At 45.6% G+C, this 139,185-nt stretch overlaps 3 protein-coding genes and 3 pseudogenes across 14 annotated transcripts; 5 read left to right on the plus strand and 1 right to left on the minus strand.

The window, feature by feature from the left end:
* Positions 1-12,462: 12,462 nt before the first annotated feature.
* LOC115651232 lies at positions 12,463-13,372 on the plus strand (annotated as a pseudogene).
* An 8,251-nt stretch (positions 13,373-21,623) lies between these two features.
* LOC115651572 lies at positions 21,624-22,610 on the plus strand (annotated as a pseudogene).
* A 14,884-nt stretch (positions 22,611-37,494) lies between these two features.
* Positions 37,495-38,439, plus strand: LOC115651233 (olfactory receptor 1052-like). Its single transcript, XM_030562178.1, has one exon. It carries the CDS (start codon positions 37,495-37,497, stop codon positions 38,437-38,439), a length of 945 nt encoding a protein of 314 aa, XP_030418038.1.
* Positions 38,440-38,558: 119 nt separating this feature from the next.
* Positions 38,559-51,841, plus strand: LOC115651234 (olfactory receptor 1052-like). Its single transcript, XM_030562179.1, is given in 3 exon segments — positions 38,559-38,622; positions 50,924-51,603; positions 51,605-51,841. Coding segments are annotated over 3 exon segments (981 nt in total).
* A 12,189-nt stretch (positions 51,842-64,030) lies between these two features.
* On the minus strand, positions 64,031-64,948 carry LOC115651574 (annotated as a pseudogene).
* A 26,969-nt stretch (positions 64,949-91,917) lies between these two features.
* On the plus strand, positions 91,918-114,687 carry LOC115650665 (zinc finger protein OZF-like). 12 transcript variants are annotated; one of them, XM_030560941.1, is made up of 6 exons: positions 95,582-95,695; positions 100,234-100,396; positions 105,307-105,389; positions 112,063-112,175; positions 112,593-113,057; positions 113,142-114,687. In XM_030560941.1, exons 5-6 carry the CDS (start codon positions 112,601-112,603, stop codon positions 113,729-113,731), a joined length of 1,047 nt encoding a protein of 348 aa, XP_030416801.1. In that variant the 5' UTR covers positions 95,582-95,695; positions 100,234-100,396; positions 105,307-105,389; positions 112,063-112,175; positions 112,593-112,600; the 3' UTR covers positions 113,732-114,687. The 12 variants fall into 12 exon arrangements, with proteins under 12 accessions (XP_030416796.1, XP_030416801.1, XP_030416800.1 ...); XM_030560940.1 differs by having other exon boundaries at positions 95,583-95,695; positions 112,554-114,687; XM_030560929.1 differs by having other exon boundaries at positions 95,584-95,695; positions 112,593-114,687.
* The last annotated feature ends 24,498 nt before the right edge of the window (positions 114,688-139,185 follow it).

Genomic DNA, 139,185 nt, shown 5'->3' on the forward strand with positions numbered 1-139,185 from the left:
CCAAGAATTTACTCCTTTTGAAGAAAAATAAAATAAAATAGAAAGATCACTTCAGAATTTTCAGTCTGCATCCTTAGCAAGCAATGGCATTTACTAATATCTCTTCATGGCATTCTACGGCTCGGCATCATTTGAAAGGATGTCGAGAAACTAGAAAGGATCCAGAGAGGAGTGACAAAGGGATGGAATGCAAGCCATGTGAGCAAAGGCTGAAGGAACTGGGTATGTTTAGTTTGGAAAAGAGGAGATTAAGGATGGACATGATACCAATCTTGAAATACATGAAACATTGCTATAAAAAAGTTGGAGAAAAGTCTTTTTCTCTCTTGCCACAGAGGGAAGGACAAGAGGCAGATGGTTCAAATTCCAGTACAGCTGATTAGATTAAAAATCAGGAAAAGCTTCCTGACTGTCGGAGCAGTAGGACAAAGGAACAAACCTGCCAAGGGAGGTTGTGGAAGTTCCTTCACTGGAGGTTTTCAAAAGGAGGCTGGATCACTATCAGTCTTGGGTTAGTCAAACACAACAAACACTGCATCTTGGCTGGGGGTTAGACTAGAACACAACCCATGTGGTCCCTTCCAACTCTATGGTTCTATAATTCTCTGAACTCTGCAACAATCTGATATAGAGCAGAAAGCTGGATGAAGTGTTTGAAAACCAGCCTTATATTGCAGCACTAGCACCCTTCCATAATTAAATCATCAGTTAGGAACCAGTATATGTTTATGACAAGTCAACCAAACTCTCACATTTGGAATAAAGTCCCCGAGTAAATTCCACAAAAGCAATTCTTTTGGAGATAACCAAGTTAATATTCGCAGAGGGGGTGTTTACATAACTAAAGGAGGTATGAATGAACAGCAGAGGTCAACAAAGGGAGGCTGTAGTTAAATCATGGTTGAAAGAAGCTCTCACACTTGTTCTGGCCCCTGGCAGTGGCATGGAACTGCCATAACTCAGCGGGGAATCAGATGCAACACAAGTGGGTTTGGAAAAGATCACCATTCAGGAGAGAAACAGTCTACTGAACAATGATACAAATAAAACCCTTCTTTCTCTCTCTCTCTCTCTCTCTCTCTCATGTTCACTATGGCAATATCTGATCACCCTCCCACCTCGCCTGGTGTCAAAGCCCAGACTCCAACCTGAGCCTGAATGTCTACATAGCTATTTTTTGCGCTGTAGCGCAAGCCACACAAGGCAGAATCAATTGACCTGGCCTCTAAGACTCTCTGCAGTGGGTTATTTTTCCTTTCTGCAATGTAGACATGCTTTGAAGCTCTCTTAATCTCTCTCATGTACCCAGAGTGTGTGGAGACACTGGGAGTTGGACTAGATGATCATAATGGTCCTTTCTGACCTTAAAGTCTATGAGTCTATGAGGACCGGCCTTTCTTTCTCCAAAGATATTTTGAAAGCAGAGACATTAAGCAGCTTCTTAATGAATACACACCCGATAGCCACCTAGAACTCCACAATGAGATGCCCCAGTAGCAGGAAGTGTTGGTCAGACAGCATCCAGGGACACGTTTCCTTGGAATCCAAGTGGGTCCAAATGTGCTTGTTCTTCCACATCAAGCTAATGAGAAAAATCTGAAATATACACGAGCTTTTTATTTTCATTCCATTATCTCTGTGTATCCACCCTGAACCCGCAAGACCTTCCGTAGGAGCAGAGACTGCTGTGTTGGGGGAAGCCAGTGCTGCCCGTTCCGTACAGAACCTTCTTTCAACAGAGAGTGACCATTTGTCTCTAGGGCTGTCAATCTAGAATATTTCACCAGCAGAAAATCTGCTCAGAGAAGTTTAAAATGAAAACATTTGATGTTCAAAAGCATGAACCTTATTTAAAAAAAAATAAAAATCCCTTGCAACTTGATTCCTGGCAAACAAGGAGTATTTTTATCTTTCTTTTTCCTTTCTTTTCATTGGAGGAGCGTATACAATAACTTAGCTCATTAAAGCACATTGGGCCAGATCCTTAGTTGGTGTAAATCAGCACAGCTCTATTGTGGTCCATGCTGCTATGATAATCAACAACAACTGAGGGTGTCTAGCCTCATATGTGACCCCATCAAAAAAAAACATGTTGCATTCAGGTTATTTTAGGTTTTCTATCCCATTTTACTGCAAATTATATGAGAGATAATCAAAACAACATTTTGGTGGTAAAAGATACCATTTTGAGAATAAGGTGGGGGGGGGGAAACTGTTTCTCATTGAAAAGAATGGATCTGGGTGTATTTACCAGGTAGGTGAAGAGAAGAAAACATTTATTTTACTCACATTAGTCTTTGTCCTGTAATATTAAAGCTGCCTGTTGCAAGAGAGACATCTCTCTTTCTTGGATTCAAAAGGAGTAATTAGAGGCAGGGCGTATTTATTTGGTCTGCTTGCATTTGGAGACAGAATCCCATAGAGTCAATCTCAGGTCTGGCACAAAGGGCATCATTAAAATGCCCTTTAGGTCACATGGGAGCAGTAGATAGCGGGATGCCAATCTGTTGGCTTCTAACTTTGTTCAAGTTCTTTGAAGCACTGATGGTGCTCTCCATCCCTTTCCCCTGTTTTATGCATTCCATAAATCTAAACCTTCCCCCAGGAAGAATTGCTTCCAGTCAGGAGTAAATGTTTACTGAAAATGCATTTTCTTTACATTTACTGAAATATTTTATAATTACTGAGAAAATAAGAATTGAGTAATTCATGACACTGGTATTTTGAGAGCCCCAAAATAGAAACTTTATAAGCAGTTACCAGGTAGAATGCAATAGATCAGGATTAAGATGCTTTTTTTTCCCCAGAGATGTCTAAAAGCCTGGGACTGGAGTGGCAAAAATGACTGAAGATCAGGATTGAGGGTCACTGGCAGACTCAGTGGTTCAGAAAGAGCTGCAATAGCATAGAGTGATGCATAGAGTATGGGATGAAGGGCATGGCTGGGGGCATATCTCACCTTATATAAGCAATAATGTGTGCATCTCTCTAGCAATGATGATGAAATGGAATTTAAAAAATACCAGGATGATCATGTCAAGATAGAGACTAGCACCTTGTGATTCTACTACAGAAAATCATTCCTCATTTATCTACTATAATTCTTTCATTTTGCCGACAAAAGAGTGAATATGGGAGGAACCATCTAACATAATATACTTGGACTTTTTTTGACAAAGTCCTTCACATGAGGCTATTAAGGAAGTTAGGTAGACATAGAATATGAGGCAAAATGCTGTCACAAATGAGAAAATGGTTACGCAACAGAAAACAAGTGCCCAGATCCTCAGAGATACTTAGACTCCTAACGTCTGTTGATTTCAGTGGAAGTTAGGAACCTACCTACCTTTGAGCATCTAGGCCAAAGAGTAGAATAAACCATCAATTTCAACACAGCAACAGGTAAAATACGGGTTGACACAGTGTTCAGCATTAGGACTGGTGGTGTTTCAAATATTTATTAATGATCTGGTACAGGGGGCGAGCCGTGAGGTGGCAAAATTTGCAGATGACATGGAATTGCTTTGGTGAGTCCATGCTGGGGAATGAGAGAGAAAACTTCAGAGGGACCTAGCTGAGAGTTGGGGGAATGAGCAGCTCAGTGGCAGGTGAAATTAACTGTTGAGAAAGGATTTGAACAGCTCACGCACAATTCTGTGTTCTAAGGTCAGTTACTGCCAGTGAAACATTCTCTGGTGTTACCAGGAAGAGCTGAATGACAACTTCTCCCCATTGAAATGGAAAGTTGGCAAATTCAGACCTGAACCATGGAAATACTGGAGCTTGTCACAAAACAGGGGAGTTTTTACGCAGTAAATTATTTGTTGTTGGTTGTTTTTTTTTAAAGAAAATATTAAACCCCAGAAATGTTCAGCCTAAAACTTTTGGCTGAACACCAAAAATGTCTATTTGCCCTGCAGCCTTAGGGGAGTGATTGTGTGGGTGTCTCGTGTTGCAATTCTCCTCAAAGAGCTCGGGGGTGTCTGGCAGGATTGTATTTCCCTTTGTTCTGATACTGAGGTGCCCAGCCTATGGCTTGCAGTCCATATATGGGCTGCCAGAGCATTTTGTAAGGTCTGCAGCCTGCTTCAACATAATCTACTGGTGGCCAATTCAGGGGCACTGAAACAATTTTTATAGTGTGGCTGCTGGAAGCCATTGAACCAAACTGTAGACCCTGTGCATGATGGAAACCACTTCAAGCCAGGGGGTGCAGCAGCAGCACTCCTGGTCCTAGCACCTATGGGCCAATTCATTAGTGTTTTGGTGCCATGTTTACATCATTTTAATTTACACATGTGTGTAAATAGACAATCGTGTACATAGAAACAATCCAAAGATACATGAAACAAGCTGAACTTAAAATATAAATCAACATCAGTGACTTTAAATCTTATTAAAATGTGTAGAATCTGCTTGACCCCCAGTATTTGGTTCATGTGGCCCTCCTGTGTAATAGGGTTGGGTACCACTGTAACCTGATCCATTAAGCTGATTTCTTATGGCCCAAATCCTTGGGAGTTAGGTGCCTAAATACTGTTGAGGTTCGGGGCCTATGTTCCTATATGCAGCGCTAGTCAGGAAAGCAAAACTGACATGTCAGACTGCCTAAGGGATAAGACAGATTTACAGATTTTAAGGCCAGAAGGGACCATTATTATAATTATATATTACAATTAATATTGAGCAGCACTTTTTGTTTAAAGGTCCTCTCTTCTATATGCTTAAACATCCAATTGCTTCTTTGGATTAGATTTTCTATTATACTTCTCTGTTGAACCAAGAGCATTTCCAAGCAACCTGTTGTTACAGCAACGTGTGTAACCCCTGAGTCTGAACTCATGCGGCTAACCAGAGCCACTGCCAGTGTCGTAATCGCTAAAGGGCAAGTTTTAGCACCCTAGCTCGAGAGGAGCTAAAGTGAGTCTGCCTAACCGGGCTGGGAGGCGAGCTCCTAGCTGCAGTAAAGAAATACTCTGTGTGACTTAAGGCTAGGTCCACTTAATGTAAGGGTGTTTTACAGTTAAAACACTACAGTGTAAACATGACCTGCACTGATGGGAGGGAGTCTCCTGTTGGCGTAGGCAATCCCCCTCCTCGAGAGGCAGTAACGAGGTTGACAGAAGAATTCTTCCTTTGACCTAGTACTGTCTACATAGGACCTTAGGCTGGCCTTACTGCATTGCACAGGGATGTGGATTTCTGGTGTAGACCAGGCCTAAGATACAACCACACGCTGTGAGTTTATTCCCCTTCTTGGGGAGAAGTCATTGCCTGATAAGCTTTAGGGAAGAGGAATAGCAGAAAGGATATTGAAATTCAGTTTCCTGAAAAATGGAACTGAGGTCTGCATAGGCTGCATCTGGAAGCATGTTTCCTAGATCAGACAGACAGACACAAGTTAAGTTGTGCTATTTGATATAACATTATATAATATAATATTTTAATTATATAATATTATATATAATGTTTAATATGTTATAAAAGTTGAAACAAAACTAATTGTTATAACAATATTATTTGACATTTTCAGAGGAACTGGTAATGAATCAAAAAATTTTGAATATTAATTCTGTTGTAAATTCCAAAATGTCCTACTCCATAAATGTCAGAATATCCTGCAGAATGGAAAGCCATTTTCTGACCAGGTCCAGTTAAAAAAAAAAAGAAAATTACACTCTGCCACTCCTTAATTCTATGAATTGCTTCACATTGGTTCAGAACCATTTGTAAATGTGCCAGGGTAACACAGTATGGTGAAACTGATGCTTCATTCCCCCCACTCAAGTAGCCCAGTAGCTCAGATGAATGAGCACTGGGAACAAACACAGGAGCTTTTCGCCACATGTCACCATATTCGTTTAATTCAGACTCACACCACCCATCTTCTAGGAAAAGAGAGAACATTGTCACTCCTGATTTACAGAAATGTACAGAGAAGATCAAACCCAATGCTTAAATGTCTGGAGGAAAGAGCTTGTGAGGAAAGATTTAAAAGAGCAAAGCATCTCTAATATACTCAGGACATTGGATTTAATCGATACAAAATTCCTCGAATCAACATGAAACAAAACTTTTTTTTACATTAAAACATACATTATATATTAACACATACATTATATATATAAAGGAATTCTCAAATGACCATTTAATTAATTATAAAAAAGGAAGAGCATCAAGAGGAGAGACTGAGACAGCCTCACCCCAGAATTTCCTATAATCCAGTGCCTAAGGCCCATTCTTGTAATGTGGGGGCCCTAACTTCAAATCTTTTTCTCCATCTCAGGCAGAGGAAGTAACTGGTCCTGAGTATCCCACAGCCTCAGAGAGCGAGAGGCAGCAGCCTGGCAGCTGGCTGCAGAGGAAAGGCCTGATAGCAGGGAATGAAAAAAAGAGGTAGGCAGAGCCTGTTGCTCTAGCAACATACAGGACAATGGCCTGCATGCAAGGTGTGTGTGTTTGGACACACTACTGAGAGAACCCATTGCTACATATCTGTTGAGGGAGTCTCTTATGCTACACAATTACTGTGGGTACTCATTGCTACACAGCAAGGACGGGAGTCTCTCCAATTAGAGCTGCTCAAAATTCAGTGAATTTCAAATTTCTGATTAAATGTTTTGTCAATGGGTCAAGTATCGGTGAAAAGAAGAGGATGCCTTTTTGTGTGTACGAGAGAAAAGTTTCATCAGCATTTCAAACGCACCACAAGGCAGATCTGGTTTGAGGGGATTTCTCTTAGACTATGAGACATCCAGGGCTCAGTAAGAGCTGTTCTGTGAACAACCATCCTCCATCCTTCTGGCTCCATGGTACGTCTATCTCGCCTATGTCATGGGCCAAACTGTGCTCTTGGTTTTCTCTGTGTGAATCCAGCATAACTGCAGTATAGTCAGTGGAGATCCTCTGGATTTACCCTACTGTAGCCAAGGGTAGAATTTGATCCAGACAAAACTGTCCAGCTCCCCAGTGGATGTAAGTCAGAATATCTTTGTTGACCTATATGGAGCTATGTTGATTTATACTTGATGAGGATCAGGCCCTATGACAGAGTTATCTGAGTGTCTTTAGCTGTCATTTGGGGGCTTAGGCTTAAAAGCAGGAAACGCTCCTTTAGTTTTGAGTCTATTTCACAACCTATTCCTGGAGAGAAGGGCTTCTCTATGTGAAGCATATCCATATTTCTGCAATGAGCACATCCCTTTGAAAGAGGAAAAAAGAAGAGTAAACAAAACACCCAGCAAATCCACAAGTGATTCTTCCCGGGAGAGATGAGGGACATTTTGATGATCCCATCAGTGCCTGGCTAGAGATTCAGAGCTCTGAGATGCTTCAGGGACTTTGCACTAATATGCCACTAAACCAGATATAAACTGTGATACAGCATGGCCAGAAGGCAGCAGGAGAGGGTTAGAAGGGAGCCTTATTCTCTGTAAGGGGAAGAAAGTTTGCTATAGATTAACTAGAGCACCTGACACCAATTAGAGCACCTGCAGTCAGTCACATGATTAAAAAAAACCCTGCTTCAATCAGACAGTGTGGGAGTTGGAGCAGAAAGGATTGGTGCTGGAGCAGAGAACAGTTTGGAGGAGTTGGAGCAGAGAGGATCGGTATTGGAGCAGAGAACAGTTTGAAGGGAAGCAGAGGAAAGTTTGGAGGAGTGCTGCGGTGGGCTAAGAAGTCCATGACCCTAGGTAAAGGGGCACCTGGTTTGTGCAGACGAAGGGCAGGAAACCCCCACATGCTGAAGAGAAGGAGAGGGAAGTAGCCCAGGGGAAGGAACTGCCAGTTCAAGTGGTTCACCACTATCCTCAGGGCCTCTGGGCTGGGACCTGGAATAGAGGGCAGGCCCAGGTCCCTCCCTCTCCACTCCCCTCCTCAAGGACACTAGTGGGACAATTAATATTACAATTCAGGGGCAAGAAATGGCACCGTGAAACCCCCCCTCAAAGAAGAGAATGTGCGAGACCCATCATCATAGTGCTGGCAATTTGCCACAAAACATATCCATCATCCTGATGTGATCCATTTGGAACTGAGAAGCACAGTAGAGGCAAATTAGATCATTTATTTTGGATGTGGGGGAAAAAATCTCTTTCATTTCAAATTTCTGCAAATGGCTGCATCATTAGACTGATCCACTCAGAACTGAGATTTTTTTGGTACAAATGATTTTGGTTCTTTGCCCTTTTCTAGCTCAGCATAAGGTATACTGAAAAGGGAACCCAGCTCTTGAAAGTTGTCCATAGACAGAATGCAATAATGAGGTAAGTATGTGAGGTTTTGAGATCAGTTCTCGCATCTGCAAATGATAAAAGGAACATTGTAGAATAATAAAAGTGTGTTGTGTGGCAATAATATTGGATTTTTCAATGATGTTCAATGTAGAAATGAGGGGATGGGCAGGTGGAAGGACAAATATGTTTGTTTTAAATTCTCTGAAGTGTCTTTTATGCTGGATGAAAGCTGCCCTCCAGACAGAAGTGCTCACTGGCTTTTGCCAAAGCCCACTGGTTAGTGGCAGTTCTTCTGGTGAGTTCAATGGGCTTTGGATCAGGTTCCTATCTGCTGAGATGCTACTGTTTGGTTCCGAGTGGCGCAGGATTTCCCAGCACAACGTCACCTCAGGAAGGGATGGGGGTGTGATGTCTGCCAGGAAGAGAATTGTCCAGATTGTCAGCTACCAGCAGGTTGCAGCTGAACCAGAGGCAGACCCCGCCCTATGGAGCAAAGAGAAATGTGTCCCAGGGAGGAGCCCAGAGGAGGGTGATGGAATCTCAGAAACCACTGGGGTGGGTAAGGGTTCCTGTAACTCTGTAACACAGGAAGGCAGGGGGCTTCCAAGCATGGGAGGGGCTGAGACTGGCTCCTTTCCAGCAGAAGGCGACACACCCTCAGGATCTGGGGCAGGAGAGGTGTTGTCACTGATTAAGGAAACTCTCTCAGTTGTTAGCTGGCAGAGTTTTGAACCTGAACAGTGGATGGACCCTTTTCGAGGGAGCACAGAGAAATGTGTCTTAGCAGGGCACACAGACAAGGGAACTGGGGAAGGAATAGTGAAAATACAGGAATGTCTCCTCACTGGTCACTTGGGAAAGGATGCGCAGGACCTAATGGCCAAGTCAGCATCTGTGCACCCAGGCACTCAGCCCACGGCCCAGGTTTTGAGAGGGAACCGTGTGACTGACCTCCTGGACTTCTCAGGGACAGAGAAAGGGGTGGCGGAAGATACCCCAGTCCAGGTCCCAGCTTTTCAGGATGCTATTTCTGATAAGTTTTTGGAAAGTATCTGTGTCTCTTTGCATCAAGATGCAACTTCAATGCCTATGATAACAGAGGAGTTGAGACCAGGAAATTGCCAGGTGGTAGTTTGTGAGAATTGAAATGACCTGGCTGATGTGGGGAAGCCGGGTTTTTCACCAGCAGGAGCGGCTCTAGACATTTTGCCGTCCCAAGCACAGAGGGTCCGCTGGTCCCTCGGCTTCGGCAGACCTCCCGCAGGCATACCTGTGGGAGGTCCCCCGAAGCTGCGGGAGCAGTGGACCCTCCGCAGGCAATCCACTGAAGGTACCCTGACTGCCGCCCTAGTGGCAACCAGCAGAGCGCCCCCCGTGGCTTGCCGCCCCAGGCACGCGCTTGGAACGCTGGGGCCTGGAACTGCCCCTGTCCACCAGGCTGGTGAGACATGGAGAGCAGTGATGGGAAAGATGCTGGGAAAAGGTGACTCTGATCAAAATGTAGACACTCTTAGCCCCGACAGCACAGACCACAGCCCTAGAGAAAAAGAGGGTAGGGAAGAACTCAGTGCTGGGAGGGGAAAACACAGGGTAACCCCAAAAAGGGAGCTGGATTTTTTGCATATGTACAGTCCTGGAGTTGGAAGACTGTTCCCCAAAGGGCCAGCAACATGCACAGCCATTGGTGAGCAAATGTAGCCTGAATCAGAAAGTAACAGGAAGTTGCGCAGGAGAGACCAGTCTGAGCACGCAACATATATCCCAGGAGAAAGCAGAGAATATTCATGCACATAGATTGTTCTGCGTGTATTTTTTTTATTTGTCAAAGACTTAAAACAAAAATGCACTCAATATATTAAAGTGCTTGATTTACAGATCCTCAAGCTATTCCAGTTTATACAATCTCAGGATCTAGCTCCACCAGTCCGGATTACAAGAGATGTACATCTTTTGCAGGAGATCAGGAGAGGGTACATTTGTGTCTGGATGTGTTTTGTGATGGCTGAGTTGTTCAGTGCACTTGCATTTGCTGTTTCGATGTGGATTGTGTTTCTACTCATCTATTAAGGCATCTAAAGCTGGCACAGATGTCTTTTAGGTCTTTAAAGTCTAAAGACAATGAATAACATATGGGAGGCACAGGAAACTGCAGTGGAAAAAGCCTAAACTAGGACAAGAATATTCAGAGGAGAGCTAGGAAGTCAGACATAAGGATGTTCCCATGGCTGAGGTGCTAATCCTAGACTTGGTAGACCAGGATTCAACTACTTGTTCTGCCAAAGACTTCCTAAGTGATCTTCACAACTCGCTTTATCTCATTGTGCCACAATTTCCCAATTGTGAAATGGGGATGGTCGTAATTCCCGACCTCACAGGGGTGTAGTGAGGCTAAATACATTAAAGGTTGTGAGGTGTGCAGTTGTCATGCTACTGAGAGCAGGTGAATGCCATGGATGGTGGATGCCCATCTCTTACTTAATTTCAAATGGATCCGTACATGTAATTTTCATAAATTCTTTTGAACAGCCCAGATGAGATGCTTCAAACAGCAGCTCCATGCTGGCCTGAATGCATTGGTTTTTACGTAGGGTTTAAACACAAAGCAGACCTGGGTTTGGGTAGAGTTTGGCTGATTAGTTAATGTAAACACTTTATTTTTTCAAAGATCACCTCTGGTTTAATTCTGCACTTCCATAGGCCCTTCAACCCATAATTGTCCAACACTGGGTAATGTGAGGTGCCATTCCACAGTGAGTCAAATCTTAAGCAAAGGCCCAGCCATTTATTAACTTCCCCACCTGGAAAGTCATGAAAATGTGGCTGAACTGGGTATGGCTTTAGGTTAAAATCCATCTTTTCCCTATAAGGTTTTGTGCACATAATAGCTCTTGTCTTTAGATTGACTGGAACCAGAGGGCTATCAAGTAGCTAGATATCTGGCTTCCTTTAATTGCACATGAAAACCTCAGGAACAAACAGAGAGGACCAGGTTTTTACATATTTGGACCATTGCATCTCTCATATTCATTTTTGCACGTTAGGTTGCTGTGCAAGTATATTGAGTACAGATCCTGTGAGGAGCTGAAAACCTAACCTTCATTGAGGTCAACCAGGAAGAATGGATGTGCCCTTTGCAGGATCTAGATTGTCAGGACAGCATAATCCACAGAAAAATGGCATAGCACTAATTGCAACCCAGACTCTCACAGTGTGGCTATTTGTCCTGTCTCTGTTGGCCGGAACATGAGCAGAGCTTTCTGAGACTGCTGCTGTCTTCTAGTTGATGATCCTGATTATTTTGCTTAAACAACACAGGCCTGTGCTTTGTGACTCTGCTTTTAATATTCTGATTTGGTGCATTGAAAAATCCCATATTTAATGTTTTGTTAAAAAAAAGAAGGGTGTGTTTTCCCCTCCTCTTAGTTGACATAAATTTGTAATTGATAGTTGCCTTGAAAATATCTTATCAGGGAGTTCAGAAAGTTCAAATATATGGAATACTACTTTTCATCCCTTTGCACTCTTTTAGCTGTCAATATCAGGTTTCATCATTTTCTTAAAGGGCCTGCTCCAAAGTACACTGTAGCCAATGGAAAAACTGCCTTTGGCTTCCATCAGTATTGGTTCAGACATTCATAGAGGGAGTGGGAACACTACATACCGAGGAAGTAGGAAAATATGAATGTTTTTCTATGCAAAATTGCAAGATGAAATTAAAAACAAACAATCAAAAACAATTTTCATTCAAATTGTCCATGGAAAATTTCAGCTGTTTGCCCCCCACCAACAATTATAAATTTAAATAATTGGGAATGTTGCCGTAGTCTCTCATGGAAGCTGTAGTTCAAGTTCCTCATGTACCCATTCTTTTCCATAGGCATGGCTCACTGCTTGGACTACATTTCCCATGATGCACAATTCACAATCAAAACACTTCTGATTTCAGACAAAATATATTAGATTACAGCCAAACTATTTTATATTATTTCCCCATGAAAACATGGAATTTTCCAAGGGAAATGAAAAAAATAAAAACCCATTTTCCAATTTAGCTTTACACATTAGTCCCCTATTAAATATTCTGTTTCGTATCTTGTTTCTGTGACAAGTGATAGCACCAACCTTTACTGTACATCAGAGGAGCCATTGGAGATATTTTGAGATACCCATTGTTCTGTCCTCTCATTTCTCTCTTCTTTGGTCGCAGAGAGCATCTACAGGATAAATGGCACTAGGGAATTATACCACAGTGACTGGCTTCATCCTCCAGGGAATAACAGAAAATCCAAAACTGCAAATCATCCTCTTCATGGCATTCTCCTTAATCTATTTCTGCACCCTGGTGGAGAATCTAGGGATGATCATGTTAATCCATGTTGATCCCTGACTCCACACCTCCATGTATTTTTTCCTCAGCAGCTTGTCTTTCTTAGATATTGGCTACTCCTCTGTGGTTGCCCCAAAGACGCTGGTAATCTTTTCCACAGAGACTAAAGACATTTCTTTTGCAGGGTATGTAGTTCAGTTTTTCTTCCTCTCTCTCTGTGCCAACACCGAGCTTTGCCTCCTGGCTGTGATGGTCTACGATCGCTTTGTAGCCATCTGCAAACCATTGCTTTATCATGTTGTTATGTCCAGGAGAGTCTGCATCCAGTTGGTGCTGGGCTTTTATCTCTATGCCTTTGCCAATGCAATCGCTCACACTAGTTCTTTGTTTTGTCTGTCCTTCTGCCACTCTCATGTCCTCGATCATTTCTTCTCTGATATCCCACCTCTCCAAAAGATCTCATGCTCCAACACTCGCGTTGATGAGCTGGAGCATTTCACCTTTGCAGCTATAGCAACCATTGTGATCATCCTTGTATCCTACACATATATCATCTTTGCCATCCTGAGGATCCGTTCTACTGAGGGCAAGCACAAAGCCTTCAATACCTGCGCTTCCCACCTGATGGTCGTTGCTGTGCTTTATGGGACTCTCTTCTTTATGTATCTGCGCCCCATCTCCAATGACTCAGCAGATCAGGATAAAGTGGTGGCCGTGTTCTATACCCTGGTGATCCCCATGCTGAACCCCCTGATCTACAGCGGGGAACAAGGAGGTGAAGGATGCCTTGAGGAGAACAATATGTTAGAAAATTATTCCTTGCTATATGTAAATATGGGGACCTTTTTACTGATCAGTACTGAAGCACAGGCATGAGCTAGTTCTGAGTCATTACTTCAACATGCAGAAATATCCTTCATTATGTGATATACAGGAGAAGACAGTAAAGAAATGGAAACTTGAGCCAGATAATTCAGGAAGGCGTAATTTCACTTGATAACAATGTCCCGTAACAGTGTTGTAGCTTTTCCATTATGCATTGTTATGTGATGTCCGCAAGGATAAGTATCTTCCTCATTGGTTTCATTTGCTACCAAACTGTGTCAGCTTGTGTATCAAGAGACACAAAGAGATGATACCAAGAATGTAATTTTTTCAGTTTGCCACTCCTGTCTCCTCAGCACCCACATCCCACACCAACCAGCACTTTACAAGGAAATAAAGTACATTGTATATGTGGAGGTATATATGTATATAGACTGACAGATTGATGGTTATGCACAGGGCTGGATGGGTAGCTAGACAGATTGATGTGCGGATAGATAGACAGACAAACACCATTTTACATACACATGTAAGAGGAAGGACAACCCATTGGCCAACCTAAGGCTAATGAGGTCTGAGTTCAAGTTCCTGCCATGTGACCTTGATTAGGTCACTGAGAACCAGTTTTTCAATGCGGGTTAGGCGCCTTTAAGAATCTTGGTCGCATGGCTTGTCTACAAGTAAAATGCTATGGAGGCACAGCTATATTCCTGAAGTGCTACAGTGTAGGCACTACGTATGCTTACGGGAGGGGTTCTCCATTGGTGCAGATAATCAATCTTCCCAAGAGGTGATAGTTAGGTCAACAGAAGAATTCTTCCTTGACCAAGCACTGTCTACACTGGGGGTTGGGTCGGCACAGCTACGTCTTTCAGGGGAGTGGATTTTTCTAATTAAAATTCCTAGTGTACAACAGGCCTTAGTCTCTCTGGGCTTGACATTCCCGGCTCTAAAATGGGAATAAGGGCACACCCCTATCTCACAAGTGGTAAGTACATTGAAGATTGTGAGGTGCGCAGCTACTGAAGGAGCAATAAGAGTAGATAAGATCACGTATTGCACCAAAGTAGTCACCTCGCTGTATACTTACCGGTCTACATTTGAAAAGTGAGTACTAATTTTGGATTCTTCCATTTTTCAGTTCCCAACCTGAGACCACTTCCCAGGACTGGGTTATCAGGCAGTGCTGAGCACTTGCCCTCTAAAACCTTTCTAAGAGGTCTCAGCTTGGGCACCCAAAAATGGAAACACCCAATACTATAGCAGAATGTCAACTCAGCTATAGTTAAGGCTAGCTTTCTGTTTAACTGTGGTGTAGCTTTTAGAGCACTTAGAACAGTCAGATTGCCTCACAATTTGGAGTGTCTCATGGGGCATGGGGCTCTGCTATAAACCCAAATTTGGGGCCATTTGATCACAGAGTTCCTGAGATACAGCTCTTATCCCCAAACAGCTTTTCTTAAAATTAACAGATTCTATACTTCCCCATACCCAACATTAAATCTACAGACTACTCTTGTCTCCTGCCTCACAACTGACAATACCCATGACAAGAAAAGCCAACTGCCCTGCTCCTGACATAACCTACATCATTTGGTATTGGAATGATGTAGATGGGAACCTCAAAGGACACATACACCTGTCAGGGATGGTCCAGATAATACTTGGTCCTGCCCCACTGAAGAGGACTGGACTAGATGGACTATTGAGATCCTCTCCAGTCCTATATTTTTATGATTTACATCAGGAGTTCTCAACCTTTCCAGACTACTGGACCCCTTTCCAGAGGTGGATTTGGTCTTATGTACCCCCAAGTTTCATGTCACTTAAAAACAACTTGCTTACAAAATCAGACATAAAAATACAAGTGTCGCAGCACACTAGTCCTGAAAAATTGCTTCCTTTCTCCTTTTAATCATATAATTATAAAATAGATTGCAACTCTCCAGTTGAGAAACACAGATATAGTACATAGAGCAGTATAAAGAAGCCATTGTCTGTATATAATTTTAGTTTGTACTGGCTTCGCTAGCACTTCTCATGTAGTCTGTTGGAAATCTAGGCAAATATCTAGATGAGTTGATGTACCCCCTGGAAGACTTCTGCGTACCCCCAGGGCTGCACGTACCCCTGGTTGAGAACTATTGCTTGATATGACTCCTTTACTTCGATCACACACACTAGGGGACTGAGATCCATGTCTCCTCATATCTCAGTCACAGCTCCAACTTATTCCTCTGCCATTCAGTACATCTACTGTACAGTACAGTGAATGCAGCTGGAGCACAAGCAGATAATTCCCGGTGGTTATTACCAGCTCCAGTGGGCAGAGATACGGTTGCGTGGGCATTTCCCTGAACTTTGTGTTTCCTGGTTTTCACAAGTTTGAGTTTTGCTGAACTCAACATTCTGGAATGGCATGAGCCATCATTGGACAACCATAACTCTGTGCTAATGTAGGGTTTTTTTTGCCATTTATTCACTAGTTAGTCTGGAAAATATTGATGTAAAGCCTATGATTCTTATCTGTCTGTTGCATGCCTTTATTGGTTCTTGTCTAACACTGAGATTGTACGCCCCTTGGGGTAGGGAACATGTGAGTCTGATTTAGTTATGAAACACCTTACACATTGCTGGCTGCTCTGAAAATAATAATAATAATAAATAATAATAAACATAAGTGTGATGCTAACATGTTAACTAATCCATCATGTCCTCCTCTTATTGTAGCATATAGGAATAGTGTGCTATTTCTTTAGTCTGTGGATATGTCTAGGAGGAGAGAGAAAAATTATTCTCCTTAACCTCTGATGATAGGACAAGAAGCAATGGGATTAAATTGCAGCAAGGGAAGTTAAGTTGGACGTTAAAAACAACTTCTTAATTGTCGGGGTGGTTAAGCCCTGGAATAAATTGCCTGGGGAGGTTGTAGAATCTCCATCACTGGAGATTTTTAAGTGCAGGTTAGACAAACACCTGTCAGGGATGTTCTAAATGGTGCTGCCATGAGTGCAGGGGACTGGACTTGATTCCTGTGATTCTATGGTCACAGAGAACGTACCATGCATACTGACCTCCACCAACACCACCCAACAGCTGCACAGTGGACCCAGCAACAGAAATTCGACCAAACTAAATGAGACCCAGAGAAGACTAGTCTGTTATGTGCCACAGGCAGAGGACAGCAAAGACCGAGGTGCACCAGTGCTTGAGGCCTCTGTAATGGCAGGGAAATAAGTTAGTGAGATATACCCAGATAATCCTGGCAAGTGACTCACATTAGGAAGCTGCTGAGGAAGTTGAACCCCATCCCCCAGGTCACTGCCAATCTGACCTGGGGGAAAATTCCTTCTCAATCCCATATGTGGTGATCAGTTGGACCCTGAGCATGTGAGCAAGAACCAGTCAGACAGCCAAGCATGGGAGAGGAAATGCTTGGTGCCACCTCAGCGAACCAGCCCTCTCCATTCAGGGTACCAGCTCCAACCTTGGCCATCCCTGATGCTTCAGAGGAAGATATTTAACAACAACAACAAAAAACCCCTACCAGAATATAATAGTGAAAAAATATCCCTTCCCAACCTCTGCTAGTGACCAGCTGAAAGCCTGAAGCTTTTGCGATAGGAACATAAGACATAAACCACAAGTGAACCCCAGGGCTGTTGATCCCTGCCCCACCATCACAAGTAACCCAACATGCAACTCCATCATACAATCAGACTCATAATTCATCCCGCTCTCTATTAAAGCTAATTAAGCGGTTTGCCCCCACAACTCCTATTGGGAGGCTGTTCCACAACCTCCCCCTTGTGGTGATTAGAAACCTTCTTATAATTTCCAGCCTGAATTTGTTCACGTCCAGTTTATATCCAACATCGTCCAGTAGTTTAAATAGCTCATCACTCTCCCTGGTATTTAGCCCCTTGATGTAGTTATAGTGCCTGATGTTAGCCCCCTCAACCTTCTTTTTATGAGACTAAAAATGCCAAGTTCTTCCAGTCTCCTCTCATGAAGCTCTCTGTACCTGTTCTGGTTTAAATTAATCTTTCTTGAACATGGGTGATCAGAATTGTGCACAGTATTCCAAATGACATCTTACCAGTGCCATACAATGGCATTAATACTTCTCTCTCTCTACTGAGAGTGCCTGTCCCCGTGGTTCTCAATCTATTTACCATGGTGGGCCGCATATGCAGCTCTCTATGTGACATTTGGGCCACATCCAGACAATGTATGTAATACCTGTATGGCCCAGAGGATGTCACATGGGCTGCAGCCATGTGCTGATTGGGCCACAAGTTGAGAATCACTGACCTAGCCTAATACATCCCAAGGTCGCACTTGCATTTTCACAGTCTCATTACAGTGGTGGTTCCCGGTCACCCTGTGATCAGCCCCACAGCTCGGTCTCTCTTCTCCTCTATTGCTTCCAGCTTGTGATCTACAACTTGCAGAAGTTCCTATTATTAGATCCTTAGACCTTTCACTTTGTACTATTCAATTTCATCCTATGACTGTCAATCCTGTCTTCAAGGTCAATTCAAATCTTTCAGTATAATATTCTGATCCTCCTCTGTATTGGTGATGCCTCCCAACTTTGTATCATCAGCAAATTTCATTAGCACATACCTACTTTTTGTTCCAAAGTCATTAATAAAAATATTGAACAAGATTGGTCCCAAGACCAGCCCTTGAGGAACTCCACTAGTAAGCTCTCTCCAGTCTGATCATTCATCTTTCAGCACAACCTGTGTCTTTCTCCCGTTTAGTCAATTCCTTTTCCACCTTACAAGGCCTGTTCTGTTCTCTAGTTTAACTAATAATTTCCCATGTGGTACCCTGTCAAATGCTTTACTAAAGTCCAAATATATTAGATTTACTGAACTCCTTTTATCTAAAAATATCAATTATATTCCCAGAGAAGGAAATGCGGTAAGTTTGGCATGATCTACTTGTAGTGAACCCATGTTGCATTACATCCTCTTTACCATTTACCTCTCTGAATTTAAATATTCTGTTTTTCACAATTTTCTCCAAAACCCAGTTCCATCTGTCAGTCTCAGTTAGTGGCAGTGGAATAAGACTTCAGTGACCTCGTTGAAGAATTATAGAATTCATCAAATATCCAGAGTTTTCTATCCTCCTCCAGGCTCTGCAGCATACTATAAAGCTAGGATGCAAGGATGTATGTTTGTTTTCCCTTGCTTGTTACTATATTCTCCTCCAGATTGCTTTATAATTGCAGCCAAACCACAGTATCTCCATAATGGACCAAAAAGGATTTGATCCGATCTGAATACCCAAACTTTGAGTTATTGACCTTTGGGCCAGTAGTGAAATTGATTCAAGCCGTGTGACTGACTGGACTAGAAGTTACTAGATTAGTAACTGAAGTTACTAGATCACAGGCCCTGGTTCTCATGGGGAGCTTCAATCACCCCGATATCTACTGGAAGAGCAGTATAGCGGTGCACAGACAATCCATGAAATTCTGCACAGCATATGAATGTGGTGTGAATTCTGCATTATGCAATGGGGCAGAATTCCCCCAGGAATAATGGGGAGAAGAGGTGAGAATCAACAATCATGTCACTCAATACATGGCAGGAAGATGCTATTATGGTGATGTAAGTCTATAGAGAATAGAATCAGAAATTGGGGGGTTATTTTGGGCTTTCTTCCACCCAAATGTGGAAGATCAATTATCCTTGTGGAAAAAAACCCCAAAACCTGGAATAGAAATAGTGGGCATATGAGTAAAAATCTCTCCTCGCACCTCCACTCCCAACAGAACAATATATCGGAAGGCAGTTATTCTGTACCCAAAAACTCTGCCTGCAACATGAGTCTTAGTCACTTAATTGTACGATTCTGTCATCAAGAGATCTGAAAACTCCAGGGAATCTGTCTTGGCTTTATAAACTAGCAATAAACACTTCATCTTAAAAGTCCGTCCTTTTACTGATGTAAATCCTTCGACGCCTTTCGGTAAATGCCAGCTTTCATCAGCAGGTAGGTTCCATGGGGCTGTATTTGAACTAAGCGGGGATAAATAATGGAGTAAACCATTGTATTTTCCTGAGTTAGGAGCATCTTCTTTTTAATGTAACTCTATTTTATCTTATTTATTGGTTAGTCAAAGTGAAATGTAGCTAGCAAGCTGGAAAGCTGAAATAATAGGAAGCAAACTATGCAGAAATTATTCATGATGAGCAAGATTCTGATACAATCTCTATTGTTGGGAAGTAACTTAATCCTCAGATTGCACCATTCATTTACATTGGTTAATCATGGTGTAAAGTATTATGCAGCCTTAGAGCTGGTTGAAGATTTTAAATTATAATTAATTTATATAATTTTTAATGAGAATTAAATTTTAAATTTTGTGGGAAATTTCATTTAGCTTCCCCATCACTATCATAGATTTTACAAAAAAACCCCACAAAAATAAAACATCAGAGCCCCTCCTCTCTATGTACATATTTTGCATTTAAAAAAATGTTATTAAAATCTGTAAGGTCTTAGGTTCCAGATTTCATCACACATTGAAAATATCCCATCCCAAATGTTTGGGGTTTGTTTCCCTTTTTTTCCCCCTGATACATCAGAGGAAGTTAGACTAGACTACACTGAACATTTTCTGCAAAAAATGCATTTTTCATAAAAATATGATTTGGTTAAAATAAATTCAACCACCTCCACTCAACATGGGTTCCAACATATCACATTCTGGTCCTAAACAAAACAAAGGGCTACATAGATGACAAACAGTTTTACAGAAGAGTTAGTAAACCCCAGAGTTAAAGGTACAGATGCCATTTTTAATTCTTTCCCCTTCTGCATATGCATTATTAGATTTCAGGTAGTTTGAAGTCAATTGAAGTTTTGCCATTTGTCTTTAGTAAGATCAGGATTTAGTGCAAAATATAGACATATATGCAATTGACATGAAAATTATCAATATATTTCTAACCAGTAAAGCAGAACTAAATGACAAACTCACTTTTCTGCAACACTGAAAAAAAGTCCATGTGGCTCTAAGTACAATGTATGTACTGGATAGCACGGTGGTAGTGCCACAGGTAAGGCTGAGTTTGCTTCCACTTAAGCAGAAATTCACTGTAGTATGCTGAGGTCACTGCCTTTCATGTGGACCATATTAACTCCTTGTTTCTTTGTACTCCCTTATTAATCTGTCTGTGCACAGGCATATTTAAGCCACGTCCTCCTCATAGTTACAGCACTACACTCTAACTAATGAAAGAATTTTCTGAGAATTTGCTAGTGCATCTGTTAATAAATTTCTGTGTTAAAATTAATTTAAAAAATATCTCCTTTAAAAATTTAACACAATATCAAATTATTTATTTCTCCCTAAATAACCCAACCCAGGTCCTCCCTACTTCAATGGAAATTATCAAAGTCTTGGATGGATCTGGGGCAATGGGTGGTTTCTGAAAAGAACTTTTTAGATCTTTTTCCCTTTTATTTTACTTAACTGAAAATGCCCCCTTCACAGCAAAGTGTATTAACAAAACACTATTGATAGTGGCATAGTCTTTGAAACAATTCACATAGTAATTTATTTCTAAATCACTGTACATGCAAACTCATTTTCATTAGCACTCCATGGTGTTATATTTCACGTGCTCAATGTTGTCTACATATGAATTTTAGTATAATTTTCATGTGAATGGTTTTGAGGGACACTAAGCCAAATTCTGCACCCTCTACCACTGGGTTATTTTGAAAGTAAGTGCATTAACCACTGTGCAGTCACAATGGATTCAAACAACATTTCGATTGAAGGATTTAGATTTATTTATAAGAATATACTCAGTTATGCAAGGCGATCATACAATTGATGATGCTACAGTAATGCATATGAGTGACAGTTACTGTGTTAACCAACAAGAGACACTGAACTGGGACTCTCTAGAATGCAAGCAGGAGTGTCTACAGCTTGGCTAAAGTGCCAGCCATTGAAGCAATGGGCTATAACAGAAGCATGTCCTCTGTACATCAGACAGTGTTGGGACACACGTAATGCATGCTAACCAGCGGGTTACAGATGCACTATGTACATTAAGGTCATATGTTGCTATGCATTCCACAGTGTTTTGTCTACTGCCTACTCTATGAAGAACTTGCAGCTATTGCCAGCACTCACAGGGAGATGGGGCACTCAAAAGCCCAGAGTGGTGAATAAATGTAAATCAGTTGCTATAAGCATCATGATTAATTATTTTTCCCTGCAGATAACAAGGAAGTTAACACGAATGACTGGAGACAATCACAGCACAATGACCAAGTTCATTCTCGTTGGATTAACAGATCATCTGGAGCTGCAGGTGCCGCTCTTCATCACATTTTTTCTCGTCTATCTCATTACCCTGATGGGGAATATAGGGATGATCTTGGTAATTCAGATTGACCCCCAACTCCACACACCCATGTACTTCTTCCTCAGCAACTTGTCTTTCTTAGATGTCTGCTATTCCTCCACCATTGCTCCCAATATGCTGGACAATTTCTTAGTGGAGAGCAAAGCCATTTCTTATAGCTGGTGCATTACGCAATATAGCTTCTTTGTTGTGTTTGTCACCACTGAGATCTTCCTCCTGGCTGTGATGGCGTATGATCATTATGTGGCCATCTGTAACCCACTGCTCTACATGGTCACCATGACCAAGAGGGTCTGCATAACGCTGGTGGTTGGGTTGTATTTCTCAAGCTTGATTAACTCTTTGATAAACACAAGCAGTTTGCAGAGATTATACTTTTGTGATTCTAATGTCATCAATAACTTTTACTGCGATCTCACCTCTCTCCTGAAACTCTCCTGCCATGATGTCTCTGTCAACGAGAGACTACTCTTTACCTGTGGCAATTTGTTTGAAAGGAGCACATTTCTGATCATCATCATCTCATACATTCTTATTGTAATTGCAGTGCTGAGGATCCATTCTGTCCAGGGCAGGCATAAAGCATTCACCACCTGCCCATCCCACCTGACAGCTGTTACTATATTCCATGGGACCATTTTTTTCATGTATTTGTGACCCAGTGCCATCTACTCACTGGACACAGATCAAATAGCCTCTGTGTTCTATACAATAGTGATCTCTATGTTGAGCCCCCTGATCTACAGCCAGAGGAACAGGGATGTGAAATGTGCTGTAAGGAAACTGCTAAGTAGAAAAGTGATTGTTACTCAGTGAAAATCTAGCATAACATCCTTTAGAGTAACTAACAGGGAAGGCTGGTAGAAGAAATGGGTCTATGCTGGGATGGAATCAAGAACTCCATGACAGCAGCATCGCCAGAAACAGTGTAAAGGCTCTTCCAAGTGACAGATATGTAAGGTGTTTATCAAAACCACACAATGTGCATTGCATGATATAAATTCACTAACGCCAATTATATCACTTAAAAGTTCTGTGCTATCAGATCCTGAGTAGAATAGCTTGTATCAGTCAGCTCCATTTTTATTCTAAATAAATAAAACACCTTTCATGTAACCCCCACCTTCCCAAGTGCTCAGCCCACTCTCATGGTTAACTGGATGGTGTACCAATACTCCTGACCCCTACTGGGTAGAATCAGAGTTATGTTCACAGCATACAAATAGACACTTTAGATGTAAGCCTCAAATACACTTTTGGAAGGTTGCAACATAACACTTTTATTTCTTTAGAATTCAGAACAATAACATACAAGGACATTGAAACAGAGAGACACAAAGCAGGCTGCTCCCTAAGGCTATGTCTACACTGCACACTCCTTGGGGTGGCATGTAAAGCCCCTCACTTGGCATGCCTCCTAAAACCAGTATAAATAGCAGTGTAGATGAGGAGGCATTGCTTAGATGAGTAAAGACACAACTGAAACTATAAGGTATGTATCCTGCGTGGTTCTGTACGTGCCCACCCACTGCCTCCTCCATCTACACTGTTATTTTTAGCAATATAGTGTCACTCTATGTCACTGCCGCTTCACTGCCAAAGACTTTCACTTCCACATCTAGCTACACACTGCAATGTGGACAAAATCTGCTTTTCATTGCAATGTACCTACACATACCCTACATACTGCCACCAATGCTGTGCAGTGTAGACATACCTTAAGTCAGAGAGGCAAAACTCACCCCACCTTGTTCTAAGCTCTCTGCAGAATGACTCGGATCATAAGTTTCCTTACAGAGCCTCCTCACTCTGGATCACCACTTTTCCCAAGGGCAGGACACACAGCCTCAATTGCTCCAGGACTGGGTGGTGGAGCTCCAGCACCCCCTGTGTCCCATTGTGAGCTCCTTTAGCAACTCCACCTTAGTGCAGACTCCCATGGAGATTTTACCTTCCTATGGAGTGAAGCAACCCAGAAAGTGTTTACAGTGACACGAGGCAGCCTTTGCAAAGTGAGGTAGCATTTTGTAGTCACCTGGAATATTGCATGAGCAAGACCTGAGGCTAGCAGAGGAAAACCAAGCTTAAGAGAGAGCCTGGTTTAAAAATAGAATCAGGCAGGTCATAAAAGGATTTGAAGAGCAATTAGCAAAAGACACAAAAACAGAAAATTGTTTTTAAGTACCTCAGCAGCAGGAAGCCTGTTAAACAACCAGTGAGGCCACTGGACAATTGAGGTGCTAAAGGAGCACTCAAGGAAGATAAAGCCATTGGGAAGAATCTCAAATAATTTTTTTGCATCGATCTTTACTGCAGGACCAGAGGGTATTCAAGCACGAGTTCTGAAGAAACTCAAAAATGAAATTTGCCCAACTACTAACTGTGGTATGTAACCTATCACTAAAATCAGCCTCTATACCAGATGACTGCAGGAAAGTTAATATAATCCTGGATTTCAAAAAACAAACAAACAAACAAACAAAAAAACCATACAGAGATGATCATGGCAATTACAACAGTAAGCTTAATTTCATTACCCAGGCAAATTGGTTGTAACTATAGTAAAGAACAGAATTATCAATTACATAGATCAAAATGATTTGTTAGGGAAGAGTCAACATGGTTTTTGTAATGGGCAATAATGCCTCATCAATCTATTAGCATTCTTGGAGGGGTTCAATAAACATGTAGACAAGGATGATCCAATGGATATAGTGTACCCGGACTTTCTGAAAACCTTTGACAAGTCCATCACCAAAGGCTCTTAAGCTAATTAAGCAGACAAGAGATAAGAGAGAAGGTTCTGTCATGGATCAGTAACTGGTTAAAAGACAGGAAACAACGGGTAGGAATAAATGGCAGGGTTCCATAAGGAACTGTATTCAACGTGTTCATAAGTTATCTGGAAAAAGGGGTAAACAGTGAGGTGGCAAATCATGCAGATGACACAACGTTACTCAAGATAGCTGAGTCCAAAGCTGATTGCAAAGAGTTACAAAGAGAACTCACAAAACTGGGCGATCAAAACTTTGCAATCGGGCAAGGAAATTCAGTGTTGATAATGCAAAGTAATGCACATTAGGAAACATAATCCTAACTATACATACAAAATGATGGGGTCTAAATTAGCTGTTACCACTCAAGAAAGAGCTCTTGGAGTCACTGAGGACAGTTCTCTGAAAACTACATGCAGTGGTGGTTCAAAAAGATAACAAAGTTAGGAGCCATTAGGAAAGAGATAAGCAATGAGACAGAAAATATCATATTGCCTGTTTAGAAATACATCTTATCCTCAGTCCCTGAAAACTTTATGCAGTTCTGGTTGCCCTATCTTAAAAAAAATGATATATTAGAATTGAAAAAGTCCAGCAATAAAAATATCCAGAGTTCAAGCTTTAATTTTTTTGAGAAAAAGCTGAAATTTTCTGCTAAATCGGTTGATGCATAAGAATTTGTGAATGTGTGTAAAAACTCCATAGGCCAGGGGAACATTTCCCAAAAGCTTTAATGGTGAATAACTTTCTTCTTCAGAGAACTGCAGCTTTTCAAAATGGCCACCAGCTCTCATCATTGTCAATAGGAATGAGACTAAAGCTGCCTTTAAGCAGAGATCCTCTTTCAATATGAACACCATCTGCCATTATTTTCAACAGCAGTAAAGTCAAGCTGCCCTCACAGAAGCTGGTGGCCCATTTCCCCAGCACAGAGACACATTATCTTTCAAAGGTCATATGCACCTTGCTGTCCTCGAGAACAATAGAATATGCAAGCTGTTTTGAAAGAGGGCAGTTCCACTTCAGAAGATATCAAGAGGTAAAGGCCAATTCTGTATTGAGACCATGCTGCAGAAACCTCTCCAGGTTCAGATGTGGTACACATGCTGCTCTCGGTTCTCCAAAAAGAGAAGTATGTCACCCGAATAGATGACACTGTATGGATCCACAATGTCCCCAGCTACATCACTGATGAAATGTTGCAAGGTCAGGGGATTCACAGCAAATGGTAATGGTTCCAAACTATCACTTTGTTCAGGAGCCAATTGTCTAAACAGAAGCGTAATAGAGTCCCACATTTCTTCTTCCCAAAAAGGGCCTGGGCACCCCTGGGAAATGCTTATTTGCTCATAAATTCTTAGGACTGGTTTCCATGAATGTACGGACGGAGAGCCACTAATTCTGGTTCTAACAATGCATAAATACAGGTGAAAGCAACTTTCAACCAAGATTGTAGGTCAATAGGGCAGTCATAGTCCTGGTGCAGAGGCAACGAGTCCACATTTCTTTCTAAGGTATCCATGTAATCTGCGTATTTATCAGGAATGCCGGGTGTCTGAGTCAAGAATGGTGGAGTAGGTTCAGAGGCAGCGGTTGGTTAAAGGAACCCCGACATTTTCAGTCATTTCCATTTCACAACTCCAGTAGGGGCATCACCGGGCCAGGCTCATGTAGTGAGGCCATGGTCCACATGTGGTGTGATGGGTCCCCTGTTGCATATGGGCCACTTACTTGTGGAGAGCCTGATTTTCTGCAAGAAGTTGCCCCACCTGATGTCATATGCTGCATCTGATAATTAGGTCCAGTGGTGGAGCGTAGGTCGCAGCGAGGTGCAGGATGGCACCTAGGCTAAGAGTAGTGCTAGAATTAAGGTCCAGGGACACACCAGGATCAAAACGGAGATCAGAGTCCATTGACAAAGCAGAACCAGATCTAGAGCCAGTGTCCAAGTCCAGGCCAGAGGTTGAAGCCGGGTGGTCAGACCAAAGATCAGCCAAGTCCGTGTCAAGCCAGAGTCCAGATACAGGCCGAAGGTCAAAGCCGGGTAGTCAAAGTCCGAGAGGTTGGGGAAGATCAGGAGGAGGAAATGCTGGAGCAGGTGTGTGGAGGGCCTGGAGCGAGGCTAGAGAAGGGCTAGGAGAATATTGAGCCGGGGTTCATAATCCAAATCTGGAGCCAAGAAGGGTCATGCCAAAGTCACAGCCAGAGACCGGAGCCAAGGGTCAAGTCTCAGTCAATAGTGAAGAAATGGCAGGGCAGGGCAGGACAGGGCAAGGCAGGACAGAGTGGTACATGCATGCAGGAACCAGGATGATTTATAGGTACTCCTAGTTACTGCCCACCTGGAGCCCTGGAGACCCCTCATTGCGGGACTCCCTTCCTAGCAATAAAAGAAGGACAGCTGGATGACAAAGATGTCTCTGACCCTGGGGTCCAAGACAAGGGGAGCTCCTGTCCAGGCTGTGTGCCAGAACCCATCACCCTCACTGTTCATTTCACACTCAGAGACCCCCTAGTCAGAGGGAAGAATAAGGGCAGAAAGCAAAGGTGCCCCTGGGGGAAAGGGTCTCGGCTGGGACCCAGTTCACTTCCCAGATCTACACCCAGGATTGTGTGAGCCACCCCTCCCAGACTGCAACAGCTATTGAGCATAACCCCTGGTTCTGCGGATGCTCTCTTTTTCTGGGCCAGCCCCACAACCTGATTCTTCCGAACCAGTATCTGGCCTGGCCCCAGCTCCGGGGGTCGGGGTGGGGGAGGATGTTCAGAGAGAGGTGCTCGGCCTTGGTTTGTCTCAGTGCTGTGGGCTCTATGGCCTCTCCCTCCAGCCCTTCCCCCCCCAGGCACAGTGAGACAGAGCAGTACCTGCTGCAGTGGGTGGGAGCAGGTCATGTGAAGTGGGGAAGTCTTCAAGGCTGCCCCACAGAGCACAGCCCCTGCAGGGCTTTGGGGACCTGGCGCAAGCACCTGATGTTAAACAGCTCGGCCATGATGTTGGCTGTAATGTCCTCCTGTTGTAAGGGAACAAGGATCAATCAGAGACTTGGACACCCACGAGAATGAAGGGTATTAATGGCACCAGCAGCCAGCAAAATTTCCTCCCCACCCCTCCCCATGTCTGAGGGACGGATTCCCCTGCCCAACCCCCAAGGCGAAATCTTCTCTCTTCTCTAGTGACTTCCATCCCCTCTCCCACCATTGTGGAATGAACTCCTGCCCAGACTCCTCTCAGTCCCCCCGCAAGAACTGTTCTACCTCCCAACCCAGCAGGAATCCAGCTCTGGTCCCCAAAGTCCCCTCAGCCACCCTCGGCTCCTCCAGCTGAGGGGCTGGGAGGCTTTGGGCAGTAGTGCCAGGGGGTGAGAGGAAGTGGACACCTTTCCCCAGGGGATCCCCATGTCCTTAATGTGATGCCATGGACAGTAGCTCTGGTGAATGGGGCACTTAAGAAGCCTCTGCTGACTGACTCCTCCAGTTCTCCCAGAGCAGGTAGGGGCTGGGATAACATGATACCAGAGCACTAGGAATCAGCCTGAGGCCTGGAGAGGGATGAAAGGCTCACAAAGGTAGCTAGGGGAGTTTGCAGCCCCTAGCAAACTGCCCTCTGCTGAGCCAATTCCTCTTTCAAGTTAAATGTGGCACCAAATTTGAGGGAAAAATCTAATTTTTAAAAAATACAAATAAAACAATGAAGATGTCATTATTTCAGTTCTCATGCATGGTCTGTCCCATGGGTGGACAGACAGATGGATGGACAAACTGAATAATTAAGGTAGCAGCCGGGGGGTCACAACACTGACAGACAGACAGCAGGACACCTCCCATCTCAAGGTCTCCTAGTACCTCATGCATATTCTTGAAGCGTGACGGGCCAAGGGCTGTAGGGGAGTGTCCCCAGCCCCACTGATGGAAACAGAGGCCTGGGCAAGAGAAGCCACTGCCTCAGGGTTTCACTGAGAGTCAGGGATAGAGTCGGTGATGAAGCCCAGGAGTCCTTTGTCCAGACTCCGGCACATACCACTAGAGGAACACTCCCTTCCAGAGATGGGAAGTGCCAGCACGACTCTAGTCCCAGTCTCCCTGGCTCCGAGTGTGACCTGTTATAGTGACTGAGGCAGGGGGTTGGGAGTCAGGACTCCTGGCTTTCATTTCTGGTTTTTTTTCTCTTGTTAAGGTTTTTTCCCCACTTTGAACTTTAGAGTACAAGAAGTGGGGATGTGCATGAACACTTCTAAGCTTAATTATTAGCTTAGGTCTGGTATGCTGCCATCAGCCAGTATTTAGTGTCTGGCACACTTTCTCTTCCCCCAAAACCTTCCCTGGGGAACCCAGACCCAAACCCCTTGGGTCTTAAAACAAGGAGAAATTAACCATCCCCCTCCTATTTCCCCCCAGACTTTACCCTCCCTGGGTTGCCTTGAGAGGCTTCACACTGATCCAAACTCCTTGCATCTTAAAACAAGGAAAAATCAATCAGATTCTTAAAAAGAAAGCTTTTAATTAAAGAAAGAAAAAGTAAAAATTATCTCTGTAAAATCAGGATGGAAAATACTTTACAGGGTATTCAGATTCATATAGACTAGAGGGACCCCCCTGCCCAGCCTTAGATTCAAAGTTACAGCAAACAGAGGTAAAAAAATCCTTTCAGCAAAAGAAACCTTTGCAAGTTGAGAAAACAAACATAAGACTAATCTGCCTTGCCTGGCTATTACTTACAATTTTGAAAAATGAAAGACTGATTCAGAAAGATAAGGAAAGCCTGGAATGATGTCCCGTCCCTCTCGGTCCCAAGAGTGAACACCGAACAAAACAAAAAGCACAACAAAGACTTCCCTCCACCAAGATTTGAAAGTATCTTGTCCCCCTATTGGTCCTCTGGTCAGGTGTCAGCCAGGTTTACTGAGCTTCTTAACCCTTTACAGGTCAAAGAGACATTAACCCTTAACCATCTGTTTATCACACCTCTATTCCCAGTCTCCCTGCCACTGAGTGTGACCTATGGAGGTGGTGGAATCATCATTTTTGGAGATTTGTAAGGGCCGCTTGACAAAAAAATATTAAATGTGAAATTGACAACCTTTGTTAAGGGCAAAATTTATGACAATCTTTTAAACAATTTAAATAGAAGAGAAAAAATAACATTAAGTGGAACATGTTCACTGCCAACTTTTTAAGACAGTCACACCACTGATGTGATAGCTAAGACCCTGGAAGCAAAGTTAGCTGAAATGCTAACCCAGCTTTAAACAGCAGAAGCTTCCTTGAAAAGTGCAGAAAATATTGTCTTCATTTCAGTTTATTCAAATAGTTCACTTCAACTGACTAGTTTGATGAAATTCAAGGAAGCCATTGGAAGTTCAAAAAACAGGCAAACTTGTTTTCCTCCCTCAATCTATTGATAAAAACTAGGGGATAGATCTACTGGTTCATCAATCTAGAAACACGTGGAGACAAGAATATATCATTTCAGTTCACTAACCACACATCAAATTGCCTTGGTTTAAGAAATCAGTTAGTTTTAAATGCAAAACATTTTTGATATAACTTGTTTCTTATGCTTCTCTTTCTAGTTCTGGTATGACCTGCCATGTGACCAAAGAGAGGTCACTTCCTTTCTCTTTACTTCTGTATCATGTGGGATGGAGAAAATTCTCTCAGTCCTAGCAGGACAGAGATTTGACCACATCAGGCGTGTTAGAGCCCTTGTGCTCTAAAGGACAATGGGCGATTGTTGTTTGGGGCAAGAATCCTGATGAATTTGCTACTTGTCCCCCAACCAAAGCCAATAACACATCTCTTTGTTTGCAATCATGAGTTAGATCTTCTCAGCACCCCTCTGTTTCCTGCAGCCCTCAAGTGTTCCTTGGACTATGGAGGCTTGGATGGTAACAGGACTGGATATTGTTACTGGCTCACTGGGTGTTTCTAGCCAATGAGGGTCTCAATCTAGCCTCAGAAGCCCACACCCCCAGACACTACAGATCAGGTTGGATTTATTTCATTCCAAATGTTTTGTAGTTGTATTTTTGAGTTATTTTCCTAATGAATGATTGATTCTCATGAAATTCTTAGTGGTGGCCGATGACAGAACATGGAGCAATGTTCTCAAGCTGCACTGTGGAAGGCTTAGGATGGATATTAGGAAACACTATTTCACTAGGAGGGTGGTGAAGCCCTGGAATGGGTTACCTAGGGAGGTGGTGGAATCTCCATACTTACAAGTTTTTAAAGGTCTGCTTGACAGAGCCCTGGCTGGGATGATTAAGTTCGGGTTGACCCTGCTTTGAGCAGGGTGGATTAGATACCTCCTCTGGTCTGTTCCAGCCCTAGCTATGATTCTAGGAATAGGGATCCATTAAAACATGTTGACTTGCTGGTTTTCCAGGATACATAACAAAAAGGTTGACTGAAACATTTTTTTTTCATTTCAAACAAACTGAGGTAAGGAAATATCTCTAGTTCGTGCACTGAACTAATTGTTCCTAGTCATAATGTCCTTACAGATTTTAGAAGTAGTAGCTCACATCTCCTCCTCTCTAGCGTTTATTCATATATTACAAGAGGAAAAGAAGTCTTCATCCTTTTTCAACTCCCAATCAGTTTCTTACATTTGAATGAAGTAGCTGCATCAACTGAAATGACGAAAATATTCTTTCTGCACACACAGAAGAGGTTATTGCTGCTGTCATAAACAGATAGTTAAGAGTTAATAGAACAGAAGTACTTCATGTCTCTTTTGACTGTAAAGGGTTAACAAGTTCAGTGAGCCTGGTTGTCACCTGACCAGAGGACCAATCAGAGGACAGGATACTTTCAAATCTTGAGGGAGGGAAGTTTGTGTGTGTGCTGTTAGTGTTTGGTGGTTGTTCACTCTGGGGGCTCAGAGGGACCAGAAGTGCAACCAGGTTTCTCTCCAATCTCTTTGATACAGTCTCTTATATGTCAAGAATAGTGAATACTAGGTAGGTAAAGTGAGTTAGGCTTATGTTTGTTTTCTTTATTTGCAAATGTGTATTTGGCTGGAAGGAGTTCAAATTTGTATTTTGCTGAAAGGATTTTAATTTGTACTTGTATACTTAGTCTGGGAGGGTATTCCCAGTGTCTATAGCTGAAATCTTAAATTTACAAAGATAATTTTTACTGTTTGTCCCTCTTTAATTAAAAGCTTTTCTTGTTTAAGAACCTGATTATTTTTTTATTCTGGTGAGACCCCAGGGGACTGGGTCTGGAGCCACCAGGGAATTGGTGGGGAGAAAGGAGGGAAGGGGGAGAGAAAGGTTATTTTCTCTCTGTGTTAGGATTACTTTCTCTCTCAGGGAGAGTTTGGGAGGGAGAGAGAGAAGAAGGGGAGAAGGTGAATTTTCCTCTCTGTTTTAAGATTCAAGGAGTTTGAATCACAGTGATCTTCCAGGGTAACCCAGAGAGGGGAAGTCTGGGAGAGGCAAAGGTGAAGGAAAGGGTTTACTTTCCTTGTGTTAAGATCCAGAGGGACTGGGTCTTGGGGGTCCCCGGACAAGTTTTTGGGAGGACCAGAGTGTACCAGGCACTGGAATTCCTGGTTGGTGGCAGCGCTACAAGTACTAAGCTGGTAATTCAGCTTAGAGGAATTCAGGTTGGTACCCCATCTTTTGGACGCTAAGGTTCAGAGTGGGGGTTTATACCATGACAGCTGCCAAAAACTGGCTGAGTATTTCAATAACTTCTGGACCCCCAGTTGCTTAGGGAATGACTTCCAACAGTTCAATGGTTTGACGTCCTTTGAAACTTGGCAGCAAACATGGACTTCTTCATATATTTATTTTATTTAATTAGTTTAATAGGTTATAACAACTATAGGCCTTAACATAGCTTGTCACAGTTTCAAATTTTATCCCTGAAAGGCTTAGTTTTTAAAACAAATAAAACTCTTTTGAAATACATTTTAAAAATCTACTTTAAATTCTTAAAAATGCCTTTTGGGGATTTTTGGTTTTGAAAGATCCATTACAAGTGACTGGGAGTGGCTGGCTCATTACAAAAGCAGCTTTGCCTCTTCTAGAATTGACACCTCCTCATCTAAATCTACTCTGATTGAATTGGCCTCATCAACACTGGTTCTTCACTTCTGAGGTAACTCCCTTCCCTTCTTGTGTCATTATATAATGCCTGCATCTGTAACTTTCACTCCATGCATCTGAAGAAGTGAGGAATTTTACCCACGAAAGCTTATGCACAAATAAATCTGTTAGTCTTTAAGGTGCCACCGGACTCCGGGCTGTTTTTGTGGATACAGTCTAACATGGCTACCCCCGACACTTGACTTTTTACTGGAGTTCTGGACCCTCTCATGCTATTGCTTCAAATGTTTCTTTATCTCTCAGTGCTGAGCAAAAGAATGCTCATTGCCATTTGGCTGTGCGACATATAGATGTCTAGTCCTGCTGCTCTGAAAGAAATCGTATTCACAGATGTAATCCTGGCAGATATTGATCAAAAATCTTTCTGTACTCCTCTAAGTGTATTTGTGATTGGAAGTGTTTCTTGCTAGGGGGGATTTTCAGATTTACGGACTGCATGAAACAGAGGGAAAGATAAAGAGAAGCATCAACATGTCCAGGAACTTCAGCACCATTTGAAGACCATATATTGGTGTCTAACTATCACCTGCTGCTGGGAGATGTAACTGGGTATTTTAATGACCCCCCTTTCCCCCCCCACACACACACTTGTGCCTGACCTGAGATTCAGAGCTCTGAGGAATTCTGTCCCCTCATGTCGGTAGAACAAATAAACCCTGCCTCCAATTACCCCCTACACAATCTATTTGAGTTCAAGAAAGAGAGATCTGTCTTGCAACAAGTTTTAACATTATGGGGCAAAGACAAAGGTGAGTGGTCTATTTTTCTTTCAGTTCTAATATCTGAGGAAAGCTCCAAAATCCATTCTGTCAATCAAGAGAAAAGATTGTTTTTCTGTTCTCAAAGTACTGATGCTTTTGATCCCACAATCTTGTCTTCATTTTCTCTCACAAAATAACTTGCAGTGAAATGGGACCAGCTGCCTAAACTATCCTGAACACTGCATGTCAGAGTTTGGGAATATCAGGATAGATCATCACTTGGTGTCAAATTTCACAGATCCATCAGCAGAGCTACAGTGATTGATACCAACTGAGTGTCTGGTCCATTGTGCTGTACTGAGTTAAAAGATTTCATATGCTGTGCAAATGAAGATGAAAATAGTCTGTTTAAAATTACCCTTTGGTTTTACAGAATCTTGTTTAATGGAGGGTTTGTTCTTTTTTTTTCCCTAAAAATGTGCTTCATTTATTTGAATATCAAACATTTTCATTTAAAATTTCCCAGAGTGGGTTTTGTGCTGGTGAAATATTCCCAGTCAACAGCCCTGGAGAGAGAAGATTGTGAATAAAGACAGTACAGTATGGAATGGGCAGCACTGGCTTCCCCAGCACACCATTCTCTGCCCCCATGGAAAGTCTCATGGGTTCGGGGTGGCTACACACCGATAATGGAATGAAATCTCTCTTGCATAGTTGAGTTTCCTTCTTAGTTTGATGCGGGAGAAGGAACAGGAACATCTGGACTCATCTAGCTTCCAAGGGAACCATCTTTCTTGATGCTGTTTGACCTGCAATTCATTGTGGCCCTTTAGATGGAGATCAGTAGGTATTCTCTAGGAAGCTGCTTTATGACTCTGCTAAAGAACTATCTTCTGAGAGAGATAGGCTGGTCCTCCCACTGTCTCCACTCACTCATGGTAAATTATAGAGATTTGTAGCCTTAGGTTGTACAGGATGATAAGATACTGCATGTGAGCACAGGAGAGAGGGAGATGTTTTACTTAGTATTCATTAGGGTCCTTTCCTCTTGAGATGGAAACTTTTCCTCAAACTCTCTTGCTGCCTCTTCTCCCCCCCCCGCAGAACTCCAGTTTTAGGCTGTGCAAGAAGACAGAGCTAAAACTAGGGTCTCACCCATAGTTTTAATTCAGCTTTCGCTGCTTAACTTTGCTGTTAATTCATATCTCCTCAGTTAATATATAGTGAACCACTGTGAACATAATCTTACTGATTTCAACAAGAATGCTGTTTATTGAACTTAATAGGAGTTTATTCCTAGTTTGTGGTTTTAATTGACTTATTATAAATGCATGGCTCCTAACTGTTTTAATTATGGAAAGGTGCTAGAGTGCTAATATGAGGCTTAAATCTACTGCTCCAAGCACCTCCTTGCTATAGATCAGGTGGCTGTGGTGACACTTGGCCTTTTAGTTTCATAATAAGAAAGTTATATTTGCAATAGCCGACTTTGCATTGTTTGTGGTTGACATTTCTAAAATGCTGACTTGCATTTCTAAAATTGCTTCTGAGCAAGCAGACTTCTGAAATTCCAAAATGCTCATCTCCTCTTTTTTAAAGTAATTCTTTTTCTTTGCCATTGTCGTTCACTTCAGTTTCTCTAAATAGCTACAGAATTAGTGTGATTCACTTACAAATTAGATTTTTATTTTTTACTTTACTAACAATTTTGGCTATTTCTACCTGAAAATGATTCTTGAATTAATTTATTTTCTATCCCACATTCCATCACAGTGAAGAGGGAACACGGCATTTGAAAGTGTTCCGGATATTGCTTTGTTATAACAAGGTAAGAGTTTATGATGTTTTAGGATCAGCTCTGAAACCTGGAAATGATAAAGGATATAATAATACATTAAAATTACTTTTTGCAGAAAAAATACTTTATTTATCAGTGGTCTGTTTAATATATATATTTTTTCTCTTGATGTTTCCTTGTGGTTTCCTATTATGGGGAAATGTGATTAGTCAAACAGGACAATTGAAACTTTGTGTGTGTGTGTGTGTGTGTGTGTGTGTGTGTGTGTGTGTGTGTGTGTGTGTGTGTGCACGTGTTTTAATTTTTTCACATTGCAAGGTAAAGAATTGTAGAAATCTAGTACAAAAATACCTATCTTACTAGGAAAGAGGGTTTCCAGATGAGCGTGACTTTATGCTTCCATTACCATATGCAAATTCTGATTCCTATCTTTGATGTTTCTTTGTCTCATGGAGAAATGCAAGAACTTTGTTACTGGTGACCTTGTTTATAACTATGGGTGGGCAAATCTGAAAAAAAAATAGGAGCTGTAATAAAAGACAACCGAAGAAGACCAATTTGTGCAAAAGATACATTTCTCAGGAAAATGACTGAATATTCATGTAACTATATTGTTCACCATGTTTTTATTTTTTATTTGTAAGACTTTAAACAAAAATGATCTCAAAGTATTAAAGTGCTCGATTTAAAAGTCTTCCAGCTATTCCAGTTTAGACCACATCAGAATTTGTCTCCATAACTTTACCTTTAAAGAGATTTCAGGTAGGAGCAGAAGTAGAGAGATGATTGGGTGGGTCTGGCTGTATTTTGCATTGGCTGAGTTGCCCAGTGGACTGGTCATGCCATTTTGTTGGAGATGTTGTTTCTACTCATCAGTTAAAGGCAGGTTAAGCTGTCACAAATATCTTGGGATTTTAGACCCTGCTTTCAATTTCCCGATTTCAGTGCATTCCAAATCTCATACTGAATAGTTCAGTAAAAGAGGATCTGTTTTTTCCCCTTTGAGTTCATATAAATTTATAATTCTTTGTGAACTTTACTAATCTATTAGGTTCAAATACACTGCATGTTATCTTTTCTTGTTTCTCACTCTGAGAGCTGTTAATATCAGATTTTGTCATCTTCCCAAACAGCCTGACCCAAAGTGCACTGAAATAAATGGAAAAGCTCCCCTTGGCGTCAATCTGTTTTGGATCAGACCCTCCTACAGTGAGTGGAAACACTAAATTCCTAGGAAATAAATGAAAACTGCCCTTCTCCCACAAAAACAAACAAATCTCTTTTTCATTGAACTTTTCCATGGAAATGTCAGCATTTTTACAAAAAATAAAATAATGATAATAACTACAAATATTGTTATTCGGGAGTCCTAGTAATGTAGGGTGGATGGAACCTCATGTAGTCAAGTCAGGCTTCCTGTACTGGGGCAAGACCAAGTAACACGAAGTAAACATCCCGAAGGGTGTTTCTCTGACCTGTTCTGAATCACCTTCAACACTGAGCAGTCCACATGCTGATCTGTCTAGCTGAAGTTCCTCATGCTTCCATTCTCCTTTATAGGCCAGTCTTGTTGGTTCAACTACATCTCCCAGTTACTCCATTTCAAAACCAAAATACTTCAGATCTCAGCCAAAATAGATCAGAGCCAATTTTTTTTTTTTTGGATTTGAAGTTTTGTTCCTGAAAGCTCAAAAATGTCCAAAAGTGTAGGAGGGAATTATGACCAGCTCTACATAAAAACCCTCTATTAACAGTGAGGGTAATTAAAATCATTGGAATGATTTACCAAGGGTCGTGGTAAATACTTAGTTTATGGACAATTTTTAATTCAAGATTGGATGATTTTTTAAATGATATGCTCTAGTTTACAATGAAAAATATTGAGAAAGAATGATGACTTGTGCTATACAAGCAATTACACTAGATCAGGGGTTTTTAATTTGTCATCTCTGAACACCTTTGGGTCCACAGAATTCATCTAAGGGGTACTCAAAAGGTTGTTATTACCACAGAACACTGCTTTTCAACCTGTGGTCCGTGGATTCCTAGGCGTCCACAGATTATGTCTAAGATTTCCACCTCCATTCAAAATTTTTGATTAGTCTGAAAATGAAAAAAAAAATTGGACTAGAAAATCAAAACTGTTCCTTGGGGCTTTGGAATCTATTACTAAATTAAATTTCCATTGTTTAGGCATCTTTAAAGAGATAATAAGAGTCTCCACTGTACATCAGATTTATTTGTGTGGTACCCATTGCGTCTATCTTCACCTCTGCCTCTTCTTTGACACAGAGCACAGTGACAGGAGAAATGGCTCCAGGGAACTGCACCACAGTGACTGGCTTCATTTTCCGGGGAATAACAGACAGTCCAAAGCTACAAAGCATCCTCTTTGTGTTCTTCTTTGCCATTTATTTATGCACGCTGGTGGGGAATGTCGGGATGATTGTCCTGATTAGGGTTGACTCCCAACTCCACAGCTCCATGTACTTTTTCCTCAGCAACTTGTCACTCTTAGATGTTGTCTACTCCTCGGTAATTGCCCCAAAGGCAATGGTCATTTCCCTAGTGACGAGTAAAGACATTTCTTTATCTGGGTGTGTGGTTCAGTTGTTCCTCTTCTCCTTCTGTGCCAACAATGAGCTTTGCCTCCTGGCTGTGATGGCCTACGATCGCTTTGTGGCCATCTGCAATCCATTGCTTTATAATGTCGTCATGTCCAAGAGAGTCTGCTTCCAATTGGTGGCTGGCTCTTACCTGTGCGCCTGTATCAATGCCACTGTGCATACGTGTACTGTATTCAGTCTGTCCTTTGGCCACTCCAATGTCCTCGATCATTTCTTCTGCGATATTCACCCACTCCAAGAAATCTCCTGCTCTGACTTTCGTATCAATAAGCTAGTGCATTTCATCTTTGCAGCCATGGAAACAATAGGCACCATTCTCATCATCCTCATCTCCTACACTTACATCATCTTTGCCATCCTGAGGATCCACTCCACGGCAGGAAGGCACAAAGCCTTCTCCACTTGTGCCTCCCACCTGACTTTCGTTTCCATCTTATATGGGACCGTGATCTTTACATATTTACAACCCTCATCTGGCAACTCAGTGGAATGGGAGAAAATGGTGGCCGTGTTCTATACCCTTGTGATCCCCATGATGAACCGCTTGATCTATAGCCTGAGGAACAAGGAGGTGAAGGACGCCCTGAGGAGGACAATACACCAGAAAATTATTCCTCGCTGTATGTAAATATGGGGATTGTTTTTTACTGATCAGTACTGGAGTGCAGATAAGTCATTATGCAGAAATTTCTGTCATCATATGACTTACAGGAGAAAACAATATGGAAATGGAACTTGAGCCCGATAATGAAGGAAGGCGCCATGTCCCTTGAAAAACTATGTCCAGTAACTGTTACATTTTCTCCTTTATGTACTGATATGTGATTTCTGCAATATAGATACCTCCTCCTGCTTATTCCACTACCTTTTGTACTACATTGGTTAACTTAGCAGATGATATAAAGAGGAGATGCTCAGACTGTAATTATTTCCATTTGTCACTGCTATTATCTCAGTTCCCACAGCCCCTCCCCCCCCAAATCACTGTACAATTAAATAAAGGGAGGAGCACATGGAGAGGTGTTTTTATAGATAGATAGTCAGACAAATAGTTCTGTTCAGGGACAGACAGGTAGACACTAGACAGACGGATGTTTTGCTATGGGGATAGATAGACAGAGACATGGTTATGTCTGGGGTTAGATAGACAGAAACACGTCATTAGACACACACAGGAGAAAGGAGGGATGGCCCAGAGGTTATCACACTTGCCTAAGACTTGAGGGGTCTGAGTTTAAATTCCGCCCCCACTGCAGACTTCCTTTGTGACCTTGAGCAAATCACTTAAGGACAGATTTTTTAGAGGGATTTCAGTTCCTAATTCCCATTGAAATCAATGGGATTTATATGGCCTAAATGCCTTTTAAAAATCCTGGGTTTAATCTCCCTTTGCCTCAGTTTGTCACTTGTAATATGAAGGTAAGTGCAGGGGCGTTGTAAGCAAGACACAAGAAGTAATTCTTCTGCTCTACTCCTAGGGGATTAGGCCTCAGCTGGAGTCTTGTGTCCAGTTCTGGGTACCACTTTTCAGGAAAGATGTGGATACACTGGAAAAAAAATCGAGAGAAGAGCAATAAAAATGATTAAAGGTATAGAAAACATGACCTATGAGGGAAGATTGAAAGAACTGGGTTTGTTTTAGTCAGGAAAAGAGAAGACTGAGAGGCGACATGATTACATTTTTAAAGTACCTAAAAGTCTGTTACAAGGAGGAGGGAGAAAAATTATTCTCCTTAACCTCTGATGATAGGACAAGACGCAATGGGCTTAAATTGCAGCAAAGGCAGTTTAGGTTGGACATTAGGAAAAAATTCCTAACTGTCAGGGTGGTTAGACACTGGAATAAATTGCCTGGGAAGGTTGTGGAATCTCCATCATTGGGGATTTTTAAGAGCAGGTTAGACAAACACCTGTCAGGGATGTTCTAGATGATGCTGCCATGAGTGCGGGGGACTGGACTTGATGACCTCTCGAAGTCCCGTCCAGTCCTTTGTTTCTATGATTTATCCATAGGTTATCCATCATGTCATCCTCTGACTCTAATATACTGGCAATAAGGTGATATTCCTTTAAATAGTCTGTAAGCTCCCTAGTGGTGCTCACAGTGTTCTGTGTTTCTGAAGCTGCCAGGGCAGCAATGAGTATGTTTGGGATATTTTTACTACACATGGTTATAGGGGACTCATCTTTGCCCATATGAGTTCCTTTAATAGCAATACTTGTGCTGAGAACAAAAGACACAGCCCATGTTGTTTGGATAATGTATTTTCATTACATAAGCACTGTGTGATATCACAATCCTTCATCCTCTATGGACATAGGGATGCATCACACTAACGTACTGGATAAAGTCAACACAGGATGTCTTCATTAGTATGCATGTTTGGTCAGTCCAATGCAACTTCGTGTTCCAGTATATTCTGTTCCATGAGTTTAAGATCACAGAGGAGAAAATATGCAGACTAAATTTACTGATGCAGAATATTGCCTGGCCTTGCAGCTACAAGATGTCATTTGCAACTGAGCACAACAAACACCTGGCAAACATCTTATTTTAAAATTCAACCACTTTTGAGTTACTTTGGAGCAAAAAAGTGTGGACTTAATCTGGCACTTTATTCACATGTTGGAGAGCAGGGGAAGATCTCTGGCCTGCATTATACAGGAGGTGCTAACAGGGAGTTTCGCAAGGGAGTTTGGAAGGGAGTGGGAAGGGAGTGGGGGTCCCTTGTCGGTCTCATCTGTGACCCATTGGTCCCCTGAACCTATAAACCAAGCCACATCCAAAACCTTTCTGTTCAAAGCAGAGCAGAGCGGACAGGGAGCTGCAGACGGGAATTTGGGAGAGTTTGACAGAGGGAGGCTTACGATGGTGAGGAGGACCCGCAACACCTGTGGCAGCACTGCTTCTGTCTCCTCCACCTGCGCCTGTAGCCAGACAGAGCACCAAAGCATGGATGCTTTTACCCAGATTCTGGTGTGGGCTTGCAAAGACTGTAACTTGCAATTTCCACTTACTGATATCCAGGCTGGGGGTGGTATCCAATGTGAAAGGTGCCTACTGGTGGAATCTCTCAGGCAGCAGGTGGGAGAGCTACAGGAGGAGGTGGCTAGGCTGAGGAACATCCGTATCCATGAGCAAGTCCTGGACAGTATCCATGTGGAGACAGCTGACGTAGCTGTCCCAGTTCACAGGACTACTGACGCACCAGTGGAGGAGGAGATGGCTCAGAGTGGACACTGGCAGCTGGTTACTTCTGGCAGCAGGCAGTGCTCCACACCTGCTGCGAACCCTCCTGCTGTGGTAATAGATAACCGTTATGCTCTTCTTGATACAGGAGAGAAGGAATCACCTCCAACAGTTAAGGAGGGGAAGCCTTGTACCCCTAAGGCTGGGAGATCTGCTGCCATCACTGATAATAAGAAACATAGGGTAGTGGTGGTTGGAGACTCTCTGCTGAGGGGGATGGAGACACCCATCTGTCGCCCTGACCGTTCATCCCGGGAGGTATGCTGCCTGCCAGGGGCTTGTATCCGAGATGTTACAGAGGCATTGTCGAGGATTATCCGGCCTTCTGACTACTACCCCATGCTACTCATCCATGTGGGCACAAATGATACTGTGAGGTGTGACATTGAGCAGATCAAGAGTGACTACAGGGCTTTGGGAGTACGGGTTAAGGAGTTTGGAGCGCAGGTGGTATTCTCTTCGATTCTTCCTGTCAAAGGTAGGGGCCCGGGCAGAGACAGATGCATCGTGGAGGTGAATGCCTGGCTGCGAAGATGGTGTCGCCAGGAGGGCTTTGGCTTCCTCGACCACAGGATGCTATTCGAGGAAGGACTGCTAGGCACAGATGGTGTTCACCTTTCGAGGAGGGGAAAGGCCTTATTTGCGCACAGACTGGCTAACCTAGTAAGGAGGGCTTTAAACTAGGTTCAACAGGGACAGGTGAGCAAAGCCCACAGGTAAGTGGGGAACAAGACCTGGGAGATGGGTTGGAAACAGGAGGGAGCACGGGCTATAATGGCAGAGAGAAAGGAGGGTCAGGGCAAAGCTGGGAGGCAAGATCAAACCAGTATCTTAGATGCCTATATACAAATGCAAGAAGTATGAGTAATAAGCAGGAAGAACTGGAAGTGCTAATAAATAAATACAACTATGACATTGTTGGCATTACTGAAACTTGGTGGGATAATACACACGACTGGAATGTTGGTGTGGATGGGTATAGTTTGCTCAGGAAGGATAGACAGGGGAAAAAGGGAGGAGGTGTTGCCTTATATATTAAAAATGTACACACTTGGACTGAGGTGGAGATGGACATAGGAGATGGAAGTGTTGAGAGTCTCTGGGTTAGGCTAAAAGGGGTAAAAAACATGGGTGATGTCGTGCTGGGAGTCTACTACAGGCCACCTAATCAGGTGGAAGACGTGGGTGAGGCTTTTTTCAAACAACTAACAAAATCGTCCAAAGCCCAAGATTTGGTGGTGATGGGGGACTTCAACTATCCAGATATATGTTGGGAAAATTACACCGTGGGGCACAGACTATCCAATAAGTTCCTGCATTGCATTGCAGACAACTTTTTATTTCAGAAAGTTGAAAAAGCTACTGGGGGGAAGCTGTTCTAGACTTGATTTCAACAAATAGGGAGGAACTCGTTGAGAATTTGAAAGTAGAAGGAAGCTTGGGTGAAAGTTATCATGAAATCATAGAGTTTGCAATTCTAAGGAAGAGTAGAAGGGAGTACAGCAAAATAGAGACAATGGATTTCAGGAAGGCAGATTTTGGTAAGCTCAGAGAGCTGATAGGTAAGGTCCTATGGGAATCAAGACTGAGGGGAAAAACAACTGAGGAAAGTTGGCAGTTTTTCAAAGGGAAGCTATTAAGGGCCCAAAAGTAAGCTATTCCGATGGTTAGGAAAAATAGAAAATGTGGCAAAAGACCACCTTGGCTTAACCATGAGATCTTGCTTGACCTACAAAATAAAAAGGCGTCATATAAAAAATGGAAACTAGGTCAGATTACAAAGGATGAATACAGGCCAATAACACAGGAATGCAGAGGCAAGATTAGAAAGGCAAAGGCACAAAATGAGCTCAAACTAGCTATGGGAATAAAGGGAAACAAGAAGACTTTTTATCAATACATTAGAAGCAAGAGGAAGACCAAGGACAGGGTAGGCCCACTGCTCAGTGAGGAGGGGGAAACAGTAACGGGAGACTTGGAAAAGGCAGAGATGCTTAATGACTTCTTTGTTTCGGTCTTCACTGAGAAGTCTGAAGGAATGTCTAGTATAGTGAATGCTTACGGAAAGAGGGTAAGTTTAGAAGATAAAATAAAAAAAGAGCAAGTAAAAAATCACTTAGAAAAGTTAGATGCCTGCAAGTCACCAGGGCCTGATGAAATGCATCCTAGAATACTCAAGGAGTTAATAGAGGAGGTATCTGAGCCTCTAGCTATTATCTTTGGGAAATCATGGGAGACAGGGGAGATTCCAGAAGACTGGAAGTGGGCAAATATAGTGCCCATCTATAAAAAGGGAAATAAAAACAACCCAGGAAACTACAGACCAGTTAGTTTAACTTCTCTGCCAGGGAAGATAAGGGAGCAGGTAATTAAAGAAATCATCTGCAAACACTTGGAAGGTGGTAAGGTGATAGGGAATAGCCGGCATGGATTTGTAAAGAACAAATCGTGTCAAACTAATCTGATAACATTCTTTGATAGGATAACGAGCCTTGTGGATAAGGGAGAAGCGGTGGATGTGATATACCTAGACTTTAGTAAGGCATTTGGTACAGTCTCGCATGATATTCTTATAGATAAACTAGGAAAGTACAATTTAGATGGGGCTACTATAAGGTGGGTGCATAACTGGCTGGATAACCATACTCAGAGAGTAGTTGTTAATGGCTCCCAATCCTGCTGGAAAGGTATAACAAGTGGGGTTCCGCAGGGGTCTGTTTTGGGACCGGATCTGTTCAATATCTTCATCAACGATTTAGATGTTGGCATAGAAAGTACGCTTATTAAGTTTGCAGAATATACCAAACTGGGAGGGATTGCAACTGCTTTGGAGGACAGGGTCAAAATTCAAAATGATCTGGACAAATTGGAGAAATGGTCTGAGGTAAACAGGATGAAGTTCAATAAAGATAAATGCAAAGTGCTCCACTTAGGAAGGAACAATCGGTTTCACACATACAGAATGGGAAGAGACTGTCTAGGAAGGAGTATGGCAGAAAGAGATCCAGGGGTCATAGTAGACCACAAGCTAAATATGAATCAACAGTGTGATACTGTTGCAAAAAAAGCAAACGTGATTCTGGGATGCATTAACAGGTGTGTTGTAAACAAGACACGAGAAGTCATTCTTCCGCTTTACTCTGCGCTGGTTAGGCCTCAACTGGTGTATTGTGTCCAGTTCTGGGCACCGCATTTCAAGAAAGATGTGGAGAAATTGGAGAGGGTCCAGAGAAGAGCAACAAGAATGATTAAAGGTCTTGAGAACATGACCTATGAAGGAAGGCTGAAGGAATTGGGTTTGTTTAGTTTGGAAAAGAGAAGACTGAGAGGGGACATGATTGCAATTTTCAGGTATCTAAAAGGATGTCATCAGGAGGAGGGAGAAAACTTGTTCACCTTAGCCTCCAATGATAGAACAAGAAGCAATGGGCTTAAACTGCAGCAAGGGAGATTTAGGTTGGACATTAGGAAAAAGTTCCTAACTGTCAGGGTAGTTAAACACTCGAATAGATTGCCTAGGGAAGTTGTGGAATCTCCATCTCTGGAGATATTTAAAAGTAGGTTAGATAAATGTCTATTAGGGATGGTCTAGACAGTATTTGGTCCTGCCATGAGGGCAGGGGACTGGACTCGATGAGCTCTCGAGGTCCCTTCCAGTTCTAGAGTCTATGAGTCTATGAGGTCAGACCAGATGATCCCAGTGGTCCCTTCTGGCCATGAAATCTATGAATCCATGTATTAGCGGGAAGGAAGTAGAGAGTAACAACAAGATGTTTTAATATATACTGTCTTAGAGCAGGGCTGTATGCAGTGTAGTTCTGGCCATGTTGGTCCCAGGATATTAGAGAGAAAATGTGGATGCTTTACTATGTTCCTTTGGACCAACTTCTGTTGGTGAGAGATGTAAGTTTTCAAGCCAAACAGAGCTTTTCTTTAGGTCTGGGAAAGGTACTTGAATCATCCAATACAATATGTGCTAGTAATTTACGCCAAGCAATCTGTTCCACCTAGCATTTAACTATGACTCTCAGAGTACCTTTCCCAAGCCTGAGAAAGAGCTCTATGTGGCTCAGAAGTTTGTCTCTCTCACCTACAGAACTTGGTCCAATAAAGGATATTATCTCATCCACCTTCTCTCTGTGAGCATGGTTTATAGCTGCACTAAGTCAATCAGTCACAGCAAATGCTGTAGGAACAGCTCACATCCTCCTTGTCATTATCAATTGACAGTTTCCTGAAGTCTTTGCAAGAGAGGTGGGTTTTATGGAGGGACTTGAAAGAATCGTAGGAAGATTGACAGCAGATTCTGACCGTGCTCTTGCCAGTGCAGCTCCCTGAGCGTCAGTGGAGAGACATGGGGTTCTCACTGGTAAAAGCGAGAGCGGGGTCAAGCCTGGAGTTCATGAGATAATAGCTGAGATGTGTACAAGCAAATGAAACAAGAGGTTCAGGAATAGTGCAGGTCACAAAGTTTCCAGGGGAATAGCTCTCCATCTGATATGGAATCAAAACATTGTACAGAACCATGTTGCTTACATCAGCACTTTGAATGGAAACCAGTCAGGTTTGTGTGCACAACTGCTCACCTGAGGGGCAGCTACAATGCCCAGTTCCCAGGCTTCCCACTCTCCACGGTCCTCTTCCTGTGGGCTTCCCCTAGACTGCCCCTCTCTTCATATACCCCCCAGGTTTCCCCCAAAGTCTCTTTCTCTCAGGACCCAGAAAAGAAATGTTGGGTGGAACAGCCCATCTGCTCATCACTTTGACCACCAATTAGGCCTAATATTGATATACCAGTTTTGGCCTATTAATTTCTGGTTCCAAATCTTCTGTTTTTACCAAGCATGATTTCAACATAGTCCTTGAGTAATGGACCTAATTTAATCTCTTTGACTGCTTCTTTTGTACCTATTTATAATATTTATTACTGAAAAAAGCTTGACCTATTTTGCCACAAGCTTTGTTATTCTAACATTATTATATAATGTTTCATATATTTTTTACATTAGAGATCACAATTAGAGCAAATTTGCAGGCCCAGTCATCACAGCATAATGGCAGGGAAAGGAATTTGGCTATGGGGGAGGTTTGGAGACCTTCCCTTGCCTGACCCCTCTGCTGTTAAAAGTACTGTATGCTTGAGGGTTGCTTTACAATGAAGCAGCCCTGCCTTAGCTCACCCTTTGAAGCAAATAACTCTTGCTTATCATACCTGAACCTCAACCCATTGCTGGCACAGCTAATCCCTGAAAGGGGGGTGGGGTCACCACACACACTTCCAGGAAACTGGTGGGAGGACCAGATCTCAGGTTTAAATCCAATGATTTTGGGTAACAAGTGTAAGAAGGGGGAGATGTGACAACTCTTCCCCATAGGGTCTAAAGAGAGAAATTAGATGGGATGGTGATCACATGACTCTCTATGGAATTTTGAAGGGTTGACTTCCCCAGGCGCCCTTGCTGCAGCTGGATGATCTCTGTCAAGTTTATCAGCCTGTGGACAGGTTCTTTTATTGTTTTTAACATATTTTCTGTGCAAAACTTTCACCTTAAAAATAAATGTCTTTGCCTAGAAAAGGTTGTGTGGTAACTTAAAGCTGCTGGCAATCATGCCAATTATAATCTTTGGAGAGAAAGCCAAGAAGAGACACTGGCCTTTAAGGTAGTCTGGCTTGCTAGGAATACCGCTGCATGACAGGGGGAATTGTGCAGCATGAATACCACTCGCAGGAAGGAGAGTGATGTGGATCTCATCCCAAGAATGGTGATGGCTGAGGAACTAGGTCGAGTGCCCTTGAGCAACCAAGGAAGAATACAAGTGCAGTTGCCCTGGTGTGTGACACACTTTTGTCAATAATCTTCCATCTCAACCCACAACCTCCTATTTGTGTAATACTGGACATTCCACCACTGCATCTACTAAAGCAGGGTTTCTCAAACGGGGGTCACTGCTTCTGTAGGGAAAACTCCTGGTGGCTGGGCCAGTGTGTTTACCTGCCCCATACGCAGCTCCAACTGATTGTGGCTCCCACTGGCCAGGGATTGTTGCTCCAGGCCAGTAGGGGCTGCTGGAAGCAGCGGCCAGTACGTCCCTCGGCTCGCCCCGCTTCCAGCAACTCCCATGGCCTGAAGCAGTGATCTGCGGCCAGTGAGAACCACGATCGGCCAGATCTTTTGGACGGGGCAGGTAAACAAACCAGCCTGTCCCGCCAGGGGCTTTTCCTACAGAAGCAGCGACCCCTGTTTGAGAAACCCTGTATTAAAGCAAGTTAATCCTGACACACCTTCTCTTCTAGGCCCAGACTCTCCGCATGTTTTAGCTCAAACTTGACATGCAGCCCCCTGAGCTACCCTAATCCTGTCTGGTCTAATGACTCTACAAGTTCCTCTGAATCCTGATGTATAGCCCCTCTTGTTAGTCCAGTCTCAGGCTTTTGCTCATCTCTGATATGCCCCTTAATCCTGACTCCTTGAACACCCATTCAATTCTGCATGGAAACTTGTTGTAAAGTTCCTAACATTGGATTCTCACACTATCAGTCTACAAACCTTATTTTCTCAGGGGACAAAAGCAATGAAAGAAATATTGTGATGAATATTTCCAAGTGTATCCCTGACTGGAAGTTCTAGGGGGATTTTCAGATTTATGGACTGCATAGAAGAGAGGACGAGAACAAAATGATGCATTGCCATTTCCAAAAACATGAACTGTATAGCAGTGACTAGCTATCTCCTGGTGCCAGGAGACATAAATGATGCTTTAATGATACCCTTTGTGCCTGACCTGAGATTTAGAGCTCTGAGGGATTCTGCCCCCAAACTCCGGAAGACCAAATTTATACACCCTGACTCTAATTACACTCTACATGATCTATTTGAAATCCAGCAAGAGAGATCTCTTTCTCTCAGCAAGCAATTTTAACATTACAGGACAAAAACTGGGGTGACTATCGTAATTCTTTTTGAAGTCTATTGCCAGGAGAAAGCTACAAAATCAATTCGGTCTTCTGAGAAAAAGATTGGATTTCTCTTCTCAAAATGTTGACTCCTTTGACACCTGAATGATTTTCTCTCACTAAATAATTTTCAGTAAAATGGGACAGACTGCCTGAAATATCCTGAGTGCTGCATGAGATTGTACAAGGATACTGGAGTAGACCCTCAGGTGGCATTAATCAGCACAGTTTTGTGTAGCTGGCGGATCAGGTGCCAGCTCATGCCTGCTCCCCTCAGCCTCACTGAAAACTGACGAATGCATAGCTGGAAACTGATATGGTTCACCTCTGTGTTCCTACTGTTAAAATAGGTGTTAGATTTATAGAGATGTGTTCAAACTTTATGAAATGCTTGTGAATTGCTGCGTGCATTCATCTCACTTATCTGTATTCCATGTTACAAGGTAATATTGAAGTGTTTGGCTCTATTAGTATAAAAGTGCTTCTTATAAAACTGGAAACCCCCCCAGTCAGGAGGGAAGCGTTACCAAGAGTGAAATACTAGTTTACCATAAGAGGTGTCATCTCCTGCCCAACAAAAGAAGGCCTATCGACGTCAGACAAATCAAGACTTTGATGATTGTTTTCTCTAAACCCAGGAAGAAGGGATGTGCACAAATGCTCATCTCATCACAGCTTGAATGCTGGTGGAAGGGTATAAATATCTCTGACAAGGAGGAATTATCATCAGTATGCTGCTAGGAATTTGGGGAGGACAATATTTCTAAATTTAAGCAAGGGATTCCCAGGCTGCTTGGCTTGGATTAGCCCTAAAGGACATATAAAACTTGTGCATTACCGCAGCTTCTATTAATTTTTGGAACCTAAGACTGTAACTCAGTGTGTGTGTATGTTTACCTGCTTTAACATTGTAAATAACCCTCGTGTTTCTTTTTTCTAGAAAATCTTTCATTAGTTTATTACAGGATTGACTACGAGTCTTGTCTGTGGTTTGAGATCTGAGAAGCAACTGATCTGGGGTAAGGGACTGGAAGTAACCGGAATATTGTTATAATTTTTCTTGCAAGGGACCATCCATCACAAAGACAGGCTTGCCTGGGTGGCAAGATACACTGCAGTGCTGGAGAGATCTGTCTGTGACTCAGTTTTAAGGCTGTTATAGTTCCTGAGGAATTCACCCTTGATACTTGGTTGGTGAAACAGAGTTACAGAACACACAACCTATTTGGGGTTTGTGAGTAACAGTCTACCTTGAATTTGGCACTCATGGTCGTAGCCACTCCAGACAGATTGATGAGCTCCATCAACCTCAATAGAGATATAGTGATTGGCATCGACTGATGATCTGGCCCATTGTGCTTGCATGTGCTAAATTAGGATGTACTCTGTGCAAAGGAAAAAGACAATAGTAAGATCAAAGCACTCTGTTGGTTGCAAAAAATCAAGTTGTAAGGGATATTTCTAACAATGTGGTTAATTTCTTTGAACGTAAAATGTTTTAATTTAAAATTCCTTAGAAAGGGTTTTGTGCTGATGAACTATCCCTAATTAACAGCCCTGGCAAGAGAAGATCTCTCTTTAAAGACACTGCAATATAGAACTGGCTGCACTGGCTTCCCCAACACACCATTTTCTGCCTCGATGGAAGGTCTTTCAGGTTCAGGGAGGATTCACACTCATAATATGATGAAAGTAAATAGTTCTTATATGTTTCAGATTTACTGGCAACTTGACATGGAAGAACATGTAAATGGGGACCTATCAGGCTTCTAAGGGAAACATGTGCTTGGATGTGGTCTGACCTGCACTTCCCAATGTGTCTCGTTGTGACTGTCTAGGTGGATGTGAGGTGTGTATTCAGTGTGAAACTCGTAATGTCTCTGCTTCCAAAATATCTTCTGAGAAGGACAGGACGGTCCTCCAACTTTCTCCAATCATTCTGAATAAGCAAGAGAGATTGACATCTCTAGCGTGTATAGGAAGATCAGCTACTGCAAGGTGAGCATGGGATGGGTAGACTGCTCCACAGATGTTTTATTTGGTGTTTAATAGGGTCCTTTCCTCTTGAGGTGGAAGCTTGCCCAAGCTCACTTGCTGCCTTCAGTTTCCAGTTTTAAGCTGATGTGAGGGGCCAGAGCAAGGGTGAGGATCCCACCCATAGTTTTCATTAAGCCTCCCTTTGCTTGATTCTTCTGTTTATTCATATATCTGGAGTTAATATACACTTCTTCACTGTGAATATTATTCTTATTAATTTCAGCACGAATGGTGTTTATTTAATTTAATCAGAGACTTTATTCTAAATCCGTAGTTTGAATTGACATGTAAAATAGCATGGTTCCTAATGAATGGTTTAATTATGGAAGGATGCTAGACTTCTAATATAAGGCTGATTTTCTATCACTCCGTGCACTTCCATACTGTAAGTCAGATTGTTGCAGCAGTTTATTTCCATATCAATTAAGCTATATTTACAATTGCCAAACTTGCAATAGGTATTTCAGAAGTACTGACTTGGAGATATATCTGCAATTGTCGATGGGTTCCAAGCTAGCTGACTTTTGAAATGATGAAATGCACAGCAAATTCTTTTACCTAATTTTTCTTCCAATTTGCCTTTGTTTTGTTTTATTTTATTTTATTTTAAGGAAGAAAAAACTTGGGAATTCCCCAGTGACACAAAACTTTATTAAGAGAAATTAACATCACACAGTAGGCATGATATAACTTGGCTTGTCTATCTTGACTTACTTCTGTGTGTCTAGATGGCGGCACCCACCTTCCACTCCAACTTAATTCCTCTTCCATAATAAGTATCATCTTTAATTTCTTCTTTAAGTATCCCCCAGCAGCATAGACCATATCTGGAAAAAAATAATGCAGGGGAATCACACTGGGGTGACTGAGTTCATCTCCTAGGGTTCACAGGCAGTCCACAGCTACAAACCATCCTCTTTGTGGTATTTTTGGTTATCTACATTGTCACCCTGGTGGACAATCTTGGGATGATCGCATTAATCATGGCTGAGTCCCAGCTACACACTCCCATGTACTTTTTCCTTCTCAACTTGTCCCTTATAGATACTGTTTACTCCTCTGTTATTGCCCCCCGGGCTCTGGTGAACTTCTTAGCAGAGTGTAAAGCTGTTTCCTTTGCTGGGTGCACCATGCAATTTTTCTTTCTCTCTCTCTGTGCAAATGCTGAGGCTTTGCTTCTTTCCGTGATGGCGTATGATCGATTCATAGCTATATGCAAACCGCTGTTGTATACGATTATCATGTCAAGGAAAGTCTGCGTCCAGTTGGTAGCCGCATCATACTTCTACGCCTTTGTCAATGCCATTGTGCACACAGGCTCTTTGTTCAGCCTGTCCTTTTGTGGTCCCAAAATCATCGATCACTTTTTCTGTGACATTCCCTCAGTCCAGAAGCTCTCCTGCTCCAGCACTCACAAGGATAGCAGAGTGCATTTCGTCTTTGCTGCTGTAACTGCATTGAGTACTGTCCTGATCATCCTCATCTCCTACATTTATATTATCCTCAACATCTTGAGGATTCGGTCTGTGGAAGGAAGGCGCAAAGCCTTCTCTTACCTGCACCTCCCACTTGACATCCATCAGCATATTGTATGGGACTCTGTTCTTTATGTATTTACAGCCCACATCCAGCAACTCATCCGATCAGGACAAAGTGATGTCCGTGTTCTACACCCTTGTGATCCCCATGCTGAACCCCTTGATCTACAGCCTGAGGAACAAGAAGGCGAAACATGCCATGAGAAAAGTGATCTACCGGACAATGAATGATTCTTTAGTGGTTGGATGATGATCATAGAATCATAGGACGGGCAGTGACCTCGAGAGGCCATCTAGTCCAGTGCCCTGCAGTCAAGGCAGGACTAATTATTATTATTGACATTAAATCCTATTAACATGTTGATTTAATCATCAATAAAGCTGGGGCACAATCAAGTTTCTACTGTCATTGATGAAGTTTGTACCATTCACTGTTTCTTTCCTGTGTAATCGACTGGCGAGTGTGTGCTGTCACTTTCATATGCCTTTCTGCAAAAGGATCTGAGTTGTTACAGCCCCCAGCCATGGAGCTTTACCTTAAGCTATCGAAGCTCATGCTTCTGGCTCTTCAGCTCTCCAGTTCAGTCCCTTGGGAGTCACGCCAGGAGCTGTCACACATAGCAACAAGCCAACTAGAGGGTGGTATGCTCTGTTGTGCACTCAGCGAGGAGGTCAGCACGTCAAGCTGCTGTACGTGTTGTGTGTAGACTACAGCAGGAAGGTTCCAGGTGTTGGGCTACTCTGTGGGCCTCATTTTCCTCTCACTTCCACCAGTACAAATCAGGTTTTGCCTTTTTTCTCATTTTGTGTTTTGTTTACCAAAATCAATAGGGTTCTGCCCAACGAGGCCTTGGTAATTCCCTGCAAGGTTTGGAATTGATTGTCTGTAGGGCCAACCAATCACATCGTACAAGCTAAAGCTTAGGGGATCTCTTCAGGAGCCAGCAGGATTGTCCTGACGAAGGTGGGTGGGGAGAAAGGCCTGGATGCAACCTCGGTCCCTGACCCAGAATGCCCTGCCTTCCTAGAGCACCTCCCTTCTGAGGACCTCAAAGCAAGTCACAGGCCTAAGGAATTTACCCTCCTGTCTGCCCTGGACTAACAGGAGACAAAGGAGAATATGTTTCATGACAGTCAGGTCCTGCTGCCTTCACCCCCTTCCATTTCCACTCCTCTGTCTCAGACCTCCACTACCCTTGCAGCCTTCATGTTACCCTATAGCCTGCCCACACAATGGGGAGCAAGGGGGACAAAGGGGCAGGGAGTTCAGAAGGAGGAGTAAAGAACAGGAAGGGAGGGGGGTTAGGCAAGGGCCATGGAGCAGGAGGGCACAGTTTACATGGGTAGGGAAGAGGGAATTCCAGAGGGTGGAGAGACGCAGATTTGAGAGAAGGTTGTTGGGAAGGAAAGGGGCTGGGGACAGGATTCAGGGAGTCATGGGGAAGGGCCCTGTGGCATGGGGGAGATTGGGAGGGATCAGAAAGGGGAAGAGAGTTCAGAAGACAGCAGATGTGGGGGAGTCAAGAGGAGGTTGGGAAGGAGAGAGGAAAATGTACAGGGGGAAGGAGCAGCTCAGGGTCCATGAGGGAATTTAGTGAAGGGGTTTTCATGGGGGGGCACTTCTCAGGCCTTTGCCAGGCCCCTGACCCTGGCAGCTGCCACCCCACCCATCAGCCCCTGCTGGCCCTCTGCCCTGGGCAGCGAGCTCTCAGGATAGAACTGTTTGCTCTGCAGTCTCAGCCCCCTGTTGATTCCCTGCCCCAGGGGAGCTGCTGCCCCATCCCCGTCAGGTGGAGCAGTTCTCGGCTGACAGGACAAAGGGTGCAACCAGCGAACTAGCATCCATGAAAGGACTGGGTTGCTATCTGCTCCAGGGTTGGGGGACATTGCAGCCACTAGAGGTGGCAATAGACCAGGGAGTTTGGGTCAGTCCTATTCTCTTCCCCTGTGATGCCTCCCAGGGATACCTAGGGCTATGAGACACTTCGCTACCACCTGCCCTTCGCGTGAGGAAGCTTTGTCAGTGCATGCCAGGGGGTCATTCCCCTCTAGGCCTCTGCAGGTCTTGCTCTGTCGGTATAGGTTAGTGATACGCACACACCAATCCTTGAGCACCACCCTGGAGTGTCCAACCCCTGAACCACCAGACATGAAGAATTACTAGACCAGATGTTCCCAAACTGCGTCTTCCAATTACACCACACTCCACAGCTCCATTTAATACACCGCACTCACACTTGTTCACACAGAAAGCAAGTATGTTTATTTAACACAGGGATTCAAATGATAACCAGTAGAAATATTAGAAACAAAGGGTTACATATAAAATAAAATCATGACATGCACACTCAAGCCTAAACTCGATTAATAGAACATTGTCCTGTCATAAGAGCAAAAGCCCCAAATTCTTCCACTCAGGTGTGGCTGTGATATTATATTCATGAGACAATCACGCAGTCCTCTTGTCTCCTCAGTGGGAAGATACAGAGTTTGTCTCTTTATCTACAGTTATAGTCCAAAACTCCATTGTGTGCACTTGTAGAATAACTGCCGCTGCTTATCTGTCTTTTCCTGTCCAGGACACTCTGCAAGGACTTGATTGACATTTTGCTCAGAGTGTAAATGATGCCCTTTGTCAACCATACAATACTCAGAGTACATGTGGATAGACCAATAAACATCTCGTCTGAAAGAAACCTGGATTTCACCTTTTCTCACCAGTTCCAGTGACAGACCATAAGAACATAATTTCCAGACTAGATACATAACCCCTTACATGTTATCAGTATGTACATTTTGCAATGATTAAGATGACCAGTCTGACACAGGCTTTCAGTAGAGGCCTGGCACAACACTCTTTGGTGAACTTGTATGTAGATACTAGGCCCAGGGGATCCTGGAAATCCTAATGCACCCCTGTGTCCCCTGCCATTTGGCATGAAGAAGTCCCTGGGTCACACCCCTCCCACATCTGTGTCCCAGTAACACTCATGCTACTGATCAGGGAGACCTCCAGAGTAGGAGACTGGGAAAAAGGGAGCAAGGCTCAGGGTGGGGAAGACTGAGTCCCAACCCCCCAGGGTCTCACTTACTCTGTAGGAACAGCTCTGCACTGGTGCTGCAGGAGCCCAGGGTGAGAGCTGGGAAGTCCTCTCTGGGTTCAGGCAGGGGCTCATTCACTGCAGGGAATCAGGGTATCCACAAGGCACTGAAGTGCTGTCCGGGGTATTTATTTACCATCCAGGAGAATGGGGCCAAGAGACATATGGGGATTTGCCAATGACTCTGTTTTTTGGGAGGGGGCATTGTGGTGAGGCTCTAGGGAAAGATGATTACTGGGTAGTGCACTGGCAGGGGCTATTTGGTGCAGATGAGCTCGAGGGGTGGCCCCTGGGGAAAGACACAAACAAGAGAGTGACACTAAAATATCAGGGACAGAGCTAGCAATAGCCAGAGGGGATGGGAAGAGAAAGGCTGTTGCCCTGGGGACACTAGAGGAGCCACTTCCCCATCCAGCCACCATCTCAAGCCAGCAGTTGTGAAAGGACATGGGTAGGAAGAGCAGAAGGGGTCCTGGGCTGGGGTGACTGCAGAGAGTTTGGGCCAGAAATGATGTTATTGATGATTTTTATCTCTACACATTTCAATCAATGTCTCTGTTTTTCTTTTATTTAATCCTCTTATTTCCTCTTTAACCATAGAAAATCTTCCTTCTGGGACTAAGATTTAGCTGCATACCTTGGGGACTGTTCCAGCAACTCAAAAGAGACCTTCTATTAAATGGGTAACTATGGCCAACCCAACATTCCATAACAGATAAAAAGTATCTTTTCCCCAATTTTTATCCCATTTTCACATCCCATTCCCTTAACTTGCTATCAGTCTTTGACACACTCTAAGATTATGTCTATACTACTCGCTGGATCGGTGGGCAGTGATTGATCCAGCAGGGGTCAATTTATCATGTCTAGTCTAGACACAATAAATCGACACCCGAGCGCTCTCCCATTGATTCCTGTACTCCACCATCGCGAGAGATGCAGGCACAGTCAACAGGGGAGCAGCAGCGGAAGAGGTGGGGCAGAGGTGGGGCCTCAGGAAAGGGGTGGAGTGGAGGCAGGGCCGGGGACAAGCAAGGAGTTGAGCACGCACTGGGCAGAGGGGAAGTCGGCGCCTGTGCTGAGATGTATAAACAAAGAAGTTATCAAGGAGGATTAGGGAGATATTACTTGTGTATATGCCAATGGTGAGATCAATACTGGGATATTGTGTCCAGTTCTGGTGTCCATAGTTTAAAAAAAATGTGTTTGGAAAATTCAAGAGTTTTCAGAGAAGATCTGCAAGAATGATTCAAGGTTTGAAAAAAAACTGCTTTTTACTGGGAGACTTAGAGCTCAAAGCGTTTACTTAGCAAAGAGAATGTTGATCATGGTCTATAACTACAAAGGAAAAAAATAACAGATAGTAGAGGGCTCTTGATCCTAGCAAACAAATGTAGAACAAGATCCAATGTCTGGAAATTGAAGTTACATTTTCATAAAAACTTGTGCATTCCATATGCTCCTCTGATGTGTTTTCCGATCCTGAATTCTGAACTGTAGCCACAGCAGGAAAATTTTATCCCTTCAAAGATTGTCACCATTACTACCCAGACTGGTGCATTCAGCCTGATCCCAGCATTGCTGCTTCTGATTACTGGAAATTTGTGTTCATGTCATTCAGTGACCAGTTAGTTAGAAAGTCTGGTCCTGAAGCAGCAGACCTCCCAGGAGACTGGAAAAATATAACTAAAGAGCAGGTGCTGCAGGGCCTAAAAGAAGTGTTTTATATGAAATAATAGACATGCAAGAGTCTCTTTAGGATACACTTCAACAAAACAAGCCCCTTAGTTTTCAATAAAAATGATACATGAGGTCAGATTTTTTTCACATTCCATTTTTTAAAATTAAGGAAATCAATTGCAAGTCACACCTTCCAGATCGTGCAGGGCTGCTGCACAGGAACAATCATACCAAACCAAACTGATAGTCCATTTACCCCATCTCCTTGCTGAACCAGAACAGAACAGCAGCCCATCTAGCCTGATATTCATAGATTCATAGACTCTAGGACTGGAAGGGACCTCGAGAGTTCATCGAGTCCAGTCCCCTGCCCCTGCCCTAGACCAAATACTGTCTAGACCATCCCTGATAGACATTTATCTAACCTACTCTTAAATATCTCCAGAGATGGAGATTCCACAACCTCCCTAGGCAATTTATTCCAGTGTTTAACTACCCTGACAGTTAGGAACTTTTTCCTAATGTCCAACCTAAATCTCCCTTGCTGCAGTTTAAGCCCATTGCTTCTTGTTCTATCATTAGAGGCTAAAGTGAACAAGTTTTCTCCCTCCTCCTGATGATACCCTTTTAGATACCTGAAAACTGCAATCATGTCCCCTCTCAGTCTTCTCTTTTCCAAACTAAATAAACCCAATTCTTTCAGCCTTCCTTCATAGCTCATGTTCTCAAGACCTTTAATCATTCTTGTTGCTCTTCTCTGGACCCTCTCCAATTTCTCCACATCTTTCTTGAAATGCGGTGCCCAGAACTGGACACACTACTCCAGTTGAGGCCTAACCAGCGCAGAGTAAAGCGGAAGAATGACTTCTAGTGTCTTGTTTACAACACACCTGTTAATGCATCCCAGAATCACGTTTGCTTTTTTTGCAACAGTATCACACTGTTGATTCATATTTAGCTTGTGGTCCACTATGACCCCTAGATCTCTTTCTGCCATACTCCTTCCTAGACAGTCTCTTCCCATTCTGTATGTGTGTGTCATAACCTTAGTCCCAGATTTGGACCTTAGCGTCCAAAATATGGGGGTTAGCATGAAAACCTCCAAGCTTAGTTACCAGCTTGGACCTGGTACTTGCTGCCACCACCCAAAAAATTAGAGTGTTTTGGGGCACTCTGGTCCCCCTGAAAAACCTTCCCTGGGGACCCCAAGACCCAAATCCCTTGAGTCTCACAACAAAGGGAAATAATCCTTTTTCCCTTCCCCCCTCCAGGTGCTCCTGGAGAGATACACAGACACAAGCTCTGTGAATCCAAACAGAGTGACTCCCCCTCTCCGTTCCCAGTCCTGGAAACAAAAAGTACTTTCCTATTCCCCCAGAGGGAATGCAAAATCAGGCTAGCAAATTCAACACACACACAGATCTCCCCCGTGATTTCTTCCTCCCACCAATTCCCTGGTGAGTACAGACTCAATTTTCCTGAAATTTCCCAGTAAAGAAAACTTCAACAGGTCTTAAAAGAAAGCTTTATATAAAAAGAAAGAAAAATACATACAAATGGTCTCTCTGTATTAAGGTGATGAAATACAGGGTCAATTGCTTAAAAGAATATTGAATAAACAGCCTTATTCAAAAAGAATACAAATCAAAGCACTCCAGCACTTATATTCATGCAAATACCAAAGAAAAGAAACCATATAACTTACTATCTGATCTCTTTGTCCTTACACTTAGAAACAGAAGATTAGAAAACAGAACTACTTCTCCAAAGCTCAGAGAAAGCAGGCAGCCAGAAAACAAAGACTCAGACACAAACTTCCCTCCTCCCAAAGTTGAAAAAATCCGGTTTCCTGATTGGTCCTCTGGTCAGGTGCTTCAGGTGAAAGAGACATTAACCCTTAGCTATCTGTTTATGACAGTGTGAAACTGATTGTTCCTTCCTAAGTGGAGCGCTTTGCATTTATCTTTATTGAACTTCATCCTGTTTACTTCAGACCATTTCTCCAATTTGTCCAGATCATTTTGAATTTTGACCCTGTCCTCCAAAGCAGGTGCAATCCCTCCCAGTTTGGTATCTTCTGCAAACGTAATAAGCGTACTTTCTATGCCAACATCTAAGTCGTTGATGAAGATATTGAACAGATCTGGTCCCAAAACAGACCTCTGCGGAACCCCACTTGTTATACCTTTCCAGCAGGATTGGTATCCCAACTCCCTGCTGCACTGGATCAGACCAAGTATCCATCCTGTCTTTGACAATGGCCATTACAAGAGCTCTCTGTGAGAGGTGCAAGAAACCATCTAATGGAGATTGTGAAGAAACTTGCTTATAGGAGAGGATTCTTCCTAACAAAACTGAGTGGTTTGTAATTTACGCTATTCCTTGAATTTTGGTTGGTTGAAATATTCAATTTATATAATCACTGAATAAATATTTTTCAATAACCACGCAGAATGCAAATCCCTTTGCACTGGCTAGTAATGATCCTTCACTGACCAGTGTGCAGGGATTTACATAATCACTGTATGGTTATTTCTTTACCATATAATGAATATGCAAAATCTCTTTATTCTAAATGGCTGCTACAACCTCTGTTCTCTGACTGACTCCTGCACCGGGAATTTTCAAGCAATTTGACAGTGCTGAGGATGCTGTCTCAGCTTTTGTCTCCATTCAAGTGAAGCAGAAAAGCTCTATGATGAACACTAAAGAAAATGGAACAAAAATATAAAGAACAAAGAAAATGTGCTTCTGAAACACCAGCATCACCTGGACAGCTGGTTCAGTGAATTGTAGGATATCCTTGTACCATGAAAACCTCACTGAGATGAAGCAAAGAAACAACAACCAATATTTTACTCTCTGGCTTTCTTTTATTCAGTATGTAACATATACAATCAGCTAAACCAATCAATTTATTAACTACGCTCATTTTGTATGTACTTGTCTGTGTGTTGCATATATTCACATTTTAAACAGTGAGACAATTTCACGGAGCTCTGAGCTCTCACTGGGAGTGGAGATGGAGACCCAATGGGGCACAAGTTGTAGCTGTTGTGGTGGGAGAGGCAGGGCCATCACTGGAGCAACCCCCGGGTGAAGCAGCTAAACCCCAACCCAAAGAATGGATTTTCCACAGTTACAGGGGAAATTAGATTGAAATATGTAGGGATAGAAATCCCCAATAACAACATTTATGGCTCAAACTCTCTGCAGTGACGCCAACGCATGACACTCCCTCTCTGTGTCCCTTCTCGACAGGGGGCTGAGAGTATGGCTGGATTGGGCAGTGGCTTCTTCTACTGCCCCCCCGGGGGAATCTCTTCTCTTCATTGCCACATGCCATGCAGTTGCCGTACTCTATCCGTCAGCACAGCTGTTTATTGGATTTGCCCATGTCCATGTCACTCGTTTTCAATTGTTCCTTTCCACGTGGAATCATAGGACTGGAAGAGACCTCGAGAGATCTAATCCAGGGGTTCTCAACTTTTTCTTGCTGAGGCCCCGTTCAACATCCTATAAAAACAACAGGGCCTGGTAGGAGGGAGCACAAGGCTCCAGGCTGGGGAGACACACTTGGGCATGGGCATAGTTTTACTTCTATTTTTTGCAGAGGGGGAGGCCTGGCTAGGATCAACCCAGCTCCACACAGCACAGTCCAGGGAGGGTGTGCCATCTCCACACCCTGACTCACTCAGGAGGGCACCCAGCCTGTCTGGGCTCTGGGGGGATGCAACCAAAACATATAACTCAAAGGGGGGACTCAGTTCAAAAAGTTTGAAAACTGCTCATAGTGCAGGCAGGGGGGTAGCTAAGGGCTGTGTATGGGCAGGGGGGGTTAGCCCAGGGTGCAGGGAGGGGATAGCTAAGGACTGTGTATGGGCAAGGGGTAGCTCAGGAGCAGGCAGGGGGTAGCTACGGGCTGTATGCAGACAGGGGTGCTCCCAGTGCAACTCCCAGCATTGGGGTTCCCGGCTTTAGCCTCCCCGCTGCTCCTGGCATGGGGGGAGGTTTGCTGGTATAGGACAAGAAGCAATAGAGTGATCAGACATCCCGATAAAATTGGGACTGTCCTGATATTTAGGCATTTGTCCCGCATCCCCACCGATGTTTGGTCGGGATACAATTTGTCCCAATATTTCGCACTCCTGTTGTTTGTTTGTTTGTTTGTTTGTTCATTCATTTGTTTGTTTTTCTCCACCAGCGGGACTCCCTCCCCTCCATGTGTCCTGATATTTTCGTCATCCCATCTGGTCACCCTATCTGAAGTCAATGGAAAAGGTGTCACTGAGTTCAGCACATTTGGATCAGGCTCTTATGCCATCATTAAACCAGTGAAATCTATGAAGTTTTTGCAGATTTATATGTGTGCTAGTAAGCACAGGCTTTGGCTCAGTGACTTCACTGCCACACTTCTATGGAATATGCCAATAGCTGCTGAAATAAATGTCGGATTCTGAACAGAGATATAGTTACATATCCTCATAGGTCAAAGATAAAAATGTGTTGGGAACACATAAAGAAACTCATAGATTCCCAGATTTTTTAAAGTGACCTAAACATGCTGAAAGGACCAATATCTTTATCTAGTTGAACTTCCTTCACAACACAGGCACAAGACTCTCACCCAGTAATTTGTCCGTTGAGTCCATGAATTCTGTTCAAGTGATAGCATATGATTTAGAAAGATATATTACGTTGTTTTTAAGACTTTACATGATGAAACATCCACCACAGTAATAGGTAATTTGTTCCAATAATTAATTACCCTCATTAAGGAAAAGGTCCACCTCATATCTTGACTGAGTTTATTTAGCTTCCAGCCACTGAATCTTATGCCTTTGTCTGCAGAATTAAAAATCTTTACCCTATTGGAAATCTTTATCCCACACAGGCGCATATACAGCATGTTTAAGTCATTTCATGACCTTCCCTTGGATAAACAAACTAATAAAAATAAGATGTATCAGGAGAGCTCATTATTTTCAGGGCCAGATCCTCATTTGCTGTCATTCCTGAAGCTTCATTGACTTCAAGTGACTTAAACTAAATTATACAACAATCTAGGGTCTGGAACTCAGTTCCTAAAACACAAGCCAATACTTGATGTGCTAAAGAAGAATTTCAGCTGTCAGCAGTAGAGCTGTGCAAAGGACAGTGATTGCCCGGGGGATGTTGTGAAGGACAAAAGTATAATTGGGTTCAAAAAAGAACTAGTGAAGTTCCCAGAGGATTGGTCCATCAATGGCAATTAGGCAAGATGGTCAGAGACACATCCCCGTGCTATGGGTATCCCTAAACTTCTTACTGCCAGAAGCTGGGAGGGGATGACAGGGGGTGGGTCACTTGATAATTGCCCTGTTCTGTTCATTCTCTCTGAAACATCTGGCACTGGCCATTGTGGAAGACAGGGCACTGGGGTAGATGGATCATTGGTCTGACCCAGTATGACCAGTCTTATGTTCTTATGCGATGGGCTGGGAGATGCTTTCTGTTAAGATGGCTGGTGCTAGTAGCTGGGTGTGGCTCCATTTTTTGCCTCCTTCCTCTGCCTGCACAGTTCTCAGCTCTGGTATACCGCTGCTTCTGTAGGCCATGCAGCTGGATCCACAGCCTTTAGAATTGCTTTTCCCCCTGCCCTGCGTCTGAGCTGTGTTGGGGGCAGGGGAGCAAAATAAAAACTCCATGGTGTTTGGGTGAGGGCAGAAAAGAGGGTGGAAGCAGCCAGTGGCAGGAGAGAGCAAATTGCATGAAAAAGAGGGGAAATGTTTGACTGGGCATCATGTGTCTGAAAGGCAGTGGGCCTCGGGGTTAGGCTGTGATTCCTCAGAACTTTTCAATCTCTCCATTCCTGAGGGAGCTCTGCTGGGTCAAACGTATAAAATCAAAGTATCCCAGAAGGAGCCTGGCATGTGGTTGAAACTTGCCTGTAGTTCAATATTATTATTACTTTAACAGTAACGACTGGAGGTGCAAACTGAGACCAGAGTCCCATTGTGCTGAACACACACCCAAACCACAGTGACTCACTAACTCTCTGAGGACATGTCTTCACTGCAATGTAATCCCTGGGCTAGTAGAACTCGTGTTAGCAGACCCTGGGTTTGATAACCTGGGGTTTGAGAATCTACACTCATTTGTAACCCCAAGTTAGGGATTCTTGCACCCTGAGTCCCAAACTGCGGCTCCAGCATCTGCATGGCATTATATGGATTCCATTTCAACCACCCACATGCTAGAGTTCCTACCGTGCTCCCAAAATGTGACCACTCTAGCTGTTTGTTCATGGTGTAGTGTTGGGTCACTTGACCATCCAGAGGACAAAGAAACTCAGTCTTTCAGATACTTTTGGCTGACTCCCAGAGCAGGAGTCCAGTGGGCCTGTGTCTACAATACAAACCAATAAAGGGTTAGTGCAATTTGTGTGTAGATGGAAGGGGGCTTAACTTGAGCATGAGTTCGAACCCTGGGCTTACATTGCATTGTAAACGTACTGTGAGGTGACTGATGCTTCGGAAATTCACTTATGCAATTCGCCATGCCCAAAAGGTTCAGCAATGGCCAGTGATTTTGGTAGCCTCTGTTTATGGGTACCCAACTTCAGTCCCCTCAGTCCTGATTTCCAGAAACTCCACCACTCCAGCTGAAGTCAACGAGAGCTGTAAGTACTCAGCACTTAAGAAAATAAGGCTCAAGGTCTTTTACATTGAGATCCCAAAAATAGTGGCATTCACAATCAACGACTATGCTTGAAATTGTGTCTGTATATGTTTGGTCACCTAAACTACCTGCTCTTTAATTGTGTGGCTCCTAACCTCATAAAGAGTTGTGTGGAGGACTTTTGGTGTGAGTACTGAAGAAATATTACATCTGACTGAGCATTCATGACATTCTCTCTTTCAACAAACATAGCTTTGAATATTGTATCATGCACACAAATGTCTCCCAAAAAAACCAGATGATTTGGGCTGTGGATCTGATTGAAGCAAAATCATAAAATTTAATTGAACAAATATCTGTCAACATTTTTGGACATTAAAGCTAGGCCTGGTTATTCCTCATGAATCCATTGTTGCAGTGTGAACTTTCCTCTTTTATTCAGTAATTCTAAACAATATTTAAATTACCCTCTTATATCTTACACTGAAAAACCAATTTTAAAGTATTTTATTATAGGCACAGGGGAGTAAATCTTCATTTAATAACTGACATGGCCTTTTTATGCACATAAGGCCTCTGTTCAGGAACACATCTCTCTTCAAAGCAGCACTTAAATACATGTTTAACTTTAAATATGTGCTTAAGCCCCATTGAAGTCAAAGGGAGAGATACTTAAACATGTGCCTAAGGACTTTCTGAATCAGAGCCAATGGACAGGTCTACGCTTCGGGGACAGGTCGATCTAAGCTTCACAAATTGAGTTACGTTAGTTGCATATCTCCTTACTCATCTCGTTCTGGTTGAGTACTGGAGTCAATAGAGTCTGTCAATCCAGTGGGCCTTCACTAGACCTGCTAAATTGTCCCCTGGTGGATTTATCACCGCAGCATTGATATACCCCGTAGTGGAGACAAGCCCTATGTGTGCAGAGAAGCCACTGAAGGATTTGGTTGTCCTATTCTGACACCCTTTGGAGAAAAATGGGCCCTCAATTTTGTCTATATTGCTTTCCTCAGGGAGTCCTTCACATCCTTGTTCCTCAAGCTGTAGATGAGGGGGTTCAGCATGGGGATTACCACTGTGAAGAACATGGAGGCCATTTTGTCTGTGTCCAATGAGTAGCTGGCACTGGGTTGGAAATACATGAAGAGACTTGTCCCATGGAACATGGAGACAGCCATCAGGTGGGAGGTGCATGTGTAGAAGGCTTTGCGCCTGCCCTTGGTGGAACGGATCCGCAGCACAGTCACAATAATTAAGATGTATGAGATGAGGATTGTCACAATGCTGATCACCTCAGTCAGATTGCAAAAGAGGAAAACAAGCAGCTGATTGATAGAAGTGCCAGAAGAGGAGAACTTTAGAAGTGGGTTGTTATTACAGAAAAAATGATTCAGGATATTGGAGTCACAATAGGATAATCTTAGCAAACCGCTCGTGTGTATCACAGAATTCAGGAAGGCCCATAGATATGAACCACCCACAAGCTGCAGGCAGTGCTTTGGTGACATGATGACCATATACAGCAGTGGGTTACAGATGGCTACATAGGGGTCATACGCCATTACTGCCAGCAGAAAGCACTCAGAGATGACAAACAATATGAAGCTAAAACATTGGATGATGCACACTGTATTGGAAATAGTTTTCCTCTCTGCTAAGAAGCTCATCGGCATCTTGGGAGTGATGACTGTGGAGTAACAGGCATCCACGAGAGACAAATTCTTGAGAAAGAAGTACATAGGGGTGTGAAGTCAGGGGTGGATCCTGATTAAAACCATCATCCCCAGATTCCACACCAGGATGATAACATAGATCACTAGGAACACCACAAAGAGCGGGACCTGCAGCTCCAGATGATCTATCACTCCTGTGAGAATGAACTCGGTCACTGCCGTACAATTTCCTCCAGCCATTCATTCAGCCTTGGGCGCTAGCTGTGGGAACAACCATAAAGGAAGGTCTTAGTTCTTATGCAAACGGTGTGTGCTAGTATAAATAACTGTGGTCATATGCGTAAAGACACTTTGAGTCGTGGAATAGAACCTGGAACAACTGATGGGAAAACCCAGAACTCTTTCACTTCTTCTAAGGCAGAAAAAAATCCTTTATCTCTAGAAAAGTGCATTACCCTGCCATTTAATCTGATTTACACATGTTGACACTGATTCTGCTGATATTTTAATTTCACTTATTAGTGTAGCCCCACAAACTCAGTGGAATGCCTCACATGAATAGCATTAAGGAATATGTTCAATTTTGTGGGACTAGTGCCTTAGACAGTAGTAGAATCCGTGGATCTCCATTAAACCTGTGTGATACAGCATGGCCAGAGGGCAGCAGGATAGGGTTAGAAGGGAACCTTATTCCCTGTAAGGGGAAGAAAGTTTGCTATAGATTAACTAGAGCGCCTGAAGCCAATTAGAAAACCTGCAGTCAGTCACCTGATAAAAAACCCATGTTTCAATCAGACAGTGTGGGAGTTGGAGCAGAAAGGATTGGTGCTGGAGCAGAGAACAGTTTGAAGGAGTTGGAGCAGAGAAGATTGGTGTTGGAGCAGAGAACAGTTTAGAGGAGTTGGAGCAGAGAGGATCAGTATTGGAGCAGAGAACAGTTTGAAGGGAAGCAGAGGAAAGTTTGGAGGAGTGCTGCAGTGGGCTAAGAAGTCCATGACCCTAGGTAAAGGGGCACCTGGTTTGTGCAGAGGGAGGGCAGGAAGCCACTACAAGATGAAGGGCAGGAGAGGGAAGTAGCTCAGGGGAAGGAACCGTCAGTTCAAGTGGTTTACCACTATCCTCAGGGCCACTGGGCTGGGACCTGGAGTAGAGGGTGGGCCCAGGTCCCTCCCTCTCCACTCCCCTCCTCTAGAACACTAGTGAGGCAGTTAACGTTCCACTGCAGGGGCAAGAAATGGCATCCTGAACCCCCTCCCAAAGAAGAGAAAGCGCAAGACCCATCATAATAGTGCCGGCAATTTGCCACACGTGGGAACAATAACATGTTAGAAGAAACGCATAGTTTGCATCACACTCTCTGGTTACACTGCTCTACAGCCAAAATGCTTCTGAAATAAATGTAGTCCAACTTTACTAATTCTGGGTCACTGAGAAGGAAAATGATGCTTAAAATTGTTGATTGGCTCTAGTTTTCAAGATATGCTATTGAGTCAGTATATATGACCCTTGACTTGGGAATGGCGGAGGATAAGTGAGTTATAAAGGGCAGGGATCTCAATTTAAACCAGAAATGACTAAAATACATCTTTGACTGGATCTATGAATAAATCTGTGACTGGGTTTGGACAGTACTTCCTTTTTAGGCAAAACAATGAATGATGCAACCTGAAGCTGGTATTGTGTCATACATGATATGAATTGCATCATGTTATTCCTAGAAGTCATGGATGATGCAATCATAATGAAGCTTACATCACTCTGCTGAACAAATTGCCCTATATCAGCTCTAGAAATCATAGGGTGTCCTGCTCTCTTATTTGTCAGTGTTTGATTTTGCAAAGGGACACATTTCTGTTTAGCCGAAATGAGCAGAGATGCCTCGTACTTGTGTGAACAGTGCAGATAACTTCTGCTATGTTTGTGGTGAAGTGACTTTTGCATCACAAAAGCGCAGTATAACCACTATGGTTAAGAAAGCCTATCACCTTTATTTTGGCTGCAAAATTGGAGATCAGGACAAGAGGTGGGCCCCACACATATGCTGCAACACTTGTGCAACAAATCTTCACCAGTGGTTGAACAGGAAAAGGAAATCTATGCTTTTTGCAGTGCCAATGATTTGGAGCGAGCCAACAGATCATACCAGCAATTGTTACTTCTGCATGGTGCCTCCAGTTGGGAAAGGTGTGTCAAAGAAGAAAAAGTGGACTGTGCATTATCCAAACATTCCATCAGCTATACACCCAGTACCCCAAGGAGAAGGACTGCCAGTTCCTGATGCACCAGAATCATTCTCACTTGAGTCAGACGAGGAAGAGGAAGAGGATGAAACTTCTAGTCCTGAACCATCAATGTCACAGGACCCACATTTTCTCCCATCCTCCTCCTCTGAACCACACCTCATAACACAAGGTGAACTGAATGACCTTGTCAGGGATTTGGAACTACCCAAGAGTAAGGCAGAGCTGTTGGGCTCCAGACTACAGCAGTGGAATCTCCTGGCAGGCTATCAGGGCAAATGGAGCCCATCAATGCTTGCAGACTATTGCTGGACAGTGACAAGAGATGCTCCATTTAATGAATACAAGAGACAAGCCAAGAAGCGCCGAGTAGACACTGAATAGGACTAAACTATGTACATAATAGTTTTTTGCCTTTTGTTTCATAATAAATTTTATTTATATAACCCTTTTGCTGATTTTTAAAGTGTTACATAAACAGGACAGGTGAAATATTATTATGTAAAGCAACCATAAACACATGAAAAGACCTAGGTTTATAATTTATGATTAAAACTCTACTATCTACACAATATACATAGACATAAAATGTAAAAACTTAAATATCTTAGAAACAGTAGCCAATCAGTTGTTTTAATTGTCATATTTGAATTTAGCACATCAAAATACATAATAAATATCACATTTTATCTCTGAAGCAGACAACTTCTCAAAAATTGTATACCAGCGTTATTGGTTGACAGTTTTCCTCACTGAAATATGTCTCCATGTTTTTAAATCATTGGCTACCAGGTAGTACACTTTATGCACATACTTTCATTGAGAAAATATTTCCAAAATGGAGCTTCCAAATTTATCCCTTCTAGACACTACAGCCATGCTGACTAAATCCTGTAGCTTCTTGTTCTTTATCTGCAGAAAAATTACCACACGTACTCTTCAAATGATCAGACTAAAAGCGTGTAGCCAGGAGTGAATATTTCTGAGAAAATTAACAACAGTGAACATATTTTTAGAAACATATATTCATAATGATAAGAAAAAATATTCTGTGTATAAATTGATCTTTTAACCTTTCTATATAGAGATAAGAAACTGCCTGTAAACCTGTTTCATCATATGTCAATATCCTCAGAGCACATCTTTCCTCACCCCATATCACAATATTGATTGCCAAATCACATAATTCTTAATTGTACTTAGCTCATGTCGCACATTCCAGTTTGTGAAATTATGGGGATGGCTTGGTTCTCATTCCTAACACTCTGGCAATGTAAAAGGTAATGAACGTCCAGTGCAATCATGAGGTATGTATGTGTGGTATGTTTTTTGTGGCCAAAGGTCAAGAAAAAGTGGATATGTGTATGTGTGTTTGTGTGTACATATTCATACACATGACATACATACAGAGATGTGTCATTTATTTGTTTACCCACTCTTTGATTTTGGCCACTTAGCATGTCAGTCAGTCGGCATTAAGACAAATATTACAAATAAAATGATTAGGCAACTTCAAAGGCAGCTTGCTTAATGTGCAGTTCTACAGAAGGTACCAAGGAAGAAGGACTTAACTTCTTTCATCACATGCATCCAAGCAAAGAAAAATAGGTCATTTAGGGCTAGATCCTCAGGTATGTATGTGTGGTATGTTTTTTTGTGGCCAAAGATCAAGAAAAAGTATGTGTGTGTGTGTAGATATTCATACACATGCCATACATACACACACAAGTCATTTATTTCTTTACCCGGTCTTTGGTGTTGGCCAAATAGTATGTCAGTCAGCTGGCATTGTGACAGACCCAGATAAGTGGGGTACAGGAGTCTGGTAGAGGGCAAATATACTGGTCACTGGATGAGTAGTTTTCTGTTCCCTGAGTGACCAGAGCAGGCTCTGCGCTAGAGTAATCAGGAACCTGCTAGAACCAATTAAGGCAGACAGGCTGATTAGAACACCTGCAGCCAATCAAGGCAGGCTAATCAGGGCACCTGGGTTTAAAATGGAGCTCACTCCAGTCAGGTGAGGGGGAGCCAGAGGAGAGGAAGTGCGTGTGAGGAGCTGGGAGCAAGAGGCACAAGGAGCTGAGAGTGAGAGGGTGTGCTGCTGGAGGACTAAGGAGTACAAGCACTATCAGACACCAAGAGGAAGATCCTGTGGTGAGGATAAAGAAGGTATTTGGAGGAGGCCATGGGGAAGTAGCCCAGGAGTTGTAGCTGTCATGCAGCTGTTACAGGAGGCACTATAGACAGCTGCAATCCGCAGGGCCCTGGGCTGCAACTCGGAGTAGAGGGTGGGCCCAGGTTCTCCCTAAACCTCCCAACTCCTGATCAGACACAGGAGAAGTTGACCCAGACTGTGAGGAAGATCACTGAGGTGAGAAAATCTGCCAAATAAGCACAGGACCCACCAAGGTAGAGGTGTGTCACAGCATTCCGACAAATATTACAAATAAGTGGGCTGTAGTCCGCAAAACCTTATGCTCAAATAAATTTGTTAGCCTCTAAGGTGCCACAAGTACTCTTGTTCTTTTTGCGGATATAGACTAACACGGCTGCTACTCTGAAACAAATAAAATAATTATTCAACTTCAAAGGCAGCTTGCTTAACATGCAGTTCTACAGAAAATAGAAAGGAAGAAGGACTTGACTTCTTTCATCAAATGCATCCAAGCAAAGAACAATAGGTAATTTAGGGCTTGATCCTGCATGGATCTGAGCATTCTTCCCTCAGTCCAGCAGAACATTTAAGCAGGTGCATAACTTTTCATAGAATCACAGAAACGTAGGACCTGAAGAGGTTATCTAGTCCATCCCTCAGTGCTTCTAAACCTTTCATCATTTTTATTGCTCTCCTCTGGGCTGTCTCCAATCTAGCTCCATCTTTCCTGAAGTGGAGCACCCAGAATTTTCAGCATGTTGCTTTCAATGGGTCTGCTTACATTCTTAAAGTTGCTTAAAGTTAAGCATGTGCTTATATGTTTCCTTAGATTGGGACTAATATGCTCAATACCTTGCTGGTCTGAGCTCTTCTTCTGGATGAGCTGAGAAGTTGGGAAATATCTGTAGATCCTAGGAGTGCTTTTAAGAAGAAACTGGAGGGATCTGACAGCTTTATATGGCATAGGTTATGTCTTCACTACCCGCCGTATCGGTGGGTAGCAATCGATATCTCGGGGATCGATATATCACGTCTCATCTAGATGCGATATATCGATCCCCGAATGCACTACTGTTGACTCCGGAACTCCACCAATGCGAACGGCGGTAGCAGAGTCGACAGGGGGAGCCGCAAACATCGATCCTGCACTGTGAGGATGGTAGGTAAATCAATCTAAGATACTTCGACTTCAGCTACATTATTCACGTAGCTGAAGTTGTGTATCTTAGATCGATCCCCTCCCCTAGTGTAGACCAGCCCATAGTGTATGGATGTGGATGCTTAAGGGATATGAAACATCAAGTTTCATGACTTAAATAAATCTCTAACTATTAGAGATCAGGGCGAGATGGGGGAAGGGCTGATTATTTCACACCTGCCCATTGAAGGTTATTAAACCTTCTTTTGCAACATCTGGTACTAGCCACTATGAGAGACAAAAGACTAGATTGAGCTCAGGTCTGACCCAATCTGGCAATTTCTGTGTGTTTATTCAGTGTTTCATAAAAAGAATGGTGAATCCAAATGCTTCTGCAGACCAGATTCCTTCTAAAGACAGAATCTGAACCAGAGCTCAGCTAGTTACATTATAGCAAACTTCTACTAAGCTATTTCCTACCCCACTTTTAAAGGAAGTGCAGGATTGATGACCGTAAATAAATTTTTAATGCTAAAAGAGCTCTCCTGTCTGTTTACAGATCTCAGATCCTAAAAAACATTATCTATCTATCTATCTATCTATCTATCTATCTATCTATTTATCTATCTATCTATCTATCTATCTATCTATCTATCTATCTATCTATGTGCAAGCGAAAAGTGTTCTCAAAAGAGACTGTAGAATTCCCCTCTATATAATTCAGGGAAAGATGGAGTTAAAAACATCAGAGAAAAGACTAGTGTAAAAGCATTCTACACTATGCTCAGTACAGCATCTGAGCTGACTATATCAATGAAAGCCCATTCGATTCACATAAATGATTTATTTTCATTGGACTGAGCCTTTGTAGACATTGTCTCTGCTCGGCAAAGGAGTGATGTTCTACAAAGTGTTAATGAACATGCATTCCAACCTGCCGTGCTCGACACAACCAAACCTCCACATGGCACACAGAGAAAGAGCTGAGCCTTACACTGTGCCTTGAAAACTCAAGAGTTTGGACGTGTGTACCCAGGGAAATGACCTTCAGGTTTAGAAGACTCCCCCTTGAGAATGCTCAACCATCACTCCTCACATATTTAATCTTGGCCCCATTGAAGTCTATGGCAAAATTACCATTGGTTTCAATGGTCCAGGATTTTATCTTAGGTGTAATATCTGCTGCAATTTAGTGGACAGCTGCATTTGGAAGTAGCAGCTGTGCTTGGGCTGGGTTTCTCATGGTAGAGGTCCACTCCAAAAGCTATGGACTATAAGAGACAATTCATGTGAAAGACTCAGAACAATCTCCTTTCTGTTCCCACATGGCTGCATTATAGATTCACATAATCAACAAGTTGACTTCTACAGATTTCTGCCTTGGGCAAGATGACCTGAAAAGTGCTATTACCTGATGTAACTAACAAAAGGAGATTTTAGTTTTATTGTAGTGGAAATAATGTTCACTCCTACCTTCTGAGAGATGTCGTCTTTCTTGATTTCAAAGTATAGGATGGAGGTGCGTTTATGTTTGGCATAGCATCACTTGGGAGAGGATCCCTGTAGCACCTTTGAGCTCTGATCATCAAGACAAGCACAGGCAGACTCATTAAAATACAGCATATTTCTCTAGGGGACAGGGAATAATCACATGATGATGCATTATCTTTAAAAGTTTTATGAAGGTTTTTGCCACTGGGGGGGATATGAGCTCTGTGGCTGATGTAGAACCCATTCCTTACCTCCCTGACCCAGCACCTGCTATAGGAGGCAGGTTGGAGCAATCCAGGGGAAGGACAGGGTGTGGCCAGACTGCACTATTTTGTGGTTATACTGTGCTGGTGTAGTTAACCTGAGTAGGTTTAACATCATTCTCATCATTGATTCCCAAGAGGCTCTAACAGTGTGATGGAGAGCATGACGTGGTCCTTGGCATGTAGCATCTGCTCCAGCAATGGTTCCTGTCATGTTTCATCCTGTTTACCGGAACACGGTACTACTTGCAATGTATGATGCTAGTTTTCCAATTGATTTGAATTCTCAGAGCATGACTTTGTGCCTGTGAAACTTCACAGCTGAATTAAATGTGATTTAGGGATGGTTCTGAACCGCCACCTTCCGACCAGATTGGAGTCTAGAACTTGAAATACCAGGAAAGCTGCTGGGTGCACAAATTCAAGGTTCCTGTTTGGCCCTGGTTGAAGAGCTGTCTCCTCCCAAACCCCACTCGTCCCCTGCTCATGGCATCATCCCAAGCACCTCTCATGGTCTGAGTGGACCAACAGCACCCTGACATCCATCTTTCCCTCCTCCAGGCTCCAGAGCCGCACCCACAACAGATCACTCTTGCCGACCCTTCCAGCGAGGTTTTATTTATTTTCCAAGAGACGAACCAAAAGGAGAAGAACAGCATAAGGCAATTTTGTTGCTGGTCTTAGTCTCTGCTCTCTGGGTCTTTCCTCCAAGGTTATTGCCAAACTCTCTCTCTCTAGCCGTCCTTGCTGCTCCTTCCTTTCTCTGCAGCTCCTGCAACTCTCTCAGCCACTTTCTCTTCTGCTCCCTGCTGATCAGTAAATGAATCAGCTGATCCCTGTTCAGGTGAGCCTTCTTGGCCGCGAGGATTGGCTGAGCTCAGGCCTTCAGTCTTCATAATGCCAAGCCACCCCATGACAGGGCTATTTACAGGAACAGGCCATAATCGAAAATCTGGTACTTTTCTACATCACCTCCCTCCCTCTCTGTTTTACCAGTACAGCTAGCACCAATGTCATGCGTATTTCGTTCTCCCGTTCCATTCTACGTGTGTTTACATATTGCTCCTTCTGCATGGAACATCCTCACCACACAAGTTCCCCAATCCATCACCCTTTCTCTAAAAATAATAATAATAATTCATAATAAATAAATGACTATTCTTCAAAAGAAAGAAAGAAAGTCCTAGTTCTTACATATCCTGCTTTCTTTGTATGTGCCAGTCTTCCTTAGATCATAGGGGCTTTGTATTAGGGAGTGTCCTTACTTTCTCTGTCTTGTAAAGTGCACACTAGTGACACTGACCAGATAAATAATGGAGACATCACACACACAAAAAATAACCAAACCCTTCATCATAAAGACTGTTCTCATCAGTAAAGCAAGCTATAAACATTAGGAAACACACGGAGGACTAAAAGGCTGCAAAGTGAAGCACTCTCAAGTTAGGTAATACCAGAATGAGCATTTCCTATGCAACATTAATTCTGCAATAAATGAAGCAGGGATCCTATAGACAACAGACTCCTTCAATACACAGCCCCAGAGCAGAAAATCCTATGCTCTGAATAAGGAAGGGGTCCTGTGGAGAAAAAAATAATATGGGATCATGTCATTAAAGTCTGTATCATCATGCAAATGCACAAGAGGTCTGAATTAATGATGTCAGAGCAACATTTTTTTGGACATTTGCTAACCTGAAAATGCTTAACTTTGTAAATATTTAATCCTTTTAGAAACCTTGACTTTGTATTTCCTAATTAGTTTATTGATGAAAGCAAACTTAAGTAATGTTAATCAAAGGGGTTTTTGTTGTTAATTTCCTTAGTTTTTAATAGAAAGAAAATATTTTATATATGTGCTATTTAAACAATGAAGCTCTTACTCATGCATTTTTTCAGTTTATATTTTATTGCCATTGTTATCTTGGTGAAAATCCCAGTTTTACCGCTCAAAGCTGTGCTGATCAGAGTACTGAAAGCAATTACATTAAACTATATTAAAATAAAACTCATTTTATGCAACTTCAGTTTCAGTGAAAGTTCTCAGCTATAACCCCGAATGTGTAAGAAGCAGATAAACAATATCCAAGAAAAAGAGCTGGAATTTTGCATCTTGTTTTCACCTAGGCTTTACTGAGGATAGTAGCAAGCACCTGCCCTTTGCGAAGGAACACAGCACCGTACCACAGCACAAACCCCCCCCCCGCCACTGAGCACAGCAGGGGGCGGTCCTGGTTATCCAGATCTGGCCATTTCATTACAAACTTCCTTTTGGTGATGATGTTCTGGTAACAAGGGGGAAACCAGTTGTCAAAGGTACCTGGTGCCATGGCAGCCAAGGTGCTAGTCATTCTCCAAAAGTATGAAAATGAACCGGAGGGAGGGAGTGCTGAGTAGTGGGTTATCTCTGATGTCACAATGCAACTGCTTAGGCAGCTCCAGTGGGCAGCAAATGTGTGGTGTATATGTGTGTTGGGGGGGGGGCTTTCCCAGTGTTCCTGTTTTCACAAATTTCCTGAAGAAGCCAACAATATAACTACACAGAATATACATTAATGATGATTCCACCCACATGATAATTAGTTGCGGACATTTGATTCAAATCATGCATGGCATGTTTAGAAACAAGGGTTCCAAAAAAGGAGAGACCTCGTTAAACAGAAAATGTTGATTCTCTGGTGTATTTGTGGTTGTGTTAAAATTGAATACTGTAACTTTAAATCTTGGGCAGGATTCCTGGACATGCTTGCATGCTAGGGAGCTCGGTAGGGCAGCACACAATCGGGGCGTAGCAGCAGCCAGTCAGCAGGTACCCAGTGAGTTGTGCCTCTCTGTTATAGGCAGTAGCCTACACTCTCTCCCTCTGATTTTTGGGTTCTTACGTGTTATTGTTCTGGCTCCTAAGAAACAAATTAGCGAGACTTTGCGAACGTCCAGCAAGAATATTTTGTTTTCTCTAACTTGTCTGCTTGTGTGCGACAAAACATGAAAGGCACAATATCATCCAAAATAAAATAAACTTATGAAGCCAAATGTCCTTTTGAAACAAAAAAATGGAACCATTTCATTCTGTTAACATTGATCTTACTGAAGTACTTCACTTTTCCTTTCCCCTTCACAGGTAGGGGCCTAAATTAAGTTTCCCTAAATCCATGACTGGAATAGTAAAGCCAAGCAGCTCGGAAAGAATGGGATGATCACAATACAGTAGAACCTTGTTTATCTGACCCTCCATTATCCGGTTCTCTATATTATCCCAACAACCAGCGCACACAGATCCAGAAGTGGGCAATCTCTTCTATGGTCCCTAGATGGCGCTGCAGCCTGGCGCTTTCCCATTCATCAGCTTATCTGACATTTTGGTTAACCAATCTGGCCCTGGTCCCAATGGGATGGGATAAAGGGGGTTCTGCTCTCCTTGTGAGTGATAATTTGATGCAGGGGATCTGCTGCTGGTGTTATTCCTTGTGGAAAAGTACAAATTGCAAAATTGATGGGAGGGGCCTTCTGAGGTGCTAGGGAGGGGTCACGCTGTTACCTGCAATGTACACAGGCCCAGCAGCAGGGACGCACCTCAGACTGTGCATATAAACAAGTTAAAAGTGCATCACAACAGTGAAGCTGTTGTCAAGATGATATTCTGTGCAGGGGATTGTAAGATAGCCCCTGTTCCTGATCTGAGGCCTGAATGCCATAGGGATATCCCCCTCGAGAGCTTTGAGGTGTGTGAACAGGTCACTTTAAGTGAAAGGACAGTGGTCATGGCTGTGCTGCAAACTCACTGGCAGGTATTATCAAGAAGGCCAGGCCTGACTCACAAAAGATAGGGGATGTGCTGCTGCTTCTGGGAGCTACATGAAGACAAGGCACTTGCGTTTTTGTCGCTTGTATCTGGACTCTCTGCAATTTGTCCACAGACTAGGAATAAACTCTGATTACATTCAATAATCAGCATTTTTGTTGAAATCAGTAAGATTACGTTCACAATGATTCACTGTATATTAACTGAGGAGATATGAAAGAAGAGCAAAGTTAAGCAGTGGGAGATGAATTCAAACTATGAGTGAGACCCTTATGCCTCCTCTGACTTCTTGCACCACCTAAAACTGGAGTTCTGCAGTGGGGAAGCAGAGGAAGCAAATGAGTTTGGAAAAGCTTCCCCCTCCGAAAGAAAAGACCCTAATGAATACTAAGTAAAACATCTCCCTCTCTCCCGTGCTCACATGCAATATCTTATCATCCTGTACAACCTAAGGCTACAAATCTCTATAATTTACCATGAGTGAGTGGAGACAGTGGGAGGACCAGCCTGTCCTTTTCAGAAGATAGTTCTTTAGCAGAGTCATAAAGCAGTTTCCTTGAGAATACCCACTGATCTCCATCTAAAGAGCCACAATGAATTGCAGGTCAAACAGCATCACGAAAGATGGTTCCCTTGGAAGCTAGATGAGTCCAGATGTTCCTGTTCCTTCTCCCGCTTCAAACTAAGAAGAAAACTCAACTATGCAAGAGAGATTTCATTCCATTATCGGTGCGTAGCTACCCCGAACCCATGAGACCTTCCATGGGGGCAGAGAATGGTGCACTGAGGAAGTCCATTCCAAACTGTACTGTCTTTATTCACAATCTTCTCTCTCCAGGGCTGTTGACTGGGACTATTTCACCAGCACAAAACTTACTCAGGGAAATTTTAAATGAAAATGTTTGATATGCAAATAAATGAAACACATTTTTAGAAAAAAAAGAAAAAAACCCTCCATTAAACAAGATTCTGTAAAACCAAGGGGTAATTTTAAACAGACTATTTTCATCTTCATATGCACAGCGTATGACACCTTTTAACTCCGTACAGCACAATGGACCAGACACTCAGTTGATATAAATCACCATAGCTCTGCTGATGCCAATGGATCTGTGACAACTGACGCCAGGTGATGATCTATCCTGATATTCCCAAACTCTGACATTCAGCGTTCAGGATAGTTTAGGCAGTTGGTCCCATTTCACTGCAAGTTATTTTGTGAGAGAAAATGAAGACAACATTTTGGGGTCAAAAGCATCAGCACTTTGAGAACAGAAAAATAATCTTTTCTCTTAGTAGACAGAATGGATTTTGGAGCTCTCCTCCGGTATTAGAACTGAAAGAAAAATAGACCACTCACCTTAGTCTTTGCCCTGTAATGTTAAAACTTGTTGCAAGACAAATCTCTCTTTCTTGAACTCAAATGGATTGTGTAAGGGGTAATTGGAGGTGGGGTTTATTTGTTCTGCCAACATGACAGGACAGAATTCATAGAATAGTAGGGTTGGAAGGGACCTCAGGATGTATCTAGTCCAACCCCCTGCTCAAAGCAGGGCCCATCCCCAGACAGAATTTTACCTCCATTCCCTAGATAGCCTCCTTAGAGATTGAACTTGCAATACTAGGTTTAGCAGGCCAATGCTCAAACCACTGAGCTATCCCTCCTGAATCTCAGGTCAGGCACAAGCGGGGTGAGTGTGTCATTAAAATACCAGTTGCGTCTCCCAGCAGCAGGAGGTAGTTAGACACCAATATATGGTCTTCTTCAAGTTCTCAGACATGTTGATGCTTCTCTTTGTCTTTCCCTCTGTTTTATGCAGTTCATCTGTCTGAAAATCCCCCCTAGCAAGAAGCACATCCAATCACAAATACACTTAGAGGAGCACGACAAGATTTTAATCAATATCTACCAGAATTAGAGCTGTGAACACAGTTTCTTTCAGAGCAGCAGGACTAGCTGTCTGGATGTCGCACAGTCAAAGGGCAAGGAGCATTCTGCTGCTCAGCGCTGAGCGAGAAAGAACATTTGAAGCAGCAGCATGAGAGGGTCCAGGAGTCCAGTAAAAAGTCAGGAAATGCACCTGCACATGCCTGTCCGATTCAGATCTCGACTGGGTGCTGCCAATCAGCCCTCAGCAAAGAGCCTGTCATGACACATGCCATTTAGCTGAGCCCTGGCAGGATCCTTATCAGGCAGGATAACGTGGGTGATGCTGCAGCTGGGAACAAGGAAGATCCTGCCAATGTCCCTAAAGGCCAGGATGTGACCTCACATTAGATCAGGAGGACCAGTTTGGAGAAGATAGCAGTGAAAACTCTGGAGAGGGGAATGTGCCTGGCCAGAGACTGGAAGTTCAGGTAGTTACTGCAACTCTCTAAACCCCCCCCCCATTGTTTTCTAGAGAAATTGGACTTTCAACACTGAGGATTTTGTTGGTTATGGCCAAATAATTTACTGTCCTGGATAATATGCCCTACATTGCTGTGTGTGTGTCTGTGGGGTAGTGCAAACACCACAACATTTGCATGGCCTACACTCCCTTCCCCTCCCCTCCACCAGCCTCTGCGGGGCACAAGCCCAAGTGGATGCAGAGCACTAGGGGGAAAAGTTTTGGAAAAGTCAGCTTTGCTGTTTATCCAAGAGTTCAGAGTATAGGCTGTACGGCTTGTGCTGAAGCCCACGGTCTGTAGCAAGTTCACAACTAGAAATCAGTGCCCCTCTGTTCATTTCACCACAGGCAGGCAGGCAGGTGAGGGTGGAGGGGTTCAAACACGGCTTGGATCAATGCTCTCCATCCTAGCTCAGGCTTTGGTTGGTTTCCTTCATTTCCTCCCAGTCCTGGTAGCTTATTCTGGGAAGTTTCTCAGGCAGCAGGAATTCTCCATGGCCTTTCAGGAGAACGAGGAGTGCAAACCTGCTTGTGCCTCCATAATAGCCAGGTCCCTACCAAATTCAGGGCTCACTTTGACTAGTTTACAAACCCTCTGGCCTTGAAATTGACCAATGTCACCATTTCAATGTTTCCACCTGACATTTCCTGGTATTGTAACCATGGGGGTCCCGACTAAACTGGGAGAATGAGGGAGTTCAGAGGTTCTTGTGGTGGGGTCACAGCATTGTCACCCTCACTTCTGTGTTGCCTTCAGACCTAAGCTCCAAAGGCAGCAGCCAGCAACCTTTCTGAAGCTAGAGGAGGTTCCCAGATGTGCAGGTGGGTCCCTGCTGTTGGGAGCACCTCAGTTCCTACCTACTACTTGGGTGCACCTTGGCTCCTACCATTTTGGGGGCATCCAGAGAAATGGACCCCTGAGCCCCAGAAGGAACTGCAAGGGAAGCCCTGAGCCCCCACTGCGGAGGCCGGGCATAAGCCCTGAGCCCAGGCACCCAGAGAGCCGGCAGGAGTGGGGAGGGGCATGAAAATCCTGAGCCCAGTGCCCCAGCACTGGCTGACCCCACGGGGGGCCAGAAGCTCTGAGCCCAGGCACCCAGAGACGTGAGTGGAGCAGAAGCTGCCAAGACCAAAGCCCTGAGCCCAACGCTGGGCCAATGCAGCGCACTCACTTCTGCATTGTCTCTGCAGGTGTGTCTGATATCCCCACGGAGAGGAAGTCCTGTCCCCAGCCTGGCAGAGAAACAGCTAGGAGGCCCCTACTGGTACTCCTGGCTGGGGGGCTCCCAGCAGAACGAGGAGAGGTGGAGTCTCTGTTTCCTGGTGTCTTCACATCACAACTGCCTGTCATTCTGGAAGGTGCCTTTTAGTGAATTACAAATAATTGGGCTATGTTTTGTAGATGAGCATGAATGTCTGTTGCCACATCCTGATTTAGACATACTGTCTCCATTCTTCTTAGCAACATCCTGGGAAGAAGTACCAGGAAAAGGGTTAACACTCTGGGCAGCTGATGGGAGTGCTTGTCACCAGGAAGGGCATCCTGTTGCAGGGTTTGCTGCAATCCAGGAGGGGACACAGCAAGTGGTGCTGGGTATGGAGAGGCCACCATCACCACAAGCTGCACAATTAATTGCAGTCTTGGCAGTATCATCTGAGGTAGGACATGAGGAAAACATCTGTCTGTGTTCTGCTTCTAGTTGCGTGGTTCAAGCCCTTACTAGCTGGCTTCCCATCTGGAAGAAAAGAAGATTAAACTCCACAGATGGGAAGTCTGTCAAATATGCCTCTTATTTAAACCATGCTTGGCAGTTGGCTTCATCAAGAGAGGGTCATACCTACTTGTTGAAAGTAAAAGCTCATATGAAGGGGGTTGGTTCTAGCCATGCTTGACAATCAGGCCAATCAGCTAGCAAAACAAACTAGTAGGTTAGGATCAGCATATACATGGGATAAGATCCCCATTGCAGCTGCTGTAGTTAAGTTTCTGTCTCCAGATGTGTCAGCAGACCATGGCATCTTGACCCTGCAAAAACAGGATAAAGATCTCCAAGCCCTTTTAACAGCAGGGAAACATTAAGAATATGTAAGAACAAAAAGAGATTGATTATAGCAACATTGCCAAACTGTGAATTACCTGTACTGGTTATGCCAGTAACTCTACGAAAAGAACTAATAACTTTAGCTCATGACCAGGGACACTATGCTGTGTCCAAAACTTTGGAATGGATGTCCAAAGTGGTGTGGTTGCCTAACATAAAGGAGGAAATAATTAATCATATTAAATCATGTCTTTGGTGTGCGGAGAATAACATCGATACCAGGCCCATCAAGATCCCATGTATCACCATCAAGTAGCTCACCTTCAAATTGATTTCATAGAGCCACTCCCTCGATCCAAAAAGGGTAACCTGTATTGTCTAGCAGTGGTGGATGTCTTAACACGGCGGGTGGAGGCCTATCCTACAAGAAATACAATGGCTTTGTCCACCATTCGTGTTCTACTGGAACAAACATTTTCTTGATTTGGTATCCCATCAGAAATAGATTCAGACAGAGGACCACACTTTGTGGGTGAAGTCACAAAAGTGCTGTGTGCGGCCTTTAACATCAAACAGCGGTTGCACATAGCTGCTCCCCGCCAAGTCTGTTATCATCGAGAGGCTAATAGAGCCATGAAAACTCCTCTTAGAAAAGTAATAGATGTGCAAGGAAGGGATTGGTATAGCAAACTCCCATATATCCTAGTGGCCATGCGATCGACTAGAACTGTGTGTGGGTTTTCACCGCACGAGATGCTAACTGCGAGAATTATGCACACTCCTGAAATTTGGTGGATGGGAGGAGTTCCACTGGATGAGTACCAGCCCAGGGTGCAAATAGACTTATACATGCCACAATGGCTAGACACCATCAGCAGTCTTCAACATCGAGTAGCTCCCCAGCTAAAAGCTAATAACCAAGTCATTACTGCTTGGTTAGGCCATGTTAATGATGTAGGGTGGGAGGTTGCTACAAAGGTAATATTTAGGTATTATATAGAAAAAGGCCATGTCCTTAGTCCTCGTTGGGTGGATCCAGTTATCATAACAAATGGAGCAAGTGTCTCTTTATATCAGGTTCAAATACCAGCAAAGAAGGGGACCAAATTAAAGTGATTCCATAGCAGCCAGTTAAAGGAATGGAAAGGAAATCAACCCATTTAACTGTGCTAATCATATTTTCTCTTCCATTCCTAGATTGACATGACCACCATCATCCTATTCTCTATGTATATAGGTGGCACTGTATTTGTTAAGGTTTGGTTTATTGATTTGGTTGAAGGTGACCATCTGTTCTGTATAACAGGGTGTCATTATGCCACAGAGGATCCCATGGTCACCCTGGATCCTTTGGAACAAAATGACCCCATTTCTGTTTTAATGATCAAGGAAGAACCATGCTGTGTGCTCAAGTGGGTCAAAGAAAGATCGAACAAGTCAGGTATATTTCAAGCAGTAATTTCAGAAATTTACCGTAACTATCAGGCTGCATCTGTGGGATGCAGAGAAAAACCAGAAATGTCATGTAAGTGGGAGATAGTAAAACCTGTTTTGGGAATTGTACCAAAGTTACGGTGCCTGACATTTCTCAGATTTGCAGTTGCATTAAATTGGAAGTACCTGAGCATGTACTATGGGGTGGGTTTCTGGAAATATATCAGCTCCTTCAGTTCATGAAAGACCTACTGCCATGTTCAGAATTAGTATTCCAGCACAGTCCTTCCTTCTCGGCTCTCAATGTACTGTTGTATCCATAGCTTCTTGTGATCGTTCGTCTATGCAGGGAAATGGTTGTAAAGCAGGAAGAGTCTTTTTATTGCAAAACTTTCTACTGCAGTAAGATCAGGTTAAATTTTCCTTTAAATAGTCATAATTGTATAGAGAGGTTTAAATTTCGTGTTACAACGGCAGACTCTGGTAAATGGTCTGTGGTAGGTCTGTATGTAATAAGAGTATACCAATTTGTTTTGGTTCTTCCTTCTCCTATTCCTAGTTTAACTGGTCCCGTGGTAATTAGGGAAGAAGCGAATCAAACAGTTATTACACATCCCCAGTTTGAGATAAGGAATATTTTAATCACCACTACCCCCTCTGTAATACTATGGTTGTACTTATTATTTGGGTTCAGGGCAAATTTTTCATCATGTGATAATTTATTCATCGGGTGGGTCATAATTTGGCAAAGCCACAGGCGTCGGCAATTACATCCTTTTAAAACAGGTGTAACACTGACAAGCAGGGGAAATGTTAATTTCAGTTTACATGTTTGCCAAATTATTCTGTATAAAAGTTAAAATAAGTTCTGTAAATCAAAAGGCCATTTTGTTTTGGTAAAAGGACAAGGCGACCTCCATTGGGGGTCAGGTTCTTGTTTCTCACTTCCTAGAAAAGGCGGGAAAGTGGGAAGAGCAGGAATCTGACCTTGCCCAGCAACAGCTCCCTACAGAGACCAATGAGGGGAGGGGCCAGGGGCACTGGCTCTTGAGCTTTTGAGCTGTCAGAGGTGCAGGAGGCTGCTCTCTCTCCTGGTGCGGTACAATCTTGGCACTGGCTATGGGCCTGCAATAGCTACTTACTAATTAAGTTGGGGTTGTTTGTTTGTTGTTTTGGGAAAGCAAACTTGCATACATGGACCTGGTCTGATTAGTTAGATCAATTGTGCACTCGGGACGACGCAAAGCGGGTTAGGGTGGGAGTTAAGATAGGGATACATACCTGTCTATTTCATCTGTCGTCCACAGTCAATGTTCACTACTGGCTTCTGTTTTCTGGATCCTGCACCCCTTTATCGCTGATGTCTGTAAAGGTAGAAGAACATCTTGTATTATAAGTGCATGTGTGTGCCTGTATGTTATTCTGAATCTCCATAATCATTAATCCATTCCCCTTTCCATTCCTTCCTCTCCCCTTAGCAAATAAAGTGTTGTTGTTTATTTGATAGTTTTGTGTGTGTGGAGTTCATTAAAGTCAGCTCTGATAGATGGCCTTAAAAAGGGGACTCAGCGGGAGATAAACTGTAAGGCTCCCTGAGAGCTTCTGATCAGATCGGCCTAGAGAGATAAAAATCCTTACACTTGTTGAACCTCATCAGATCTCTTTTGGCCCAGTCCTTCTTGAGAGCGGGAAGGGGCTGGGACAGCAGCTTAAAGCCACATCTCCCCAGGGCAGCACAGCACAGTGGGCAGCGCAGGGGGCACATTTCAGTTAGTTTCACTTTGTGCAACTTAACCCTGTGGTTCTCAGCCCTGTGAATGAGACTGTGGAATTACCCAGCCCGTGGGATAGATGGTGAATGTAAAATACTCCCCAGGGTTGTTCCATCCCTGGGAGACCATCTGCCTCTGGAGGCTGGGGATGGAATCAGGACCTTTCACTGACAGGCCTCTGATTACAACCAGGACCAGGTCAGCCGTGATCAAGTATAAACAGTGACTTGCAATGAGCCTTAGCCCACTGACTGTTGATAACGGGCAAGGCGGAAATGCCTCAATTTACAACAATGGCCTAATTTTGGGTACCTCAGTTTCTCTCTTTGAGCTACAGGACTGCAGGGAACTTGTTCCAGCTATAGCCACAGCTGCATGTGGAGTCTGTGGGCACTGCAGGTGTCCAGCCCCTACACACTTAAAGGTAGGATCCCATATTTGGACCCTACATCAAGAGACATTCTTGAAATCTGTCCCCAGTCCACCACTGTGCTCTGCCTCCCATGTTGCCCAGCATGGGATAAAGGGGCTGTAGGGAAGGTGTAAATCCCTCCCCCACCCTGGGAAATTCCTCCCACACAGGTGCCACTTGTGCCTCACCCCAGCAGCTGCAGACACAAGGAGTGTTCGGGGATGGGGGGGGGACATGGACAGGCTGGAGGGGGAGGGGGTGGAGCAGGGATAGAGGGGTGTGACCAGGATGAAGCTGCACCTCAGTTTTATACAGGGCAGCCCAGAGTGGCAGGGCAAGAGGGGCAATTTGCCCCAGGTCCGGGGCCCCGCTGGGGCCCCCACGAGAGTTTTTCGGGGCCCCTGGAGCAGGGTAATTTACTCGCTCCGGGAGCCCTGGAAAACTCTTGTGGGGCCCGGGCCCTTGGAGTTTCTTCTGCTCCCGGTCTTCGCCGGTGGGAGGTCCTTCCGCTCCGGGGCGGAAGGACCCCCTGCCAGCAAAGTACTGCCGAAGCGGGAGCCACCGCCGATGTGCAGCCCCGTCTTCAGAGGTAAATTGGCAGCGGGGGGCTCTTCCCTTCCGAGACCTGCCTCCGAAGTGCCTCGAAGACCCTCCACGGGGACCTCACGCCACCGAATTACCACAGAAGACCCAGCTGCACTTCGACAGCGGGTCCCACTTCAGTGGTAATTCAGTGGCAGGGAGGCCCCGCCTCGCATCTCCGGGACACTTCAGTGGCAGGTCCCAGAGCAGAAGGGCTCCCGCCGCCAAATATTCACCTAAGCGGGGGCCCCCCCACTGCCAAAGACCCCAGGCCCCCGGAATCCTCTGGGCGGCCCTGGGTTTATACCATGGCAAAGCCCCTAACACCATTAAAACGGGTGCAGCACATTACTCAGCTGAGCTGCAACCTCTATATTAACCATGTAGTTAAAATGCTGCAGCTTCGTACCCAGGGAACTAGCTGCATCTGCAGCAGCCTCTCTGCTCAGCCCTGCTTCCCCAGCACAGCTGAATTCCCTCCTTCACCCAGACGGCTGCTTTCCCGACTCCTACCCCAGTCCCCTCGGGCTGCTCCCAGATTCCCTCCTGCAGTGGAATGGACATGTGGCCTGAGAGCCCTGGACACTGGAGTTCTCTGTTCATCCTACACCATGGACCCTGCAGAAGCGCTAGTGCAAGCTCCCCTCACCTGCTGCCCTTGACCATTGGGTTGCAGCCCCCAGCTGGGGGAGAGGAGCTCATTGTCCATGGACCAGTGAGTCCCTGGTCTCTCTGCTGGGACTCACAAACAGGGAGAAAATCGGTGCAGGCCTTCCTGGGGGTGGTTGTGTGTCACGGGGTCACATACTCCTCTAGGGCCCAGGCCGAGATCCTAGCACATTCCACGCCAGCCCCTCACCCGCCATAAGATGGACTTTCAGCCTCCGTCCCTGTGGTGGGGGGAGGTATTGGATCATTGCCCTGGGGGAGCTGCTGGGTGAGGGAGGCGATATATCTGCTCACAGACCCAATGGGCTAGTTTTACTTTGGTTATTATAGTTGAAAAGTCATGGAAGATGGGAGAGATTCCAGCAGACTGGAAAAAGGCAAATGTAGTTCTCATATATAAAAAGGGAAATAAGGACAAGCCAGGCAGTTACAGACCCGTCAGCTTAACTTCTGCACCTGGAAAGATAATGCAGCAAACGATTCAGGAATCCATCTGAAAACATCTAGAAGATAATAGGGAGATAAGCAATAGCCAGCTTGGATTTATCAAGGACATGTTGTGTCGAACCAGCCCGATAGCTTTCTTTGACTGGGTAATAAACCTTGTGGATGGGGGGAAGTGGCAGTTATGCTATATCTAGACTTTAGGAAGGCTTTCGATGCAGTCTCACATGACCTTCTCATTAACAAACTAGGGAAATATAACCTAGATGGAGCTACTCTAAGGTGGGTGCATAACTGGTTGGGAAACTGTTCCCAGAGAGTAGTTATCAGTGGTTCACAGTCAGGCCGGAAGGGCATAAGGAGTGGGGTCCCACCATGCTCAGCTCTGGATCCGGTTCTGTTCAATATCTTCATTCATGATTTAGCTCGTGGCATAAAGAGTACAGTTACATAGTTTCAGAGTAGCAGATGTTAGCCTGTATTCGCAAAAAGAACAGGAGTACTTGTGGCACTTTAGAGACAAACAAATTTATTTGAGCATAAGCTTATGCTCAAATAAATTTGTTTGTCTCTAAGGTGCCATAGATACTCTTGTTAGAAAGTTTGCAGATGACACAAAGTGGGAGGGGTTGCCAGTGCTTTGGAGTATCAGATGAACATTCAAAAGGATCTGGACAAACTGGAGAAATAGTCTGAGGTAATTAGAATGAAATTCAATAAGGACAAATGCAAAGTGATCCACGTAGGCAGGAACAATCAATTGCACACATACAGAATGGGAAATGATTGCCTAGGAAGGAGCACTGCAGAAAAGGATCCAAGGGTCATAGTGGACCACAAGCTAAATAAGAGTCAACAATGTAAAGCCATTGAAAAGAAGCCAACATCATTCTATTTCATGCTGATTAGGCCTCAACTGGATTATTGTGTCCAGTTCTGGGCACCACATTTCTGGAAAGATGCTCACAACTTGGAGAAAGTCCAGAGAAGAGCAACAAATATGATTAAAGTCTAGAAACCATGACCTATGAGAGAAGATGGAAAGAATTGGGTTTGTTTAGTCTGGAGAAGAGAAGACTGAGAGGTGACATGGTAACAGTTTTCAAGTATGTAAAAGGTTTTTACAAGGAGAAAGAAGAGAAAATATTCTCCTTAACCTCTGATTATAGGACAAGAAGCAACAGGCTTAAATTGCAGCAAGGAAGGTTTAGGTTGGATATTAGGAAAAACTTCCTAACTGTCAGGGTGGTTCAGCACTGGAAGAAATTGCCTAGGGAGGCTGTGGAATCTCCATCATTGTAGATTTTTAAGAGCAGGTTAGACAAACACCTGTCAGAGATGATCTATATAGTATTTGCTCTTGCCTTGAGCGCAAGCGACTGGACTCGATGACCTCTTGGGGGTCCCTTCCAGTCCTATGATTCTATGATTGGATGATCCAAAGGTCTCTTCTTGCCTTAACGTCTACAAATCTCTGCAAAACTAAGGGCTTGGCTACACTAGACAATTACAGCGCTGGTGGTGGCTTTACGGCGCTGTAACTTACTCCCCATCCGCACTGGCAAGGCACATACAGCGCTGTATGTACTCCACCTCGATGAGAGGAACAAAGAGAACAACGCTGCTGTTGCAGTGCTGGGGTGCCCGTGTAATCAGTGATTAATCCTACTACGCTATAATTGACCTCCGGAACCTTCCCATAATGCTTTTAAGTAAAGATAACACTCTTTGGGTATGGCTACAGTTGCAGCTGTACAGCACTGGGAGTTACAGCTGTCTTTGTACAGCTGTGTAGGGAAAGCGCTGCAGTGTGGCCATACTGACAGCTACCAGCGCTGCAGTGTGGCCACATTTGCAGCATTTGCAGCTATGTTGGGAGTGGTGCATTATGGGCAGCTATCCCATAGAGCACCTCATCCCATTTTGGCGCCGTGGGTTGTGGGAAGGGGACAGAAGGGTGCGGGTCATTCCGCTTCCTGTCCCAACGCCCCGTGATGCATCGCTTCACATCCCAGCAGTCACTGTTTTTCCGTCCACGTTTGGCGCCATTGTGACTCTCCCAATGGTTTCTGTGCAGCGCGATTTCTGTGGGAAATGGAGCCCGAGCTGCTGAGGACTTTGCTGATGAGTCTCGCCAGTACATCAGGTTTGGCAGTTGAGTTATTCCTTCAGCTCCAAAGTGACAGTGAGGAGTCCGACGATATCGAGTCACCTGATACATATGACACTAAATTGCTTGTGGCATTCACGGAAATGCTCAGCACCGTGGAACGCCGCTTTTGGGCTAGGGAAACAAGCACTGAGTGGTGGGATCACATCGTCATGGAAGTCTGGTATGATGAGCAGTGGCTGCAGAAGCCACTTTCATGGGACTGTGTGCTGAGCTCGCCCCCACCCTGTGGCGCAAGGACACGAGATTGAAAGCTGCCCTGCCAGTGGAGAAGCGGGTGGCTATTGCAGTCTGTAAGCTGGCAACTCCAGACAGCTACTGATCGGTGGCGAACCAGTTTGGAGTGGGAAAGTCGACCGTTGGAATCGTGTTGATGCAAGTTTGCAGGGCCATTAATCGCATCCTGCTAAGAAGAACCGTGACTCTGGGGAATGTGCAGGACATTGTGGATGGCTTTGCACAAATGGGTTTCCCTAACTGTGGAGGGGCGATAGATGGGATGCATATTCCTATTCTAGCACCACCCCACCTAGCATCCGAGTACATTAATCGGAAGGGGTATTTCTCTATGGTTCTCCAGGCGCTTGTGGATCACCGTGGGCATTTCATTGACATTAACACAGGCTGGCCTGGAAAGGTGAATGATGCACGCATCTTTCAGAACAGTAGCCTGTTCAGGAAGATGCAGGCCAGGACTTTTTTCCCAGACTGGAAGATCACAGTAGGGGACTTCGAAATGCCTATTGTGATCCTTGGAGACTTCGCTTACCCGTTAATGCCTTGGCTCATGAAACCATATACAGGGAAGCTTGACAGGAGCAAGGACCGGTTCAACTACAGGCTGAGCCAGTGCCAAATGACTGTGGAGTGTACTTTTGGCTGTTTAAAAGGGCGCTGACGATCTCTGTATGGGAATCTAGACTTGTGGGAAAGCAGCATCCCTGCGGTTATATCCGCGTGCTGTACCCTCCATAATATTTGTGAAGGGAAGGGTGAAACATTCAGTCAGGAATGGACCTCTGAGGTTTCACGCCTGGAGGCTGAATTTGCACAGCCAGAGAGCAGGGCTACTAGAGAGACCCAGCACAGGGCTACAAGGATTAGGGATGCCTTGAGGGAGGAATTTGAGGCTGAAAACCAACAGTAATGTTTGGTGCCTTGCATGGGAGTGAAGTGCAGTGGTTACAATGTTAGTAGGAATCTGTTTTTCCTAAAATGATTTGCAGTGCCTGTTTCTTTCCTGGGCTATGGTATCTTTCACTTTCTGCAATAATAAAGATTGTTTTCAAAGCCAAGAATTCATTTATTGAAAAGAAAGTAACTTTCTTGACAGACACACAACATTTTGGGAACCTAAAAGGGCAGGGGGATGGGGTGGTGAACTGTACAGTCACAGGTTTGAATATGTCCTGTCTGGAGTGCTGTGCAATGACTGCTGCACTTCTGGATGAAAATACTGCATGGTGATGAGGGTTGAGTGCAGAGGGTTAGGGTTGTAGTTCTCAGGGCTGGTTGGTGAACGTACAAGTGTTGGGGGCAGCTGGTGGTGGTAAGAACCTGGATGCTGGGGAAGGGGGTTTGGAGCTGACATTGGGGCACAAGGGAAAGAGCTTTGGGACGGGAGGTGGGTGAGCGGCACAGTAGTGCTCTGCCTGCATGGCTACGAGTGACTGGATAGAGTCTGCTTGGCGCGCCAGGATGCTTATCAGCTGCTTTGTGCTTTTCTTCTTAGCCGCTGCATTTCTCTGGCGGATTCTGCTTTCCCTTTCCCTCCAGTCCTGCAGTTTTTTCCTCCAGTCCTGTAGTATTTTACTCTCTCTGGCAGACTGATCCATAACTGCTTTCAGCATGTCTTCTTTGCTTTTTCGCAGCTTCTTCCTGAGGTTTTGTAGCCTCTGAGCAGTCGATGATATGGGCAGTCGAGTAGTCAAGGACACTTTTCGAAAGGCAAAAATGGCAACAGTTAACAGAGGCAGCATTGTTTATAATCTCACCCAGACAGTTATTCCCACACAGTGAAGAAGTTTATAGTCTTCACTTTAGCATACTTTTCCAATACCAAACAGAGCACACATAACCCACAAGAGACACAAAATGGTGAGTAAGAGGGATTCGTTGCTTCAGGGATGTGCAGGGGTTTCTGTGCATTGGGGAAAGCAAACTGCTGCAGAGGGCATCTACACTGAACAGTCTCCCAACATTTTCCTCAGGAGTTAATCTTGGAAGACATCTCGCTGCTGCAGGTCACCTGGGAAGAGCGGAAGGGTCTTCTACAGCAATGCAGATTCTGCCCTGGGCCCTATGCAGCTTGCCTGTGTGCAGCAAAGGTCCCCCCACCCCTTGCGTCACAGTGGCACAGAGGCATTAGCCTGACTGGGACAAGGACCACAGTGGCTCTCCCTATAAACTTGTACAAGCGCATTGCCCGCGCTCTGGCTGAAACTTTTGAAGAGATTACCAAGGCTGATTACCGCGACGTGATAGACCACATCAATGGGCTATTCCACATCTAGGCATGCAGCCCTAACCCCCACTTCTCTCCCGAAACATTTCCATCCTGAAAATAAAAGCCGCTTACTGGTAACCCGCTCCTCTGCTTGTCCTTCACCAAGTACCGGCTGCTGCGATTGGCTTCCTTCCTCCTGGCTTGAGAAGAGCTCCTGGCTGCATGCCTCCTGGGACTCCGGGGTGTCTCCCCCCACCTCAGTACCCTCAGTCTCAGTTTCCTCCCCCCCTCCCGCTCTGAAGTGTCTATCGTGGTCGTCGGATTGGCAGTGGGGTCACCCCTAAGTATCGTGTCCAGATCCTTGTAAAAACGGCAGGTCCTGGGGGCAGCACCTGAGCAGCGGTTTCCCTTGCGGGCTTTGCAATAGGCACTCCGCAGCTCCTTCACTTTAACCCTGCACTGCACTGCGTCCTGGTCATGGCTCCTTTCCAGCATGGCCCTTGAGATCTGCCCATAGGTATCGTAATTCCTACGGCTGGAGCGCAGCTGTGACTGCACAGCTTCCTCACCCCAAACACTGATGAGGTCAACAACTCGCCATTGCTCCCTGCTGGCTCGTTTGGCACGTGGAGGCATGGTCACCTGGAAAGATTCACTGATTGCACTCCACACCTGGCTGAGCAAACAGGAAGGGGATTTTTAAAATTCCCGGGGCATTTAAAGGGCGGGTCACCTGAGGCCAGGGCAGTAGAATGCGAACTTATGAGCAGAGTGGCTGAACAGGCATTCTGGGATACCTCCGAATACCTCTGGATGCCAATTACAGTGCTTTTGATGGCCACACTGGCGGAGCAGAGCTGCATCACCAGCGCTGCAATTGTTATACCCCAGGCAGAGCAGGAGTACAGCCAGTGCTGCAGCCAGGGAGATGCAGTGCTGTATGTGCTTTGCAAGTGTGGACGGTAAGTAAGTTGCAGCGCTGTAAACCCACCACCAGTGCTGCAACTCTCCAGTGTAGCCAAGCCCTTTGTTTTGTTGTGATGCCTCTCTTTGTTTTGTTGTGAACTGCTCCCGGAGCTGCTTATCTAAAAAACAAACACAGCTACTGTTTGCAGTGAACGAGCAGAGGCAGGCAGGGGGATCCCTTTGGAATGTCCACAGCTAGTGTTTGCTTGAGGAGAGAAGCAGCAAGGCGGACGGGAGGCGGGGGGTCCGTTTCAGAGCAGCTGCTTATCTGGTCTGTGAGGAAAAAAACAAAGAAGGCTATTTGCATTTTGAATGAGAGAGGGGTGGGGGAGGGGGTCGGAACTTAGAAAGCAGGGAGCTGACAGTGTCAGCTCCAAAAATCCACTCTCTCTGTCTCCCCCACGCGCCCTATCACACTCCACTCCACCCCACTCCCCTCTTTTGAAAAGCATGTTGCAGCCACTTGAATGCTGGGATAGCTGCCCATAATGCATCACTCCCAACACCGCTGCAAATGCTGCAAATGTGGCCACACTGCAGCGCTGGTAGCTATCGGTGTGGCCACACTGCAGCGCTTTCCCTACACAGCTGTACGAAGACAACATTAACTCCCGGCGCTGTACAGCTGCAAATGTAGCCAAACCCTAAGTGTGGCACACTGAGCAGCCTCTGATGTTTTCATGTGTTGCCTGCTTAATCTCCAGAACTAACACTGAGTGAGTGGGGGTGGGGGTGGGGGTGTGACACAGCGGGAGCAGCTCAAACATGCAAAGGGGCTGGCCAGGGCAGTGACATCACAGTAGCCTTTTGCAGGACCTCAGCTGATTGGTCAAAGGCGGTTGGGAGGTGGTGACCTCACAGAGAGTCTATGACAACGGGCAGGTAAAAAAGGCTGCAGGGAGTCTCCTTCTCAAGATCTTCCCCTGAGGACTGTGAGAGAACACAGGGTCATGCCTGTGAGTGTGAGGAGGAGCCTCCTTGGGGTTTTCCCCTTTCCCACTGCTAATTGAGCAAGAAGACAGACATCCTGTGGAGCAGGTAAGAGCCCCAGAGAGGTCTGGTACCTAGGCAGAATGACCCACCTGATGCTGGCCAAATTCAAGGCATGGAAAACACTAGGTTAAGGTGTGAGAATTTCCCCCCCGCACACACCTTAGGCCATTGTCCCTCAGAATTACTGGCAGGGGCGGCTCTAGACATTTCGCCGCCCCAAGCACGGTGGCATGCCGGGGAGGGCGCTCTGCCAGTCACTGGTCCGGCGGCTCCAGTGGACCTCCCGCAGGCATGCCTCCCTCCTGGCGACCGACAGAGCGCCCCCCCGCGGAATGCCGCCCCAAGCACATGCTTGGCTTGCTGGGGCCTGGAGTCACCCCTGATTACTGGGAACATTGGTGTTCATCAGTTTTGGTTTCCCTTTTCCCTGCTTCCCTCCCTCCACTGCTCTCTAGCCCTCGTTGTGTTGTGGGAAGCCCTCACACAGAGATGGGGCAGGACGGCTGCTTGGAGAGTGATCCCCACAGGTGACCTGAGCCATCCCTGGGACATCTGGCGAGAAATGTCAGTTTCCCATCCCTCAGAGTCTCAATGTGATTGGCTGAGCTGGTGACTAAAGCTCTCCCCTTTCTACACCTTCAGCTTCCCTGACAGCTTAGCAAGTTTAACAGGCTGTGGGTGTCCTTTTCCTGCAGCAACAGAGAGCTCCTGTCCCCAAGAGCCCCTCCTGGCCACAGAGTCCTGATGGCCTTTGAGCAGGGCAGGCCATCCTTTCTGTGGTGGGGCGCCTCAAACAGGGCCATCTAGCAGGCACAGGAGAAATCACCAGCTTCTGGACCCATGCGCACTGGTGGTTTGGTTAATATGGAAAGCTGCATCCTGGAGCCTGGCCAAGATCCTGCTCCTTATTGTTAGCCTCCAGACTTCCTCATTCATCCAGTGCGAGAGGACGGCTTTCAAGGTCCTGGCTTGGAGCCTTGCTAATGGTCATGTGTTCTATGGATCCCCTGCTATGTGGCATGAAAAGACTCCCTGGGTGGGTGAGTTACTGCAGGATTGTGTCTCTGAAGACCTAGCTCCTGTCCCTGTCTCCCTGGCTGGCCCATGAGTGTCTGAGAGGGGAGCTGGTGGGTTGGTGAGTGGGCAGGACACACCCAGCGATTGCCTGAGCAGATGCTTGTGGGAGTCCCAGAAAGGGGGTGGGGTTTGCCCAATGCCACCACAAGTCAGGGAGCAGACTCCCCCTCCTTTTCCAGCTGCCTATTGAGTGAGGCCACATTGTCCTTGTCCTGCTGGAATTTGACTTCCCCTTAGAACAAACCCACAGGCTGCAGCCGCCAGACCCAGTGACTAGAGACATCCCTAAGGGGAGGTGAATAGACCTTTGGTCTGTCAGCTCCAAAAGCCCCAGGCCCTAAGCCAGAGGTGGTGAGTTATATGGGCCCGTGGTGCTGGGTACCAGGAATATTCCTGGCCCAGGGGCCTGGCTCCAGCAAATTTTGGGGCCAGGTCTCCCCCCTGGCCCCACCTGCCATCTCTGTGCAGCCCCCAGCCCTACCAGCCGCCCCTGGGCGATTGAAAATGGCCCCCTGCCACCACTGATAGTACAGCAGGCCTGAGTGACTTCCTGCGCGCTCGCCCCACGTGTCTGGTACCACATCCCTGTGGCGTGGAGGGGGTAGGGGGCAGTGTCTCCGCACGCTGCCCCTGCTCCGAATCTCCTGTGGCCAATGAGACATTGCGGGGGCTATGGAGACAGGAGCGCATGGAGACCTTCTGGCCCGCCCCACCTAGGAACCACTGCCGGAGGGGTGCCCCAGGTAAGCACCGAACCCCCAAACCTGCTTCCAGAGCCTGCACCCACACAGTCTCCCCACACACACCCTCCTGTTCCCAAATGCCCTGCTGCACACTCATCCCATCTAGCCCCCAAACTCCCTCCCAGAGCCACACCCTTCACCACTCCGCTACACCCACCTCTTGCCCCAGCCCAGAGCATGCATCCAGCGCCCAAATTCCCTCCTAGAGCCTGCACCCCTCACCTCCCTTCACCCCAATCCCCTGCCCAACTCAGAGCCTGCACCCAAACTTCCTCCCAGAGCCTGCATCCCAGACACCCTCCCCCACCCAAACTTCCTCCCAGAGCGTAAGCCCTCACCCCCCTACACCCAAACTCCCTCCCAGATCCTGCACCCCAGAGCCCCACCCAAACCCAAAGGCAGCTGGGTGGAGGGGTGGGGGTGGGGATTTGGAGGGGTAGGTTCTGGACATTACCAAAATTTCTACAAACCTGCCGTCCTTGGGCATTATTAGCACCACGCTCTCACAGGCTGAGCTAGCCGGCCTACAGAAAACAGCCTGCCAAGCGGCCCCTTCAGAAAGGAGCCATGGACAGCCGCAGGATCGTTCTTGGTCTCTGGAATGAGATGGGTGGCTGAGGACATCTACTTGTGTATAGGTTTCAGAGTAGCAGCAGTGTTAGTCTGTATCCACAAAAAGAACAAGAGTAGTTGTGGCACCTTAGAGACTAACAAATTTATTTCAGCATGAGCTTTTGCGAGCTACAGCTCACTTCTTCAGATGCACAGAATGGAACACACAGACAGGAGATATTTGTACATACAGAGAACATGAGAAGGTGGAAGTATGCATACCGACAGGAAGAGTCTAATCAACTGAGATGAGCTATCGTCAGCAGTGGAAAAAACCTGTTGATTAGACTCTTCCTGTCGGTATGCATACTTCCACCTTCTCATGTTCTCTGTATGTACAAATATCTCCTGTCTGTGTGTTCCATTCTGTGCATCTGAAGAAGTGAGCTGTAGCTCGCAAAAGCTCATGCTGAAATAAATTTGTTAGTCTCTAAGGTGCCACAACTACTCTTGTTCTTTTTACTTGTGTACAGTAGAATTAGTTCAAGTGGTTGAGTGCTCGCTTTGCATGCGAGAGGCAGTGGGATCAATGGCCCCATTCCCCAGTGGCAGAAGTGTTCCCATCCTCTGCCCTCCTTTTAGAAGCACTGGCAGCTCAACCCCAGGTCCTCAATCCAGCTCCTCCTCCCCTCCCCGCCTCGCCCGACACCTCCCTCCCCCCACGGACCTCCCGCCTGGCCCCAGGCTCTGCCACCCCATCCCAGCGAAGCCAGAGCAGATCCTGCTGCAGCTCCACTGGGGCCAAGGCTGCTCAGCCCGGGCTCGGCTCACACGGAGGCGACAGCACCAGCTTTATTCTCCTGCCCCCCCCCCCACCGGGGCTCGCATGGAGCATGCGCAACTTCACCTGCTGAACCCCTCCCTTACCTGCGCTGGAGAGGGCAGAAGCGCCCCGGGGCAGGCTGGGAAATGTAGTTCCTGACTCTCCGGGTTGCGTTTCCCGTCTCTGGGCATGCGCAGATCGGGGGGCGGGGCGGAGTGTGATCAGCTGCTCCATTGTGATCTGGGAGCCCGGGCGGGGCAGCGGGGTCTGTGCTGGGGAGACACATTAACCACCCCGTGCCCGGCCCCAGCCTTGCTCCCACTGGAGCCGCCCTGGGGCCGCCCCGGGTTCTGCCTGCCGCCCTGCGGAGCTGCAGCGTCCAGGTACCGTAGCGATCCCGGGGGGGCGGGGCCGGCCGGTGACTCCGCCCCAGTGGCCGGGGGGGGACGGACCCGTCATCTCGCAGCGCCGTGATCTGCTCCCTGGGGCGTGCCCGCGGGGGGCTCGGAGTTCCTGTCCCCGCAGGAGCCCAATGCCCCCGGGCCCGGCCAGGCTCTGCCCTGGGGTCCCATGGGGGGACCCGGGGGGAGGGGGCCAGCCCCCACTGGGGTCCCGGCATGGGGCCGGGCGGTGGCTGCCGGAGGGAGTGAGACCGGGCGGGGGGGTCCCCAGGGGGAGACTTGGGAAAGGGGCGGATGGAAAGTGTCTGTGCAGCCTGGACATGGCCGGGGGTGGGGGGGAAGAGCCGGTGACCCCCGAGGAGTGGGGAGAGAAATGGGGGGGGCTGAGATCCCCTCGGATTTACCATTGCCCCCCTCCCGTGGGGACCCCTCGTCCCCTCCAGTCCTGCCCCTTTCTCTGTAGGGAGCGACGAGCAACATCCAGGGTGACCCCCCCCCCTCAAATCCCTGAGAAGTGCCCTGTTCTCCTCCCTTCTCCTCCCCCGTTTGTGTCCCATTTTCTCTCCACTTCGCCAATGTCCAGTTAAAATCTCAGGTTTGAGGTGTTTCCCCCCCATTTTTACTTGCAGTGATTTGTCCTTGTTTAGGTGGGAAATCGTTCCCCTGAGTGATTGCTGAACTGGGCAGAGGGTTAATGGGCAGAGGCTGGGGGAGCCCTGAGACAGGGACACCTCTGGGCTGGCAGGGGACGGCACTCTCTGCTGGCAACAAGGCATGGGAAGGCCCAGGAAGGGAAAAGATGAACAAGCGTCCCGCATGGAGATGGTCCAGCCCCAGGCCTCCCTGTACCAGCTACTTCCCCCTCCCCCACCCTGCCCAACCCAGCACCCCCCACCGCCTGCTAGTCACATTCCCAGACCCCACAGCCAGTGACTTTCACAGTCACAGCCAGTGACCTTCTGACTCCAGCCCCACTCCTTTCCCCTGTGAAAGCCACATCACCCAGGGCTCCCTGCTGGCCATATGAATGTGAGGCAAGAATAACCCATTCCATTCTGTTGTTGATTCAATATCACTGTATAATCCCCTCAAATTTCCCCTCTTTTCTCTTGAGTGGTTGAATGATGACATAAAATCTCCCCACAAGTTAATGCTTGTCCCTTATATTGGCAAATATTTAGTTTGTGCCCCATTTTTTCCTCATTCTGAAATACTGAACAAATTCTTAAAAATCTTCCCGCTTTTCTCTCCCACGTGTGTGACTGAGATCAGGGCTCTTATCGTACTAAGCATGGCTCTGTTCTGCCACGTGCTGCAGAGACCCCAACTGAGATCTGGGCCCTGTTCTGCCAGGCACTGAAGAGACCCCACGTGAGATCAGACCCCACTGTTGTGCCAGGTAAACTGAGATCTGGACTGAGATCACGGCCCCCCTTGTGCTGAGCAGTGCATGACTGCTACCCAAACTGTTGCCTCCATAGTGCTGGGCACTTCAGAGGCCTTGACTGAAATCTGTGTCCTCGTTGGGCCTGGCAGTGCACTGACCCCAAACAAAATCAGGGATCCTGTAATGCTGGGAGTTGCAGAGTCCCCGACTGAGATCAGGGGACTGTTGTGTCCCCTGTTGTGCAGGGCTCTGCACAGATACCGACGATGAGGGTCCCTATTGTGACAGGTGCTGAACAGACACCAAGGGTATCTCTACCCTGCCGTTAAAACCCCCCAGCTGACACATGTCAGCTGCCTCAGGCTCACAGGGCTCAAGCGAAGGGGCTGGTTAATTGCCGTGTAGATGTCTGGGCTTGGGCTGGAGCCAGGCTATAGGACCCTGCGAGGTGGGAGGGTGCCAGGCATCCAGCTCCAGCCCAAGCCGGAACATCTACACCACCATTAAACAGCCCTGCAGCCTGAGCTGTGTGAGCCCAAGTCAGCGGGCACGGGCCAGCCGCTGGTGTAAAGTTGGGAGCAGAAACATTGACGTGTCCAAGGTCACCCAGGCTGTCTCTGACAGAGCTAGAAATAGATCCCAGTCCTAGTGCCACCATACTGCTGTTTTGGGCACTAAAGGGCTCTGCCACACTGGTGTTTTAGGCACTGGTGTAAACCCTTAGTATAGACAAAATTTACACTAGTGCACTTGGATTGGCACTGGTGCACCATGTCCGAGTTTGAAGACTTGGGGTGTGGGAGGACAGTGACCTCACTAAGGCCTGGGGCTTGCTGAACAGTGCAGCTGGTAACGGAGGGGCAGCAGTGAGGGCTGGAGGTGTGAGCCAGGAGCACAGGGCTGTGTGCAGAGACTGCGGCTCAGCTCCCTGCCAAGACAGCCTGTGCATCCAGGGGCAAACCACCTCTTCCTGCAGCCTAATACATTGGGGTCTGGGGACCCTTCCAGGCTGCAGGTGACGAGGCTTTGGAGTTACTGGGGTCTGTCCCGGGGTCTGTCGCTGACCTGCTTGATGACCTTGGGGAAGTCACAGCTCCTCTCTGTTTTCCTCCTACTCATTGTCTACTTGGATTGTGATCTGTTTGGGGCAAGGACTGTCCCTCTCTGTCTGCAGTGCCCAGCACAATGATGATGCTGATCTCAGTCAGGTTCTTTGCCATGCACAGCACAATGGGGCCCTGATCTCCGGCAGTGTCTGTGGAACGCAAGGCACAGTTTATAGACTCACAGACTTTAAGGCCAGAAGGGACCATCATGATCATCTAGTCTGAGCTCCTGCACAACACAGGCCAGAAAACCTCACTCACCCACTCCTGTAATAGACCCCTAACCTTTGGCTGAGTTAATGAAGTCCTCAGATCATTATTTAAAGACTTCAAGTTACAAATAAATCCATCATTTACACTAGTTTAAACCTGCAGATGACCCAGGCCATGCCCTGCTGCAGAGGAAGGCAAAAAAAACCAAAACCCCAGGATCTCTGCCAATCTGAGTCTGGGCAAAATTCCTTCCCATCTCCAAATCTGGCAGTCAATTAGACCCTGAGCATGTGGGCAAGACCCAGCACCCAGACACCTGGGAAAGAATTCTCTGTAGTAACTCAGAGCCCTCTCCATCTAGTGTCCCATCACCAGCCATTGGAGATATTTGCTGCTAGCAGTTGCAGATCAGCTACATGCCATTGTAGGCAGCCCCATCGTACCACCCCCTCCATGAAGGTATTGAGCTCAGTCTTGAAGCCAGTTAGGTTTTTTTGCCCCCACTGCTTCCCTTGAAAGACTGTTCCAAAACTTCAGTTTGATGGTTAGAAACCTTCGCCTAATATCAAGCCAAAATGTGTTGATGGCCAATATCCATTTGTTCTAGTGCCAACATTGGTGCTTAACCTACATAACTCCTCTCCTTCCCCAGTATTTATCCTTCTGATGTATTTCTAGAGAGCGATCATATCTCCCCTCAGCCTTCTTTTGGTTAGGCTAAACAAGCCAAGCTCTTTGAGTCTCCTCTCATAAGGCAGATTTTCTATTCCTCAGATCATTCTAGTATCATACAATCATAGAATATCAGGGTTGGAAAGGACCTCAGGAGGTCATTGAGTCCAGGCCCCTGCTCAAAGCAGAACGAATCCCCACAGAAATCATCCCAGACAGGGCTTTGTCAAGCCTGACCTAATAGCCCTTCTCTGCACCTGTTCCACTTTGAATTCATCCTTCTTAAACATGAGAGACCAGAATTGCCCACAGTATTTCAGATGAGGTCTCATCAGTGCCTTGTATAACATTATTAACCCTTCCCTGTATCTACTGGAAATACCTTGCCTGATGCATCCTAGGACTGCATTAACCTATTTCACGGCTGCAGCACATTGACAGCTCATAATTATCCTGTGATCAACCAATACACCCAGGTCTTCCTCCTCCTCTGTCACTTCCAACTGATAAGTCCCCAGCTTCTTGCAAAAATTCTTGTCCTTTGTCCCGAAGTGCATAACTTTGCACTATTTGTTTTCATTCCATTTCTATTACTCCAGCTTTCAAGGTCATGCAGGTCTTCTTGTAAGATATTCCTGTCCTCCATCTTGGCAATACCTCCCCGTTTTGTGTCACACTTCCACTTTTTGTGCCAAGGTCACTAATCAAAAGGGTGAATAAGATTGGTCCCAAGACTAATCTCTGAGGAACTCCACTAGTAACCTCTCTCCAGCCTGACAGCTCACCGTTCAGTATGGCCCCTTGTAGTCTCCCCTGTAACCAATTCCTTATTGACCTTTCAGTTCTCATATTAATCCTCTTCTTCTCCAATGTAACGAACAGTTTCCCATGTGGAACTGTATCAAATGCCTTATTGACATCCACATAGAAGAGAGCTACTTCATTTCCTTTGTGCAAAAAATTAGTTACCTTCTCACAGAAGAAGAACAGGTTTCTCTGGCATGATCTACCTTTTGTAACTGTTTTATTTATTTATAGTGCTGAAGGCTGGAAGGAGCTGTTAGCAATGGGCTGAGAATGGCCATGTGGAGGTGTGGGAGGGGATGGGATGCTGGAGGTGTATCAGGGATTTTGTTTTGTAGGAGTCTATGTCTCTGCTCCCTGTTGCCGTGGTGCCTTCTGTACCAAAGCAGCACGTCAGCAGAGCAGACACACACACTGTAACTCCGTCTGGAACACGCAGCATTCGCTACCAGGCAGGGTGGGCGATTTTTTCAGTGGCTCAGCTTGATATGCCTGGCTGGGGTAGGTTCAGTTGGACGAGGTTCTGAGGCTCTGATCGTTTGCGATGTTCCTTTTTGCATAGTTAGCTCTTTCCCTTTGTTTTACCTCCGCCTGTGCCCCATGTTACTCTTTTCTTAACTTGCTTTGGTTATTTCAGTTCCAGTTTTTAAATGGGATCTAAGAATTGCAAAGCTGAATGAAAGATAAAACAAACAGAACCATTTGAATTTTGGCACATAGCTGGTAGAACGATACCTAGTGAAGGTCTGCTGTAATGATCTGGTTACCTACAGCCTTTTCTGGTGGAGCGCATAAAGCAATGTCAGAGAGCCAAAAACGCTTTTAGGGCAAAAGGGCTCATCAGGTGTTTGCTCTCTCGGGAGCAAGTCACTGGCCGGGGCCTGCAGTCTTTCAGGAGTGGTGCGGTGGGTTGTATTTAGTAATCTCAAAATAAAAGGTTAAGACGGCTGGTTCACAATATCCAGTGAAATCTTGCAAACAATTATACAAATAGATTCTGATGATATTTAAACAACATAGTGTTAATACTGATCCAAAGCTAAAATTAAAATTGAGATAAATGCATGAGAAATGAACGGGCACCTAATTTCAATTCCTTAATGCCTGAAATTTTGACATTGGCTCATGCCATCTCTTTTTTAAAGCGATGCACAGCGCATAGTCAAGTTAATTCATGAAAGCACACCAATTATTGACTGCTTTGTGTTGCATAAGCATCTGATTAAGCACCTAATTAAAACCGTACCACTGTCATTGGAAATGCATCAAAACAGCCTAGTTCCAATGCATTTAAATGTGAATGAAAAGTTTCTATTAAATACATGGCAGGATGCTAAATGGGGAAAATACACAGAAGTGCCTTTACCCAGTCCTGTTCACTTCTTGTCCCAACCCCCTATGAGTTCTGGCCTCTTGGTCAACTCAGTTCCCAGTCCCACATCAGCTGTGCCCTCTCCCAGCCTAACCCATTTCTACTGCACTTCTTCATCCCGCTCCTCCAGGCAGGGGTTGGCGCTGCAGCCCCTAAGGCACCTGCGTTAATCACTGTCTCATATACTGGGGCTATTTAGATTTCAGGGAAGGATGATCAGAGTTACTGACTCTGGGAGGTGGGAGAGAGGAGAGGCTCACAGGGAGCTTGCTCCCCACACTCTGTAGGGCCATGTTCAACCCTGGTAACCTCCATGTTACCTCATCCTCCACCCTCCTCCATGGGTCTCTGTTCATGTGTCAGTGTCACCTTCTGATCAGAATGCCACTGGCCTCAGCAGAGCTCCCAGACAGGAGCTACATCACAATGAGGTTACAGTACTGAGAGTAAAATATATCATGAAAGATGTAATTATCCTCAAAGCAAGCATTACAGTCTAAGAAGTGAAAGAATTAAAATACTTCATTACTTCAATGTACGCTTGAAAGGACTGGATTTTTATTAAATTGCAGTAAATGTTGATTTCACTGTACACACAGAGATGAAAAATATTTATAGATGTAAGCAGTCAGGATGAGCTCTACCCTGACATCTGGTGGTGAACTATGGGAAGTGCAGAAAGAATTTCAGGAATTGTGAATTCTCAGATATTTGCATGGGCACGCCCAGCATAGCCCAATGCAGCCTGGGATGGTTATTTTGACAGCTCTGGGATCCCCAATTTCTTTGTAATTGGGGCAGGATAAATAAAGTGTTGCCAGCTGGTTATGTGAATGAGGAACTAGGAGACTGCTTTATGACAGAGATGTCTTAATATAACTTAAGTGACACTTGCTAAACAAGGGACATGGGTTCCAACTCCCAGTGAATTGAGAGTGATTGGGGACTGGTGAGTGTACCTGATGGTATGTGCCCCTTTTGAGGGCCTGGAACACCAATTGCACATCTTCCTCTCTTCACTGTAAAAGAGTAGAGCTAATTTTGATTCTATTAAAAGTCTGCCTAGAGACTGCTGAGCTGAGTTCATGTGGGGCCAATGGTGTAGCAGCACCAGGGCTCCCCTACTAAGAACTGAAATCACTGAGTGCTGTGTTAACTAGTGGGGGAGCCTGAAGATCTATTGTTAAGCAGCTGGCAGAGCAGAGCAGTTTGCAGCATGTTGGAGCAGCCCATGGAACAGTGAGCGGGGTGAAGTGGTTTGCAGGGATGGCTGGAGGAGTGGCACAGCTGGTATAGTGGAGCTGGTCATGGTGAAGGCTGCAGCAGAACTCCATGTAGAGGCGGAGCAGTTGGCCCTGGCCCATGTAAGGTGCCCCTTAACACCCTGTGTGGACTCCCTCCCCCCCCATTTCAATCCAGGGTGGCGGGGGGTGGTGGTGTAAAACTCTTGCAGATAAACTCTTGAATTCTGGGGTGGCACTGACCAGAGACTTTTGGGTTGTTGGACTTTGGGGTGATTGGACTGAAGACCCTAAGAGGAAAAGGACATTGCCAAACGTACTTGGAGGTGGGTTTTTGTTTATGGTTTGTGTTATAATCCTGTTTGTGGTGTTCCTCCAATGGGATGCCGCATTGTTTCCTTCCTTTATTAAAAAGATTTTGCTACACTCAGACTCTGTGCTTGAGAGAGGGGAAGTATTGCTTCCTAGAGGCGCCCAGGGGAGTGTGGTATGTAAGTGTCCCAGGTCACTGGGTGGGGGCTCGAGCCGGTTATGCATTGCATTATTGAAACGGAACCCCTGGATACTGTACCCGGCCCTAGTTGCTGCCAACTCAGAGGGGCAGAAGGGTTACATATATAATTAATAAAGGTTTGGCTTTCTGACACTCAGCAGTTACTGTTATTAAATAATTGTTGCCTGGTCACCCCATAATTTCCCACAGCTCTGAACATTGAAATTGTAAACATTGAAAAAAAAGGTTTAAAAATAAATATTGATACCATCAACTGAAATTGAAAAAAAGAAAGACAAAGTGAATTTTGTCAAACCCACTTAACAGCAATCGCAATATACTAGGGAATGGAAATTCACAGCTATGACACCCAACCTTAATTCTTCCCCGTAGTGACACCAGGCAATCGCCATTTGGCTACGAATAAGGCATTTCAGTGTATAAAGTCCCAGATTAGATTATACCAATGTATAAAGACACATGAGATCTTTCTCTCAGGGTATCAGCTTCACTGGGTTGTTTCCTTTATTGGTACTTCCCAGAAGTCAATAGATAAATAACATTCTATCAGTTATCAGCTGGCTATTTCAGATTTCTGGGGAGCATCAATTATTTTGAACTAGGGTCCAGGTGGTTGGAAAGACGGAACCTTGTTTTAATTTTAACTTGTCCATGCTCAGCAGCTTCCAGAATTTGTTTCTAAGAATTTACATGTTTCCCTGACTTGTTTTTAAAAGTGCTGCTGTAGAAAGTGGGGAAGGGCAGAAACTCACTGCAGGATCGGTCGCTGAGTCCCTCAAATATTTATAGCTCATCGGAAGATGGAGGGGATTGGTAGATGTCTGGAGATTTAATAATAAACACACAAATATCATTGTTCTTAATGAATTTCCCTTTTCTAATTCTCATAACCCGCTAACTATCCCTGACTGCCCCCAGCAGTCTGGGGAGGGAGTACTAGTAAACTCCTGTGGCCAGTGTGGAACTGAAGGCACAAGGATCTTTCGGTGGCTGGCTCAAAGTCACCCAGAGTGAAATTCACTTAATTACCCCTATGTGCTGAGACTTCAGCTTTCTGCCCTGGGCCTCAGAGAGGCTAATGCCGGCCTTGCTTGGCAGCCCCCCTGAAAGCTGCTTGCAGTCCCCAGGGGGTCAGAGACACCTGGTTGAGAACCACTGCCTTACACCATGAATCACAGCAATGTTCAGGTTACTGCCAGTCCCAAAGGACCAGTCACTTACTTAAGTCCATTGAATCTTAGACATCACAGCAAAGACACACTTGTAGTCAGTCCTGTAATAACCTGTATTAAGATTTATATAAAAGAATATGAGAGTTGCTTACAAAGTTAAAGCAGGTGATCATATAGATGCAGAGGAGTTACAGTCTTAAATTTCAAAAGGCTATAGAAGCTTCTATAATAAGCAAGCTCTATATCTTCCTTAGCACTAACACAGGCTAATCAGCTGGGGATCTTTTCCTCCCAGAGTCCAAGCAGCATACAGATAATCGGCTCCTTCTGTATGGGGTTTTTATCAGCTTCCCCACCTCCTCCCTCTCCCAGAGCCTCAGTGTGCTACGTCCAGGAACGTCCCTGGACAGTGCTGCAGCGGCGTATCTTCAGCAGGGCCTGAGCTCCCATCGGTTGACCCAGAGCTCGCAGCCCCTCCCCTTTACCACGAGGCTCTGAGTGGGAGGAGCTCTGGCCCCGCTGGAGCCATACTGCTGTAGCGCTGTCCAGGGCGGCTCCTGGACAGGGTGCACGGAGGCTGTGGGAGAAGGGGGAGGCGGGGGTAAGTGGCATGGTAAGGGGCAGGGAGTCCCGGGGACAGGGAGTGGGGTGGGGGGGTTGGATGGGGCAGAGGTTCTGGGGGTGCAGTCAGGAGACGGGGAACAGGGGGGTTAGATGGGGGAAGGTGGAGGTGAGGCCAGTGCTGGGTGGGAGCCTCAGAAGGCCCACTTCCTCCCCCCCCCGGTGGCCTTGCCAATCCTTCCTTCCAGCCCTGGCCTGGCCCCCTTACTATGCCGCTCAAAGCTGCAAGAGCTGCACTGGTGGCTCTGCACGCTGCGGCTCTGCGACGGGGGTGAGCCTCCCCTGCTAGGAGCTCAGACAGGCCAGACAGTATGGTCCCGCGGACCGGATATGACCTGCAGACCAGAGTTTGCCCACCCACCCACCTCTTTAGCAACCGGTAGTTTCTAAATTTAACAACCAATTCTTGTGAGCCAGTGCGAACTGGCTCCAGCTCACAACTGCAAACATCCCATTTGAATTCTCTCACATTGCGCTTCTCGCCCTGGCAGGTTACAGAATAACATCCACGTTTCACTCCAGGTCATCCCATCCTGCCAGGGGAAAGGAACTGGCTGCAGTGGAGCTGGCTCAGGTAAGAGATTATCAGGGAGCTGGTGGTAAGTTCTGCTTGGAGGGAGAGGAGCAGTAAATGCATAGGAGAGTGAGAGCTGCTGGAGGTGGTGGGAGGCAGGAAATATCTAGGGTGGAGAAAGGGAGGGGAAAGGATGTGACATACCTGCTCAAGCTTGTGTAATAGAGGGTTTGATGGGTTGTCACCCTGGGGTGCAGTCTGGGGGTGCTTCTGGGAACCGCTGTGCCCTCTAACCCTCAAGCTGGACTGGCCTTTCTCACACTGCTTTGCTGGAGATTCTCCCAGCCTCTCTGGACACTCTTATCACCAACATGACAGCATGTGGCACCATGCACCCAACTAAGCTACCTGAATGCTTTACCTAAGCCACTTGTCAAGGTCTTTTCCCCACTTTGAACTTTAGCATCCAAAAAGTGGGGACCTGCATGGACTCTTCTAAGCTTAATTCCTAGCTTACATCTGATAACGCTGCCACCAGCCAAAAATATAGTGTTTGGCACACTTCCTGTTCCCCCAAAACCTTCCCTGGGGAACCCAAGACCCAAACCGCTTGGGTCTTAAAACAAGGAGAAATAAACCATTCCCCCTCCTTTCCCCCACCCTCAGACTTTCCCTTCCTTGGGTTGCCTTGGGAAGCTATACAGATCCAAACTCCTTGGATCTTAAAACAAAGAGGAATTAACCATTCCCTTCCTTCCCCCCCTCCCTGCCCACCAGTTCCTGGTGAGTTTAGACTCAATCCCTTGGATTCCAAAACAAGGAAAAATCAATCAGGTTCTTAAGAAGAGAACTTTTAATTAAAGAAAGAAAAAGTAAAAATTATCTTTGTAAAATCAGGATGGTAAATGCTTACAGGGTATTCAGATTCATATAAACTAGAGGGACTCCCCCAGCCTGGGATTCAAAGTTACAGCAGAGGTAAAAATCCTTCCAGCAAAATACACATTTACAAGTTAAAGAAACAAACATAAGACTAATCCGCCTTTCCTGGCTAGTACTTACTATTTTGAAACATGAGAGACTGATTCAGAAAGACTGGAGGAAACCTGAGTGTATGTCTAGTCCCTCTTAGCCCAAAGAGAGAACAACGAACAAAACAAACAGCACAAACAAAGACTTCCCTCCACCAAGATTTGAAAGTATCTTGTCCCCTCATTGGTCTTCTGGTCAGGTATCAGCCAGGTTCACTGAGCTTCTTAACCCTTTACAGGTAAAAGAGACATTAACCCTTAACCATCTGTTTATGACACCACTAAAGGAGAGAGAGAAGACAACAGCCAATTTCCCAGCTCCCCAACCAACCTTGCACGTCTGCTGTAGTATAAATCCAGATTTATACCATCTTATAATACACAGGGATCTGTATAATGTAAGATCATTAATATAGTTCGCCTTCCCCTCGATATGGGAAAGATATGCACAACAAGCTTCTGCTAACCGAGCTTAGATTTTACCCGGACACTTCACTCAAAATACGCTGATTAAGATAAAGCATAAAAGAAGTTTATTAACTACAGAAAGATAGATTTTAAATGATTATAACTGATAGCAAACAGATCAAAGCAGATTACTTGGCAAATAACCAAAAACTCAAACTAAGCCTAACATACTAGATGGATAGAATTTGAATTAGTAATTTCTCACCCTGACTGATGATACAAGTAGTCCACCAGGTTTCCATACATAAGCTAGAAATTCATTTACCCTGAGACAAGCACTTCCCCCAGTTCAGTCTTTGTTCCTTAGGTGTTTCCAGTTCTCTTGTGTGGGGAATGAGACCAAGAGATGATGTCACAGCTCACCTTACGTAGCTTTTCCCTATGGCAGGAACCCTTTGTTCCAAACTCAATATCTAGTCCAGTTTTTGGAAAAATACAGGTAACAAATGGAATTCAGTGTCATGTGGTCTGGTCACCATAGTATAGTAAAGAGAGTCTTGCACTGGGTGCATACTTACAAGTTATGGACACGGCTGGAAACAAAGATTGTGGGGCAAGGGAGCCCATCAGAAGAAGGCCTCCTTCAGTTTACACTGTGTTGGTGACCTGACAGAATGAAAAAATGGTAGCTGAGGCTTGGTCTACACTACGCGTTTAAACGGATTTTAGCAGCATCAAAACCGATTTAATGCTGTATCCGTCCACACTACGAGGCCCTTTATATCGATATAAAGGGCTCTTTAAATCAGTTTCTGTACTCCTCCCTGATGAGAGGAGTAGTGCTAAAATCGGTATTACCATATCGGATTAGGGTTAGTGTGGCGGCAAATCGACAGTATTGGCCTCCGGGCGGTATCCCACAGAGCACCACTGTGACCGCTCTGGACAGCAATCTGAACTCGGATGCAGTGGCCAGGTAAACAGGAAAAGCCCCGCGAAATTTTGATTTTCATTTCCTGTTTGCCCAGCGTGGAGCTCTGATCAGCACGGGTGGACATGCAGTCCCAAATCCAAAAAGAGCTCCAGCATGGACCATACGGGAGATACTGGATCTGATCGCTGTATGGGGAAACAAATCTGTTCTATCAAAGCTCGGTTACAGAAGATGAAATGCCAAAGCGTTTGAAAAAAAAATCTACAGGCTACACAGTGCTGCGTGACAAGCATAACGGGAAGCCAGAGACTCAAATGGATGCTCATGGAGAGAGGGAGGGGGTACTGAGGACTCCAGCTATCCCACAGTCCCCAGCAGTCTCCAAAAAGTATTTGCATTCTTGGCTGAGCTCTCAATGCCTGTAGGTTCAAACACATTGTCCGGCTTGGTTCAGGGAATAGCTCATCAATTTACTCCCCCCCCCCACGTGAAAGAAAAGGGAAAGAAATCGTTTCTTTACTTCTTTCATTGTCACCCTATGTCTACTGAATGCTGCTGGTAGACGCGATGCTGCAGCAATGAAGAGCAGTATCCACTCCTCTCCCCTGCCCGGCGGCAGGTGGTGCAGTAGGACTGGTAGCTGTCCTTGTTATCAACCTGTGAGTGCTCCTGGCTGGCTTCAGGTGAGGCTGGCCGGGGGCGCCTGGGTGAAAATAGGAATGATTCTCGGTCATTCCCAGTAGATGGTACAGAACGGCTGGTAACCGTCCTCATCATAGCAACTGGGGGCTGAGCTCCATCAGCCCCCTCCCTTTCATGTGTAAAGAAAAGATTCTGTCCTGCCTGGACTGTCATAGCAGCGGCATGCTGGGCTCCTCTCCCGCACACCGCTTAATGTCCTGCCTGGACTGTCATAGCACTGGGAGGCTGCCTCCCCCTCATTTTATCTCACTAACCAGTCACTGTTTCTTATTCCTGCATTCTTTATAACTTCATGACACAAATGGGGGGGACACTGCCACGGTAGCCCAGGAAGGTTGGGGGAGGAGGGAAGCAACAGGTAAGGTTGTTGCAGGGGCATGCCCCGTGAATGGCATGTAGCTCATCATTTCTGCAGGATCTGACATGGAGCAGCTGTGCTCTCTGATACACTGGTTCTCTAGTACACTTGTCCCATATTCTAGGCCAGACTGACTCTATTTTTAGAAACCATAAAGGAGGGATTGACTCGGGGAGTCATTCCCAGTTTTGCCTTTGTGCCCCCGGCCGATCTCAGCCAGGGCCACCCATTATAGCAGCAGACAGTACAGAAGGACAGATAACTATCATCTCATTGCCAATTTACAGTGGCAGCAGACAGTACAGAATGACTGATAACCGTCTCTGCTATCATGCAAAAGCAAATGAATACTGCAGTGTAGCGCTGGAGTATCGCCTCTGTCCGTGGCATCCAGTACACATACGGTGACTGTTAAAAAAAAAAAAAAAAAAAAAAGCTGAACGGGCTCCATGGTTGCCGTGCTATGGCGCCTGCCAGGGCAATCCAGGGGAAAAGGGCGCGAAATGATTGTCTGCTGTTGCTTTCCCGAAGGAAGGAATGACTGACGACATTTACCCAGAGCCACCCGCGACAATGATTTTTGCCCCATCGGCCACTGGGCTCTCAACCCAGAATTCTAAGGGGCGGAGGAGACTGCGGGAACTATAGGAATAGCTATGGAATAGCTACCCACAGTGCAATGCTCCGGAAATCGACGCTAGCCTCGGACCATGGACGCACACCGCTGAATTAATGTGCTTAGTGTGGCCATGTGCACTTGACTTTATACAATCTGTTTTATAAAACCGGTTTATGTAAAATCGGAATAATCCCATAGTGTAGACGAACCGTAAGAGAGGTGTTTTATCCACATCCTTGTGGTAATAGAATGGCTATATACCATATCTGCTCCTTTACTCTGATTACAGTAATGTCAATAGCTGCCCCAACCCATATGTGGCCTTTGGGAAGTCCATAATTAATCATCAAGGATTAATACTCATGATTTACATCACTTATTTATTAATAATTCTAATATATGAATGCAGCCCAACTGCTGAGATACTTCATAGCAACCTAACTGCTAAAGCCCGCCCCTTCGTTCAGAATCCTGTGGGGTATTGCACCTCTTGGTGATTACTTGTTAGTTTTTCAAAATATGGGGTCAAAATCTCTCATCTGGGATTCTCTCCTTATCCAGAGGCCAATTCAGGTAAATCCCAGACTTCAGCAGAATCACTCCCACAAAGCCTCAACCTAATATAAGGCCCTTAACTGTAGCAAGCTCAGGCTGTGTTTACACTACTGTGGCCAGCTGACCTACGCTGCACAACTCCAGCTGCGTGAATAATGTAGCCAGAGTGAACATAGCTTTGGTTGAGTTAATGCCGGGTGTGCACTGCGGGGTGTCAATGGGAGAGCATCAGGGTAGAGTCGGGTAGAGTACAGGGGTTGACTGGAGAGCCATCTGCAGTAAATCTGCAGTTGATTTGGCATGTCTGAACTAGACCTACAAAATCGACCACCAGTGGCTCGATCTCAGACCATCGATCCAGGCTGTAGTGTAGACCTGCCCTAAATAGCCCATTTATCTATGTTCACCTCCTTGCCCCTCCATGCATGTTCCAAGCTAATAAAGAATTTTCTGATACTGACATTTTATCTCGAGCAAGTATAAAATTGCCCACGAGACGTGAGACTAGGTCAAAGATCATAAAATCAAGTCAGGGTCAACAGGGGTGAGAGTTTGGAGAGACTCTTGGCCCTCCCACTTCCCATCTGCAGCAGCCACAAACTGTCTTCCCTCCGGGGTCCTGGGATCTTCGAGCCTGTCCCTCTTGAGGTTGCGTGACGCAGTTCTTGTTTCTTACATTCTCCTTTTCCGGAAGAATTAGAGGTTGTTGCTCCTGAATTTCAGTGTTTAATTCCCCAGCCTTTTCCACACACTGGGGGAGTTTAATTCTCCCTCCCATTACACATGAATCACTAGATTTCCTAATTCTCCAGAATATGCTTTTGCGATATCCCAGTTCTGGGACAGCTAAGCCTCTGACCCGCCTCCATGGGGTGCTCAAAGAATGGCCTCTCGGGTATCAGGCCTCTAGCCAGCCCCTCTCTGTGGGTAGGGACCCACATGTCTCTCCTTTTTGACCAGGTTAGAGGATTGTAGCCTCTCCTACACTGTGTTCACTGGACTAACCTCCAGTTTCTGTGCTTTGCTTTCTCTCCAAGGGCTGTGAGCAGTGTGTGTGTGTGTGTTTGTGTGATAGAGGTGGGAATTTTGGCGATATTTCTATGATGCCAATACACACCTCAGTTTCCCTCTGTGATTGGTATTGCTGTGATTAGAAAGAGCAGGAGACATGAGGTGTTTCATCACGTAGTTGTCATGGGGGTGATATGAATGGGTCATTAAGGACTGGCTGGGACCAACCTACATCAGTCTGATGCCTGACAGAGACAAGGGAATAATTGTCACCTGTCCATGGGAGGATCTCCCCTTGGCTCAGTGAAGCATGCATGAACTTGTTATGTTTTTGGGAGCAGGAAGAACTGGGCTCGCAGATGCAGGAATCTCTATTGGAGAGAAGACAAATGGACAGGTACAGTGAAAGGAAACCAAACTACTTTCTACAGCAGCATGGCTCAAGGGCATTGGCCAGTTTGGACTATATTGTCTTCTTTGCTTCTCTATCCTAATCTAAATACTTTCAGTGCAGTGTTTCAGTTGATTAACAAACCCTGCTGTGTTTTAAAAGTTTGCCCAGTGTCACAGCACAAACTTGCTCTGTGCGTTGAATGAGGAACAGTCTCTGAAGAGGAGTGTCGTTCAGCTGGGCCTGTTGGCAGAGGTCACAGGTTGAAATAGGAGTGTTGAAGCCAGAAGAATAGCAGCAATTTCTGGAAAACACTGGCCCTAGTCATAACATTAAATACAATAGTCTCAAGATCTATACCTGTGTTCATCAGATCTGTCCCTCTGCCTTCACATAGTTCATTTTGCTGGTGGGTTTCACCTCTTTCCCCATCTGTGTCTGTCTTGTCTATTTAGATTGTAAATTCTTCAGGGCATGGGCCATCTTCTATTCTGGGTTTGTGCTGTACCTAGCACAGCAGGGGCCCACGGTTTGTTGGCTCTTAGGCACTAAGGTAATTAATATGATTTATAGTGATGATAACTCTTCTGCCACTTTGAGCAAAGGAAGCCAGCCTTGGGATGTTACGTCTTAAAAATGAGTGGGGGTTAAAACCGTGGAATATTCCTTGTGACAAGTATCCCGCAAATTCCATGGACCTTCCTTGTTTTCTTTCCCTTCCCAGGGTTTCCAGTTTCCAAACCTGATGTGATCTTGCAGCTGGAATAAGGGGAACTGCTGTGGGTCTCAGACCTCTATGGCTCTGAAAAAAAGTGCTCCCAAGAGCTGTCTGCTCAGGTGAGGAATTGGGTGAACCCTCTCAAAAACTGTCCGTGAATACAGGAAACTTTTGGGATGCCCTCCAAAGACTTTCCAAGTTGTAAGCACTCCAAGTTCAGGATTGTTCCCTGCAGATGTGGAATCATTAGGCAGATGTCATTCATGGCTTCCCACCTATCCTGACTGACAGTGGGCAGCAGGTCGCTCCCCAATCTCACTTACCCCTGAGATTTCTGGCGAGATGCACACCCAGAACGGATCCCTTCCTCTCTCTCCTCTGGAGAAGGGTTTGGGGAAAATCAACTCCTGATAGGTTTGATCTCTCCCGCACATATTTTGGTTTGTTCACACCTTTTTCCATTCCTCTGTCTGAGATTTCCTTTCTTTGTGGTGCAGAGAGTGACCTATGTCTGGATTCTCTCTGTCTCCCATCAGGTGATAGGATGGTGAGTGAGAACGAGGAGACACCCCAGCAGGAAGATGCTGAGCAAGTGGAACCACATGGGACGTTATCAGGAAGACCCAAAGGGAACGTTTCCGGGAGTTGTGCACGCCCAGAAAGAACAAATGTCTGTGAGACTAAGCACAGGCCAGAGGAAAACTTCAGTAGCCACTCAGACCTTATTACACGCGAGAGCATCAACTTGGAAGAGAAACGCTACAGACGCCATAAGTGTGGGAAAAGTTTCAATGGGAGCTCAGACCTTCTCATACATCAGAGAATCCACAGGGGAGAGAAACCCTACATGTGCTCTGAGTGTGGGAACAGCTTCAGTCGGAGCTCACACCTTATCAGACATAGGAGCATCCACACAGGAGAGACGCCCTACACGTGCTCTGAGTGCAGGAAAAGCTTCAATCGGAACTCAAGCCTTATTAGACATCAGAAAACCCACACAGGAGAAAAACCCTACACCTGCTCTGAGTGTGGGAAACGCTTCAGTTATAACTCAGTCCTCATCTCACATCAGCGAATCCACACAGGAGAGACACCCTACACGTGTTCTGTGTGTGGGAAAAGCTTCAACCAGGGCTCAAGCCTTATTAGACATCAGCAAATCCATACTGGATGGACACCCTACACATGCTCGGAGTGTGGGAAATCCTTCAGTTATAGATCAGCCCTTCGCATGCATCAGAGAATTCACACAGGTGACAAACCCTATGGATGCTCTGAGTGTGGGAAACGCTTCATGGATCGTTCAGCCCTCATCACACATGAGAGAATCCACACAGGAGAGAGACCCTACATGTGCTTTGAGTGTGGGAAAAGCTTCAGTCAGAGCTCAAACCTTACCAGACATCGGACAATCCACAGAGGAGAGATGCCCTACACATGCGCTGAGTGTGGGAAGAGTTTTAAGCAGAGCTCTGCCCTGATCACACATCAGAGAATCCACACAGGGGAGATGCCCTACACATGCTCTGAGTGTGGGGAACGCTTCAGTTATAGTTCAGCCCTCGTCTCACATCAGAGAATCCACACGGGAGAGACGTCCTACACGTGCTCTGAGTGTGGGAAAAGCTTCAATCGGCGCTCCAGCCTTATTAGACATCAGAAAATCCACATATGAGAGAACTGTAATAAATGCCTTGATTCCGGCTGGCCAAAGCTTGTTTTTAAAAAAATCACAAATGTGAATTCTCACAGAGCGACCTTTGCACCAGGTTCAGCGTGGTCTCTTAGCTCCTCTAGATGAGTTGCCTGCTTCTGCCTTTTGCAGCTCCCCATTCTTTGGGATCAGTCCTGTGATTTTTTTTCCTGTCAACTCTTTTCATTTTAAGTTGTAGGCGTGTGTATCCCTCCAGCCAGGAATGTTTTTCACAGGGAGAAGAGGTGGTGAAGAGAGGTTTGATCAAGCTACACTGAGGTAAAAACTATCTGGGCCTTCCATCTACTAGGGCTGCACCTGGCATTGGCTGCTCAAGTTAGTGATCTTGGTGTAAACAGACAATTATAGTTGTAGTGTAGCTGCAGCCCAGGTGCAGTGGTTGGCATTAGCTTTCCCCTTGACCTGACCTAAACTCCATCACCTTTCCTAGTCAAAACAAACCCTGAGCATCACAGTTATATTGTCCCCCCATTTCAAAGCAATTGTTAATCAGTGACAATGAAATTAAACATGAATTTAATTAGTGTAATGTAAGAGGCTGATTCTGTGATAACTTTGTGTTACAATATGATTCAGGTTTTCTTCTAGTTCTGTCCCTGCCCCCTCCTACTCTTTTGGAAATGGTGGCTAATCCTGAAATTAAAACCTCACTGCGAAGGAATTAGAGTGGGGGAATATGTGAGAGAAATAGCATGCACGAGAAGAGAGACCCAGTACGGCCTGTAATTATTTCTATTTAAAATGGAATTTATTTTGATCAATTTTAAAATAAATCTTCTGTTAAGAGGAAAATTACTTGAGACAAGATGCGCAACCTTTTACCCATCCTGTACAGGACTGATATGTTTTTGTTTGTTGGTTTGTCTGTCTCCCCTCTGGTGGTTGCTATTTAATAAAAGAATCATTTTGGTTTGAAAGCAATCTTTATTCCATTAATTGAAAGCAAACAGAGCCCTGCAAAGCAACAGGCAATTTTCTTAAGCCTTCATAGTGCTTTGTCTGCACCAATAACAATCACCTCCTAGCATTACAAGCCCTGCACTCCCATGCATAGCAACAAATATTAGTGGCTTTCAGCTTCAAATTGCTGCCTAAAGGTATCCCTGATCCTTATGGCCCTGTGCTCCGCCCCTTTAATAGCCCTGGTCTCTGGCTGTTCAAATTCAGCCTCCAGGTGCTAAGCCTCAGTGGTCCAGCCCTGAGTGAAGCTTTTACTCTTCCCTTCACAAATAAGCGGCCAAAAGCACACTCAAGAGTCATTCTGCACTTGCTCAGCCTGTTGTTGAACTACTCCTTGCTGCTGTCAAGGTACTCCATGAATGGCTTCATAAGCCACGGCACTGAGAGGTAGGCAGGGTCTCTCAGGAACCCAATGGGCATTTTGACTTCTCCTACGGTGATCTTCTGGTCTGGGAAGAAAGTCTCTGCTTCCAGTTTCCTGAACAGGCCAGTGTTCCGAAAGATGGGTGTGTCTTACCAGGCCAGCCTACATTAATGTCTGTGAAATGCCCACGGTGATCCACAAGTGACTGGAGAACCGTAGAGAAGTACCCCTTCTGATTAATGTACACCATGACTAGGTGGTCTAGTGCCAGAATTGGAATATGTGTGCCATCTATTGCCCCTCTGCAGTTAGGGAAGCCCACTTGTGCAAAGCCATCCACAATGTCACACACACTGCCCAGAGTCATAGTCTTTTGGAGCAAGATGCAATTAATGGCCCTGCACACTTTTGTCAACACATGTCCAACTGTTGACTTTCCCACTCAAACTGGTTAGCGACCGATTGGTAGCAGTCTGGAGTAGCCAGCTTCCACCATGCAATTGTCACACACTTCTCCAATAACAGGGAAACTCTCATTCTCATGTCCTTGCTCTGCAGGATTGGAGTGAGCTCATCACAGAGTCCCATGAATGTGTCTTTCCTCATCCAAAAGTTCTGCAGCCTCTGCTTGTCATCCCAGATGTGCATGATGATGTGATCCCACCACTCAGTGCTTGTTTCCGGAGCTCAAAAGCAGTGTTCCACTGTGGTCAGCACCTCCGTGAATGCCACAAGCAATCTCATGTCACAGCTACTATGTGTGGCGAGACCAATAATGAACTCCTCTTGCCTTTGTAGTTTAAGGAATAACCCCACTGCCATTTGTGACGTATTAGTAAGAGCGAGCAACATATTGATCAGTAGTGCAGGATCCATTCCTACAGCCCAAAGAGGCAGAATGTGCAGTACACCAACCATTGAAATATAGCAGCAAATGTGGATGGAAGCACAGGGATTTCTGGGATGCAAAGCAATGCATCACGCTGGATTGGGACAGGACCAAGGATGGCCCACGACCCCCTCCGCCTTCCCACAACTCTTAGGAGCAGAAGAGGAAGAGATGCTCAGTGGGATAGCTACCCAGAGTGCACCGCTCTGAATACTACTGCAAGTGCCGCAATTTGAACACACTATTGCGCGGGTAGCTGACAGTGTGAACGCACAATAGTGGTTTCCCTTCAGCACTCTCTGAGCAGCACTGTAACTCCCAGTGCTGTAACTCTGCCAGTGTAGACATAGCCTCAGAGAGACTGACTGCCAGGATCCCTGGCCTGATCCCCTCTGGGGAATGAAGCACAATGGCAACAGGCTGTACAGCCTTCACTAGTCTCCCTGTACCTGTAAAGCCTGCTAGCCCAACATGCTGGAGCATCTGTGTCATTACCTGGTTCCTAAACTGGAGCTACAGGTCCTACCCCATGTGAATCTAAAGACCAAGAGGTGCAGAGATCCAACCCCTTATAATCTTAGAAACATTTTGTTCCTTTTTCTAATTTTTGTCTGTTTCTTTTTATGAACTTGGAGACCTCCCAGACTTTCTATTAGATTGCGGTATAACTGTGCGGCTCAATGAGGGTGAGAGTGTGAACACCTCTGAAATCTACAAAGGGAAGATGTTAGGAAGAATAGTTCCCCAAATCTTAATAGCCCCATGAAATGACAGAATGCATGATCCTCACCTGTGCAAGCATTGCAAGGAATTGAGCTGTCAGATATACATTGTTCAGCGAGAGCTATTTGAACTTCATTTGCTAATGTCTCTATAAGGTCTGTACGTGTTTTGGGGCGAGAAGAAATATTAGCTACGCAAGAGTGAAATCTAAGGAGAAATTGTAATTGGCTTTGAGGTTGTGGGCTAAATGTAAGCAATAATTTGGTTTCGGTATTGAACTATTCAGGTGGCTAAATCTGGGATGCACTGCCTGGGTAAAAATCTCTGATTGGGGTTTCGACATCACTAAATATGCACGTGCCTTCTTGGGTTGCTCTTTTAGGATTTATAGGGGTTGTATTTATAGCTATATTAATCTGATGGTTAGACTAAACTGATTACTTGATTCCAATGCAATATCCTTGTTAGCTCATTGATTTCCTGATTTGGCCTAAACTTTATCACTGTATTGTTTAGCAACAGCGGCTGGAACTTTTATTTGTATATTTAATTCCATCTCCATTTTCTTCATTTCATTACTGTTCTAAGTTAAGGAATGTGCAGCAACAAAAACTGACACAAGCCTTTTGCTGCCCCATTCTGTGCCCATCCAGCAAGAGTAGAGAACAAACCCCTCCTGGAGCAGGGATTGTCACACTGGACTGTAAATACAGATGCATATTCCCAAGGTTTGCTGTCTTTCTCAAATCATGGCATAAGGGTGACACCTACAGGCAGCTCCTTGTAATCATGCCTGGCAGGAAGGAGATGCCTACGTGCATTCCCTAGGGAGGCAGGGGGATCTGGGAAACCCTGGACACTGGGAGCTATTTACCCAGAGCTCATGAGGAATCTACTCAGGGGTGATGCAGTAGAAAAGAGCTAGGTGCTGCTTTCCCCACTTATTTCTCCTTATCCCCTTTCAATCTCACCTGTTTCCCTTTCTTCCCCCTACCCCCACCCTCTGGCAGGGAGACTTGGTCACTTCCCTACTCCCAGGGGTGCTCACTCTCCTGTAGCTGGATTGGCCCCTGTGAGTGCTAATAGGATTGAGATCCTGGGTGTGGGACAGTCCCTGCAGTGGCTCTAGGACACACAGAGGCAGGAGAAGGAGCAGAGATGGGGCTAGTTCCCACCTCAGAAAGTCCCTGGCTGCCGGGGCAGCCCTGGGTGGGCAGAAGAGAGACTCCACACAAAGGTTCCAGAAGCTGAAGGTCTCGCAGCCCCTGGGGATCTGCTTTTGGGTGGGGTCTGGACAGCGATGGAGCCCCTGCCTCATGCTGCCTCAGGTGTAGTGTGAGAAACTGCTATCTGTAGGAATTTGCTACTGATGGTGCACTGTGCATGCTCACATGAACTGAGCATACTCAGTAAATTTGCTGAAGCCACTTCCCTTCCCCCTGCCTTTACTCAGAATCAGATTCTGCAGATTGCTATTTACAGGGTGTCATAAACATATAGCTACAGGTAGCATAAAATACCCTGTAAAGGGTTAAAAAGCTCAGATAACCTAGTTGGTACATGACCAAAAGGACTAATAAGGGAAGAAAATACTTTCAAATCTTTGGGGGAACATTTTTGTTCTCGTGTTCCTTTGTTCTCTCCGGGTCAACGAGGAACCAGGGCATGGGAAATACATCTCCTTAAGCACATGGCATAGAAAAACCTTAGAGTTCTGTCTATAGGTAGGTTTCTGCGTAGCTTGCTGAGTCACAAGGCGTATCTGCCTTCTCTCAATGGTTCGATTGTATAGCTGATGGTCCTTAATGGGCCATCAAACAGGCTAGGCAGAACTGACACCAACTTGTCTGGCTGGGGTGTTCTCCGGAAGCATAGCACAAGTTTGAAATACACATAGCATAGAGCCAATATTCATAACATCAGCTACAAAAATAAAACATATCTAGAGATAGCATCATTATAATCAGCCAATCAGAACCTCTTCATAGACCCCTTACACTATAACCTTTCTACAATATTGGCTGCAAATATAGAACAGTGGTTGCAACGGTGATCTATACAGTTACAGATTATGTCACTAACATCACAGGAGGTGACACGGCATCAGTGAGACTGATATTGGAATAGTGTCTCCAGTTTTGGTGCCCTCATTTGAAAAAGATGTTGTGAAATTGGAGCTGGGGCAGTGAAGAGCCACCAAATGTTCAGAGGCCTAGAGAAAAATGCCTTCTAGTGAGCTATTGAAAGAGCTCAAACTGTTTAGCTTATCAAAAGAAGATTGAAAGATGATTTCATTGAAGCGTTGAAGTTCCTTAATGGAGAGAAAAGGTTGGCTATTAAAGGGCTCTTTAATCTAGGCCTGGTCTACACTACGTGTTTAAACCGAATTTAGCAGTATTAAACCGATTTAACCCTACACCTGTCCACACAACAAGGCCCTGTCGGAGAAAAACTCAGTTCTCGCTTTTAGTTTGGGTGCAGCAAAATCAAATACTTTATTATTTCTCAAGCAATATTAATTGAGGGAGGGAGTGCCCTAGGACACTGGGTTGCCCCAGTCCCGGACAGGTCTCTCCACAGGTAAACAATTACAGCAAGCATTTATACCTTTGTTACAGACAATAGCAAGCAATATTACAGACATGATGAGCAACAGATGCATTTTGTTTATGCATAGGCTATCCTGCTATCTTATTTTTCTCAGCTTCTGGGCGCCAGCCTACAGATTTAATTATCAGTGCAAGGTCGTAATAACTTCTCACATAGTTCTTTTCTGCTTGCCTCACACAATCCTCGCTTTTACAAGTCTCACGTCATTAGGGTTACAGCTGGCCTAACTCTTGTTAACAAACTGACATGCATTAAGATCCCCTACAAATTCTTGTCAATTCTTTCCCTTCTTCCACAGCCCTTTATATCGATATAAAGGGCTCTTTAAACTGATTTCTGTACTTCTCCCCAACTAGAGGAGTAGCGCTGAAGTCGGTATTGCCATGTCGGATTAGGGTTAGTGTGGCGGCAAATCGACAGTATTGGCCTCCGGGCGGTATCCCACAGTGCACCCTTGTGACCGCTCTGGAAAGCAATCTGAACTCGGATGCACTGGCCAAGTAGACAGGAAAAGCCCCGTGAACTTCTGATTTTCATTTCCTGTTTGCCCAGCGTGGAGCTCTGATCAGCACAGGTGGCCATGCAGTCCCAAATCCAAAAAGAGCTCCAGCATGGACCGTACGGGAGATACTGGATCTGATCACTATATGAAGAGACAAATCTGTTCTATCAGAGCTCCGTTACAGAAGGTGAAATGACAAAGCATTTGAAAAAAATCTCCAGGCCATGATAGAGGCCACAGCACAGTGCTGTGTGATAAGCATAACGGAAAGCCAAAGAATCAAATGGACACTCATGGAGGGAGGGAGGGGATACTGAGGACTCCAGCTATCCCACAGTCCCTGCAGTCTCCGAAAAGCATTTGCATTCTTGGCTGAGCTCCCAATGCCTCAAGGGTAAAAACATTTTCCCGGGTGTTTCAGGGTATATGTCATCAATTTACACCCATCCCCTCACCCTGAAAGAAAAGGGAAAAAAAAGTTTCTCGCCTTTTTTCAATGTCACTCTGTCTACTGTATGCTGCTGGTAGACGGGGTGCTGCAGCACTGAACACCAGCATCCCCTTCCTGGTGGCGGACAGTACAATATGATCTCTATCTGTCGTTATCATCAGCTTGTGAGTGCTCCTGGCTGGCCTTGGTGAGGTTGGCCGGGGGCATCTGGGTAAAAATGGGAATGACTGGTGGTCATTCCTGGCAGATGGTACAGAATGGCTAGTAACAGTCTTCATCATAGCAACTGGAGGCTGAGCTCCAGCAGCACCCCCCTTTCATGTCTAAAGAAAAGATTCTGTACTGCCTGGACTATCAGAGCAGTGGGAGGCTTCCTTCCCCTCATTTTATCTCACTAAAACATCAGTGTTTCTTATTCCTGCATTCTTTATTACTTCATCACACAAATGGGGGGACACTGCCACAGTAGCCCAGGAGGGTTGTGGGAGGAGGGAAGCAACAGGTGGGGTTGTTGCAGGAGCACTTTCTAGAATGGCATGCAGCTCATCATTTCTGCAGGATCTCTGAGGGTCTGACACGGAGTGGCTGTGCTCTCTGGTTCTTTAATACACTTGCCCCATATTCTAGGCAGGACTGACTCTATTTTTAGACAAAACATAAAGAAGGGAATGACCCAGGGAGTCATTCCCATTTTTGTCCATGTGCCCGCGACCAACCTCAGCGAGGCCAGTCAGGAGCATCCATGACAGCAGCAGATGGTACAGAACAACTGATAATCATCATCTCATCACCAATTTACAATGACATGGCAGATGGTGCAATAGGAATGGTAACCATCTCTCCTACCTTGCAAAGGCAAATGGATGCTGCTGTGTAGCACTGCAGTACCACCTCTGTCAACAGCATCCAGTACATATACGGTGACAGTGACAAAAGACAAAACGGGCTCCATGGTTGCCATGCTATGGCATCTGCCAGGGCAATCCAGGGAAAAAGGGCGCGAAATGATTGTCTGCCGTTGCTTTCATGGAGGAAGGATTGAGTGACAACATTTACCCAGAATCACCCACGACACTGTTTTTGCATTGGGATCTCAACCCAGAATTCCAATGGGCAGGGGAGACTGCGGGAACTATGGGATAGCTAGGAGATAGCTACCCACAGTGCAATGCTCCAGAAATCGACGCTAGCCTTGGTACATGGCCGCACACCGCCAAATTAATGTGCTTAGTGTGGCCATGTGCACTCGACTTTATACAATCTGTTTTACAAAACCGGTTTATGTAAAATCAGAATAATCCCATAGTGTAGACATCCCCTCAGTGAGAACAGAACTAGATTGTAGTGAGAGCCACATATCAAGCAAGTAGTTGTGGCCGAGTGGTTAAGGTGATGGACTAGAAATCCCTTGGGGTCTCCTTATGCAGGTTGGAATCCTGCTAACTATGGAGGAAGTTGTGGTTCTTCAGTTTCAACAGAGCTGGATCTTGTCTCCTGGGGTGGCAAGCCATGAGGGGCGCTCTGCTGGTTGCTGCTAGGGCGACAGGCAGGGTGGCTTGACTGCGGAGGGTCCACTGGTCCTGTGGCTTCAGTGGACCTCCTGCAGGCATGCCTGCAAGGGGTCTGCTGAAGCTGCAGGACCAGTGGACCTTCTGTGCTTAGGGTGGCAAAATATCTAGAGTTGCCACTGCTTGTCTCACTCTCAAGCTAGGTGTACACTAAAGGGTAATGTGGCTTTAGTTAAAGTGTTTTAATTGAACAGCTGTTGCATGTCCACCCTGTGTCACCAGAGCACATCCATGCTAGAATCTCGGATCGCCACAGAGAGCAGTGCACTGTGGGTAGCTATCCCACTGTGCCACTGGCTGCAGGGTGCTTTGGGAAGGGTTTGCAATGCCTCATGGGCTGGTGCAGCATCACATGATGCAGGTTTCTCTATCCCATTGTTCTATGGGCATCCTACTAGATTGCCAGCTGCTTTTCAACTGCAACGTGCGTGGTGGGGTAGAGAGCGTGTGTGTGTGTTGCGGAAGAGTGAGTATGTCGGCACACTGTCTCTAAGTTGAGACAGCAGCTGGAAGCAACCAGTCCTGTGGCAGGGGGCAGGGGGACAGCCTCGACATCAGCCCCCCTTTTCTCACTGGCTCAGCTCAGCACAGCACTCTCTGTCACATACACACACATGCACACACTGCTGCCTCCTTAACTCTATGTCAGGGGTGGTGGAATGGGGTTTAGAGGACCATAGTCCCACCACTCTTTACTGGCTGTTAGGACAAATGATGGACGGGGGGAAAGGGTGCAGTTTTGGGGAAGAGGTGTTCTGTGGGTGTGGTCTCAGGGGGAGAGGTGTTGTGAGTGTGGGTCCTTAGGGAAGGGGTGTCATGGGGGTGCCACAGTTCAGACAACGGTGCCCTCCCCACTGTAAGGAAGCTTCTGCTGTCCCTGCTCTGTATTCGCAGAGCGGGAGAGAGCAGCATTCCACGGTAGTGATTTGCTCCCCAGGGTCCAGCAGTGGGGCTCAGGAGGCGATTTAAAGGGCCCGGGGCTCCGGCCGCTGCAGGGAGCCCTGGGCCCTTTAAATCACCAGCCTGGGGAAGCTAGGTCGGGCTGGCACAGCATACCGGCTCTTGCCAGTACCCCATACCGGAACATACCGGCTTACTTTCACCTCCGGAAGGTCCTCACATGGATCAATAACTGGTTAAAAGATAGGAATCAAAGGGTAGGAATAAATGGTCAGTTTTCAGGATGGAAACAGGTAACTAGTGGTGTCTGTATTGAGACCAGTACTAGTCAACATATTCATAAATGATCTGCTAAACAGTGAGGTGACAAAATTTGCAGATGATCCAAAACTACTGAGGATAGTTAAGTCCAAAGCAGACTGTGAGGAGTTCAAAAGAGATTTCACAAAGCTGGGTGAAAGGGCAACAAAATGGCAGATGCAATTCCATGTTGATCAGTGCAAACTGATGCACATTGGAAAACATAATCCCAACTATACATAGGAAACGATGGGATGTAAAATAGCTGTTGCAACTCAAGTGGGAGATCTTGGAGTCACTGTGGATAGTTCTCTGCAAACATCCACTCAATGTGCAGTGGCAGTCAAAAAAGCAAACAGAATATTGGGAATCATTAAGAAAGGGATAGATGATGAGAGAGAAAATCTTATTGCCACTATACACATCCATGGTACACCCACATCTTGAATATCATGTGCAGATATGGTCGCCCCATCTTAAAAAAGATGTATTGGAATTGGAAAAGGTTCAGAAAAGGGGTATGGAGTGTCTGCCTTATGAGGAGAGAATAATAAGACTGGGACTTTTCAGCTTGGAGAAAAGGTGACTGAGGGGGGATATGATAGAGGGCTAGAAAATCGTGACTGGTGTGGAGAAAGTAAATAAGGAAGTGTTACTTATTCCTTCTTATAACACAAGAACTAGGGGGTCACCAAATGAAATGAATAGGTAGCACATTTAAAACAAAGAAATGGAAGTATTTTTTCCACAACGCACAGTCAACCTGTGGACCCCCTTGTCAGAGGATGTTGTAAAGACCAAGACTATAACAGGATTCAAAAAAAGAGCTAAATCAATTCATGGAGGATATGCTATGAGCCAGGATGGATAGGGATGGTGTCCCTAGTGAGCCTTTGTTTGCCAGAAGCTGGGAATAGATGACAGGGGATGGATCACTTGATGATCTCCTGTTCTGTTCATTGCCTCTGAAGCACCTGGCTTTGGCCACTATGGGAAGACAGGATACTGGGCTAGATGGACCCAGTCTGACCCAGTATGGCCGGTCTTAAGCCTTATGCTCCTTTCATACAGATGCCTGGGATTGTGCCTCACAATGTGTCCCTGAGGTCTCAGCCAAAATGCCCCAGACAGGCAAACACTCTGGGCTCCTGAAGCCTCTGCATCCCACCTAGTGCCCTATGGCTCATCCCTGACCCTTGCTGCTGCTCCTTGCTATAGAATGTGAAAGGAGCAGAGGCAGTGCAGGAGCCTTCTGGGGACACAGATCTGAGGCTTTGGGAGAGACACAGTGTCTGAGACATCAGAGCGCTGTAAACCATGCTGCCACCCCCTCAATCAGGGGCCTGTTCCAGTCCTGAGTCTGGGCTACTGGAACCCCTCCCACAGAGCAGGGTGCCCACAGATTACAGCCTGAAAATAGGCATGTGACACTAACTCCTGCTTTCCCTGACAGGGCTTCCCCTAGAACAAGTGGCATCCCAGGCAAGAAGTGTCTTCAGTGCCCACCCCTCAATACGTTAAGCTTTTGAATATCTTATTTTTATTGCATTTTTAGCTCATTTCATTATTTTGATGTACAATTTGGATGCATGATTTTCTCTGTCATATAAGATGATAAATTTGCAGGCTAGGATCTGTAAACCTGTATTTTTCATGCCATGTATAAGCAAATAAAACAAATTCATTTCCTCTGAGCATATAGAAACTTTTTAATTTTAACAGTAACTGAAATGTACTAACATCTAGAAATGGAACTGTCACCAGCACAGTGTGGGCCAGTATTAAATAGTGTTACAGTAGGAGACAGCGTTAGGATGTTAACCCTAGTGCTTTAGTTCAAAGGTCGCTTTTCTCGCCTTTGCCTTCATGAACTGAAGCGCAGCATTAGAGAGATCCAAAGATTGGCCAATAGGATTTTCAAGTGCTAAAATAGCAAGCAATGTCAGTCTCTCATTGGCCAGCATCGATTGAAGATATGGTTTAATAAGCCGGAGCTTCAAGGTGAGGGTGCCTCTGTCCACTGCCTTCTGTTGCACTGCTGGGCACCAAGTCCCTGTTGGCCAATATGTGAAGCTGGGAGAAGAGAGTGGGGTGGCAAGTGGCAGCAGGACTTTTGCCACCAGGGTCAGCTGCCCAACTTCCTCCTCATACCGCTGGGCCCCAGTCGCCTTTAGGAGACCCAGGAACGAAGGCAGGAATAGAGCAAGGAAGTGAGTAAAGCCAAGCAAGGAAGGCAAAAGTTAATCTTGCCTTCGTGGGTTGCTTCCAATGATGTCCTGTCTCTGTGCCACAGCTGACAAAAACATCCCAGACAGAAAAGCAGCAGGCTGAAAAGCAATCTAGCAGCTGCTGAAGTAGTTGAGTTGGGTGAGTGCTAAACTAAAGGTCCCTGGTTCAATCCTAGACCTTAGAGTTCTCTTCTATCCCCCTGTGTGCAGAGCTGGGGTGTTTCTGAAAGTGCAGTCGTTCCTTTATCTGCCACAAGTCCCTCATTTTAGACTATGCAGCAGGAAAAGACAGCATGGGCTTCTGCACTGAGTTGGCCCCCCTGACCTTTCATTCTTCTCTTGCTCTTTGTCAGCAAGGGGAAGAAAAAGAAGCTGTTCCTCAAGCTGGAGACAGAAGGGTGACATGAGGATGACTTCCTGAGCCCCGGCTTCAGTCCTCTGCTCTACCAGCAGACCTATTGAGGGGTTGCCACCACATTCTCTAGGTTTGCCCATTGGTGTATACCAGAGTGAGTGCCAGCCAAGTACATGGAGTTTCTGTAGTGTAGTGGTTATCACATTTGTCTAACATGCAAAAGGTCCCTGGTTTGAAACAGGCTGGTTTCCTTTTCCCAGATCCCCTTGCTGTCCAGGAAGGTGCTCCTTCTTCTGCTAGTGGCCTATCCCTGGGATAAGAACAACTCCCACATGACAAAGGCTGCTGATGTCAGTGGAGAAAGCACCTTGGCATCAGCCTGGAGAACCTAGAGCAGTTAGGCATGTCACCTTTTGGAGGCTTGTGGCTTGGCCTCCTCTGCCCTGGAAGGTTGGTCTATAGAGGCTGTCACTTCCTGCTGGCCTCCTTTGCATGACTTGCAAAAGGAGGCAGTGAGGCAGGAATGGGGCAAAAGAGGAAATTCAAGCTGAGAAAGGCAGGGCAGAAGCTGTGCAGCCAAGTGGGGTTAGTAGAGCACCACCATTCACTCTGCCACAGCCTGGGGAGGTGGAGTTGGCTGCTTGGAGATAGAATCCTGTGCCTGCCTCTTGGCATCCCAGGGATGGCTACTTGCAGCCCAGGAGAAGGAGGATGGTTCTGGGTGAAAGGAAAACGAGCAAAGCTGAGTCCAAGTGGAGAATGGCTGCTCCTTTACGGCCACTCTGGAGGCATGATTGATGGCTTTAGAGGTGGGGGCTGGGCTGGCTGTCAGCAACTGGGATGCAGGAAACCCCTACCTGTCCTTCTGAGGGACGAACCCATGGAGATGCTGTTGGTTTCTGGGAGATAGACCTCTTTGCCTGCCTCTCGGCATCCCAGAAACGGCTACTTGCAGGCCAGGAGAAGTGGGGTCCTGGGGGGAAGGAAAAGAAGCAATGGTGAGGCTGAGTGGGCTCCTTTCTGGCTGAGATGGTGGGCTCTGGGGGGTCTGGGAGTTGCCTGTAAGCCATAAGGCGACTTGGTGCAGTGAAAACCGCTGCTCCATTCTGGCAGATCTGGGGACACAATGGCTGACTTGTGAGTGGGGGCGGGGGGCTGGCTGTGAGCAAATAGGATCCATGAAGCCCCAGCCTGCCCCTCCAGGGGTCCAGTCTTCTTCTTTCCTGCCATGGGGAGCCCAGCCTTAAGCCTGCCAAGCATGTGCTGCAGCTCGAGCATTAAGTCTTCCAGTGGGCATAACCTAACTACTGCCTAGTGTAATAAGGTGTAAAGTTTAGACTGTGAATTTTTCTTTGGTAACTTACTTTGATCTTTTATGCCTACCACTTATAATCCTTAAAAATCCATCTTTCTGCAGTTAATAAATCTGTTTTATGCTGTACTTAAACCAGAGTATTTTGCTTGAGAAAATTTGCTTGGGAAATCTCAGCTCCATTACAAGGCTGGTTCATGTACTATTCACAGTGAGGAAGGGGGGGACTCTGCGTAATAAACTCACACCGATCAGGCTTCTGACTAGGACAAGATGGTATGATCCAGGGGTCAAGGCTGCAGAGCTGGGGGGAATTGGTGGAAGGCTCTCTATCGTTAGTTTTGTGAGTGGCTGGGAGAAGTATTCATGTAACTCAGTTGGATTTGCCCCTACCTGTGGATGTCTGTATAAGTGCAATATGTGCCAGAGATTCGCAGCCTGTCACAGCATCACAGTGTGAGAGGGAGTCCAGGTGGTAAGACAAAGGGCTCAGGGGTCCCACCTTTCAGGTTGCATCCCATAGATCCCATCACAGACTTTCAACAGCCACAGCAGATGTTCACTGAGACAGTGAGAGATGCCAAATAGTGATCTCCAGGGCCTGCAGACATCGAACGATGAGGAATTCTGCACACAGAGAGGACCCTGCTAGTGGAAAATGCCTTTGGAAAAGCCTCTTCTGTCACCAGCTGTGGTCGTACAGTGCTCACTGCTCTGCGTTGTGGCCTCAAGAGCCATGGATACAAGTTGAGTTACGATGACCTTTTCCTTGTCTCCACGTTTCTTAGGTGCCTCCTTCCGACACTTGTCAGAAAAAATGACCGGTTTCTTTTGGAAGCATTTGCATTGCAAGGCAGAGGCAATCTTCTCTGCTTCCTCAAAAGATTGACCAAACGGTGGGAAGAGCAGACACATTTGGCAAGGCACCACTGGGTACTGCATCCCTAACCTCCACTTTACCTGGCAGGTGCCGTGGCCAGCTTAGCCACGGTGCTGCTCTCTGGGACTTTTCTCCCAGCTGCTCCAGTTCTCATGACTGACAATCAAAAGGAAGGTGACATGGCCTCTGTGTGTGGACATCTCCAGCGAATCACAAGGACTTGTGGCACAGGCTCTCATGTTGCAGCAATTGCAGTCAATTCAACTGCCATGCCAATGCCAGACACAGCAGCCTTTTGATCAGCTCCAGGCTTGTGATTTGATTCTTTCCAATTCCTCTCTCCAAATAAGCCTTTTCCTTAGCAAACAGTTACTTGGATCCCAAGGGAGGTCTCTTCTGTTTCGTAGAAAGACACAGGAAAATGTGAGCAGAAGAGACAAAAGCCGTACAACAAGGCACTACTGGGAGTTGAACCCAGGATCTCTTGTTCACGAGATAGGTGCTTTAACCAGCTAAGAAATGGTGCCTGCCTCAAGAAAGTGTTTACAACTGTTCCATTTGAAGGCCCAGGACAACACCTGCAAATTACAAAGTACAGACATTCCCCATTTCCCTCAAGACTTGCAGACCTTGAGGTGTCTGGCTCTCTGTGCACAGAAAGCCAGAGCTGAGTTGACAGAGGGCTTCTAAGATGTGCTTCTCCCACCAGTCACTGTGATCATATAGTGGTTAGTGATCTGTGTTTCAGTCGCAGCAACCTCGGCTCAGTTCTAAGTCATGGCAACCTTTCCTTCAGCTCTAGATTTCTCATTTGTCGCTTTCCGAGTGTGGTGGGGTGGCTGCCCTAAACAAGCAGTAGAAAGATTAAGGCAGCCTTGCAGAGGCGGCGCAGAACCCAGCCAGTCAGGAAAGGGCTTATTGGGAGAGCCAATCAGGAGAAGGCTTGCTGGAGCAGCCCATATATAAAGGGCTGCTCAGCACAGCAGGAATCAATCACTCCTTGGAGTTTGAGGAGAGAGGATTAGCTGCCCTGAAGGAAGGAGAAGAGAGGGCACCATGATCAGAGCAGTGCTGGGTGGGTAAGGGGAGCATGAGTGACCTCCTGGCCGACTACTGCCAGACTGAGGCCCTGATAGAAAGGTGGAGGAAGGTGCTAGGTCTGTGGGGAAGCGGTCCAGGGAAACAGATGACAGGGGGGTTGGAGGTGCACCCCTTTTGCCTCAGTCGCCACTGACACAGGTGGTTACACCCTTGACTGCAGCTGGCCACTGAGGCAAGTGTCTGGGTAGAGGACAGCTGCCCCCTGGAATGGGGGAGAGAATTGAGTGGGGCACAGCCAGAGGACTGTGTCCATAAGAGGACATTGAAGTCCTGAGAGAGACAGCAGCCAAATGCCACTGGATGAAGGTGCACCAGTGGACCAGAGCCAATTGCCAGGATGGCCAACAGGAGGCACTGCAGTGGTGAGACATGCCCCATGGCACCAAGACTTAGCCGCAAGGAAGGCTCTCTCTGTCTTGAACCACCACTTAGAAGGATTCTGCTGACAGGTCTTTTCTTTTTCTGAAAAGAAATACAAAAAAGGAGCCAATAAAGACACTAGGTTCAGCAAGGAAGAACTGGCAGGCCAAGCCAGGATCTCCTGGTTACTAGGAAGGCTCTTCAGCCAGCTCTTCCCAAAGACCACTATCCACAGGCCTTTGGACAGTCACTGCAGATGTTCACCACAAAAGAGATAAGGAGATGCCAAAATAGAGTTCTCCACTTCCTGCAGCCATCAAGCTACCAGGAGTTCTGTGCACAGAGAGGCCCCTTCTGGTGGAAAAAGGCTTTGGTAGACACTCTTCTGACATCTAGGAAGGCTCTTCAGCCAGCTCTTCCCAAAGACCACTATCCACAGGCCTTTGGACAGTCACTGCAGATGTTCACCACAAAAGAGATAAGGAGATGCCAAAATAGAGTTCTCCACTTCCTGCAGCCATCAAGCTACCAGGAGTTCTGTGCACAGAGAGGCCCCTTCTGGTGGAAAAAGGCTTTGGTAGACACTCTTCTGACATCAGCCGTGGTCATACAGCGTTTAGCACTCTGTGTTGTGGCTTCAACATCCACAGATGCAAGTTCAGTTAGGGGATGTTTTTCTTGTCTCCACATTTGTCTAGTGGCTCCTTTCAACACTTGTCACCAAAAAGACCTGTTTCTTTTGCAAGCAATGTACAGCTAGGCAAAGGCAGTCTTCTCCATTTCCTCAAAAGATCACCAAGCTGCAGGGAAAGGAGAAGCATTCAGCATCCAGCACCCAGTGGTGCCTGGCTGAATCTCCTCTTTATTCAGTAGGTGTCTGTGAAGGACATAAATCTACACCGTGTAGAGGTCAAGAACAGGAGTTTATTACACACAGCGCTGGTGGAGTGTCACCTTGCTTATTAGCCTCAGAGACACTGCCAATCAATTGATTACAATAGAATATATAGGTTTTTCCATGGGCAGGGGAAAGTGACGGGTAGGCAGTTCCACACCCCAGAATAGGTTTTGCACCAAGACAAGATAGCACAGTAGTCAATGGTTAACAGGTTACATAATGTCTCCACCCATGGTCTCAAGTTAGCAAGTTCACATTTAATTAATACTTTGATAAAATGTTAATAGTATAAAATATCTATGTTGAATTCTGATTTGAGGTCCATAGGAATGGAGCAACTCTTTTGATTGTCCAATGGGTACATTCCTGGAGGTTAAAGCAAAGAAACAGTGAAAGCATATGGCAATAAAGATTGTTTTCTGTGTGTCTAAAGACAAGGCATTGGTCTCTTGGAAGGGAGGTGGAAGGATGCAATATCTTATACTGACGTGCCAACTTCTCAAACTCAAGGTTGGATCTGTGGGAAGAACGTCTCCCTACAGAAGAGACTAACAGAATAGGAAAAGGGATTCTTTGTTCAATCTGCAACTCTGAATAAGCCACAATTATTTAGTTCATAGCTCCAACACCAGACAATTTGCTGACCAGGCCTACCTTAGCACACAAGGCTTTCTGTTTACCCAGTTTTCTCTTAGCTGATCATGATTTGCTAGGCCTCTGGTCCCTTGACCATACTCTGGACTTTGCATCTGGAAAAGGACTGGCACAATGCATAGACCAGGTTGTTCTACAAAATGCACATGGATTTTAACCCTTCACATCCAGTAATGGCAAAGTTCTTGGTTCGGGCTTGTAGCAGTGATGGAATAAACTGCAGGTTCAAATCAAGTCTCTGGAGTCCATCCACAGCTGGGATGGGTCATTCAGTCCTTTATAGAGAGCTTCAGTTTGTAGCAAAGTCCCTCCAGAGGTATGAAGCAGGATTGAAGACAAGATGGAGATGAGGCATCAGCCTTTTCTAGTTTCTTGCCATGTGATCTTTGCTTTCTTTGTCCCAAGGACACTCTATCCAGCACGTGGCATAAAAAAACCTTAAATTTCTGTCCAGAGGCAGGTCCCTGCATACCTTGCTGAGTCACAAGGCGTATCCGCCCTCTCTCAGTGGGTCAGTTGTATAACTCATGGTCCTTAATGAGCCATCAAGCAGGCTAGGCAGAACTGACACCAACTTGTCTGGCTGGAGTGTTCTCCGGAAGCATAGCACAAGTTTGAAATATGGGCAGCATAGAGCCAATATTCATAACGTCAATTACAAAAATGATACACATGTAGAGATAGCATAATTATAATCAGCCAATCATAAACTCTCCATAGACCACTTACATGACAACCTTTCTACAATATTGGCTGCAAGTATGAGTGGTTGCAACAGTGATCTATAGTTACAGATTATGTCAATAACATCACAGGAGGTGACACAGCACATCACAGGAGACTGATACTGGGATAGTGCCTCCAGTTTTGGTGTCCTCATTTGAAAAAGATGTTGTGAAATTGGAGCTGGTGCAGCAAAGAGCCACCAAATGTTCTGAGGGCTGGAGAAAAATGCCGTCTAGTGAGCTATTGAAAGAGCTCAACCTGTTTAGCTTATCAAAAGAAGATTGGAAGGTGACTTCATTGAAGTGCCTTAATGAAGAGAAAATATTGGGTATTAAAGGGCTCTTTAATCAAGCAGAGAAAGGCATAACAAGACCCAATGGCTGGAAGGTGAAAAGAGACAAATTCTTATTACAACTAAGGCACAAATAGTCAAGAGTGAGGATGATTCACCACAGGAACAAGGTACCAAGGAAAGTGGTGGATTCACTATCTCCTGATGTCATTTAATGAAGACTAAATGCCTTTCTGGAATGTGTTTGCCCCCAAAGTAGCTATTGTGTCATACAGGAGGCCTGTGATATCCAGGGGGTCAGATTAGATGCTTTAATGGTCTCTTCTGGCCATAGAGTCAACTAATTTCTGAAAAGCTGAGTGTAGCATTGGGAGCAGCGTCTGATGTTTTCCTGTCTAGCTGGCTTGCTTCCTAGAATGAACGCTCCTTGAGTGGGGTGATCCACAGGGAGTAGCTCAAACCTCCAAAGTGCCTGGGCAGGGGCAGAACATTAGCACAGCAAGGGAGGGGTGTGGCAATGACATCACAAAGGCCTTTTGCAGGACCTCAGACTATTGGTCAAAGGTGGTGGGGAGGTGGTGACCTCATACAGAGACGCTGACATCAGCCAGGCAGAACAGGGGCAAGGGGCCAGGGGCCAGGGAAACCTCAGAGACCCTTGTGACTTTGCTTCAGCAAGTCTCCTTCTCCAGGTCTCTCTTTGAGGACTGAGAGAGTATTCGGGTTCACATACGTGAGTGCCAGGAGGAACCTCGTTCAAGTTTTCTCCTTCCCTTTAATTGATTTTACTAGAAAAGAGTCATCCCTGTTTAGAAGGTAAGAGCCTCCTGGAGGTTTGAAACCTGTTCAGTCTGATCCATCTGGTGACAGTTGAATTCTAGGCATAGAAAACAGAAGCTTAAAGAGGCAGAATTTTTTATTCCACACCTGGGATTTTATCCCTTAGAATCACTGGGGACATTAGGGTTTGTCCTTTTGGTTTCACCTTTTCCTCCATCCCTCCCTCCCTCCTTTCACTTTGTCTCTTGCTTCTTTTGTCCTTTCTCCTGTGATGGAGTAGGGGCTGTCTGCATGGGGGATAGGAGAGCTGGGGATGTCTTTAGGTGAGGGACAGGATCTTTAAGCCTGTAACCTGAGCCAGGTAGGGGGGAGGTGGTTAGCACCTTGGCCCGGGAAGCTGGACAGAGGAATCGGCCGGCTGGAGGAGGGGAGTTTAGTTTCGGTTTTGGGCTGGGTGGTTGGAATTCAGGGGGCTAAGCTTCCTGAACCCCTGAGGGGCTTGATTGAGGGGTGCTGGCTGTGCCTACAAGCTTTTCTGTAACCTGCATTCCTGTTGTCCAATAAACCTTCTGTTTTACTGGCTGGCTGAGAGTCACTGTGGGTCCCAGGAAGAGGTGGTGCAGGACCGGACTCCCCCACACTCTGTGACACCCTACCAACACCAGGAGGTGTGTGTGTGTTGCGGGGGACTGCTCTGCAGCTCCCTCTGTGGGAAGTCCACCCAAAAATGTGGGGCTGAAATAGTGCTCAGACAGTGATCCCCACCCATGACCTGGGCCATCCTTTGGGCTCTCTGGTGAGAACTCTCATCCTCCCATCTTCAGTCTCTACCCTGATTGGCTGAGCAGGGGTTATTTACAGGGAGGAGACTCAAATCCTTGTTGTTCTCTTTTAAGCACAAGTAAATAAATCATAACCAGTCACGTTTGATGAATTTTGCTGCTTCTCTGCATTAATTGTCTCTGAGCAGTTCATGATTCTATCTAACATTGCAGTTCTCCTCAAATACCTCCTGAATAATTACTGTGCACTGTTGTTGGTCTGGAGCTCATTTGAGAACACTTTACTCAAGTCATTCAATGTTTGAAATTCAAGATCTGATGGTTAGTTTCAAAATCAGGGCTCTTGGGTCCTATTCCCAACTCTGCCACTGACTGGCTGTGTGACCTAAGACAAGTCAATTCTCCTTTCTCAGCCTTAGCTTCTCCCTCTTTCAAGCAGGGATAATAATGATCCGCTCCTACCTACCTCACAGTGGATAGAGGACAGGGATCCATTGGAGAGTGTCACTGGGAGTAGTGCATAATATGAGGTGTCCTATCACGTTTACTCAGAGCAGATTATGACATAATAGAATAGCTGAATTAGTCTATTTTATTTGTATTTTTTTATTTTGAAATTATTAAGAGCAGCAACTACTTAGCTCAGACTGAAGCATCTTATCTAATGTTTGTGATCTAAGTGTCTCATCTTTGTGTGTGATGAGACAATTTAACACTCTCTGACAAACAGGAGATGCTTTTGTTTTGCAACAAAATATTTTTGCAAAGAACTTTCATCCCACTTGTTTTGATTTTGAGAAACAAACTGGTTTAGTCTGAAGTGGATTTTCTGACAGAAACGGTTTCAATGACGTTTCCCCACCATCTCAATTCCTGGGCTCTACCCCTGCCTCTGGGAGGTTTTGCTGTTTGTTAAAACAGGAGTCAGGACTGGTGGCTTCTCTTTCTGGCTCTGTCACCGCCTTGCTGTGTAGGCCCTTGGGTAGGTCACTTCCCTTCTCTGTACCTCAGGTTCCTCCCCATGTGTCCAATGGGAACAGGGACAATTCTTGAACTCTGGGCAGTCATAAGCCTGAATGAGATAAGGGGTGTTAAAGCCCTTTGTGAGGGAGAAAGGGGAGTTTCACGGTGTTTAGCACCTCAGAATTCTAAAGTTTGCTAAACTGTCTAGTCTGCAGAAACAAGAAATGGTCGAGGCCAAACTTTTTAACCACTGCCTTTTTTAAAGTCCATTCAGGGATGGGAGTCCCTGTCTCTTAGGTACCTGGGGTTCTTCGCCAGCAGGAGAGAAGTGGTTCCTGCCTTTGTTTTTGTGGCCTTAACAAACCAGGTGTTGTGCCCCAGTTCTCTTCTGAGATCCCTGAAAAAGAACATCTTCCCATCCATGAACAAGACAGGACCTATCTTTCAAAGGGAAACAAAGAGAACCCTGGGACTTACAGACTAGCTAGCCTCACTTCCATAGCTGGAGAGATCCTGGAATACGTTCTTAAACAATCAGTTTGTCAGCAGCACCTACAGAATAATTGAGTTCTTAGGACTAGTGAGCATGGATTTGGTGTTACTAAGGCTTTTGACATAGGGGTAGGACATTCTCACAAGCAAACGAGGGAAATGCGGTTTAGATGCAATCAGTATGATGTGGGTGCAGAGCTGGTTGAAAGCTCAGACTCCAAGAGCCCTTCTCCATGTTTGGCTGTCCAACGGAGAGGGTGCACCTAGTGGGTCCGGCAGGGATCAGTCCGGGGTCCAGTACTATTCAATAGTTTCATGAATGATTTGGAAAATGGAGTGGAGAGCATGCTTCTAAAATTTGCAACTGACACCAAGCACTTTGGAGCACAGGATTGGAATTCAAAACATCCTTAACAAATTGGAGAATTGGTCTTCTTGAGCCAAACTCCATGGCTGGGCCCCTCTCTATAGACTGGGCTGAAGTGAAACCCCAGAACCAAACACTTCTCCTCCTGGGCAGTGCACTCCGACCTTGAATGGTCAGATGCTGCTTAGCACTGTCAGAGCAGCTTTGTCTGGGGGATTCTTCCAGCACTTTCCAATAGTGGGAAAGTATTAAATCCCCAGCAATGGAACTCAGGGGTCCTGACTCCCATTCGCCTGGCCCAGTCACTCCGGCGGAGCACACTCCCTCTCAAAGGCGGGGGGAGGTGCCATGAGGGCCTGCTTGTAATTGCCAGCTGTGGGAGGGAGTGTGCAGCAGTGGTTAGCGAAGGGGCCTGGAAAGAAGGACTGCTGGGTCCCATCCATACTTCTGACACTTGGTGTGACCCTGAGCCAGTAGCTTCCTGTCCCCAGGCTTGTTTCTCATCAGTAGGGTTGGGGTCACAGTCCCAACAGCCCAGGGGTGGGGGGGGGGTTGGGAGGCTCCAGGAAGGTGTGTAAAGTGCTGGGATTTCAGGATCCCGGACGTGCTGTCACCCCCGCACTAGGGTGATGTTCTGCACCCTCTGCTGCTGGCCAAGTTTCTCCTTTCCTTGGCAATTAGACAAACTCTTGTTTTCACAGCCAGCCCATCCCGCAATGTCATCACCCTGCCTGCTGGCTGGGCAGGGTAACTCCTCAGGTCACCATCCCCCTCTCCAGCCTGCCTTGGGCTTGGAGAGTGAGGAGAAGGGCGAGCGATCACACTGAACATCCTCCACCCATCGCTCCATCACCAGAGCAAGTGAGTGGCATTAGAGATCCTTGGTGGTGTCCCCTGTCTGTCTGGGGAGAGGCAGAAAGAGGGGGAGAGAAACTTTCCCAAAGGACATTGGATTTGCAAACAGCCTCCAGGAGCCCCTCACTCTCAGACTGGGGAAGGGCTTCTCCAGAGCCATCTCCAGTTTGTTTGGCAAGGTCCCAGCAATGGGGCTTCCAGCTCTTCCCTTGTGGGAGACTGTTCCCCAGGCTGAGAGTCTCTGAGCTGGGCCAGACCCGGTGAGCTGCTGAGCATGCAAATCAATGCATAATGACTTCTTTGTTTCGGTCTTCACTGACAAGTCTGAAGGAATGTCTAACATAGTGAATGCTTATGGGAAGGGGGTAGGTTTAGAAGATAAAATAGAAAAAGAGCAAGTTAAAAATCACTTAGAAAAGTTAGATGCCTGCAAGTCACCAGGGCCTGATGAAATGCATCCTAGAATACTCAAGAAGTTAATAGAGGAGGTATCAGAGCCTCTAGCTATTATCTTTGGAAAGTCATGGGAGACGGGAGAGATTCCAGAAGACTGGAAAAGAGCAAATATAGTGCCCATCTATAAAAAGGGAAATAAAAATAACTCAGGAAACTATAGACCAGTTAGTTTAACTTCTGTGCCAGGGAAGATAATGGAGCAAGTAATTAAAGAAATAATCTGCAAACACTTGGAAGGTGGTAAGGTGATAAGGAATAGCCAGCATGGATTTGTAAAGAACAAATCGTGTCAAACCAATCTGATAGCTTTCTTTGATAGGATGATGAGTCTTGTGGATAACGAGGAAGCGGTGGATGTGGTATACCTAGATTTTAGTAAGGCATTTGATATGGTCTCGCATGATATCCTTATCGATAAACTAGGCAAATACAATTTAGATGGGGCTACTATAAGGTGGGTGCATAACTGGCTGGATAACTGTACTCAGAGAGTAGTTATTAATGGCTCCCAATCCTGCTGGAAAGGTATAACAAGTGGGGTTCTGCAGGGGTCTGTTTTGGGACCGGCTCTGTTCAATATCTACATCAACGACTTAGATGTTGGCATAGAAAGTACGCTTATTAAGTTTGCGGACGATACCAAACTGGGAGGGATTGCAACTGCTTTGGAGGACAGGGTCAAAATTCAAAATGATCTGGACAAATTGGAGAAATGGTCTGAGGTAAACCAGATGAAGTTCAATAAAGACAAATGCAAAGTGCTCCACTTAGGAAGGAACAATCAGTTTCACACATACAGAATGGGAAGAGACTGTCTAGGAAGGAGTATGGCAGAAAGAGATCTAGGGGTCATAGTGGACCACAAGCTAAATATGAGTCAACAGTGTGATACTGTTTCAAAAAAAAACAAACGTGATTCTGGGATGCATTAACAGATGTGTTGTAAACAAGACACGAGAAGTCATTCTTCCGCTCTACTCTGCACTGGTTAGGCCTCAGCTGGAGTATTGTGTCCAGTTCTGGGCATCGCATTTCAAGAAAGATGTGGAGAAATTGGAGAGGGTCCAGAGAAGAGCAACAAGAATGATTAAAGGTCTTGAGAACATGAGCTATGAAGGAAGGCTGAAAGAATTGGGTTTATTTAGTTTGGAAAAGAGAAGACTGAGAGGGGACATGATAGCAGTTTTCAGGTATCTAAAAGGGTGTCATCAGGAGGAGGGAGAAAACTTGTTCACTTTAGCCTCTAATGATAGAACAAGAAGCAATGGGCTTAAACTGCAGCAAGGGAGATTTAGGTTGGACATTAGGAAAAAGTTCCTAACTGTCAGGGTAGTTAAACACTGGAATAAATTGCCTAGGGAGGTTGTGGAATCTCCATCTCTGGAGATATTTAAGAGTAGGTTAGATAAATGTCTATCAGGGATGGTCTAGACAGTATTTGGTCCTGCCATGAGGGCAGGGGACTGGACTCGATGACCTCTGGAGGTCCCTTCCAGTCCTAGAGTCTATGAATCTATGAATCTATGAATGGGAAATGAGGAGGGCCTGGCATTGCTATGCCTAGGAACTTTGAAGTGGGGAATGGTTTCCCAGGAGAAGTCCGGACTCCTCGGTTCTGTTCCTTCTCTAGCCTGGGCGGGGGGTGGGGGGGGGAAGTGTTAGTGTGTCCTGAGCTGGCAGGAGGGAGCTGCTTGTCCAAAGTGACTGACGGTCTTTGTAATTGACCCCAGTGCACGAAAAGGACAAGACTCCCTGGTTCTTGCAGCCCCAGGGATGACAAGGGGGAACTTTGAGGGGGACCAGACCATGCAATGAACTCCTGCCAGTGTGTGTAGCTTGCACTCCCTGCACCCCTGTGTGTGGGGGGGAGGAGGAGCTGCTCTGGTTGGGGCAGGGATGGGGACAGACTAAACAGGCTGGTTAGTGAGAGGCTGCCTTGAGCCCAGACTCATGGCTGCTCCCTGCTCAGTTCCAGGATGGCCAGGCTCCTGAGGATGTTCAGGAAGAAGGTTCTGCAGATGGCCCCAGAGCCTGAGGGAAGCAGCTGCCATTTTCCCCGGGAGCAGAGCGGCCCCTCCGTCCCCGCTGGCAGGGAAGGAGCTCCCAGCCGGGCCAGGAGGTGGAAGTGCCCAGCCTTCTGAAAGAAGAAACCTGCTCCCAGCGCAGGCGTCGAGGTGGGAGAGGCACTAGCCAGGCCAAAATGAAGCTGGTCCAGGATGCGACTGGGCAGGCAGGACCCAGCCCAGGAGCAGAACCGGGCAGGGTGGCTCTGCGGCTTGTTGTGTGGGCAGCAGCCACCCCAGGAGCCCAGCCCCCATTTCCCGCAGGAGGCATCGCCCTGCCCAGTCAGTGGGGACCTTCCAGACTTCTCAGGGCAGGAAGTGGAGGATCCCTCTCTCAGCCCCAGCAGCTCGGCCTGCTCCCCATGGGACAGCAGCAGCACCTGGGACTCGGACAGCAGCGAGGCCGACGGACGCTTCTGTTTTGTTCCAGGTGAGAACCAGGCTGGGCTCTGGAAGGGGTGAGGAGGGGGCTGTGAACAGCTTGGGCCCAGGCCCTCGAGCAGTGCTATGGGGGCAGGTCCCCAGCTGAGGTGTCTGGCCTGAGCCACTGAACCCCACTGACACTAGATGCTGCCACTTTAATC

The sequence above is a fragment of the Gopherus evgoodei genome, chromosome 4 (genome assembly GCF_007399415.2).
Source record: "Gopherus evgoodei ecotype Sinaloan lineage chromosome 4, rGopEvg1_v1.p, whole genome shotgun sequence".
NCBI lineage: Eukaryota > Metazoa > Chordata > Testudines > Testudinidae > Gopherus > Gopherus evgoodei.

Coding starts and splice junctions, on each gene's coding strand:
- LOC115651233 (XM_030562178.1), top strand. CDS start 37,495: ATGGCTCCAGGGAACTGCACCACAGTGACTGGCTTCATTTTCCGGGGA.
- LOC115650665 (XM_030560936.1), top strand. CDS start 112,601: ATGGTGAGTGAGAACGAGGAGACACCCCAGCAGGAAGATGCTGAGCAA.